General features: G+C 36.5%; 2 protein-coding genes across 5 annotated transcripts; one reads left to right on the forward strand and one right to left on the reverse strand.

Annotated features, from left to right (window-relative positions):
- The first annotated feature begins 939 nt into the window (after positions 1-939).
- HSPA13 (heat shock protein family A (Hsp70) member 13) lies at positions 940-11,629 on the forward strand. Of its 2 annotated transcripts, none has more exons than XM_022577229.2 (5): positions 940-1,033; positions 2,606-2,946; positions 5,438-5,651; positions 7,390-7,557; positions 8,517-11,629. In XM_022577229.2, the coding sequence occupies exons 1-5, from the start codon at positions 1,009-1,011 to the stop codon at positions 9,182-9,184; spliced, it is 1,416 nt and encodes a 471-aa protein (XP_022432937.1). In that variant the 5' UTR covers positions 940-1,008; the 3' UTR covers positions 9,185-11,629. The 2 variants fall into 2 exon arrangements, with proteins under 2 accessions (XP_022432937.1, XP_089766510.1); XM_089910384.1 differs by having other exon boundaries at positions 2,606-2,676.
- Positions 11,630-18,546: 6,917 nt separating this feature from the next.
- Positions 18,547-98,833, reverse strand: LOC111176630 (ATP-binding cassette sub-family C member 1-like). Of its 3 annotated transcripts, XM_022577441.2 has the most exons (28): positions 98,199-98,832; positions 93,088-93,149; positions 85,822-85,969; positions 84,950-85,092; positions 79,494-79,671; positions 73,590-73,844; positions 72,274-72,339; positions 68,907-69,044; positions 67,158-67,304; positions 65,316-65,400; positions 65,155-65,221; positions 64,639-64,765; positions 58,901-59,077; positions 55,346-55,513; positions 54,032-54,194; positions 49,026-49,101; positions 42,075-42,135; positions 41,403-41,622; positions 35,585-35,739; positions 33,556-33,711; positions 30,201-30,400; positions 29,113-29,239; positions 27,583-27,684; positions 25,174-25,317; positions 22,463-22,621; positions 21,003-21,169; positions 19,821-20,015; positions 18,547-19,479 (listed from the first exon to the last, which is right to left on the reverse strand). In XM_022577441.2, the coding sequence occupies exons 1-28, from the start codon at positions 98,268-98,270 to the stop codon at positions 19,341-19,343; spliced, it is 3,897 nt and encodes a 1,298-aa protein (XP_022433149.2). In that variant the 5' UTR covers positions 98,271-98,832; the 3' UTR covers positions 18,547-19,340. The 3 variants fall into 3 exon arrangements, with proteins under 3 accessions (XP_022433149.2, XP_022433067.2, XP_089766511.1); XM_022577359.3 differs by having other exon boundaries at positions 19,366-20,015; positions 98,199-98,833; XM_089910385.1 differs by having other exon boundaries at positions 19,366-20,015; positions 85,822-92,260; positions 98,199-98,236.
- Positions 98,834-118,025: the final 19,192 nt, after the last annotated feature.

Raw genomic sequence — 118,025 nt, forward strand, 5'->3', positions numbered from 1 at the left:
ACACATTTAAAATATACACGAAAGTGGAGAGCACACATAAAGTACACTAGGGACCAAGAAGCGAGAAAACTCGGCTCTATTTAAGACTAGAACCAGAAAAACAGTTCACAAGTGTCCTAAATGGCCATTGCATGTTAAGTGATTTGTGCATGAAAACAATTCCTGCCACTTATAACTTAATTCAAGAGAAAGTTAAGGTATTTCGTTTACGTTTTTCTTTTCAACGGCCCTCTTCAGTGTTAGCAATAGAGGAAAATGTGTCCCTACTCCTTTGGATAAATCGCGTTAACTGAGGATTCCTCGAATTCCTTTTTTCCAAAACGAAAGCACAGGAGTGCGGATCGTACCCAAGTTCCAGGGTCGCCAGCCCCTGCCTCCCTCTACGCCCGCACTGTGGTAGGGGCTCTTCTAGGGATGCTGGAGCGAGGGGCGGGGGCGGGGGGAACGTTTGGGACAACCCCCCCCCCCCCCCCCGCAATCTGGAATCCAGATCCCAGGCAAACGAGAACGCTTTAAAAGGCAGAAAGAACGAAATAACAAACGCTGGATCCTGGGCCTGGTTAGGGACATCACCCTAAAACGCAATAACCTAATGGTGCTCACTGTCCCTCAGGCGAATGGGTCAGGCCGGAACTACACTTCCCAGAAGGCAAAGCGGCAAGGCGGTGCTAAAAACACTGTTTTTACCTCAAGTTGGCTCCAGGCGCTACAGGTTTGCTTAGAAACTCCAGTCCCTCTCGTTAGCGCTCCTCCACCCCAGCCTAATTGGCTCTGTAGTCCTTTGCGTGGGAGGGCGGCTCGGGCGCCCCTGGCAGCGGTTGAATGGGGGCCCTCATGCCCGCGTCCTCACGGTAAAGGAAGTCCTTTCTCTGGTCCGAGATGTAGCTTCTCGGGCCGCGTCAGAGCAACAGGACTACATTTCCCAGAGGAGCGCGGGGCTGCCGGGCGGCGTGGGGGCGGTGCCTCACGTCCGGTACAGTCATCCTAAGCCTCTTCGGCGGGACTGTGATGGCCGGAGAGATGACGATCTTAGGTCAGTGATCAGGAGGGTCCTTTGCGCTGTTGCGGGCACCTGAGCGGTTGAGGGAGGCTGGGGTGTTGGGGTCGTTGTTGCATCTGCTGGATCCCGCTGGCGCAGCGGGTACAGCGCCAGAAAGGTGACTTAGAGGCGGTTTGGGGCTGTTCGCGACGCCGGGTTGGGGGTCGCCTCTAGGAAGGCCCGAGCCGCAGTAGGCCCGGGTAAGGCCGGCGGCGACCTCTGCATACATCCCAGGGACGTTGGGCCTCGGGAAGGGTTCTTTCCTACGCAACGTCGATTTTTGAATCGTTGGTTGAATTGGGGCCTTTGAGAGGCTGCCAGAATGTGCATCTCCTAGACCCCTAGACCCCTTTGTGGAGGAACGGAGAGGAACAGCAGCAGCAGCCCGAGCTGTAGACTCATGGGATGCTGGATTTTGAGAGAGCCAGATACCTCTTTGATGTATAGTCCAGTGTTATTTCCACCAATCCGGGTAGGAATTACCCTCTCCGGAGGAGACGGTGATGAAATCCTTCCGAAAATGTGTACGTAGGGGCAAGAGGAAGGTGGGATTGGCACCTGATGTCATTTCATTATGTGTTGATGAGGATGACCTAATAATTTAGTAAAGCCGACTCCTACAAATTGGTGTTTTGAGTTGTATGTAACGTGGATGGACACAGGTGTATAGCACAGCCTCCTGAAACCAAATAACAGGTTAGCTGTAAATACGAATTGACTTCTTTCTCCATCTCTTATGTTTACAGTCTGCGCGGCGTTTGTTCGTATTTGGCTTTTTCAGCAATTAATATTTATTGAACAGTCTTCTACTGGCTGGGAACCATTGGTGCAGGGGATACAGCGTGACTAAAACCTGACTTCTAAGAGCTTCCATTTATGTTATCATCAGGGTTACACACTTTTAATTCTTCTCCGAAATATCACCTCTGCAAGATGTCCTCAACTCGTATTTAATACAGAAAAAGTTAACTATGTTCTGTTATGAAGTGACCGTTTAAAAATATCTAAGCAATTTCCAAAATTATTTTAATCCAGTTTATCCATTTCATCCTTTTGAAAGGAAAAAAGAGAGGGGGTATAAAGAGTTTCACGCTTACAATAACAGAGCTTTTGCTGTGGAAATTTTAGTGCTAGTTTCTTTTTAATAATGATATCTAAAGCTAATTATAAAACTATAAAATCTAAATATCATTTGATCAAGAATTGGATTATATTCTAGCTTTTGCTCCAGATGAATGACTTCTCCTGTCAGCATTAGCACAATTATTATCGAAATGTTTTTATTTTTTATTCCTTTACTCACCCATAAGTGAAGCACACAAACATACAGGGGGTTTTTTGTTTGTTTGTTTTTGTTGTTACTTCATTTTAATTGTATTATAGTCAGTTTGCATTATGAAAAACTTGATGTTTGAGAAATGTTATCGTGAGTACTATAAAAGAAAATATTTGGACAGTATTTTTAGTCTAGTATGGAAGCGTGATAGTAAAGAGATTTTTACTTTTGTAATTTTGCACGTTGTACTAGTTTGATAAGACGCAACTTGTAATTTGCCTGTATTTCAGGATCAGCTGTTCTGACTCTCCTGTTGGCTGGCTATTTCGCGCAACAGTATTTACCACTGCCTACTCCTAAGGTGATTGGAATTGACCTTGGCACTACCTACTGTTCAGTTGGGGTGTTTTTTCCTGGAACAGGAAAAGTAAAGGTCATTCCAGATGAAAATGGGCACGTCAGCCTACCCAGCATGGTGTCCTTTACTGACAACGATGTTTATGTGGGGTATGAAAGCTTAGAGCTGGCGGACTCAAATCCTCAGAACACAATATATGACGCTAAAAGATTCATAGGCAAGATTTTTACCCCAGAAGAGCTAGAAGCTGAAATTGGCAGATACCCATTTAAGGTAAGTGAAGCCAAAATCTATTTTAACTTTAGTTCAGCATACTGCTTCAATTAATGCTTTGGCTTCAAGTTACAAAACATTCTATTTCAACAGACTCAGTTTGCCTGGAAGTTATATTATCTCATATAACAAACAATCCCACAGCAGCTCCAGGGTTAGCTAATTCAGTGGTCCCGCAGTATTACTGAGGACTTAGGACATTACCATCTCCTCACTCTGCTATCCTCAGAATGTCTGCACAGCTCTTTCATTGTAGCCGGAGGCTAATGAAGCCCCACGTACCTGTAGATGGGTGGATGGATAAATAGATATTCTTCCTGTGTTTGTGTGTATACATATTTATATACATAAAAAGAGATCATACGATGGGTGGATGGATAAATAGATATTCTTCCTGTGTTTGTGTGTATACATATTTATATACATAAAAAGAGATCATACTAGGCATGCTGTGTAATGACTTGTTTGAAACTCATCAGTATATCATGGACAGTTAATCAGTGGGCTCACATCATTATCTTTCATGGTTGTGTGAAACGACTGTTCCGCCAATTAATTGTCCAGTCTCTGTCAGCGTAAGTTTTATTTTTTCCCTGGTTTTCCACTGTTATTGGAGCTTCAGTGAATATCCTTGTACATGTATGTTTTTACACTTCTCTGATAATTTCCTAAATTTGAATTCAAGAACTGGAATTGATAGGCCAAATGATTGCATGTTTTTAAGTGTTTTGATTTGTATTGCCAAATTGTGCACCGAAAAGTTTATGTGCCCTTACCTATTTTTTAGACTGCCTATATCTTCACTAGTTATTGTTTTTCAGTCTTTGCCAATAGATAAATAAAAAATGGTATCTTGTATTAATTTGCATTCCTGTGATTTCTGTTGAGGTCAGACTTTTAAAAATGTGTTTATTGGCATTTTCATTTTCTTTAGTGATCCACTTCTTACCCTTTGTCCTGTTTTCTTTTGGGGTGTTTATCGTTCCCTTAATGACTATAAAATACCTTTGTGATGTGTTTTCAGTATTTTTTCCTTTTTTTTAATAAAACTGACGTATAATTTTATTTTTGAACTGTCAAGACTTAAATTTTTATGTGGCAAAATCATCTCTTAATAATTTTTTAAAAATGTTTTTGGACTCTTACCATGCTTACAGTGGCCTTTCCCATCCTATCCACTTGTATTTTTTTTCTAGTGCTTTTATATAAGTATTTGTAGGTTTAGGTTTTGCTGGATTTTTTTTTTTCTTTTAAACATTTAAATGTTTATTCCATGTAGGGTTCCCCCCACCCTTTTGGTTAATTATGAAGTGAGATTCTAAATAAATAGATTTTAAAATAGTGGTATCAGTGCTGCTTATTGATTAACGCATCATAAAAATTCTCAAATTTTTATTCATTTTCAAAGGAGCAAAAAAATCTCTCCAGGCATTTCTTAGGTTTACTTCTTTGTTCTCTTTTAGCTTCTTTCTTTAGACCCTTTACTAATTTGTAATTTTTCTTATGTAATGATAAAATCATATAAAGCTATACAGTTTCCTCTAAATTACAGCTTTGGGTACATTACTTATTGATCCAAGAGTTATCTTAAAGGTTTTTTTTGTTTGTTTTAAGTTTCTAAGTGATCATATTTTTTTGTTGTTTCTGTTTCATGATCACTCTGAAGGTACTGGTATATTTGGGTCTTATTTTAAGGACCTTATTTTAAGTGTTCATAGCTTGTTTTTGTTTTCCCCAGGCAGGTAAAATACTTTTTGGAAGGTCAGATTTTCTTAATTGAAAACTAATTATGTAGTCTTGAATGATTGGGGTAAACTTCTTATAATTTCTTAGAACAGACTAATTCTCTTTTACTATTGATGTTAATACAAACTATTGGTGAAACTAGTATGCTTTAGAATTAGTCTAATTTTTTAAATGTACAAATGTACAACTACATTAGCAGGAAAAAGATGCTAATACATGTTTCCATGGAAACAAGAATGTGAGTGATATTGATTCTTAGATAAGAACATATCGAAGTACTAAAATTATTCTTGTTAATATGTACCAGAACATTCTTTCAATTATCTATTACTTTTGGAAATAAATTAATTTTTTAAAAAAGAAGATCTTGAGTCACAAACATGACTTAGCCACTGTTATTCCTTCTATTTTATCATTCATCTTTTCTTTCATTTAACAGATATATATGGAGAATCTTCTATGTTTCAATTATATGCTTAGTAATGAATTTTATTTTTCTGCTCTTATTGAGAACTGTGGAGTGGATTCATTTTATAGCTTTTAAAGTATGACTTTTAATAACCTCTAATCTTAGTAAATGCACTTGCTAGATAACAAATGAATTTTATGACCCTTTAAAGGTAAGTTTTGATTGAATACATTCCATATGTATGGGTGTTAGCGTATGTGTATGTATGTATATGTAGATATATACACACACAGTTTTATATATATATTTTTTTATCTTTGCAAATCTTATTCACAGGTTTTAAACAAAAATGGAATGGTTGAGTTTTCTGTGACAAGTAATGAGACCATCACCGTTTCCCCAGAATATGTTGGCTCTAGACTGTTGTTGAAATTAAAGGAAATGGCAGAGGAATATCTTGGAATGCCAGTTGCCAATGCTGTTATTTCTGTACCAGCAGAATTTGATCTAAAACAGAGAAATTCGACAATTCAAGCTGCTAACCTTGCAGGTAATATCACTTGCCTGAGTTACATTTTGCTCAAAATTTTGTTAGGCTGAAAATCTGTAGTAATGTGTATCATTTTGCAAACCACCTAACGAGGCACCTAGACAAACTATATGGTAGATAAATCAGATGGATTTTTATATAGGTTTACAAACAATTTAGAAAGCCCCATGGTACAATGTAAAATGTGTATATTATGACAGCAGCCCATCAGGCATATGAGAAAGGCTAAGAAAGAACATGGACACACATTAGCAATGAGGAATTTTTTCTTCTAAAATTCTTTTAATGTTAAGATGAATATAGTATAACGTTTTTTAAAAATCTGAGGTGGGAGAAAATTCATTCAACACCATTCAGCAAGTATTAAGTGCCTAGGTAAACAAAACAGATAAATCCGTTTTCTCATGGAGCTTGTATTCTATTGGAGGGAACAGAAAATCAGCCTTGAAGATAAGTATATTATGGCATTTCTTACTTAGCATTATTAACATTTGGGGCTGGATCATTCTTTGCTGTGGGGAACTGTCCTGTGTATTATAGGGTATTTTGAAGCACCCCTAGCCTGTACACACTCGAAGGTAGTGGCACTCTCCCCACCAAGTAGTGATAATTTTATGTCTCCAGATAATGCCAAATGTCCCCAGAGGAACAAAATGACCTCTGGTTGAGAGCCTTGATACAATGTATGTCAGAAAGTAACTTGCCGTAGAAAAAAAGACAGGATAAGGGGAAGGGTGGGTGATCAGAGAATAGGGGGATTTGCAGGTTTTAAAGAGAGCGGTCAGGTAGACCTCATTGAGAAAGTGACATTTAAGCAGATTTGAAGGAAGCAAGGTTGTGAACCAAGCAGATATATGGAGGAACTGTGTTGTAGGAGAGAGAGTGCCAGTGTAGCAGCCATAAAATGAGAATTTGCTGGTACATAAGAAGATAGGAAGTTGGCCAGTGTGGCCAGAGCAGAGTGAGTGATGAAGTCAGAGAGCTAAGGGGAAGGTATTATGGTCTTTGAATAAATTCTTCAGAGTTTGACTAGTTTCTATGGCTCGTGATACATAAAGCCATACTACTTTCACGGCCGCTCGTTATGTGTGGCAGTTAGTTTAAAGCAGGAGTTTTGCTCAAGGAAATCTGATCTTTTGCTTGCACATTTACTGTTTAACTTTACCTTGAAGTCAGATTTTGCTGTATATTTCAGATTTGCATTCAAGGGTCTTGCATCTTAAGTACTTTTTTAAAGTGTCATTGTAGCTATTGGAGCCTATCATCTGGATTTTTCATTTTATTATCATTTCTTCTCTGTTTATTCATGTGTCCTTTTTATCAAAAAGTCATTTTTAAAAGAAGAGCACACTAAGCTTACCTCATTTCTATAGCAGTTTGTTACAGTGCATAATGACTAAAGTTTATTTGCTCATATATTCCCAAGTAAAATAGGAAAATTAGAAGAGGCTGAGAGATTTTTAAAAATTAAGTATTAATAAATAATAGAATGATGTATTCCGTGAATCTGGGCCTTTATTTCTTTATACTATAATCTTCTTTTAGAATAATTTTAATGACAGCCATTTAGAAGAACGTATATTTACCCATCCCATGTCATTATTTTTATTGGGTTTGTGACTGTGTACTCAGTGGAGTTCACATCAGAGAAGATACTAATGTGTTGTAAGATTAAATGAGAAGAAATTTCTTAATAGTGTCCTCTCATGATTGTTCTTCCCTCCAACCAATTTTATAGGACTGAAGATCTTAAGAGTAATAAATGAACCCACAGCAGCAGCTATGGCCTATGGTCTCCACAAAGCTGATGTCTTTCACGTCTTGGTGATAGATTTGGGCGGAGGAACTCTAGATGTGTCATTGCTGAATAAACAAGGAGGAATGTTTTTAACCCGAGCGATGTCTGGTAAGAAAAATAGAGGGAGCGTTAAAGAGATTGAGGCACGTTAACATATCTAATGTGTAAAGTGTTCATTTAAAAATTTTTCCGTATTCTTTGCGTTCATTTTGGTAATCTTCTGTACATGTAATCTTATGCCACCACTTACTGTATTTATAGCAAAAAGTTAAGTCTCAAAAAATAACTGGACATCCTGTAAGTCAAATAAATATACTGCCATTTGTAGCTAACTGAGCCAGTAGTTTTCACCTCCATGGTAAAGGGAACAGAAGGAAAGAAATTATTTTAAAATGAAGGACGATCAGTTTATTTCATTTAATAATCTGTTTCACAAAATAGATATCTTTAGGAAATCTAATAATAGTATTTTGCATTCTAAATTTTTTTTTTAAGGTTAATTTAGTTTCAGGAATTAAGCCTGTGGAGCTTAAGTTACAGGTGGCCTAACTGGACTCCATTTAGAACCAAGTTCAGTGGCGGGCATTTATATTGCATTATTCTTTTCCTAATTAAATTATTTTTTCTACTTTTTAGCCCTTAATCATTTAAACAAAAGGATTTTTTAAAAAAGAAAATGCTTACTGGTACTTTTTAATTAAAAGAAGGACTTCCTTCTGTTGAAAATAATGACATTTAGTGTTCTTAAATTGCTACTTAAAAGCCGGTCAGTGTTCTCAATTTCTTACTTTCTGCAAAAGTATTTGATATCACTGAGATACTTCCTATTACATCATTTAAACCCAGATGTGCACTGTATTTTAATAGTACACATTTGAATTAAAATCATTTTAATCCAGTTATTTTTAATCAGTCCTTGTATGAATAAAATCTTAATACATTAAATAAGGACTTATTATTCCCAGAATATCATTTATACGTACATACTACACAGACACACGTATATATGTACACACATACACATATATTCATAAATATAATATAAATTTTTTTAATTTTTAACTTAGGAAACAATAAACTTGGAGGACAAGACTTCAATCAAAGATTGCTTCAGTACTTATATAAACAGATCTATCAAACATATGGCTTCCTACCCTCTAGGAAAGAGGAAATCCACAGATTAAGACAAGCTGTAGAAATGGTCAAATTAAACCTGACTCTTCATCAGACTGCCCAGATGTCGGTATTACTAACGGTGGAGAAAAAGGACGGGAAGGAACCTCAGAGTAGTGACACTGAATTGCCAAAGGACGAACTTTCCCCAGCAGACAGCCCCCATGTGAACAGCATGTTTGGAGCTAGCCTTCCTGAAAAGAAAAATGGAGAAAGTCAGGTTTTATTTGAAACAGAAATATCACGGAAGCTCTTTGACACCCTTAATGAAGATCTTTTCCAGAAAATACTAGTACCCATTCAGCAAGTGTTAGAAGAAGGCCACTTGGAAAAAACTGAGATTGATGAGGTGGTTTTGGTTGGGGGCTCAACTCGAATTCCTCGAATCCGCCAAGTCATTCAAGAGTTCTTTGGAAAGGATCCCAACACGTCTGTAGACCCTGACTTGGCAGTGGTGACAGGAGTGGCAATCCAAGCAGGGATTGATGGAGGCTCTTGGCCTCTCCAAGTCAGTGCGTTAGAAATTCCCAATAAGCATTTACAAAAGACCAACTTCAACTGAATTATGGAGGGATGGTCATTTGAGATCTTGTCTGATGATCTCTTCCTATTTATCAGACCACCTCTGTCCACTAAATCAAGTCTCTAAAATATCTCACACATTTACCTAAAAGGTAACATTTATATATATGAAATTTTACAGAACATTTTGTTTTAGAATTGAATGTGGCTAGATTGATCCTTGATTTTGGAGAGATCGCATTTCAACAAATACTTCTAAAGTGAAAGAATTGAGGTAAAACTCTTATAGGAGCATAGGTGACTGTATTTTCTGCATTCTGGAAGTAGATATCCATGTGCACTTAAAACTGTCTTCTATAAACGTTGCCTAGTGCCAATTATAGGATTCCCAGTTCTTACTAAATTGTATTAGCAGGAGCTGGTAATTTATTTACTTGGTTATCACATGTAACTCTTAAATTTGAACTATACTTGAAGGACAGTGTTGATGTCAGGTACTTACAGTGGCTGGGAGATAGCAGTGTTATTAATATAAGCTGCATATATAATATTCAGTAACTGCCATATATAACAAAATTACTTTCACAAACTCAGTATCCCATTTTGTGTCCTATTCCTATAACCTGCATTCTCCAGACTTTCAAAATATATTTATTGGATCAATTTATTCTCTTTCTAAAATAGCTACAGATTTATTCAAATGTCTCATTACCAATTTATATTTTAGTTCCTTCATCTGCTATGTGTCATTCTCTGCTTGGATTTCCATGATTCTGCATGGTTTGAAAACAATAGAGAATTATTAATTACATTTTAAAAATGTGTTAATGTCACAATAAAGCCGTCATTACTATAAATTTGTTATTTAAGACCTTTGTAGACATTGATAAACAGCAGTAATTAGGTACAGTATTTATTTTATGTTTCTGTTTCATTGTTTATTTTCAGTAAGCCCTGGAGAATTTAGCTTGCATTTGATTCAGTTTTACTGAGATTTTTACCCGTATTTAGTTTTGAATGAGGAAAATTGTACTCATTTTTGTTATTGTTTCCTACCATCATTTAAAACTAATCAGACTTGGACTGTTTTTAGCCTTAAGGTTAGTGTGTGATGAGAGCAAAAAGTTTGTGAATACTGGAAATAATGTGGATATCTAATGTGGAAGACAATGTGAAAAAAATGTCCACAAATCCGTATTTGTAGTAGTTTTGGTTTGTTTCCTTTTAGAAAAGATGCAGGAACCAAGAAAGAAAATATAGTAGTTTTATTTATGTGATGCCCCTATTATTTGAAGATTTTCTTTTTCCTTAATAGAGGCTACTTCCTATCGATATTCAAAAATTAAACTCTGGTCAGCAGTTTTGCTAATATAAAATATGTCTGCTTTATCCATTGTTGAATTTGAAAGGATGTTGAAGTTCCAACCACTGAAAAAGAGAAATAAGCAAGCTCATTTCAGCAACATCAAAACATTTCTGCTTCTCATAGTAAAAATCTGAGTGTTTTTTGCAGATCCTAAAAAAAAAAAGTTTCTTAGCAATGAAATTGCTGTTAAAACAATTTCAATCAAATACTTTTGTGTACAGAAAATGTCTGTAGTAGGTAAATAGAAAAATATAAAATGTTGACATGTTTTATTTTAGAACTAAATGGAGAAATGCCAAAGAGGAATCCTTCACTGCGTTCTGAAAATATTCAAGTGTTCTTTTGGACTTTATAAAAATCTTTACTAGATTTTAAAATTGAAAAATATCTTTTTGCAAAGGTCTTTAAGAGAAAAGTGTTCAATTTATCAAAATCTCCATAGATAGTAACCAGCTTTAACCTAAAGCATTTTAAGACTTTTTTTAAAACTTGAATTTTTCCAGTATATGAGATAGTTCAGGACAATCTGTTAACAGTCCTTAGAGGAAACAATTTGCAAAACAGGGCAGCTAATCTCATACTCTAAAAATTGGAATTTAAATAATTTGATTGTTTCTGAAAAATAGGCAGTGTTGGAATTGGGGGGCATTAGTTTAGCATATTAGAAAAGCATAACTATTCTCTAGTATAGTTATACCTTTAAAAAAATGTCTTCAGTCATATTAGGGGGCTATATATAAATAGTCTTGAAATCAATGTAGTTTATTTAAAAGGTAAAAATGCATTCTGAAAGGGATCATTTATGCATAATAATCTGAAGACATTTTTCATAATACATTTTGGTTGTACATCTTGCTAGTGTTTTTTGAAGTACATAACTTTTAAAATATTAACTGTCTTGTATGATTAGAATATGTGAATGAATAATTTATTTTGTGTCAGGAATGTTTTGGTATTTACTGTTTTCACTGGAACCACTTATGTATCAGCAGATACTGTTGTGCATAACATGTTCTGAAGATCATAGTTATTGTGCATAACAGATTGTGCCTCTTAGATTTGTGTGTATACAGGTATTTCACATTTTAATGTAAATAAATACCACTTTGCAGTTTGTTTTTTAAATTGTGTCCTTTATTTTCTATTCTGGACTATGCCCAGAGTACATATTTGAGGTATGTAAATAAGAAAGGAAACGGGAATAGAGCTGATCTGATGCTCACGGCACGTGACCTCAGCAGCTATTACCTAATTCCCTACATCCTGAATGTCCCTGGAATTGCTTACTTTTCTACTTACTTTTCTTTTTTTAAATTAATTTTTATTGGAGTATAGTTGCTTTACAATGTTTTGTTAGTTTCTGCTGTACAGCGAAGTGAATCAGCTATACATATACATATATCCCCTCTTACTTGGATTTCCTTCCCATTTAGGTCACCACAGAGGATTAAGTAGAGTTCCCTGTGCTGTACAGTAGGTTCTCAATAGTTATCTGTTTTATACATAGTAGTGTATATGTGTCAATCCCAATTTCCCAGTTCATCCACCGCTCCTTCCCGCCTTGCTGTCCATATGTTTGTTCTCTACGTCTGTGTCTCTTATTTCTGCTTTGCAAATACGTTCATCTGTATCATTTTTCTGGATTCCACATATAAGCGATATAGGATATTTGTTTTTCTAGATTAGTTTTGGCTCTGTTATAGCCGAAAGCCATGAATTGGTATTCAGAATTTTGAGTATACTGTTCATGATACAGGAAATGTCTCTTCTTTGACTAATTTAGAAGAGACATTTCCTGTATCATGAGCAGTATACTCAAAATTCTGAATACCAATTCATGGCTTCCGACTATAACAGAGCCAAAACTAATCGAGATAGTTAATAATCCTGCATAATAGACTACTGTAATCCTTTGGTTGGTGATTAATACTTTATAATTCTCTAATAAAGTTTATTCTTTGGGCAAGAAACTCAATACAATTTTTTTTTAAGTTCATTTGATAAATGTCTTTTCAAATGAGCCCTTAAATAAAAACAGTAGATTTGACTCTCCAATCACTAGTTCCTGTGATTCCTTCATAGTTATTTTAACTACTGCTGCTGGGAGATTCAAAATATATGAGGAAATAATAGTGATACATCCACATTTATTTCACTGGACTAACAAATACACAGTGCCCTATTGAGGGAGGCAGCTTCTTACGTGACTTCCAATGCTTCGATCTGGTATTCAAGGCTTCAAATGATGTAGCCATACTTCAAATTTCAATGTAATCTTATGAGAGACCCTAAGCCTGAATCACTGAGCTAAGCGGTTCCAGAGTCACGATTCACAGAAACTGAGATAATACATTTTTTGGTTGCTTTAAGCTTACTAAATTTTTATTTATTTCTTATTCAGCAATAGATAATAGTGCTTACTATGTACAGGAGTGTTCTAAATGTTTTAACAATACTAATTAATTTTGTTCTAACAAACTTAGGGGTAGTTCCTCTTACCCCATTTTCAGATAGGGAAATTAAGGCACAGATGTGTTAGGTAATTTTCCCAGGATTATACAACTAATACGTAGCAGAGTTATTCAAATCCAGTCCATGTTCAGCCCCAATGCTGTGCTGCCTTATCCATCCCATAATGCAATCCTATAGCACCATTTTTGTTCAGTACTAAACTGGATAGTATCCATGAAAGACCTCTTGTTTACCAGATAATGTTACAGGTTTAGACAGTGCTATTTAATTCTTTACATTTCTGAGAAGCAAATTTGAATTTACAGATTTTTTAAGATGCGAAATGAAGATAATAGTACCTAATTCATTGGGGTTTTGTGAGCGCCTGGCAAGAAAGTGCTAAGTATTATGAATGGAGATGATAGAAGGAGAATGAACAAAGTTCAGTGACTTGCTAATTTTATGAGGGATTATAAGAAAATGCCACAAGAAAATAGGTTATTTTCCCTAATATCCTCAAGACCCTGAAACTATGAGTCAAAAACTTCTGCAGAATTCTGCAGAAATATGAGAAAATAAATTTGCTGTGGTAAAGCATTTATTTAGTTTTGGGAAGAATTAATAGCTTGCCTCACATTAAGTTTTTTGGATGTTAAAAAACTAACAAATACAGTCTGTCTTACACCTCATTGAATTAACTGTTTTTTGGCTTACCTAAAAGACCTCCTGAAATGTCTTAAATGGCATAACACAACTTTATAACTATAGCTATATATGTGTGTGTGTGTGTATATATATATATATATATCTACGTACACAACGTAAATACATAAATACACAAACACACAATTCTGTTAAGAGTTCATCCAATCACCTTAAATTGCTTAACATAGCCTATATAGTATTGGAAACTGGAAATTGGATCTTATTAGTTGTAACCACTACCCTTCTTTTGTCTCCCAAGTAACTAAGAATATTTTGTCATAGTCGAAAAATACTTTGCGACAAAAAGTAGTGGTGGCAGACCTTGCTAAATGCTACTGCAATTATCTTTTCTATTCATTCTTACTTTCAGAACCCAGTTTTTTTGGAGTGTCGACATCCCCTACTTTAAAAATTATTTTGCAGCTAGGGATGGGTATGTGACATAATTCTGCTCTACCTTCTTGAAATGCAGACATGATGCTGGAGATAAAGCAATGGGTTTGCAACTACCAATCAATGGACATGTAATAGATGGTTGAGCTAAAGGTAGAAGTGGCCAGTGGTGCTATGTAACTGCTCTGGCCAGCTTTGTCCTTTCTACCTTGGGACTTCTTTCTACCTAAGAAAAACAAACCCCTTAGTTGTTTACACTTCTTTCTTTGTTTTCCTTCTTTCCTTCCTTGTGTTTTTAAACTTTTGACCCTCACTTTGTGGTTAAACATTTGGTCAAATTGCCATTTGTTGGACTTCTGCTTCTGGCCAAGATGGAATAAAAAGGAACTGATTCAACTAAAAAGTGGAAGAAAATACATGAAACAACAGTTTTCAAGACCTTACGCATCATGGCCAACATTAATTCTTGTCTATTACCTCTGTAAAGTCATAGCTATAGCAATACAGGGAAAGCAGAGGCTGTTCTGTAATACCTGGAAATTGTTGCACAAATGCTCAGAACAGAAAGCCAGAAGCAGATGTTCAGACAGAGTTAGTGTTGACTAAAGCTGGGTTAACATTTATGCCTAGTTCCTGTGGTACTCCACTGTCACGTATTCTAAATCATTCATTTAGTCTTATTCTCTGATAACCACATTACATTTTCTGTCTATCAAGAGTTGAAAAATAGCAGTAAACCAATAATTATTCACAAGTATATTAATGATAAGCTGAGTCTTATAAACATGAACTCAAAAATCAATCTTGTATCTCTTCCCTTGACACACAAAAATGCACATGTATCATTTTCCTTGTAAGTGTTTTGGAAAAATATTTTTCAAATTTTTCACAAATATTTTTCACAACTATCACAAACATTTTGCAGTTTATGATATATTTTAACACTTTACTCATATGCCTATTCATTTTTTTTTTTATAAGGTACGCGGGCCTCTCACTGTTGTGGCCTCTCCCGTTGCGGAGCACAGGCTCTGGACACGCAGGCTCAGCGGCCATGGCTCACGGGCCCAGCCGCTCCGCGGCGTGTGGGATCTTCACGGATCGGGGCACGAATCCGTGTCCTCTGCATCGGCAGGCGGACTCTCAACCACTGCGCCACCAGGGAAGCCCCCTATTCAGTTTTATTTTTCTCTTTGTGCTGCCCTCAAGAGAGAAAATGTTGCTATCTTTGATCAACTATGATAACTTGAGCATGTGCAAAATCTGGTTGATCTGTAAATAGCCTGGTTACCTAGTCAGCATTCATCAAGAGAAGCCAGTCAGCCTTTACTGGGTTCACACCAGTTACCTTGGCCCCATTAACCCAATAGCAGCCACCATACAAACTACCAAAATACTATTAATTTTCATTAAAAGATTTAGAGAAATGTGGTTTGTAATGTAGCCAGAAGCCCTGATTTCTGTATTCCACAGATGGTCTACTTGCTTGGAAAATGACAGCTAGAAAAGTGGGAACTAGGAGAACTGGAAGGAACTAGAAAGAGATCTGCCCTGTTTCTGCCTTCTCAACTTTGCTTAATCTCACTGAGATCAATCACACTGCACACCACTGAGGACCGTGTCTTATTTTAATCTCCAATTATCCCCAAGTTGTTGCTGTGTATAGAATAGCCTTTCATAAACATTGGCTCAGTTTTGCCCTTTTTGTTTACTTAATACTATGTCCTATGATGTGATTTTGTTTGTAAACACAAAACTGCAACTATAAGGAGAGGAGATACGACTGTTAGTACTGAAGTGATTGCTAACATGTTACTGAATGTTTTCTATATTCCAGAAAGAGTTTTATCTGTCCTAAATGTTGTGTTATCTCATTTAATTTTCAAAAAAAACCCCAAAACCCTTAGGAGGTAGATAAAATTCTTACACCCAAATAAGTCCAGAGAAATAAGTTAACTTGCCCAAGTTTACACAATTAGAAAGTGGTGGAGTTGAGATTAAGCATAAGCACTTTGTCACTAGATCCTGAACTCTTTTAACTACTATAATATTTTCTTATTTTAATTTTCTTGATTTTTTTTCCTAGAATAAAAGCCCTCTATACCAGTTAGAACTATTTATTATTTTCACGTGTATTAAAATACTGCATTACATCTTCTTAACACTAACTTTGATATCAAAGCTATATTTAAAAGTATATGAAATTGCCCTTATTCAACTATTTTTTTACCTACAAAAATGACTATTTCATATGGCTCAAACTAATCCTATATTTGAAGAAGCACCCTACCCCAAGGTTTAATTCCATTTGTCTACACAGCTATTGGTTTAAAATTCTTCTCCCCCCCATTCTTGAACTATGGACTCTTTAAGTGGCTCTTCTAGGAATGAGACATCTTATTAGAGAACTGAAAAGAACATCATCATCAGTTTTGTAGTCATGTGGGTCTGGATTCTACATTTTATTGGCCAAGATCCTCTTGGTATCTTATCATACTTGGTAAAATAGGGCGAGCGGTAATAACTTTCTTATATTCTTTATTGAGAATTGAAAGTAATAAATTATTCCAGTGCCTTGCACATTACTTGGCATATAGTGGGCTTTCAGTAATAAATATTCTCATCCTAAAAGAATTCAACCTAATGCTTCTTAGGATTTTCATTCTATCAGCTAAGGTAAATATTTCTGCATATCCAAATGATAATAATCATTTTCTTAATATATTTTGAAGTTAAAATTTTGAAATAAATAAATCATTGAATTAAAAGGTTTAATTCAAATTTACTACTTCTCTATAATCCAGTCATTTTAAGTATCCTGCACTTTGTTTCAAAGAGCACTTCAGTGATTGAACAAACTTGATGTACATAATAAAAATGAGAATGAAATATTGATTTTTTAAAACACAATAATATTATATTGAGTAATTTTGGCTTAGTCATTTTAAATGACTAATTTATTTTACTTTTTCTTTTTACTCTTTATTTAACTATATTATACATGAGATATCTATGTATATATATAGCTATAACTATCTATCTATATTTTCACAAATCCTAAGTATACAGATTGATGATTTTTACAAATTGAACCAATACTCAGACCCAGATCAAGAAACAGAACATAATCATTTCCCAGAAGCCCACCTTGTTCACCCTTTCAATCATTACCCATCACCACCAAGAGTAGCCAATATCCCAACTTCTAGGAGTATAGTTTCTCCTCTTTTTTTAAAAAAAAACAACAAACCTTTTGTATCAATAGAATCATGGAATCATATAAGAATATGCTTTTGTGGTTGACTTCTCTTTTTTATAGTTTTTTTAAAAATTTATTTATTTGGTTGCATGGGGTCTTAGTTGTGTCAGGCAGCCTCTTTGTTGCAGCTCGTGGTCTCCTTAGTTGCAGCACACAGCTCCTTAGTTGTGGCACGTGAACTCTTAGTTGCTGCACACAGCTCCTTAGTTGTGGCACGTGAACTCTTAGTTGCAGCATGCATGTGGGATCCAGTTCCCTGACCAGGAACCGAACCCAGGCCCCTGGCATTGGGAGCATGGAGTCTTATCCACTGTGCCACCAGGGAAGTCCCCTGTGTTTTCTTTCACTCCACATTATGTTTGTGAGATTCATCGGTGTTTTGCCTGTAGCATTTGTTCATTCATTCTCATAGCTGTATAGGATTCCACTGTATGAAGATACCACAATTTATCCAGGTGACTGTTGATTTCCCATTAGATTTCTAAATTATGCAGTGTCTCTGATTGATTTACTACATGTGTAAAGAGGCCAAAACGTAAATTTTAACTGATATTAATGAAATATCCAGTTCCCTTTCTTAATGGATTTCAATAGATATTTATTCAATGCCTACTGAGTACAAAACATAGTGGTAGGTACTACAGGAATTGTAAAGACAGGACAATACTTTCAGTAGCTTACATTTTAAGGAATGAAGCTTTAGATAATATAGGGTTTTATAATTTACGGTAACTTTTCATAAATACCCTTAGGGGATGAAGCAAGGTTATACAAAGTTGTTGCACAGGAAGGAGAAAAAGAGGATAAAAGAAATGGCTGTTGAGTCTTAACATGTTAAAATATTTTATTAAAATCATCTTGAAAGGAAAATACCATTGAAGTTTGAAAACTTCAAATTTGAATGGCAATTCAGAGAAATAATGTGGCTTCTATTACATAAAACTACCAAATGAAAAAGCCCTTCAAAATATAATTAGTACTACAAATCAACAATTACTTGTGAATGTATACCATCTGATATATAACTCACTGAGGTTAATCAAGCCAGAAAATGACGTTCCATAGAAAATATAGGTTTTTTACTCAAAGTAAATAGTAAAAATATTATAAAATATTATTTTTAAATAAAGCAAAATTTTATTTTATAAAATTCAGTTAACATATAATTACTCTTTCCAAAAAGCAGCTGAATAACTCAATGTTTTTCTGTGATTCCTCCATAATTTTTTTTTTTTTTTTTTTGCGGTACGCGGGCCTCTCACCGCCGCGGCCTCTCCCATTGCGGAACACAAGCTGCAGACGCGCAGGCCCAGTGGCCATGGCTCACGGGCCCAGCCACTCCGCGGCATGTGGGATCCTCCCAGACCGGGGCATGAAATGAACCCGTGTCCCCCGCATCGGCAGGCAGACTCTCAACCACTGCGCCACCAGGGAAGCCCCTCCATAATTTCATATACTGTAAAATAACTCAAAAGTTATTACAGGTGCCTGTATAATATTACTCTAAAATGCCTAATCATTCATTCTACAAATGTTTGTGGAGTATCAACAATCTGAAAGGTACTATGTTAGGAACCTAACACACAAAAACAATAAACTGGGCACTTGCCTTCAAGTAGCTTTAAGGAGAGGCAGACTAAAAGGATTTAAATAGAGTGTGGTCCCTGCCATGATAAAGGTATGCACATACGGCTACTCAGAGGACAGAAAAAGGGCATGTGGATCAGACAGGGGAGCGAAGGGAAAAATCAAGAGATGCTTTGTGCAGAAGATGACTCCTGAACAAAGTCAGAGACTTAAGGGATAAATGGCATTTAGCACTTTGGGCAATGAGGAAAAGGCAGATATTCTGGAGGGAATGAATGGAAGAAAGAAGGTTGGGTACGGCCCATTATGGTTAGAGCTATGGTGCTTATCTCTTGTTTGTGTTAACATGTAGCTAGGGGCCCGCTGTTTTGCATTTCTCCCCGTCTTTATTTTTTCAAATACTATTTTTTTTTATTTGGTATAATCAATATATAACTAAAAGTATTTACTTTTTGTCCCTGAGTCTTGTGTTATTCCTGCTTCTGTTAGCATGTCAAAGAAAAGGCCTTTCTGGTGTATCAAATTCTGTGGTGTTTCAAATTGTGTAATCCTTCCAGAGTCTAGAACAAGCACCCTGCAATGTGAAAAGAATCCAGTCAGGTAACCTATAATCAGTGTTTCAGTTCACCCTTCTTGTTCTTGCTACCGTAAAGTTTAAATTACTGTATGAGTTATGTCAGTATAAAATAAAGGTACTATGTAACTCAGGAAATATATCAAGTTTTCTAATATTCTTTAAGCATTAACAAATTCCTCTAATTATTTTGGAAAATATCTTCCATACTATTAGGGGACATTTTGTATCTCTCAGCACAGATAAAATCCTTTATTAGTGGCAAGTAATTAATGTGTTTCATATGTTCAGTAGGTATCTCTGTAGAAACTGGTTTATTTCTGAAAACAAATAAAGCATACCTGTCTGAATCAATGATAGAACGCAGTCTGTGAGCAATCATCAGGATGGTACAATCAGAAAACTCCTTCCTGATTGCAGTCTGCACCAAGTTATCAGTCTCAAAATCGATGGAAGCTGTTGCCTCATCCAAGATGAGAATTTTTGTTTTTCTCAGCAAAGCACGAGCAAGACAGACAAGCTGTCTCTGTCCAACACTGTTATAAAAAATAGTAAAATGATTTCCACAATGGATTTTATGGTCACACACTTCCTGTTCTAAAATTCTAATTATACTGTTATTCTCTTCCTAGCCCACTCATTCATTCATTCTTTTCTTTAAGAAATATTCACTGAGTGATAACTATATGCCAGACTCTGATCCAAGTTCTGCAAATAGAACAATGAATTAAACAGACAATAGGCTCTGTCTGTGTGTTTACATGGGGAGACAAAAAATAAATGAGCAAAATGCATAGTAATGAGAAGAATTCGAACGTACAGAAAGGGAGGGTGTAAAATGTGGGTACGGGGTGGGCATTTTAGATGGGCATGCCAAAATAACCCTCTCTGAGAAGATGCCTTTAAATTCAAGGCCTGAAGGAAGTGGAAAGTGAGTCCTGAAGATTTCCAATGGGAACTTGTTCCTGGCAAAGTGACTGGCAGATGTAAAATTCCTGAGGCAGGCAGGAACCGGCCTGGCATCTTCACGAAACAGCAAGGAACCAAGGAGGCCGAGGTGGCAGAAACAGAGAGGGAGGAGAGAGTAAACAAAGAAGAGGCTGAGTCATACAGGCTGTGTCTCTCCAGTGCAGAGAGGGTCTAACTGATTTCCCTTAGGTCTCTGATCACATAAAGGGACCATCCTAAGACATCAAACATCAAAGTAGCCCTTACAACAATTTTTTAGGAAGAAAGCTATTAGAGTAGGAGTCTTTGCAAAAGAAGATTCAATTAAATAGTGACTTTTCATACTGCATTGTTCCTCTTTTTCCCCTTTGTTTCCCTTCACCAGCAGTTTCCCAGCCAGTGGCTATCATTTTATTTATTCCTTGTCTGTCTTCCCTAGGAGAAATCAGCAATGGTGATTTGAACAGGCCAGACAAAATCCGTGATAGCTCAGGAGTGACTTCCTTTTGAGGCCAACTCGTTTCTAAAAAGCCCTGAATGAATAATCTGGCCAAGCTCTGTTCTTAGCAGCTTACCTGAGGTTTTCACCACCCTCTGAAATTTCATGCAGCAGCTTCTTGGGAAGGGACAGCACAAACTCTTTTAAGTGACATAGTTCCAGCACCTCCCATAGCTCGCCATCAGAATACTTGTCGAGGGGGTCCAGGTTCATTTGAAGGGTTCCAGAAAATAAAACAGGGTCCTAGAGAATAAAATAGTCACCAGTAATCTTACTGTCACATGAGGCATGTGTACATTAAATAAGGAAAAAACAAAATGATCAAAACTAAATAGTTATCAAATTCATTTTATATTGAACCCAAAAGCAGAAGAAAATCAGAATAAGTTGCAAGTTAGATTAAATCATTATAAGCTTCCTGATTCTTTCTCGTCCTCTTATTAATAATGTCTTGATCACAACCATGATAATAATGATGATGGTAGCTGCCCTTTAGTCAGGGATATAATATAATACAGAAAAGAACTGAATAAATGTAATCTATACTATGTATATAATATTATCTATTAGCCCACCAATCCAGAAAGATAGAAGTAAATATCCTCATTTGACGGACAGTGAACTGGAGGTTTTAAAAAGCTCTCATCCAAGGACACACAGAAGGTAAGTGCTCAAGTAGAATTCAAAGACGACAAGTCCACGCTCTTTCCAATACACTGACATGTCTAGTGAAACTGTATTTTACTACACCTGTTTTGATTTATAAGAGGGGAATGACTGTTTCTTTTCTCCAGTCAATTTTATCCCTGTCAGAATTTCAGATTTTACTCAAATTTGTTTTGAAGTAAATTCATGAATGTAAGTATGTGTTTAAACAGTATGACAAAGAGATGATAGTATTTTAAGATATTTTTAAAGAATAATATAAAGATATTTCATAAATGCTCAGCTTAAATCTCTCAAACACAACTGAATAAAGTCATCTTTGACTGCAGAGGCATATTATTGAGCCAATTTGCATACTTGTTAATGATCAAGTTCCTATGATGCCACAGATGGAAAAATCAAAGGACTTGAAAAAAGATCTAACTGAATTATTGTTCTTTTCATTTTTTCAATATTTCTAAACCTCAAGTCAAAAGAATCAAAATCCTACATTCAAATTACCAACTAAGCAAAAGCCTCAGTAATTGTTTTTTTCTTCCAAAAAATACCAGTGTGTTTCAGCCTGATCTCTACATTTGAATTTTATTTGTATTTACTATTATGAAGGAAACTTGCAAAGCAACATAGCAGTTTTTCAAATAGATAAATGCACATAGGGAGAACACTTCAGATTTAGAGTGTTTAATAGGATTTAATTACATAGTTATTTTTCATAATACATTTAAAATAATTTGGCTCCCCAAAATGAATGTGTATGCTTGAAAGGAATATATTAAAAAAAAAATTAAAACAAAAACAAAATAAAATAGAACAAAAGATGAAGTTTCCCTAGAGGGAGTTAAGAAAGACTAACGACAAAACAGTCTTTACCTGTGGAATAATATTAAGTTTGCCACGAAGGTCATGAAGCCCAATTGTAGATATGTCAATTCCATCAATAATAATTTTGCCTCCTGATCCTTCTACAATTCTAAATAGGCAATTTGATAGTGTTGATTTGCCTGCTCCAGTTCGTCCCACAATTCCAATCTATAATGAAATTATCATAAACAGTTTACATTGTACTTTTTGTAAGGGAAGGGGACCTTGGTACTGACAACAAATACATTACGTGTCGGGTCAGTAGAATCTAATTTTGCCAACCAGAAAAACATTGACTGTCATGGAAGACTTAACGTGACATGCAAGGATGAGTCTTTATCCAGACACTCCTTACTCACTGGAAAGGCTTGGGCTAATATGTGTGTTTCCTCCAGTTTTGTTTTTTTTTTTTTAATTTTTATTTATTTATTTATTTATTGGCTGCATTGCATCTTCGTTGCTGCGTGCAGGCTTTCTCTAGTTGTGGCGAGCGGGGTCTACCCTTCCTTGCGGTGCACGGGCTTCTCATTGCGGTGGCTTCTCTTGTTGAAGAGCATGTGCTCTAGGCGCACATGTTTCAGTAGTTGTGGCACGCAGGCTCAGTAGCTGTGGCTTGCAGGCTCTAAAGTGCAGGCTCAGTAGTTGTGGCGCACGAGCTTAGTTGCTCTGCGGCATGTGGCATCTTCCCAGACCAGGGCTCGAATTCGTGTCCCCTGCATTGGCAGGCGGATTCCTAACGACTGTGCCACCAGGGAAGTCCCTTTCCTCCAGTTTTGAGTAATTTACTTACCACCTAACTAGAGCACATTAGCAGCCCCAGGAAGAGTAGATCATCCCTGAACCATCCCTAAACTAGCCATTAAGGGTGTGGTTTAAAGAGAGACTGATAATGGGGTTGTTTTCCTGAGACTTTCAAAATGAAGCTTCTTTACCATCCCTCCCCCAAAACAAATGAGTAAACAAACAGGGGACTGGAACCCTTTGCTTAGATAGGCTAAAAAATCTAAAGGAATGCCTGCAAATTTCCTTGGTGTATCAAAACAACTACTGCATCAAAACCACTAAGGGCGGTCACAGATAATGTCGGAGTATTTTGGACTCTTGGACAAAATAATCAGCTTGTCATAAACATCCAGTGATTGCGTGTGTTCCTTTGGCCATGAGAACTAAAGCAATCTCTTTTGGGTGCTGATTTATGTCTTGGTGTTAGTAGAACATTGGGCAGAGAGAAGATTATGGTGGCTGGTTTACCCTAATTGAAGATCTTAAATCTTAAATGTGACATATTATTATACATCAGAAAAACCAGGAGTGTGTTGAATTCATTAGAAGAATTAAAATTCCACAATGATTTCATTTGTTCCAAAAATATTTTTGTCCTTGATGTCACTGCAGTGGACCTGGTTTAGAGGGTTAGAAAAGGAGGTGTTTGGAGATACCAAAGGCAGGTTTCTGAAAAAGGGAAAATGGAACATTGCTGTTAATTTAAATGATTTTTTAGTTTTCCTGATTTGAAAAATATCAATCTGATTAGGCAGGATAATAATATGTTTTCATAAAACATTTTGAAAAATGTGGGAAAAATATAGAAGCAAAAATCATCTAAAATCCCATCACCTAGAGAGAATCAGTGTTTATGCTTTGTAACTGTTCTAGGATTCTTGCTAATGTGTATATGTTTGCTTGTTTAAAACACAAAAATGATATACTATCAATAGTTTTGTATATAGTTTTTATCAACTAAATTACATCTCAAGCATTTTCCCATTTCACTAATGGTCTTGGAAAACATGATGTCACTGACTATACAGATATTCTCTCTGATGTATTTACTGTATAGGTAACTATATATTATCTTACTGTCTTATTGTTGTACTTCACTTACTAGAGGGTGTAAAAATAAAGTATACTAATACTGGGTATATAGCCAAAGGAAATGAAATTAGTATGATGAAGGGGAATCTGCACTCCCAAGTTCATTGCAACATTATTCACAGTAGCCAAGATATGGAACCAACCTAAGTGTATGCCATGCATGAATGGATAAAGAAAAAAAATATGTATATAAACATATATATAATCCTGCATAAAAATGAAGAAAATCCTGTGATTTCTGGTAACATGGTGAACCTTGAGGACATTATGCTAAGTAAAAGAAGCCAGACAGAGAAAAATATTGTATGATCTCACTTAAATGTGGAATCTAAAAACGTCAAAATGTCAAACAAAAGGTTACCAGGGATTGAAGGGTGGGGAAAATGGGAAGATGTTTGTCAAAGGGTACAAACTTTCAGTTATAAGGCAAATAAATTCTAGGTATCTAATGCACAGCATGGTGACTATAATTAGTAATACTGAAATTTGCTAAGAGAGTAGATCTTAAGTGTTCTTAAGGTTATGATAATCATTTCACAATATATGTATATCAAACTATCACACTGTACACCCTAAAAAATACAATTTTTATTTGTTAATTTTACCTCAATAAAGCTAAAAAATAGTAAAGTCATGTTTCACAATAGATTATGAACAGCTTAAAATATATATTTTTGTTGATAGAGGAAAAGCTTATTCTGTACAAACCAACCATGTCTTTATTACTTTTATATGAAATTTGAACAAATGACCATCTTATATTCAATATCACAGTATACTTTGGCCTTAACAATAAATATATTCAGATGAAAGGTAAAGTGAGACTTATGAAATATATATGGTACCTTCTCTTCCCCATGACTCTGGAAAGTGATATCTTGTAATGCTAAACCAAGATCATCTCGGTATCGAGCCTGATAATTAACAAATTCCACTATCCCTTTATTGGGCCATTGTGACGGAGGCCTTTTAGACATTATCCAGGGTGCCTTAAAACAAAGAAATATTTTTTAAACTATAATTATAATAAAAATATCTCCTCCCAATAAAAATAATTCTCATGCATATAAAAAAAGGTGATAAAACAAAAGTGATGAAAGATGTTTGTAAACATTATGAGTTTTCTGAAAACACTTTTAAAAAATACCAAAATCTTAGAAATAAATTTTTACACATAAAGAGGCTTCCCATCTTCTATTAAATTATTAAGAAAAATCTAAAACCTTATAAAGGAGCTGAAGGTAACCTGAAATTTTTAGCTGAGAGGAGGACAGTTTGTCATTTATTCATTTCCCAAATACTGAGTGTTTACTGTGCCAGTTAATGCTTTGGTTGTTGGTGATTTAGCAGTGAGAAAAACAAATAATTCTTGCCCTTACGGAGCATGCATGCTGGTGAGGAGAGACAAAAAGCACCATATAGCCTATGCAGAATGTTAGTTGATGATAAAACTTTGGAAATCAGGAAATAGGCAGGGTTGGTGTAATTTTAAACAGGGAGGTTAGAAAAGGCTTAACTGGACATGGTCAGGAAACAAATCATGTGGATATCAGAGGAAACCCTTTCCAGGTAAAGGAGACTAACTACATATGCTGAGGACCTGAGACTGAGGCCTGGCTCTGGAACACTGGAGGAAAAGCAGGAGGTAGAAGAACACGCAGAAGACTGTGGTGTCCCGCCAGTGAGGTGAAGTGTTTTCATGAAAGGGAGCGATCACAAGTGTCAAATGATAGGCCAGGTAAAGTGAAGACTGAGAGGCTACCATTGGTGATCTTGACTAGGGCAGGCTCAGTGAAGTGGTAGGATTTAAAGCCTGTGTGAAAGATGGTCCAGAAAAGAATGAGAAAAGAGGAATTAGAGAGAGCAAGTACAGGAACTATTCCCAAGAATTCTGCTGTAAAGAGGAGCAGAGAAACGGGGCTATAGAGGAGTAAATAGGGGTCATTTGGACACATTTACTTCTTTCCGCATCAAGAGTTTTTGCAATGGTGTCTGTTACAACTTGCATCAAATTACATAAAGATGATTTTTTTACATGTGTGTGTGCTTGTGTGTGCACACACACATTTTACTGTCCTTTTTTCAAAATGAAAAAAAAAATCATATATTAATAGCAAAAGATTTAGAAAATATAGAAAATGATACAATTTTTATATTAGTCATTACATGGCAATAAGCTGAACAAACTAGATATTGGTAACTGTGATTGTGATCGTGAAGGCAGACTAATCTTTCGTGAAGTGTGTATGAAAAAGGAAGGTAAGACCCAGGGAAGAATCTAGAGGAAGATTCAAAATTTAGGTAGGAGTTGGAGTATGCAGAAAATATTTTAGTATATTTATAGGCTGAAAGGAGTAAAGGGGTTGGGGGGCTGAAATTAGGAATTAGAGAAGGTGGTTAATGGAATAAGACCTGAGAAAAGATATGAAGAGATGTTTCCAAAATACAACTGGAAATTTGTAGGTTTTTATTTGGAGGAGGAACACTTCTTCCTCAGAGTTATGAGCGAGCAAAAGAGGAAAGTTTCACGAAGATTTAGACACCTTTATAAATGGATTGAAGAAGATACAGAAATTCAACATACACCCTTTATCATCTGCCCTGTTAATTCATGGAACTGGGAGACAGAAGTACCCTAGATTAGTAAAATATGTAGATAATGCTAACATTATACTCTGTGTATAGTCTAATTCTTCTCTCTCCCAAATTATAGTTGATTAAAGGGAACAAAGCAGACTGATTTTTTCTCCTTCTCCTTCCCATCCACAGAGATGCTAATGATGAGTAAATGGGACAGAAGGTATAAGCAGTAAAGGCGTAGTTAATTTTGAAATTGGACAATCAGACTGTAAATAATTGTGAGGTGACTGCATTAAGACACTTTTCTCAATGTAAAATCTTTACAAAGTTATAATCATAGGTTGCATATTTTACTTTACATTGGTAGGGGACAGATCACTGTGCCCCTTAAAAACAGGTGCTCATATTTCATTTTTATAACAATACTGAAATGGGATATCTTATAATTTATGAACAGTCCTAATTTACAGTGCTTTTTTTCTACTTTAGTGATTATATAAAATAACGGTGTATTTTACAATAGATTGAATTTTAATTTCGTCGAAATGCAAAATATTACAGCATAAATTTGGAAATGCAGATTTTGTTCAAAATTGATTTTTAAGATGTCAGTTCAAGGTGTATTACAATATCTTAATTCTGCATCCATTTATTAGTTATTTAGAAGTGCTTACCTCTTTATCCATATTTTCATATTCACAAACTCTTTCAATGGAAACTGCATTGGTTTCAATTTCACATGCTTTCCTTACCCAAAAATTGAGAGATTGAGTAATCTGGAGGTGAAAAACCAAGAGCTTAATGAATGAGTATCAGTCTTTTATATACTATTAATAATACTTTATAAAGCTTCATTTTTCAGAATTTTCATATAATTTATTTCTTAGAATTATTTAACAACTTTAGAAGTAAGCATATTTATTCTTAGACACACATATGTGCTCCTTTAAGTTTGTTAAATTCATTAATACCATAAACAATGGTTATCTGTCAGAAGATGGAATGAATATAGTTCAACATATATTAAAGGAGACCATACTTGGTGTAAGAAATGATGAATACCAAGATTGATGGGATATACCTTAAGAAATGTACACCCTAAGTGAGGAAAAAATTTGTACACAATGTTACCTTTGGCATTCTTTACCAAGCTTCCATTAGAAGGAATTTTCTGACTACTCCTGTCTCCTTTTTTACCCCCAAACTCTACTTTCTTCTCACGCAAATTATCCCTAAATATAATTTCCCCAAGGTTGTAACTTCAAATCTAGTTCTGAAAGTCACAAAACTCTCACGATTCAGATTTTTCTTGAGTTTGGTGCTAAACCATTTGATGGCCAACCTGACTGAACTGATGTGGGTCTCCTTAAAGTGTTGATTTAACCCACTTAGGAAGTACATTCACATATTTCACTGCAGAACAAAGAGTTTGATTACAGAGTTCTGCCCCAGGCCCTGCATATATACATACATACATACATACATACATACATATATATGGATATATTTATTTGTGTGTGTGTGTGTGTGTATATATATATATATATATATATGTTAAATGTATTATATTTCCTTTCTAGAAGCCTAAGTTCTGAATTCTGAAATGCAACTGACTTGAGGCTTTTAGATAAGGGACTAAGGGCATGTACCCAAATCACGTAGACCCATCTTTTAAATAATATGGAATTATATTAAGCAGTTTGATATATTTTCTATTTTACTAAGGGGACTTGCACACAGCATACCACTAGCACTTTGCAGTATCATATAAAATAGGGCTTATTAGGGAAAGAATTACAAGCAGAGCATATATTCTCCCCAGAGCTTGCATTATCTCTCTGCTTAGTTTGGGCAAACCAGATGGACAGGCCACGGTAGAGAGGGGCCCTATCCCTGTCATACTTTATAACTCTATAAGGATAGGAGAACAGGAAACTTCTGGGTAATGATTCAACAGCAGGAGTTTCCTGGATCCTCTAGCACTGAGCCTTGGGTATCAGCCTGATTTCTCTGTGAGCTAACTTAGAAATACTGAGCTAGCTCTTTTGCTAGTAGCAAAAGAAAGAAATGAGCCTCCAGGGTAATCCAGATTTGTCTCTCATTACTTAGTTAATACAATCTATAATTCAGACAGGAAAAGGAGAAGAGAGCTTAATTAATTGGATTATAAACATATCATATACCACAAAATCACTATTACTTACATTTAAGGCATAGGATATGGACAAACCAACTATTGCTGAATCCATAGAATTGCCAGCCTGCATAGCAAGCAGTGAAGCGAAGAGCACCATTAAATTGCCAAGAAATTCAAGTCTAACAGACAGCCACCTGTAATAATGGAAAATATTCCTGAACTGAGATGCAAAAGTTTTGGTGCACTTAGTATGAACTCTCCTTTGAAAACTGAAGAAGTAAACATAAAAAGCTGCATTCTCTTTTTTCACACTTACTTAGAACTCAATCAAACAGGATTTTTGCAGTGATGATAGAGTAAAGGATTTCTCTGCATAAAAATACACTTTACTTTTGCAGAACTCTGCTTTGAAACTTAATCAGAATTAAAAATCAAAACAAAAGAACATCAGCTGAAATGATGCATTTATCTTAAAATCCCATTGGAAAATCACTTACCTTTCTGATTACATACACGTTTTTTATATGATAAAATTAGGCACTAAAAGTTAACATGTGCCCAACTATTTAATGTTTTTTTTCTCCTCTGTGTGAAATGTATAGCTTCAAATTCAAAATATTATAGATTATTGTTTGCAAAGAAAATCCATTCTACAAATATAAAATACAACAAAGAGTCACATCTTTACAATTCTAATAGCATCCTGTATAACCTTCAAAAAACGTGGGACCTTATTTTCACGTAAAGTAGCATGTACTATTCATACGGACATAAATAGACACACTTTAACTTAAGTGTATATTAAATACTAGAAATATTTAAGGCTTTAATATTTTTGATGAAATATCATTAAAAACACTTTCTGGGGCTTCCCTGGTGGCGCAGTGGTTGAGAGTCTGCCTGCCGATGCAGGGGACACGGGTTTGTGTCCCGGTCCGGGAAGATCCCACATGCCGTGGAGCAGCTGGGCCCGTGAGCCATGGCCGCTGAGCCTGCGCGTCCGGAGCCTGTGCTCCGCAACGGGAGAGGCCACAACAGTGAGAGGCCCGCGTACCGCAAAAAAAAAAAAAGCAAAAACACTTTTTGTTTAGAAGTTAGTGAACAAAATATCCAAGAAGAGACTAGTCCTGAACAGGGTATGTGAATATGACTTACCTGTTCGAAATCACGTTATTGTAGAAACAGACCAAATTCTCATTCACCACGTCTTTGTTTTGCTGGATGAACCTCTGTTCATGTCCAAATGCCCTGATAGTGGACACCCCAAGGAGAGTCTCGCTAAAGTGGGAAAGGACAGGAGAGCGAGATGCTCCTGCCAGCCGCCGAATCTGCCGAGAGCTTGCCACGTAGTATCTCTAACAGGAAAACAGAAAGAGGCGGTTGGGAAGATGTAGGCAAAATTGCTTCAATAGTTTGAAAATGGCAAGATACTTGTGTAGTGGATACTTGTGTAACTAAAGAGCAGCCCCCAAAAGTTAAGTTCAAGTTCTAACCTCCAGTACCTGTGAATGTGACCTTATTTGGAAATAGGATCTTTGCAGATGTCATTAAGGTTCTTGAGATGAGATCATCCTGGATTTCGGGTGGGCCCTAAATACAATCTGAGTGTCATTATAAAAAGTAGAAAAGGAGAAGACACAGACACAGGGAGAAAGCCATGTGAAGACGAGACTGGAGTGATGGACCTAGGAGTCAAGGAAAATGCCAGGGGTCTCTGACAGCCACCAGAAGCTAGGAGAGAAGCATGCAACAGATGCTCCCTCAGAGCCTCCAGAAGAAGCCAACCCTGCCTACTCCTGGATTTTGGACTTTTGGCCTCCAGAACTGTGAGAGAATAAAATTTCTGTTGTTTTAAGCCACGAAGTTTGTTACAGGAGCCCCAGGAAACGAATGCACCTTTGTAACAGTGAAAAGCCCAAATTCTGGATAGCACCACTAGAACATAATTGGGTTAAAAAATTTCACTTTGATAATGCTCTCAAACACCCATTATTGAGTACCTACTGTGGAAAAAGCTCTATGTTACATGTTGGAAGTGTGGCCAGGTGGTTAACCCATTAAATGAAGGAAGCCAACCAAATGTACAAACAATAATATTTTTGTACCTAAATATAGTTATGGAAAAAATTTTCTTTATTTTTTTCTGCCAAAAAAACCAATGTGGCCACAATTATAATTGACTGCTTCCCCTCTGACTTGGGCTGAGGACAGCTGGGATGGGTGGATCCTTCATCAGCCCCACGTAATTGCTACAAACTGGAAATGAAAATAAAGAGTTTGCTACATCTTGCAATTTTTTTTTCATGAAAATCTTCAGATCTGGAATTTTATGTAAAATTCCTAATTTTAAAAATGTCTTCATTTTGGTAAAAACATTAAGCAAGCTACGCTAAAACATCCCTGACGCTACATGTGGCCTGTCAGCTTACAGTTTACAAGCTCTGCTCTATGCTAAGTGCTCTAGAGAATACAAACGATTACGGCATTCTGAGCCTGCAAGAGGACTTAAGAGATTGTCTCAAAGGTAGTTTCATTAAAGTTCAATGAATTATAGAAGCCCTGGGGTCCTTCCATGAAACTGACCAGAGCATTGAGCTTAAGAACATTTGATTTAGATCAGTGCTTCTCATACTTTAGTAAAAATTACCAGAAGGATTTTAAAAACACAGACTTCTGTGAGAAATTCTTTATTTCCCTCTTATCTATTAGGGTATGATTAGCAAATAAAAATGGTGTGTATTTTGATTGTAAAATGTGATTTTTTAAAAAAGAGATTCTGATTCTATAGGCCCATGGGTCCAGGGACCACACTTTGAGTAGTACTGACCTAAAGCAAACCTCTTATTTTACAGGGAAAAGAAATGAAGCCTGGAAAAGAAAGTGATATACCAAACACAGGAGTCAGGAAAGTAATCTGAGGTTCCTGAATCTTCATTCAGGGCTCACCCTATAAAGTTCCACCTAACAAGACATGGTTTCTAGACTCTTTTCCACTCCCAGACACCCTGTTATAGTGCACCAACCACAAGACTATCACTTGTGATATATTTTGTTGTTTTTGTTTTTTTAAGCAGACACAATTGATCCTCAACACCATTCCTCAATTTCTTGACTTTTTTTTTTTTTTCTAACTATAAGACATAGTGTCTGCCCCAGAGGACTTACAATCACATTGAGGAGACAATTTTTGGTCTAGTAAATAAATAAATGAATAAATAAATAAATAAAATGACAACAAGAACAAAAAAAAAACAGCCTATAATACTAGCAGCATAATAAATCCATAATACCTACATGAGTCATATCTCTTTGCCCTACTTTGGTAGACAATGCTTCTCACAGAAAGTAGAATATAACCTAGGCATGAAGGGTAAGTAAGATCCAGACAGGCAGAGAGAAGAGGGACAACATAGGAAGTAGGAGGAATAATGATAGTACAGGTGCAGAAATGAGCAAATGATTAACATCCTGGTTGGACAAATTAAACTCCAATATGAATTTGAAAACTTAGGTTGAGAAAACATTAAACTACAAGAACTGCATCCTCTTGTATAAAGAACCTCAAAAAACTTTTATATTTAATTTAAATATGTGTTAAGAAATTTTGTTTTTACACTACAACCTCACAGTGACATAATTTTGGAATTCAAACTGGTTGACCACATTTTACAGGCTCAGTGGCCATGGCTCATGGGTCCAGCTGCTCCGCGGCATGTGGGATCTTCCCGGACCGGGGCACGAACCCGTGCCCCCTGCATCGGCAGGCGGACTCTCAACCACTGCGCCACCAGGGAAGCCCCCGGTTGACCACATTTTAATTGGAATATAAGGATATATACATATCATGAGAGATCTGTTGTAGTTCTTCCAGCAATAGTTTGTTGACAGCAGGGATAACAGGGCAAAAGGCAATATGTGCTTCTCTCTTGGATCTTCAGGCAAATTAACTTTCTGCTAAAATGTAAACAACACCTAGGTTTTATGGTGGCCATGAAAATGCACAACTCAGTTCTCCTGTTGCAGGGCCCATAGCTGACTGACAGCCCAGCCGCTGCCCCTCCAAATCCACTACTATAGTAGAACGAAGGCCATTTTTCCCGCAGATGACTCCCAGGCAAAGACTGAGCATGGCAGGGGTGCTAAAACAAGCCCATTCAGAGGTCACATGGGAGCATCCACTGGGCAGTGTTGGTTGTGGACTTCCCATTCATTCAACCAAACCTCTTATGGAACCGTTCTGCAGTCCAAGACTCTTCCTACCCAATCCGCTTCCTTCTCCCTCGAAGGGAGCAGACCTGCCTCACTGTCGAAGGGCTCACCCAGCCTTCTCTTGCTCCCTCTCCTTTATCTTTTACAGGCATTTCCCCCAGCAATTCTCTAGTACATCTAATCCTTTCTTGATGTCTGCTCCTTAGAGAACCTTAACTAACAGGCAGTCTAAGTGGGTCTGAAACTATATTTGACTGTGAACTTATAAGTTATTAATACACATAAAAATCCGTGTACTTACTTGTATAGTGAAATAGAGGAAAACCAAAGGAATAATCCCCAGAATGAAGAGTGGTAAAGCTCCCACAATGACCAAAACTGTTCCAATAACATCCAGTGTACAATTCAGCCAGGTCCGTAAGTAGTAATGGAAACGCATATCAATTATAAACATGTCCTGAAAAATTTGATATCGAGTCACTTTATTTTTAACTTTTCATTGGTTTAAAATGAGGGGAAGAAGACATATATCATTCATCGTAAAAATAAAAACATTTACCCAGATGTGACAATCTGATTATTAAATATCTAACTATTCAGTATATGATCTCCGCCCTCCCCAGCCCACCCCCATGTATTTTTCAGCTGTAACAATTAAGAGGGTGTTCTAGTACCAATATGTCTATGATCAAGCAATTTGTACTTCCCAATGACAACTACATGGCACTTAATTTATATGACTGAAATCAGACTCTGTTAAAAAAAAAAAAAAAAGAGTCCAAACCCCGGTAGTTGGGTATTCAGGGGCATTGGTCTACCATTATTCACTCCCTAAAAACTGTAAAACACTCCTGGGCCATTCTTATCCACTGAGAACATGTCCAGTGACCTTCTTGGATAGCTGGATCCTGCCAATATCAGAAGAAACAGGAAAACAAAATAATCTTCACTTACAAAATTAAAAACCGAAAGATAGAGGTGGACAATGGGACTGAGAAATGGACATGGGAAGGTCATGCATCAGTTCACATGTAACTTAAAGCTATGTTTGTGGTATAAGGTACGACCTTAGAGATCCCAGGGAATAGGAAGGCACTCAACCTTGAAGGGATGGAGTATTCAGTTTAGGACAAAATTGATAAAGAATGGAGATAGAATTTTATTTCTTCTCAGCCTTGCTTTGGGACTTCCCTGATTATCTCACATACCAAATAGTGTAAGAGCATCATATTCATATGTAACTAACTTCCTGCCTATCTTTAAAATACACCTTCTCATATGCTCATCTGTTCAAGACCCAATCATTTGTCATGTTACTGTATAATAATGCGAGTTGTTTAGGAGGGTCATAGTGATATGTCCACTAGGAGACAAAGAACACTGGTGATCAAGTTCTTCTCTAAACTTTCAAAGAACAGTGTGACACTGGTATGATTAAGCAAGATTTAATACTCCAACGAAAATTGATTATGCTAGGTATTCTCATTTATATTTTGATGTTTTATCCTCATTTTTCCCCATACCACACCAAATGTTTTTCATATACACAAAAATATATTGCCATATTTTAAGATCATGGCTATGCACTAATACAGAAGCCACATGGCTGCTGCAAACTGAGATCTAACAGAAGTCTATTACACAAACCAGATTTTGAAGACTTTGTAGGGGAAAAATAAAATATTCAATCAATAATTTTACATTGATTATACTTTAAAGTAATGTTTCAGATATTTTCTGTTAAAATATATTATTATAAATAACTACTTCAACTGTTTCTTTTTACTTTTATATTGTGGCTACTAGAAAATTTTAAATTACCTCTGTGGCTTGCATTACATTTTATTGGTCAGTACAATTACAAGTACTTAGTAGTAAACACAATGGGCAAAACCCTATAGGTTAGCAGAGACACTCTGGGAACCTCTACCCATCCCCCATTTGCCATTAATGAGTTGATAGTTCTTTTAAAGGCGGAATGCTTAAAATCTGGATACGTCGATACAGACTTACATTTCTCCCCCTCCTCAGCCTGAACCACTGATTCTCAAACTAAATGTGTATAAGAATTGGAGTTGTAGACACCAGAGCACATGTACTTCTTGGATTCTTTCAGCAATTTTTAAGGGTTATTTTAAGTACGTGTGTAAGATGTGACTCTGCTATACATCATTTATAAATGTCCCAAGAATTAGAAGTAAAATAACAATGAAATCTACCCTAAACGTAATCCCATCTTTTTAGAATGATACTTTTTACAAATGAGATAATAAGGTACTAAATGTGGATCATTTATACGTATGCTATTTAATAAGGTATGGCTTACTTACCTTGGTGAACCGATTGACGATCTGGCCTACGGGATTGGTTTCAAAGAACTGGAGTGGGAGATGCAGCACATTATCCAACAGTTGAGCATGCAAAGTTCGAGAGGCAGCCAAGGATCCTCTCGTGAGTACATAAGCTCCCGAGCAAACAAAGAGACCTAAACACAAATTGTTATCAATGACACGTTAACAGCTTAAATTCTGAATTTTAACTCTCAAAAGATTGCTTGTAATAGCATTTATTTTTAATGGAAAACCCAAATATCAAACTTAAAAATGTATCACTGTGGACCAAACTAAGTATAAATGCATATGGTGCATGGAAAATAAATATGGACACTCTGGTGCACTATAAGAGCAGGGCTTTCCTTATTCATGAGCATAGGTTCTAGAGAAATGCTCTAAAGATAAGAGATCAACCGGGTTGATGGAATTTTGGCAACCTATTAACTTTATGATGTCCTGAAAGACAATGTGGTAGTGACTGATGTTGCTAGACAAATAATTTCAGTTCTCCTAGCTTCTAGGTCCATGGTAGAATTGCACTTTCTGACCTCCTTGTGATTGATGGAATCAAATGAATAGTTCTGAACAGTAAGTTGAGATATTTCACATGATACTTCCAAAAGCTCCTATTCCCTTTGCACAGTGCCTGCCAACATTTAAAATAGTGGTTAGATTGCTTCTTCATCTTGGGCCCTAGAATCAGAAGAGTCCCTTTCCTGACCTACAGTGGACAAGTGGTATGAGTCATGAATAAACTATTTTTGGTCTGTCAAGCTATTACAGTTTGGTTGGTGAGAAGGTTCTTGAAGAAACTAAAAAGTTAGAAAATATAATAAACATGTAGCTTCAGTGGAACAGGTTAAAACACAGTTAATAGCATCTATTGACTATTGGTAGCTGTGTTTGACAAAAATATAACAAGAAAGAGACAAGCTCAGAAAAGAACTATCCAGGTGTGTAAGAAGAAATGAAAGGACAAAGAATCCCCAAACTAGGGAACTTGTAGGGGTGGAGGAAGAAATGCTTGGTTACAATGATTGGTTCAAGGGTGGATATGTGACTCAAATTGTTTCAAGGAGAGTAATTTCATGGATTTCTATGGAAAGAGGTTCTTTGAAAGAGAACATTTTCATCACCATGTGAAGCCTGAGAATGGCTCAGGAAAAGAAGAAAACGAGCAGAACTGAGAAAGCATGGTGGACACTTTGAGCCCCTGGATCAAGTGTGTTTAAAAACTTGTGCCTGGACTTTTCCATTTGAGGCATCAATAAATTTCCATGTTATTTAGGCCATTTGCTCTTGAGTCTTCTGGGATACATAATTGCACCGCTGATCTCTACTATACAAAATTGTTAGTAAAAGTGTGTTGTCAACAGGATTCTTGTTCCAACCTCAAATTCTTTTAGCTAGTTCCTTTATATTTTAAATAACATCACACACTGCTCTTTAATAATTTCTTACTCTTAAATACTTTCTATTATTTTCCTACCTCACTCCCCATACTTGCTTCTAGTCCTTCCAAAAATAGGTTGTTGCCCTTTTGTTCTCAAATATTCAGTGTTTACATTACTACTAAACATAATATTCATGAAGTTCACTAAATGTATAATGCTTGTACCACTATTTTTCTATGCAACAAGCACTAATCTATTCCCAAACAATTCAATAGTCAGCAAATCTCTTTGGAATATATTTAAACTCAGCAGATAGTCTATTATTTCTTTCATCCTATTTCACCCCCTCATCCTGCAACATAAACTACTTTCTTGGAACCCTCTGTATTTCTGCTCTAAACTGGAAATTTTTGTGGGAACAGGCTTTAGTATTCTTCAGTTACAGAAAATGTTGTTAAATATTATGCATTTGAAAATTCTTCAAATTTTTAAAGAACTTTCTCGTTCTTAGATTGAACTTATTTAAGCACATTCTGCTCTTGCTTTGCCTCTGCTTTTGAATATCTGAAGATACTAATTTTAAGCTTCTCTTACATATCAAATATGACTATTTTACTTCCGGGCTCCACTGCTCTATTTGTTGGCTCTTATCTATACTGCTCACTTGATTAAAATGCATGACCACCCATCATTACCAGTTAAAACATGCAAGATAAAGACATGGTGATAAAAAAAAAAAAAAAAAACATGGTGAATTAAGAGGTACCTGGTGTGGCTTTCTTCTGCCTGTGTACACATTAATTTTCCCCAATCTCCTCTGAATGGAAATTCCACTTAAGTGGGTGTGACACTGGAAGTCTCGTATGGTGATCTAGACATAGACTGGAACTTCTCCAAAAGCCACATAAGGAGGCTTTCTTCTATGTAGGTCACACACACTAGTAACCCTAATTTCCTTTTTAAACATCAGCTTCCTAGTTTTCACTGTACTACTGCTGTGCCGGTTGGTAACAGGAGAACAATGTCCTAGTGAATCACTTTGACTATTTCGACGCTACTCAATCTTACTCTCTGTACCTGAGTTCCTCCACAGCTAGACTGAACCACTCCCTATCCTTTTACAGTGTCATCTAGTATGTGTTCCTGGTTACAGGTTCTTCTACCCTTGATTATCAGTATAATCGCTTATGTAGACATTTATCACTCTGAAATCCCCTGAACCCTTTACTTTTATTATTTATCCACTGTCATTTCAGTGGAATTTTGGGAGGTAAGTAAAGTAAATGATCCACTCACTCATCTTAGAGTGGTGTACTCCTTAAACATTGCACTTTGAAAATAAGGCGCCTATATTTTACACATTGGGTTGGAAAAGGAAGTTCCTAACAAGGGGGCATAAAACACAATAGATTAAGGATGTTCAGAGTGCCCTAGAGATTCTAAAGGAAATAGCTGGGAACCAGGAATAAAATGTTCAGGGCTATTTCTTTTTCAGAAGATAAGGTAAGATCCTTATTATTGTTATAAAATATAGATGCAATGTTTTCTGCTTCAGTACTCCAGTTTTCTTTGTATGTTAGCCTTCTATATTATTCAGAGCCTCTGGCATTAACATGTGAAAGCGCTATTTATGTTTTAAAGCTCAAAAAATAATGTGAGCTTTGATGATATCAGTGAATACAGCCTGCTCTTGATTGAACCAGGTTCCATAGGACACAGCTGCGGACTACTAAAAAAGTCAGAAATTATATATTTTCATTTCTTAAGAAATCATTTATAATTGTATTTAATAATAAGTCAAAAAGTTAAATGTTTTTAAATGTAAAAAACAAAAATCCAATCAGGAAAAAATCTTTTTGATTAAACTCTGCATAATCTGTTACCTTTACTACAAAATACTTTCTATACCTACTGATAGTTAATTAAAAGTAAGACTTTACACAAGTAAAATTTTGAACACTAAACTTGCATACCTTGCCTAGTATAGGAAAAACAGTATTTGCTCACTTAAAATATTCTCTGAAGGATATTGAATCTCCCTTAAAACTGTAACATGAGCTCACTGGATTGGTAAGAGTTTAACCCTCCTATATATGTGTGACAGACATAGATGTAGAGATGTATATGGGACATTTCTTTTGCTGCTCAGCATTCTAGATGTCTATACCTACTTTTTCCTCGAGCTGCAAACCACAAGCCAAAAAACTTGATTCACTGACTCAAAACCAACGCATTCTAAGTCCTGGTATCTCATTTTAGTTGTTAACATAACAACTCTTTCCTCAATGAATGTTGTTAACAGAATGACAAGACAAACATAAATTTGTCTCACAATATTTGCTTACTTTCTGATGGAGATACTTATAAGAAGTACTATGGTCACACAATAAAAATAAGATAGGAGAGCAGAAAACAGAAGCAAGGCCCTAAATCACAAATTTTTAAATGGTATCTTCATTTTCTGTTACCAAAAGCATGCATCTCTGTTTTCCCTATGCATATCCCTAGGTAGCAAGACTTCCACGTAGATGGCTTTGTTATTTCTTATTTGAATTTATCACTCTCCTTCCCTTTGTCTTCCTTTCTTCTTATAAACACATCAAAAATTGTCTATTTAAAAAATCTTCCCTTGGGTTTCCCTGGTGGTTCAGTGGTTAAAAATCTGCCTGCCAACGCAGGGGACACGGATTCGAGCCCTGGTCCGGGAGGATCCCACATGCCGCGGAGCGGCTGAGCCCGTGTGCCGCAACTACTGAGCCTGCGCTCTAGAGCCACGACTGCTGAGCCCGCGAGCCACAGCTACCGAAGCCCTCGTGCCTAAAGGCCGTGCCCCACGATGAGAGAAGCCACCGCAATGAGGAGCCCACGCACCGCAACAAAGAGTAGCCCCTGCTCGCCGCAATTAGAGAAAGCCTGCGCGCAGCAATGAAGACCAAACGCAGCCAAAAGTTAATTAATTAATTAAAAATATCTTCCCTTTAATTGTTCTACACTTTTGAGTACTATACTTTTGAGTGTCTTTCTTCTTACTCTTTCAAATCACCTAACTTCTTTGAAGGACAATGTGTATCTATTCTGCTACTGGGGAGAAAAAAAAACAGCAGAAAAATATGTATCCACACTTTCCATTAAACGTGCTCCAAATTGAATTAATCATTTCTCTGCTCTACCAACTGACTTCCCTCGTCCTTGGTTTCTTTATTTTTGTCTTCATTGTTCTCTCAATTACCCAAACTTCAAAATCATGAGTGATGTTCTCTTCCTACCCACAAATCAGCAATTCTTACATATGTTTTCACCACAGTGTCTTTCCTATCCATCCCTTTTCTCCAGTCTCACTGCAGCTCTCTGACCCTTCCTCCATTCATACTTTATTCAAATCTTATTCCATTCCCTACCCATTGGTTAGCACTAGTCTAGATGCTTCGGGTGACAATGAGATGCATCAGATAAGAGATCTTTTTGTACTAGGTTATCTCCCATCTAGACTCCTGAAGATCCTTGATTATTTTTTCCCTACCAACCCCAACTTCTCCCTGGTCTCTGACTTTAGTCCCACCAATAAAAGTCCATCTTTTTTCATCACTGAAAATGTATTCTTATTCTGAAAAATAACTCCAAATTCTGTCACTTCTTTTTCCCCCAATTCTCAAAGTTTTCTACTTGCCTTTCCAACTATCATCTCCAAACTACCTTTCCACCTCTAGTTCCCCTACTGCCCTATCAATAACTTAAAGGCTACTCAGACTGGCATCCTCACCTATGCCTATATCCCCCTCACCTTCCCCATCCGTCTTTATTCACATCTTTCTCTGCATCTATCAGCTTTTGTCCTCTGTGATCCCTGACAAAATTCCATCCATCTTTTTAGTGTCACCTCAAATGTCAACTATGCCTTGGAAATTACCTTAATCTCTCAACCAAATATGGCTTTCCCCTGCTCTAAATCCTCACAGTGTTTTCTTTTACTACTTTTACACGAATATTGCTTGCGATGTAGTTTTAAGCTTTACTTACAATGCAGTTTTTAAGACTCACTTACTGATCTTCACATCAGTCACAAGCCTCACACATACAGTGGACAGCCACGTATTCAAGACTTCTGAGTCCTGACTGACTTAACATATGAGACTCAGTTTCCTCAGCTGTAAAATGGGGATAATGACACCTTTCTAAATACTCATTGTCAAGATTAAATGAGACAAATTGATAATATTCGGTGTGGGCCATGTAGTTGACACATACAAGTTTTTGTTTACTCTTGCAAATATCGTGAATTAAAAACATAGGCATTTGAATTATCCCAAAGTATTTGAATATTATGACATAGATTTTTAAAAAGTAAAACAATGCCCTACGTTTGCATCTGAATCGATTAGGTTAGAAAGAGAAAAGAAAAGCAGCTAGACGTTTTGTTTAACCTTGCGTTAATCCCAATAATCCATAGATGTTAAGTTTATTGCTTCTTATCTGCTTCCATTCTGTGAAATCGTTCATGTGCTTTGCTTCTTTTGCCCAGGCACTAAGCCATAGATTCTGTCCAATTCCCACCAAGTTCTGCCCCAGGTAAGTGGCCACATTCAGCCATACCCAGAGCCAGCCGAAGGCTTGGAGGTACTTCAGAATGATTGAGAACTTCACCTAAAAGCAAAATTGTTTTTAAAAAAATAAGTTACTGTACTTAAAAGTCACACAAGCTAGATTTAAATCCTGCTCTGACATATCCTAAGCTTTATGATCTGGGTCTAAGTTACTAACAACTCCAATCCTCAGATTACTCATCTGTAAATTGGAGTAATGCTAGTAGCCGCCTTATAAGTACAAGCGAAGTGCCTGCACAGTCCTGAGCACTTCAAAATAAAAGTTGAAATAATGTCAGTTACTATTATTAGTAAACCAGAATATACATAGCTAAATAACATGTAATCCTAATTAAACGCCACGATAATGTCCAACTGTTCCATTTAATTCAATTTCTTCAAACTATCATATAGCAACCTTCCTCAAATTCAATGAAAAACATATGGTATTTATTAATAACATTTATGCTTGAGTGGTTAGTAACAAATAACACTAGTTATTCTGGTGCTTACCCCACCAACAGGGACCTTTTCCTTTCTCACTGAGAACTGTTTTCCTTGATCCAATAAGGGCCTGATAAAGCAAGACGATGTACATTGTTTTTAGGTTTTTAGATCAACTAAACATTTTTTTAAAAGTTAAACATTCTCAACCACTTTGTTGCACACGCTTCTACTTCATTAACAGAGACCTGACTTGCCGTGATAACAACAATGTTCCTTTAATCTTCTGGAAGGGAGATCGTTTATTCTTTTTTACCCCATATATTTTAGGGCCAGGGCATATTGTATGATTTTTTTCACTGCTTCTTCTAGATAATTATCCTTCAAACTTGAGCCAAATCCCTAGATTGTGTAAGACAATGCCATCTGGCTGTACCATAATCTGTGCCTCCGCATCTACTCGCCTCCTGTCCTATCAGAAGACTAGCATCGGGCTAATTCGTCCCTCTTCGTTCTGCCACCATTCTGGGTGACGTCACAGCTGACAAGGACAAATGTATTAAACTCAATCTCTTTTCACCTTCATGACCTTCATACTTCCAGAGTCCTGCATCTGCATTCTACATTGGCCATCAACTTTCATGACTGCAAACCATGAATCTTATTACCTGGAACTAATCCACCTTTGAAAACTTGACTCCAATTGTTTCAGTCCCTGGCCATAACATAACCTTTTCTATTTCTAAATTGTACATTCAGTTACTCTCACTGTATTTGGTTTTTATTCCGCCTAGACCCCCAGTTCCCAAATGTAACTTTCTATCATCCTTGCCCCCTAAAATGATTAACGATCCAGGTTTACCTGGGATATTCCTGGTTTTAGCACTGACTGTCCCACATCTGGGAAACTCTCAGCCCCAGGCAAACCTAGGCCCTGTCTCGATTCCTTTTATTATCCAACCTGTACTCCATGATTACCATGTCATCCAAACTGTGGTGACATTCTGAACTTTAATAGCTTTCTTTCAATTAAATTTCAACGTTAAAACTGACAAGTTAGCTTTGTCACACTTGCTGCCCATCTGTGGAGTGCTGCTTCAAAAGATCATAGAGCCCAGCAAACTGGCTCCACCATAAATTAATATCTTCCTTCCACCCGGGTTTTTTATAGTGCCTAGAAATTATTGCATCTCTCTCAGAAGGGGCCCCCATGTCCTACTTGATGGAGAAAGTCAAAGCAGATAGGGAAGTCAGTCACCACACTTCTACTTTTATCTGCACCTCCACCCAGCCTTTTCTAATTCTCTCCCGTAAAAAACAAAGGTAGTTTTCTCCTCAGATCTAAGGATAACCTTATGAGCTGAATACCATTCTGCCCCACTTTCTCAAAATACATTTATTAAATATAGCATTTCCACACTTTCCTGTCAATGACACACTTGACAGTGTTTTTTAAAAATGCAGATTATAAGATTTCCCCTCTAGAAATCTGTCTTTTAAACAAATGATGCAAGGGATTCTTATCTTAAGGCAAATCTAGGAGACCCCGAATTGTTTCCTCTCTTTTCTAATCTTCATCTTCTTCCTTTCTAGCGATTTCTTCCCTTCAGCCCACAGAGAACTCTACATTTTTCTCATCTTATAATTAATACCATCACCACAAAAATGATTCCACCCTCAACTCTATGTTCAGTTACTATCCTACTTCTTGCCTTCTTTCTGTAGCCAAACATTTTTCTGCCAAACCACCTTTTTCTCCTCGAACTTTCTGGCACCTGGCTGAAACGGTTTCCATCAACGGGGCCTTGATAAAGTAAGTACAATACTTATTGCTGTATTCATGAGATACTTTAAAAATTATTTCACTTAAACTATCCATGGCATTTAACATCATTGACCGTTCCCTTGTTGAAGAGACATTTCCTCTTACTTCCCTACCATCACACATTTGTGTTTTCTCCCACCTCTCTGGGCCTCCATTAGTTTCTGTCTTCCTTTAAAGTTTATATTCCTGAGGCTCAGTTCTAGTCATTATTTCCTTTCTATGCTCCACACTCTTTTCTGAGCACTCTCATCCATTCCCAGTTTCAACAACCTTCGTCTTTGTGGGTGACTCTCGCATGGATTTCTCAAGTCCATAACTCTTCCTTGAGCTCCAGATCCATACGGTAAAAAACCTACTTGCCACCTACTTCGTCTCTGCTTGATTATTTCAAACACGCCCTACACGAAACCAGTTATTTCCTACCTCCTCAAAAGCTTTCTCTGGCCACGACGCTTCCTCTGTCTCAACATTGACACATTTCCAACCAATCACCAAGTAGCTGTCAATTCCTCTGGAACTGTGTTACTGAAGAAATGTTTGGAAAATACAGAATGGCATGAAGAGGAGCAAAGACAACAGAGGAGAGAGAAGAGAGAAAACAGACGAAGACAAGCAGAAGCAAAATACTCATAATGCTATATTCCAGAGATATTTGGTGCTAACATGCTGGTGAGGATTGCTATAGTCTTTTCTCTATATGTGTGGTATCATAATTCAAATGTTGCTCTATAACAAGTCTTAATTTTTAGAAAATTTTACCCATGGTCTTTGTAACTCAGTATATAATGAACCTCAAATATTATTCTATTACAGCATTATATTTGTCAAATGGCAACATAATATTTTATCATTTTACTATATTAAGATTTATTTAACAAAATAAAAATGTATACTGGTTGCAGATTTTTCCTGCTTTAATTATTGCTGTAATGATAATTCTCTTTACACATCTCTCATGGTCCCTTGTCGGGACATAGGAGCATGAGATATGCTAAGTTGAAATAATGTTAGTTATTTGTCATTTGATATATCTAATATCAAACTGACGTCTAGAAATTCTAAACTGAGGTACATGTCCTCATTTCTCCACATTTCCCATTTTGTTTATCAGAATAAGAAATGGCTATTTGATCAGCCCAGTAGTTCTTCCCTTTCCGTCTCTGGCATTAGTGTCAAGAAACATTCTGTGGGAGGTTGCAGTACATGCATGCCCTTTGTAGGATCAGCTTTACCATCAGGAAAAGATACACTATTTAACAGACACTTTCATTGGAATAGCTCCTGGTATATGATTTGGGTTAATTACTGTCATCATCCTTCAAGCCCTTGGCATGGCTTCTGTTTGGATAAGCAAATTTAGCATTGGTGTCAAGCCAAAAAATTAATTCTTAATGTAGCTGGATATAAAATGCTATGAGCCCAACTGTTAAAAGGGAATTAAAGCATCCTAATTAGACATAACTAAGAAAGACCAATAATTTACTGGCCACTACACAGGAGGGTACTGTTTTTCCAAACTACAATGTTAATTATCCTTTTTCCACAAAAGTTCTGCATTTGGTCCTGGGCACTTTGTTGTGAATAGCAGGTTTTATTTGAATTTTAAAAGAGCAAATTTTTTTATGCTGGTAGAGAAGTTTTAAAAATGACTTTTGCTCTGTCCTTCAGAAACCCTTGGGAAAGTCGGCATAATACTGGTCTGCATATTTTTGTATAAAATATATAAAATTAACATACTGAAACCGTTATCCCTGAAATGAGCATACAGTTGCAAAGTATAGAGTATGTATGGGAGGATTAAAGTGATTAATAGAGTCTGACATGAAAGCCAAAAGGGGGCAGTCTAGATACTAAAATAGCATTTCCAGTTTATTTTGGTCAGGGAAGATAGTAATAAATATTTAAGGAAATAAAATAATATATACCATATACATTTAAACCAAAAAATGAAAAACAAAATATTGAAACAGTTCAACTTATTTTAGTCCCCATTTGAAAACAAAACTAACATCATAATGTAATTCTAACTCTTAAATTTCAAAGGGAGGGACTCTCAGTCATTATTCGGTCCAACTTCCTTTCCACCTCCCTCTTGATGGGTAGCTAGTTTCCCTGTGAACCCTTCCATGAGGAAGATTCATTGTTCTATCTCAGTACATCCCACTGTAGAGAGTCTCCATTGTGAAGTTCTTGTCTGTTTGTATCTTCTAATCTCTAGTCTATCTTAATTCTGCATAAATTGGAAATAATTGGGTATGGTTAAAAAAAATTAGGTTGAAAGTCAGGAAAATTTTCCCCATGTAATGTTATCTTACCAAATAGTAAAGCAGATAAAAAATGATGAAAGCTAGACTAGGAATAGTATAGAAAGTAATAAACTAGGAAATACATGGAAGTAGGCAAAGATGCACATGTTTTGGAGAAATGAAAATAGGTCTCTGACCTCTCAAACAAAAAATAAAAGTGATATAATTGCCATGCCTAAAAACAAGAAACGATTGGTATGCGGGGATTCATGGACCTCCGATAACATCTTTATCACAGTCATTAAAAAGTAAGTTTGACGCTGGGCTCTGTTGACATGAATGTGCCATAGTAGAATTGAGGTGATCCTTTTGATGTACTCTACTGAAGAAGTAAGTTTCAGCATGCTGGCTTCTGTTTGAGCCATCAGAACTTGAGAAATGTTTAGAAACCAGTTCTGTAAACAAACGTTTATAGGGATTGAGGTTCTTTTTTCAAGGAGAAATTTTGTAAAAGTGGTTCACAAAAACTTTAAGAGGTTCAATTTGGATATGACTAACCGTGACTTATAAATAGAAAAAATGATTTATTACAGAGGAAAGGGTATGATTATGTTTATAACAATACTTATTGATTTTTAAGATTTAAGCCTTAAAGCAAGCTACTTATTGAGTGTATGGTGAGACTATATACAGGTGAAAACTCTCTTTATAATTTAGAGATTTGAAGATCCCACAGCCCAGAAATTTCAGTCTGTTTCAGTGTTTTTTTGCTTTTCTTGGATATCCTTAAAAACTGACACTCATTTAAATGAAACTTATTGTTATAATGGTAAGAAAAATAAAATAAAATAAATGATGGATTAAAAGTTCCTTGAGTGTGTTTTCAGTCTCTAGTTATTTATTCATTCATTCAAAGTACTTACTGAACACATGCTATTCAGTGTTTAGTTGAAATGTGTTATGTAGATGGCAATAGAAGCGTGAACAAAAAGACAAAAATTCCTGCTCTTATAAAGCTTATAACCTAGAGGTAAGAGAAAGACAAAATAAAAGTAACTAAGTATATTTTCCAGTACGCTGATAATTAGTAAAAATTATGGGGGAAAAAGCATGGAAAGGGTAAGAAGTATTGTGGTATAAAATAGGGTAGCTAAGTCTTCATTGATGAGGTGACATTTGAGCAGAAGACCTGCAGAAGATGGGCAAGCAAGTCATATGGATATCTGGGAGAAATATGCCCTAAGCAGTGGGATCGGAAAGTGCAAAGGCACCAGGGGAGGCGCATGCCTAGTCTTCCAGGAATAGCAGAGTCAGTCTTGCTGCAGTAGAATAGTGAGATGAGCTTTAGGAGGCTCTGAGAAAGGTAAACAGGTCTAGGTCCTCCAAGGCTTTATAGGTCATTGTAAGGACTCGGGATTTTACTCTGAGATGTGAATCCTTTGGAGATTTGGGGCAGAAGAATGACATAATCTGACTCATATTTGGAAAACAAACCACTCTCAGGGCAAGGCTGGTGGCAGGAAGACCTGTAAGAAGACAATTATAGGGCTTCCCTGGTGGCGCCGTGGTTGAGAGTCCGCCTGCCGATGCAGGGGACACGGGTTCGTGCCCCGGTCCGGGAAGATCCCACGTGCCACGGAGCGGCTGGGCCCGTGAGCCATGGCCGCTGAGCCTGTGTGTCCGGAGCCTGTGCTCCGCAACGGGAGAGGCCACAACAGTGGGAGGCCTGCGTACCGCAAAAAAAAAAAAAAAAAGAGAAGACAATTATAATAATTCAGGGGAGAAATGATAGTGATTTGGACAAAGGGAGGCTGTGAAAGTGATGAGTGTTTGAATTGTGGATTCTTGGATATATTTTGAAGATAGAGCCAATGGGATCTGATGATGGATTGGATATGGAGTAAGAGAGAGGTCAAGGGTGATTGCAAGATATTTTATCTAAGCAACTGGAAGAACAGTGTTGCCATTAGCTAAGAAGATTAGACATCAAAGAGGAGGGTCCAACTCTGGGGTTCAGAGGACAGGTTGGGCTGGGGATATAAACTTGGAGTAAATGTAATTAAAGTCATGAGACTGGATGACAACACCAAGACAATAAAGAAGAAAAGCAGTCCAAAGTCTTTATGATCCAGAGGAATAATTTAGTTTACCTATTCAGTCAGCTAAACCTGGTATGTACACAAAGCTCCAAGCTGCAACATCCACATCATCACACAACCACAGGAATACCCAATCCTTTCAAAAAAAATAATAAATTCAAGGCCCATTCATTCACTCGAGGTCAAAACTACAAAATTCTGAGCTATTGGATCCTGAAGTATTTGCTTCTCTCTAATCCATTCCAATTCTCCATTTTAGCAACTTTGACCAGTGGCAGCTCCCTATAATTCTAGCCACTTAGTTTTTAAACCACTTTTTGCTATTATTCCTTTTTTTTTTTCATCTCCTCTTTGCAACTGTTGAAGTATTAGGGCAAATAACTGATGAGGTTAATTTGCTTCAATCACTGTTCATTTTAGTTACTTACAAAAATGAAAAAGAAGTATAATATAACAATCTAATCAGGGTCAAAGTTTTATTATTTTTATTTCTCTCTTCCTTTCCCTTATCATTCTTTTCCTCCCTCCTTCCCTTCCTTCCTCTATTTTTCTAAACAGATTCATTTGGGGTATATCTTTAGCTCACACAGAAATCCGAGTAGATTTCTTATAGTAGAATTTGGCTAGAAATTACTGAGAGTTACTATGTGTCCCAAATTAAGTCACATACATCTCACTTAAAAACTTAGGTACAACCATGTAACTCATAGTATAAAATTTGGAAACCACTAAGTACATTTTGTATCCATCATAATGTACAGATCATTTTTATAGCATGCATTTTAAATGCTAAAAAATGTAATTAATTAGTCCATAATCCCTATGAGCTTGGTATTACCCTAATACTCACCTATCATTTTGCTCCAGGATTTGTTCTTTCAGTACAGTTCTGGAGTTGATTACACTGACTCGCTTTAAAGCATGAGCTGCAGAAGAAGACGGTGAGTGCTTTGATATCCATAAAAGCAAACAATGCACAAAATAGAGAGAAATATGATGAAAGATTATACAAGTTAGAGAATTTTTTGTGTTCTGGATCCACAGGTGTACTGGGAGCCTTTCATCTTCCCCATTATTTCTTATTCACCTAAAATGTTTTGTAATGTCTTGATAAAACTAAGATTCCATAATGAAAAAGCCTACGGAGAAGTTCTTTCTTAGACATTAGAGAGGAGTGCTAACTTGTTTTGGATCTTCCACAGAAGGTTGAAGTATTTGCCCAAGAGGAACATGACTCCAGTCTTTAAAAAAAAAAGCAATATCGTCAATTCTTATAGACAAATATTATTGTGAAAAGTATTAAGAGCATGCAATGGTAATCCCCGAATCTCTGTCATGTTCTTACTATTGTCACTAATAATAGCTTCCTACGTGGCAGGCAATGTTCTAAATACTTTACATATTTTAACTCTTATGTTTCAAAACTACCCCTGTGAGGAAGATGCTATGATTATCCTTATTTTACAGATAAAAAGCACAGAGAAGTAAAGCAGGTACAAAGTCACACATCTAGAACTACAAGACTGAGGTTCAGGTTACTGTTAGTGAATTCGATGGGAAACATCTCAGAGCTAGGCAGATTTTTGTCTTTTCCCACAGTGTAATACTTAACCTCCTTGAATTTCAGACTTCTTATCTTTAAAAAGAAGGAAGTGGACTTGGAGATTTCTAAGGTCTCTTATATGAACTCTATGTTTTCTTATTTCTATAAGTAAACATCTGGTCCTTAAAGGAAGCCTCTGATTTATATCAACTATCTCTAAGAAACGTGGGATTCCATGTCTCACAGAATTAAAATTCAATTTGGGGATGTTTCATCCTCTCCTGCCTAAGGCACATTTTCATCTTTATAGCTGATAATAATAATGTTTGAATTTATATATTTATAATTTATAGAATGTGTTCACATACATTATACAATTTGAGTGCCAAAATGAGCTGATAAGATAAAGAGAACAACAGGTAAGTTTACCCCTATTTTGAAGGGAAAAATAAAACTCAGATAGGATAAGTGATTTGCCTGAAACCCAAATTTATCAAAGAGGCAGAGAGGGAGAGAGAGAGAAAAAGAGAAAGACAGAGAGATGGAGAGAGCAAGTGTAAGCTGAGCCCTACACTCCTTCCTGTCTTTCACACTAAGTCAATGTACTTGTTCCTACAGGTTTGATATAATGTTTAAGAGTTTGATTGGCCTCTGGCATGAAACAGAGGAAGCGATGGATTCAAATTCTGCAACTTACACTGTCTTAACTTGGGCAAGATGCATATCCTTTTTGTAAAATTAGGACCATGTAGCCTCAGGGGGTTTTGGGGAGAATTAAGTAAAACACTTGTGACTATATTGACAGAATTAATACCTAAGGCATCTTAGCTACCTCAGTATTATTAGTATGGGTAAGAATTATCCTAGACTAAACCTATAAATATGTAAATTTATCTTTAGTCATATCTTTTTCCATAAACTCTTTTCTCTCCTCTGATTCTCACCTCTTATATAATATTCCCATAAGGTGAGACTTACAGGTTTTTCAGAGCTAGATGGAGTTTTAGAGATCTGATGTATCCAAACCAAATTATACTGTACACTCTACTTATCTGTCATCAACTCTGGTAGTGAGGGTGAGAATTATAGGAAAAGAAAAAGTGTCTGGGTCATAAGCAGTTTTGGGGGCAAGGGAATGATAAAAATGTACACTGTTCATTTCCATATCAGACACCAGGACAAACAGATCTAGTTCAAGTCCCATTTTTCATAAATGGGAAGAATGAAAAGAGGTCATTTTTACAAAGATTCATATAATTATTCAGTGCTAGAACCAGAACCCAGGGCTCTGAAATTGGTCCCATGTTTTTTCCACTATGTTTTGCTGACTTTTACTCCCACTTTCATGTCACATTAAGTTAATAAAAAGTTTTATGTGGAAATATTGTGTGCTTTTTAAAGTAATTCCTGAACAGACTCAAGGCCAAAAAGGATAAATTGTAAAAAATAAATGATAGATCACAGATTGAATTTAGAAGTGGGGATCACACTTCTCAAATCACACTCTGTCCATGTAGCCCTCTTTCTTCTAAATTCCAGTAAAAATGTTCTCAGATATAAGTTGATTTTTATTCACTACTTATGCAAAGAAGAGAAAGAAACTCCCCACAGGGACAGGCCTGCGCCTAACATTTGTGGTAACTGGGGCAAGAGTATAAATGAAGGCCCGCATACCATACTTCTAAGTATTTGATAGTTATAGATGGAACTAACAGACTGGTAAATAAGTTCTATTGCTTACCCTAACACATACACCTTCCCGACCACCTGGAAGGCAAAATCCAGGTGAGAGTGTTTGGAGCCCTGCGAGTTCCTCTGGGGAATGCAGTAGTCCCGGGTGATGTGGTCAAGGTGCTTGCTGGGTTTTCTCCCACCCCAGCTCCACCCCTCACCATGTCTGTGGCTGCCTCAGCTACATGTCCAGACTCTGCCAACCCTCCTCCAAGAAAAAAAAACATCCTTCATCCAAGGAGTAGTGAATGCCAGTAGAGCAGTCGACCCTTAAGAGGGTAGAACTAAAGAATGAGAGCCCAGGTCCTTGGAGCAAATTTATGTCATATGGGCAGAGAACTCTGGGACTCCAAGTACCTGGAGTGGTCAAGGAGTGGCGGGATGGGAAGAGGAACCCCGATGGGCACAATCCCTAGGCCTTGGCCAGAGAGCCAGCCAGGGAAGGCAGAGCGGAGACGTAGTACAGGACTGGGTCAAATTGGCCCAGGTCTAAGGGCAATACTGTAGGAATGTGACTAAATGTAACCAGGTTTGAAGTTGTTGTCTGGGGGATGTTTTATATCAATTGTATATCAGTTGATCTATTTTTGTTCTGCTCTGTGTGGTCACTAATAAAATTACAATATATATGGCTGACCTTTTACAAATATCTATCTATCTAGTATTAACATGAGTAATTTTATGCCTGCTTTTTAAAAGACTTTATATATTTTTTACTCACCATCCAAATAAATCAAAATCCCAGAAATATTCATTGTAAAAAACATATTCTATTTCTAGTACAAAAATGATCTCTACTCACCACCTTTCTGAATTTTAACAGAAAAGACACAATACTGAAGTAACTAGAAGAAAGCTCAATTTACATTTTCCTAAATCTGTCATATTTCTGTTGCTGAGATAGTAACATCTATTAATGTCAGCTCAACTTCAAGAATGTTTTCCACTTGTTACCACAGAGGACTGGTGTACATAAGATATATCAATGGAGGGAGGTATGATATTTGTTTCCAAAACTGGAGACTTAAACAAGAGCAAATTCCACAACTTTCAAAATTGTGTTCCATATTTTATGGTAGATTAAATATTGAACTTAAAACTTACACACTGCCTGCTTTCAGAGCTATATTTTCCAAAGTAATACAACTTATATTTCATGTTGCCTTTAAAATAAGTAGCAAAAAATATATCCTGGCTCGTAGCATTACAAATCACCCCATTCACTCTGAGGAGACATACTTTTGGTAGAAAAAATGGAGGCAGATTCATCTGTTTAACAAACAGCTACTGAGTACCTGTTATTTGCCTAACATGAGGCTACCTAAGTGCTGGGGATAGAGAAAATGACAGACCACATCCTCATTGCAGCCCTCAGAGACACTCATAGATATATCTTTCCTACGCACTAAATATAAATTATTACTCAGCCTGACCAAATAGGCAAGGACTCATTTCCAAAACTGCTAGCCATTAGGAAAAGACAAGGTCTTCTTTTATTAAGAATGATCACAGCCACCTGACAATGGATCAGGTTTTTCTGAATGTATCTACATATAGAATATTTAAATTTGAGAAAGGGGCATAAACAAGGAATAAAAAAAATAGTAGTGCATACCTAATGTGTGTTAGCTTAGAGAAACACATCAGCAAAATGGCTCTGCTTTTTGATTTCATGGCATTAAAATACTAAATTGCACTGATCTTGTTATAAACTGCTTTCATATCTTTCTGACTTTTTATATCCAGGTAAAGTGTGAAGTGAATGAATAGATACCAGTTCACGTAGGAAATACTAAGAATAATTCTATATGTCTTCTTTTAGCCTGCAATTATGAAATAGTTCACTTGGTTTTACAGCCATTTCTCAGTGGTGTTCTGGAAATGTATAGAACAAGGATCATGATGGTGGTACACATGAGAAAACATCTACAGCTGGAAAAAGATAATGGTACATCCAACTTTCAGAGCTGGAAAATGACTGATCTCTGCAATATTAAACTAATACTAGATTTCAAACATCTTTATGTCCTAATTAGATAAAGATCAAACCACTTCATTTACACAAATATCTATGAATCTTAATTTAAAATATTAGGACTATAGTAACAAAAATTAGTACTAAATAAACTCAGTTGCTATTTTGTAAAAGTTAGACAAACATCATTCTCCTTTGTCATTCTTCAGATTTTCTTTTCTTTTGTTTCTCTCCCACAACATGCCATAGTATGTTTTAAATATTTGTTATTTATTTGACATGGATTTAATTTCAAAGAAAGTGGAATGTTTAGACCCATTATATTCTAAACCTGCAACAGAGCTTATAAATCATCTAATCTCTTATTTCATAAATGAACAAACTGACCCTGGGGCATAACATTTTGCTTAAAAATCATAAACAAGGTTGATTTTTAGCTGATGTGTCCCAACGTATTTGTTTCTTTTCTAGAGAAAGGAAGACACCCAGTTCCTGACTTAAGTAGCATGAATGAAGAAAAATGCATAGTAAGAAATCAGGCAATTAATGGGCTTTCAAAATGGGTAAGCACCCTGTATCTTAGGTTTATTTTTCACTGTGTCCTCACCTTTTTCTTGTTCACTGAAGGCCTGAAGCAAATTCGTGAGATTTTTGGTTTTAGACAGAAGTTCCTGGTATGTTCCCATTTGTGCTACTCTGCCACTTTCCATTACAACAATAAGATCCATCAGGGGTAGAAGTGTGAGGTTGTGTGTCACTAAAATTCGAGTCTACAAGAGTGGTTTATTCCCTGGGTTACAAAAGATGGCAAAAGTAAGCCATTTTAAAGAGAGCTGCAATCATTATTTTTTGTCTTTACTATTTTAGAGTATAATTCTTGGTAGGTGCCAGTTTAAGGCAGCGTATATAAATATATTTCACAATGAATGATGATACACTGCTAGACAAAAAAGAAAAAAGAAAAAAGTCAGCAAATGTTTTTAACCCATTAGTTCAGGTATTCTTCATTCATTAAAAATGAATCAAATTTACAGCAAATTAAAAACAATCTTATAACTGTCACTCTTGCTTCCTTTTTCTAAGGTCCTGTAGCATTACAAAAACATTTTTGATTCAAGTCTTTATTTTTAAATCTTTCCATATTATTGTATACATATACATAAAATTGAATGAGAAGATTTATCTTGGTTTCATTTCAATAAGTAAAGATATTTGTCTATTCTTTAAATATTTATACATTTATTTAAATTTTCCAGAATTCTCTATATTAATAAATCTGTAAACACATATTGTGAATCGATGAGTATGGTTTTGTGGTCAGACAGGCTTTTAAAAATCTCTGTGGCTCTTAAATTAAGCAAGCTACAACAAGTCATTATAAGCCCTGAGTTTCTTCATGTATAAAACAAGAACAACGATAATGCCTATCTCAGAGACTTGCTATAAGAACTAAATGAACTAATTTAGTGTCAAACATAGTATGCACTTGGTAAATATTAATTCCTTTCTTCTTGGTTCCTTCACAAAACAATTGAATTGTTATGAATGCTAGATTAATAATACCACATTTTAAATAATAAAGTAATACTATTTTTTATAAAAGTGCTATGCACCAAAATACCACTTTTCAAAAAAAGTCACCTAAGCTAAAAACAACTCATTTTGGCATGTAAACCACCTTCGAATATGGTATTAGTCAATGAGGTAATAATCACATAAGTTGTGGTCAGAGTAAACTTGTAAAAAATTTTAAAACATTCATTAAAGTGAGTCTGTAAAAGAGCAATATAACATCTCATTCTTTATGTGAAATTTAACTACTCTGCTACAATAAATAAACAAAATATTAGAATTTGGGGCACAATGCTACATAGATTATCCTCTCCTTCCCTCACTAAAGCATAAGTGATGTTATGGCTACCTTGTTTTTCAACATGCCGGAGGACCCAATCACTTTTTCAAAAAGTTGCTTTCCAACATGAACATCAACTGCAGACAAGGGATCATCCAGGAGGTAGATGTCGGCCCCACTATAGACAGCTCTGGCCAGACTGACTCGATGCCTCTGACCTCCACTTATATTCACACCCTGAAAATGAAGCAGGAGAAAAAACAAAACCAGAGGAAAAATGTGTAAATCTCAAAGCACACAGAGTTACGTCCAAGTTCTCTTCTGTAGCAGGGATAGGTAATAATTCATGGTTAACACTCTAACCTTTCTTTATCCTAAAATTCCAAAAGCCTCTATTTCCTAGTACCACTAATTTGTGCACATTAACAGATATATCTGCTTTCTCTTAATTGCGTGCTTTCAAAAGTAGATACTAACAGTTATGGAGAAAAGAATTTTTCCGGTTCCCTAACTCTGAAAATTTGTGCCTGTGGAACACTAAAGAAAACTTTTGGCTGCCAGCCGTGTACTGACACTGGTGATCATTTTTAAATTGACACATAGGAGACTGAGAATAATAGCTAAATTACCAAAGCAGCAATCAACATGTCCTATTTTCTTCTGTAGAAAGATTAGTACAAGTCTTGTTGGCAAAAGTACAACTCTAAGAAGCAAGAATAAGGAATATACATCACTCTGTGAGAATTAAAGTCGACGTGTACAGCCATGTATGGAGAATTATGGGGCCAGGCCCAATTTACTTGATTTATTTTATGTTTAGTGTTTACAGATCTGGTTTAAAAGCTCTCCATGCAGCACAGAAATCAGCCAGTGCCCTATAATTGTAAAATGTCATTGCTTCTTTGCCTTTCTCGTCCTCCTACTATTCAACAAATATCTCCTATACTCTGGGTGCTGTGCTAGCACTTGGGATTTAAAGATAAATGAAACTGAGCCTCTGTCATGAGGAGGTCACATTTTAGCAGGGGAGCCAGGAGTGAAAAAATAATATACAAAGTAATATGAAACGTATATGTGTGTGTGTGTGTGTGTGTGTGTGTGTGGTGTGATTATAATAGCCCCCAACTCATGGGCTTGTCATGAGCATTTACTGAGTGTAAAATATTTAGGACAGGGCTTCTCTGGTGGCGCAGTGGTTGAGAGTCCACCTGCCGATGCAGGGGACGCGGGTTTGTGCCCCGGTCCGAGAGGATCCCACATGCCGCAGAGCGGCTGGGCCCGTGAGCCATGGCCGCTGAGCCTGCGCGTCCGGAGCCTGTGCTCCGCAACCAGAGAGGCCGCAACAGTGAGAGGCCCGCGTACCGCAAAAAAAAAAAAAAAAAAAAAAAAAAAAAAATATATATATATATATATATATATATATATATATATATATATATTTAGGACAAAGCCAATACCAAATACAGACACAATCAACATTAGCTATTATCACCCAATCACTCCTCTCTCCAATCCATCCTCTGACTTGTCATCACGAATCTTGTAATTATGTTATCATCTTGCTTAAAAATCTTGTACGCCCGTATCTCTCTCTTCCCATCATCCATGAGCATCAGCAAATTCCATAGTAGAAACCTAAGATACTTATATTCTGGTATTAACTCATCTTTCAACCACTCACCCAATGCTGCCTTCTCAAGTGACTGTGACCTACAAGCAGACTAGCCTGCCTTTTCGTATCTGGGCAGAGCCTATACACTCTGCTTGGGTGCCCATATCCTCCCTTTTCAACTCAAAAGATACTCTAAGTCCTCTTTGAAATCAGTCTTCTACCCAGAGTTTCAAGTAAAGTGATTCATTCCCTCCCTTCTTGTCTTGCAGTGTCCTGTTTACTCACCCATTGCTAGAAATGACAATACCCATGTCAGTGTCTCACTCTCCTATGAGCTCGTGCCTAGTTTATCCTTGCATTCCCAGCACATAGTGTCCAAATAAATATTGGTAAAGACAATTGATAATATCATTGGCAGAGATCCAGTTGATTGCAGTCCCTTGAAGACTGGGTGATTGATAGCTCTTTTGCTCACCCTTATATACCCCATTGCAGAATAAGGGCATATAATAGATTAATAACTATTTGTGTTCAGTGGAAGAATGCCAAAGAAAAAGATGAATAAAAGTGAGGAAAATTCTACATTCATTATCTTGGTCGTCTCATAAACAGCTGTAAACAGATTTCTTTTTGAAATATTCAATTATATGTTTATTTTAAAGTACATCATCAGATTGGGAGAAATTTAATTTAAAAATATAAAAAGCAGAAATTATAAGTGGCAATAACATTTAATGACTATATTAAATCTATACTTCACATTTTGAATTTTTTCCACTTCAACTTTTTAGTTACATACTTAGCTATTTCATTTTATTAGAGATTGGCTTTATCAGCATAATGTTCGATATGTATTAACAAGTTTGAAAAAGAAGTCACATTTCTGCATAATTCTAGCTATGGTGCCATTTCACCAAGGGATAGTGAAGATGCCAGAAAAAACACAGAGGTTGCAAAAAAATTAAATCAATTTAACACTTCGAGAAAATACATCTGCAAAGTAACAGGCTATGAATGAAACCAAAGTAAGTCTAGTTAAAGGTAAAATTTGCCTCATCCTAGATTTTATTTTTTAAATTTTTATTGAAATATAGTTGATTTACAATGTTGTGTTAATTTCAGGTGTACAGCAAAATGTACACCCTCGATTTTAAATATTTCCCCTTTCTATAGTTTTGTTCTATAATTTTCAATTTATATAGCAAGACAATTAAATAACTTGAAGCCAGGGTAAAAATGCCTAACAATGTTATGCTAACTCCCTTCTCAGAAATTCAAAACACTAAGGATTATTTACTTATCTTCATAGTACACATGAATCGTAGGCAGAGGCTGCTTTTGTATTCATGTTTAATTAGTGGAGACTTTAGTCATGGGTTGGGGATCATCTCTTGGGCTTCATACTTTGGCTCATGATATCTTGTTTTGTTTTGTTTTTAACTCCAAAACACTGGGCAGCATAATGACTATTCATTAATGCGATGAAAATAAAATAGAGCAAAGAATACGACGCCTGGGAAACAAGTTCCTCTTAAGCAGGAATGTGTAAATATGGAACAGGTACATTCATGACAGGATCATCTCAGAGCCTCGTTGGAACCTGGCCTTGGTGCCACCACTGGAGACTGGGGCTCTGTTGCTACTGTCCTAGGCTTGACTGTGCACAAGAGCTTCAGGAAGAAACAAAACTATTATTCCCTCATTAGATAGTGAACCGCATTATGCCAGCAACTAAGGCAAAGCGTTGATGATCCACTTGGTGGGCTTTCATTCCCCCATTTGGACACTAACAACAGAATTTCCTGCTGATTTTTAATCTATTTTCAAAATAGTCAATAATAAATAATTATTCATCCTTAATATGGCCATCTCTTTCATAGGGATTCTACAATGACTTTTTAAAATTATAGCTGTATAGCTCTTCAAGACCTCAGTAAAAAGGCTATAAATATTCTATTAGCGCAGCTGAATGGAATGTTATTCCTGCATAAGATAAAATATATTATCCTTACTCTTTCTCCAATCTCAGTTTGATCTCCATTTGGTAACTGCTCCAGATCGGGAAGGAGCGCACAGGCTTCCAAAACTCGCTCATAAAGCTGCTTCTGCATGACAGAGCCAAAAAGAATGTTTTCTTGCAAAATGCAATTCTGAATCCAAGCCTGCTGGGAAACATAAGCCACAGAGCCCTACAAAAGAAAGAAATAAAATAAATACTCTTAACAAGGGAAAAGGAGAACTTGCATTCACCACATTAAAGGAAGGTATCTAGTCCATGGTTTTGCTTTCTTTAAATTGAATTTAAAAATATTTAGATGATTTCTTCAATGTAAATATATTCTATTTACATTTTCATCTTATATCCTGTTTTAATCTTATGTATTTTTATTAGAGGCCCCTTCAAATGAGTTACTTGGTGCCTTTTATTTACTTTCATTCTAGCTTCTATCAAAGTTACCTGTCTGGTGGGATTTTCTGGAAGCAGACACTGAGTTTATTAGTCAGCTCTACCTACCCTAACAAGGTACCATGAACTGGGTTGCTTAAACAACAGAAATTTCTTTTCTCACAAGTGTGAGATCAGGTGTTGGCAGGGTTGGCTTCTCCTGAGGCCTATCTCCTTAGCTTGTAGATGGCTTTCTTCTCCTGAGTCTTCACATGGCCTTCCCTTTGTGTGTGTGTCCTAATTTCTTCTTCTCATAGAGATATCAGCCATACTGGATTAGGGCCCACCCTACTGACCTTATTTTAACTTATTATCTCCTTAAAGACCTTATCTCCAAATACAGTCACATTCTCAGGTACTGTGGGCTAGGACTTCAACATATGAATTTGGGGGGAATACAATTCAGCCCATAATATTGAATTTGGGGTGCAAGTTGGTTATTTGGGATCAATTCTTAGGAAAGAAAAGGAAGAAGGAGGATTGGGTAGAGCAGGAAGTCGCACAGCAATTCAGATCCGACAAAGATTTGGTCAACCCTCCAGAGAGCTATGGAGGTGCATCACCCATCAGTTGTTCTCTGTTAGGCTGAACTGGCCTGGCCTTTCAGAGTGGGACCCCAGGAGGCCAGCATGAAGGCGCTGATGTGCTATATGTACTCCCAAGGCTGGGTGGCAAGCCCTTCCTAGAAGGGGGGGTCTGGGCAGCACATCTCTCTCTTCCACATACTCTCTGCTCTTAAATTCATTTTTTGATAATTTTATGTCTTGACATTATTCTTGAATATGACTCTGCTCCATAAAATATTCTTTGAACTAGCCCTTGTCTTCCAAAGGATTCCCAGTATTTGAACTAGAGACTCACATTTCAATCTGTCCCATGGACTCTATCCAAACACTGATTTGAGTATTTTGAATATTATGCACTCTGTAACAATACCACACATTTAAAGTACTTTCTGACGTAGACCTGTGTGTAACTACCAGTCTTTTGATTTCTACCAACTACTTTGAAGGTCAAAGATTAACTTTTAATTCCTCCTTGTTGAGCATGTAAGACATAGAATGGCTTTTGAGCCAAAACAATATAGTTCTGATCTGACTTGATCTTGAAAACAAAAGTAATTGCTCTTGAATTGCCTCATTTAGTGAATAACTTTTTTTTTTTTTAAAGGCTGAATTTCTTTTCAGTGTTTAATCTTTTTTTTTTTTTAACATCTTTATTGGGGTATAATTGCTTTACAATGGTGTGTTAGTTTCTGCTTTATAGCAAAGTGAATCAGTTATACATATACATATGTTCCCATATGTCTTCCCTCTTGCGTCTCCCTCCCTCCCACCCTCCCTATCCCACCCCTCCAAGCTGTCACAAAGCACCGAGCCAATATCCCTGTGCCATGTGGCTGCTTCCTACTAGCTATCTACCTTACTACATTTGTTAGTGTGTATATGTCCATGACTCTCTCTCGCCCTGTCACAGCTCACCCTTCCCCCTCCCCATATCCTCAAGTCCGTTCTCCAGTAGGTCTGCGTCTTTATTCCTGTCTTACCCCTAGGTTCTTCATGACATTTTTTTTTCTTAAATTCCATATATATGTGTTAGCATACGGTATTTGTCTTTTTCTTTCTGACTTACTTCACTCTGTATGACAGACTCTAGGTCTATCCACCTCATTACAAATAGCTCAATTTCGTTTCTTTTTATGGCTGAGTAATATTCCATTGTATATATGTGCCACATCTTCTTTATGCATTCATCCGATGATGGGCACTTAGGTTGTTTCCATCTCCGGGCTATTGTAAATAGAGCTGCAATGAACAATTTGGTACATGACTCTTTTTGAATTTTGGTTTTCTCAGGGTATATGCCCAGTAGTGGGATTGCTGGGTCATATGGTAGTTCTATTTGTAGTTTATTAAGGAACTTCCATACTGTTCTCCATAGTGGCTGAACCAATTCACATTCCCACCAGCAGTACAAGAGTGTTCCCTTTTCTCCACACCCTCTCCAGCATTTATTGTTTCTAGATTTTTTGATGATGGCCATTCTGACTGGTGTGAGATGATATCTCATTGTAGTTTTGACTTGCATTTCTCTAATGATTAATGATGTTGAGCATTCTTTCATGTGTTTGTTGGCAACCCTCAGAATGGGAGAAAATATTTGCAAATGAAGCAACTGACAAAGGATTAATCTCCAAAATTTACAAGCAGCTCATGCAGCTCAGTAACAAAAAAACAAACAACCCAATCCAAAAATGGGCAGAAGACCTAAATAGACATTTCTCCAAAGAAGATATACAAGCTGCCAACAAACACGTGAATAACTTTTGATTAGAATAGCATATTAAATCTGTCCTCGGGTGATAGAAGTTCTGAATACTTGATATACATTAGTCAAGATAAGGGGAACAGAGGGTGAAGAACACAAGAGAAAAGATTGTAGAACAGGGAAAAGTGGTATATAATATAAAACCGGAACTAAATACTACATTGAGAGGTGTGGACTTGATGTTCTGGTATGACAGCAGCTGAAAAAAAGTTAATCAATTTTCACAGAGATGTAAATTTTTCCTTTTATCATCAGTATAATTATCATTTGCGTCTCACATACAAATGAAAATGTTTTTGTCTCATTTCATTCTTAATAATAAAACTACGATAGAAGTTTTGCTAATTCAAAAATGGACTCTAAATCTCTGATGTTTTATCAAAGAACATTGACTATTGGATACTCTGCATCAATGATGTCTGATGTAAGCCTTAGAAACTGAGAATAGGGGATCTTAGAATTTGAATGTTGGAATGATATGCCTCAAGAAAGTGCTCATGTGAAACCTTGAGAAACAGAAAGATGTAAACAAGATCACCTTATAAATACTAAATGTTAAGTTGGCCATGCCATCATTATGATATTACTACTAAATTAGATACAATAAGGATGACACATATATTTAGGATTAAAAATGTTTTCAGAAATAATTCAGAGTGTGGTACCTCAAATCCTCCACTGATCCAGAGCAACAAGCTTCCTAAAGAACAATGTGGCCAATTATACAGACAGATAATATTGTTTCCCTTTAAAACAAATATCGTATATTAACGCATGTATGTGGAACCTAGAAAAATGGTACAGATGAACCAGTTTGCAGGGCAGAAGTTGAGACACAGATGTAGAGAACAAACGTATGGACACCAAGGGGGGAAAACCGTGGTGGGGTGGGTGGGGATGGTGGTGTGCTGAATTGGGCGATTGGGATTGACATGTATACACTGATGTGTATAAAATTGATGACTAATAAGAACCTGCAGTATAAAAAACCAACCAACCAAACAAACAAACAACTAATACTAAACTTTCTTTGGGTTATTTGTATGGAAATACGTTAATATAAATGTTGCAGACATTACATGAAATTTCTAAAAATCTTATATGTTCTGGTATAATGTTATAAGTCATAATTCTAGTTATTACTTTAAAATGTATATCTCAGAAATAACTAAATTTCATTGTCAGTTGCATTATTATGAACTTTCATCAAACCTTTAAAAAAAAAAGAAAGAAAAACAAGCCATTAAAGAGAAATTCTTCCAAGAGAATTAAAACACGTTATATATACCTCTGAAAAAAATATATATATATATTGTTTCTCTTTGACAACCCTAGCTTAACATAAACAAAGTGTGTCCTCTCTGCTTTACGATTAGTAATAGCAATGTTATGGTTTCTATTATCACCATGAACACTTTCTTAATTACGAATTCTCAAAGGTATCAGAAATAATCTTTAAATCTTACCATGAGTACCTCAACAATCATAATGAAGATAACAAAACCATAAAAATTCACAGGGAGCCAGCTGACTCTATGCCAAGAACTAGTCTAGGTCTTTGCACATTATCTTATTCAATCTACTGCTTAACCTTTCAAGCTTATTATTATCATTTATGCATCAGGTGAAACCTAGAATTGATATTGTTTTTATACTGATACACTCCTAATTATTTTTCAAGATTAAATAAAAGGCTACCTACTTTCTGATTGTTTTTCTCTTTAAAGCAGAATTTGTTGTTTTTATACCGTTTCATTTAAAAAATCTAATTTAAATACTTGTTGTAATTGATCTTAGTATCTCCCTCACTAGACTATGAACTCTGTAAGAAGCGTAGCATATCCTATTCATGTTTATTTCCCTGGTACTAAGTGCTAGGCACATAGTATGTGCTCAATAATTGCTTTGTGAAATTAACCAAAGAAACTGCACGATAATAAAATCAACATGACAAGCATTATATTTTTAAAGGATACTTACTGGCCTAGGAAAAGGTATAGTCATCTTGATCGATAGACAAATGGCTGATTGTAATCATTAGGAAGCACATAAGGAGACAAAGATCGTGTACTTAAAGTTAAATAGTGGTATTCATTAAGTGTAACCTTATCAGAAAAAGTCCTAAAAATCATACTTGATTCCAAACTAAGAAATAGCAACGCTGAGAGAGAAATAAATAATCACTAAAGAACTGGAGTCAGGAAAGATATAAAGACATGAGGAAAGATATATTATGAACAAAAAATAAAAAGATTTGGAGTTGCTTTTTCCTCAAGAGCAAAACTGTGAAGACACTGGTTTCAGATCTATAGAGCTTCTCCATCTTGTCAGATGTGAGAGGAGCGAATAGGTAGTATTTTACCTAACAGTTAGTTAGGTCTAAGGAAAAACTCATTAGATAGTCTAGTATTTCAGAGAAGAAAAAGCTGATGAAGAACTTCTTGAATTCTTATTCCTACTGATCTTTAAGAATAAAACAAATGGCTGGGAGTGGAGTAGACCTCTCCTTAGTCCAAAGGCTTAAATTTAAATGTAAGCTATTAATATTATTATTTTCCTGAGGTTTTTCTAGGTCAAAGGTCCTTCTCATGAGCAACTACAAGATTTCTTAGAAATGGAACGGCCATAATTACTTAGGAAACATTGCAGTGAATGATAATTAGAAACCTAATCAAACTACATTATAAATCACATTCATTTCTCTATAATTGGTTGCAATTTAGTTAATATCATCAAACAATTACCATAAGCATTCCTAAATGATTTGCTGAAGTATTTGGAGGACACAATGCTCTTACTAAGCCATCCATAGTTAATCAATTTCTGTGGAAATTTAAATGATTGTTACAAACTAGAAATGCTCATTAAATACTTGCATCTTCAATTCAATTTGATAAATTCTTATTGACACTAATGATATGCTGGCTGTAGCCTATTACACTAGGAGATGTGAAAAGAATGCATTGTTGACTTTACCTTTCTTTGGACTACTCCTTTAAGTTTCTCCATTTCCCCTAGAACGGCAGAAAGCAGAGATGATTTTCCAGACCCAACTTGCCCTATAACAGCCACTAAAGCTCCTTCTGGAATCTTTATGTTTAAGCTGCATGACAAGAAAAGGAGAGAGATGACATAAGAAGTTCATGTTATAATTGTTTCTAATGTATATTCCTAGACAAGTCACTGTATCACTGCACTGGGTATCATCCCTGAAATTGCTGCTATTCACACTGTCCTACATTATTCTACAAACACCCCAACTTCCAAAATGCAACAGCAAATGCTGCAGAGGAAATAGAGGAAATGAAAAGGGAAAAAAGAGAGTAAAACAACCATAAAAATGAAATGTGCAGTGAAAGGTTTTAAAAAAATCTTGTAAATTCCAATAGATTTATCTTCTGCTTAAAAACTCTAAAAAATAAAAACATGGAACATTATAGAATTCAATGCTAAAATTTTTTTGTTTTTAATTTTCCCCAAACCATGACTTACTCCTTTAATATTGGAATCCCTGTTTTATCCCAGGAAAAGGAAGCATTTGTAAAACCAATGGCATGATCTAGGAAGAAAAAATAAATACAAATGTATCTTCGAATCAATTGTCTTCAGCCTAGAAGTCAAATAAATATTGAATACAAAGAGGAACTGCTGACCTCCTATGTACTTTGTTTCTATACTTCGAGGATGAAAGTCCTCAGTATTGAGAAAGTCTTCCAAACGAACCAATGATATTCTTGTCTATCAAAATAAATGCAAATGAAATTTTTTGGGTTTCAAGCACAAGTTAAACTGAAAAGTGTTTATTGTTAAGTACAGTATGATTAAAATTTTTTGATGCAAATTGAAGATATTGATAGAAATATTCAGCAAGCATAGTTTGCATTGTTTTAATGTTTATAAATAAGTCCATCCATAAAGAAAAAGAACAGTTTCAAGGATCAAAGATCAAAACAAATATCATATATGCAGGAAAGCATGAGAAGAAGAAACCAAAATTCCTCCTTAACATTCTAGTAAAGACATAATAACTGATTAATTAATAATTATACAAAAATTAGTTTTAAAAGCAACTTCAGGACAATTGAATGCATTCTGCTTCTGAGCATAAATAAAATGACTGTTTTGGCAATAGTAACATTTAGTTATAGTAAAATACCTGTAAAATGTTTAGCTACAATTATGATAAATAGAATCATTTTTCCCCCTGAAACTGACTTGCATGAAACCGCTAGTATATTTTTATTCACTTTATGCTAGGAAATGTCTATTGTTAATGGATAAGATGTAATTGGGCTGTGGTTTTGTTTACCAAGTGTGTCATATCAGTATGCAGAGCTGGTTCTTTTTCTTTTTCTTCTCTTTCCTTTTCTTTTTTCTTTTTTTTTTGACAATTGTTCTCCTTATTTGTTTAGTGACAGTAGTAGCATACCACTAGGAGTTGGAAAACACTTTGCCATACCAGATCTTTAGCTAGATTCTAATTTCAAAAGCAACACTAAACTGTTACTCTAAGAATGACATTTTCTTTAAGAGAAGTGTGCTGTGAAACAAGTGTTAAAAGCATCACAACAATAGTACTGCTATGCCCTCTGTTGGTCATTATTAGTAAAATAACATAAAAATGGTATTATGTAACAAAAATAGCTTAATTGGTATTTACTATAGAAGTATGTTACTCTTCATTTAAATAATTTAAAAATTAAAACGCAAAGTCCTTAGATCAAAGAGCCGGTTCCAATAAGCAAAGATTCACTTTGTTTATGAACCCAGACTTGAAAAGGATTTGATGGTGGAATGCCCAAACCTGATATCAAAAAAATTTAACTGAGAAAATCTCAGGGCAAAGGGATGAAGGAACTCAGTTCTTTGGATTCCTTGTGGTTTTAGCCACCTTCTACTCATTATAGCATCTAAAGAGCCTCTAGCAATTGGAGATTACAATAAAAGCAGGCTGAACCAGATACCTCATACAAGGTTTGTTGGCAGACTGATATTATCAATGCACTTTTCTCCCTGGTTTATTCATTCAGTATAGACGAAATGCTGCTGAACCCTGGGAAAATTCAGATCCAGCTCTGTGCAAAGCACCTAGTTAAAAATTTTTCAGCTGAAAACAGAAAATGAACCCTCTAATGGCATAGTGTCAAACACCAAATTTTAAAAAGCTAAATAAAAGAAACTAACACTTAGCAAAGAAAACAGTATCCCATATTGAAAAGTCATTTTCAATTGACTTGAAAAGAAAGTCAATTGACTTTCTATTGAAAAGACGTGTAAAAGTCATTTTTGTAGAAGAGAAGCACAGGCAAAGAAGACACGATTCCTTCCATTCTATAATGTTCTCTATTGCTCATTAAATCAGGGAGGTTAATTTTGAAAGCAGTGTAAAGCAACTACAAAAAGTGAAATTTAAAAAAAGACAAAGAAATGAAATATGCAAAACCATAGATTTCAGTAGAGAAATGATTCTCAGTTTAAGGATACTTTGGATGTACCTGGACCACAGCTGAGATCACCATTGGTAAATCAAACAGAGGAAGCCTCAAAATATTAAACAAAGACATAGATGTGAACACTTTAGTGGCTGTTAAAATGTTGCCTTCGTCCAGTAAGAAATAGACTCCAAATGTTGCCAGGGACACCTTAAAAATAGAGATATGTTATTATCTTCAATTATTCAATTATGAGTTAGAGACTCAAAATTAGGAAAGAAAATTTTAATAACCTTTATTGTTGCTGTTTACCAAAATTCAGTACTATTCAGTACTACTGCAGAAAGTTATGAAATCAATGTTTAGTACAGATCATACAACTGTGTATCCTAGATAATGACATCCTATGAAAATATGGTCTAGCTCCCTTCTTTGACATATCATATTTTCACTAGAGTAATTATTCCCATTTAAAACATATAGTAGTTCATCTTTTTTCAAAGTGGAGAAGTTTTATGTAAATTTTTTCCAGTAACGTGTGCATACCTTCTATCTCATATTCAATAATTATACTTTCTCTGTGCCTTAGTATTAACTGAGGAAGGCATAAATAGATCACGACTGATAAGATTTATATTTACTAGCATAAGTTTCATTTAGAAAAGGCAGAAAAGTTCATTTATGAGTGAGAATGTATTGACTACTTATCATGTACATAGGACTGTCTTAAACAAATGTTTCTTGGACATTTCTACTAAAGTATTCCAAATGTAAATATTGCTTTTACTTTCATAATACCCATATGTCTGTTTGAATAAAAAATAATAATATTTTAAATTAACAACAGGGGAGACATATAGAATGTTCCCTGACCCCATCACCACTGAGAGTGGTAACTTTGGTTAAAATTGATGCTTCAGGTATATGTAGTTTTCTTATCCTTTAGCTTTCAGCTGCTGCTTCATATTTCAAGGCAATTTATACTCTTTTTTTTATTTTTTTGTGGTATGCGGGCCTCTCACTGTTGTGGCCTCTCCTGTTGCAGAGCGCAGGCTCAGGGGCCCAGCCGCTCCGCGGCATGTGGGATCTTCCTGGGCTGGGGCACGAACCCAAGTCCCCTGCATCGGCAGGCGGACTCTCAACCACTGCGCCACCAGGGAAGCCCAATTTATACTCTTTAAATAGCATGAGATTCCCAATATTTGTATGAAGTGACAGAAGGAGAATGACCTCAGTTCATATCAATTCACCTACAAATACTAATTCTATAACTTTGAGGATGTTTCCAAACTATCAATATTTCCATTTCCTTTTGTGAAATGAGAAAAGTAATGCCTTATTATTTCAAGAATGAAATAAAGCAACGCATATAACTGGTCTGGTAAACAGTAGAAACACTCAATAAATGTTTAGATAACTTCCCTTCCCAACTCTATGTAGTGTGACTTTGGGTCTTGCTTAAAAGGGATTAATCATGAAAATCAAAAAATTTTAGAGCTGAAATGGAACTCTGAAATACAGGTTATATTTTTTAAGAATAAGGATGGCATATGTTCAATCTATAAGAAATTTACAAAGATGTAAAATCTTATTATATATAAAAAATACAGACCAATGAGAATGCACCAAAAAATTTTCCCCTTCTTTAAAACTTTCATTCTCTTATCTCCATAGGTTAATGACTGCATATTTTTTTAAATTTAAATTCAGATAAAGAAGATTTCACTTTGGACACCTTAATTCCAGGTAATTTGAAGGTGAATCCGCAAATCAAATTTGAAAATCAAAACCAGAAATAATACACACACTCACAAAGAATGGAATGCAAGTTAAAGTCAGCATAGAAAATACAGCAAGATACCCAGCTGATTTTTGAACTTCCAATTCCTGTTCTCGAATTTCAATAATCTTCTTTTTATAGGAGGGTTCCCATGCATAAAGTTTAAGGATCTGTGAAGAAGTCAGACAATGACTATTTGACAATCAATATCATAGAAGGAATAAAAGCATGCACACATACAAATACACACACTATAACACATACACACACTCATGTAATTGTGTAGGTAAAAAAACAGATGTTACCTATAAAGTAAAGAAAGTTTCTCCTGTTTTCAACCAAGTCAAAACACTTCCTTGAATTGTGTTTTTTTGGGGTGGGTCGGGGGAGGAAATCACCATTTCCCCAGGCTTATGTCTCCCTTACCCACCAGTAGCTTATCCTTGAGCCAGATTTTGGCAACATCCCAGTTCCTGGCATGAGCTCCATAGCAGTGTCTATCTAGTTTAATCCTGTCAATTTTCCTGCTGGCCCAACTCTCAGTTCTGTTCTCTTCCCATTTCTGAATATCTAAGCTTCTCTCCTTGGTCTCCCAATTTCTTGAAAACTGATGTCTTGGGACTTCAAGCCATTTTCTGAAAGGTTACTGGTGTTCTGAGATTGTAAACTATTTTCTGAGACGGAAAACATGCAGAAGCAGAATCATACAATGGCTCACCACATATGTTTTAGAGTGAGAAAGACCTACATTCAAATTCCAGCTCTATCTCTTTGTGATGATTAATTTTATGTGTTAGTTTGGCTACGTTATGTTGCCCAGTTCTTTGATTAAACACCAGTCTAGATGTTGCTGTGAAGGTAATTTTTAGATCTGATTAACATTTAAGTCATCAGACTTTAAATAAAGCAGATTACCCTCCATTAAATGGGTTGGCCTCATCCAATCAGTTGAAGACCTTAAGAGAAAAAACTGAGGCTCCCTGAGAAGGAAGGAATTCTGCCTCCAGACTCAAGATGGCAACATCAACTCCTGCTGGAATTTCCAGGCTGCTCAACAGATTTCACACTTGCCAGCCCCCATAATCATAAGCCAATTCCTTAAAATAAATCTTTATCTATCTATCTATCTATTTATCTATCTATCTATATGTCTATCTGTCCTATTAGTCCTGGTGCTCTGGAGATCCCTAATAATCTCTCACCAGCTCTGTGAACTTAGACATGACCCTTACCTGCTCAGATACTTTGTTTCCTTATTTGTAAAATGAAGATGAGAAATCTTTTTCTTGAGGTTTATAAGAATTATATGAGGAAACAGATATAAAGTGATAGGCACAGTGCATGACACATAGAAAATGTTCAATAAATGCTAATATATTATCATTATCAAATAGAGGCTCTATGACACCTGTTTTCAGACTCCAAGGATGCAAACTGCTCACACCTTTAAACTCTACTAATTGATTGCCACTTGGACCTCTACCAATATTCTAGTGTATTTACTACTGGGACTGCTATTTTAAATCTTGAACTTTGCTTAGATCTTGAGGAAATTTTCTTTTATTTTATCTACGCTGTCCTAGTCCTACTGATAATACAAATTTCCTTTTATGAATATCAATACTTAAAATCTATGAACATACATCACTCTACTTTCTAACGGATGCAGGAGCTCTCAATTAACCCACCAAGAGGTGCAAGATGCATCTGGATCATATACTTTGGGGATGTGTGACCTTATTGAATAATCTGAGTTAAATTTCAGAGTTACTTACTGCCATTCTAAAGTTCAGATGATGAAATGGATAATAGCCTCCTTTCAAGGTATCTTCAATCTAACAATGTCTTTCACTTCAGTAATTTATATTTTTGTAAAAATTCTACACAGCACAATACAGTATATCGTTTATTGATTCTAAGGTGAATCAATGGGTACATATAATGGGTTTATTCCGTGTATATAATGATAGATGCACCAGACAGAGGGAATGTCCTATGCATTTTTAAATGTTAGAAAGAGGGCTTCCCTGGTGACGCAGGGAAGAGTTGAGAGTCCCGCCTGCCGATGCAGAGGACACGGGTTTGTGCCCCGGTCTGGGAAGATCCCACATGCCGCGGAGCGGCTGGGCCTGTGAGCCATGGCTGCTGAGCCTGCGTGTCTGGAGCCTGTGGAGTCTGTGCTCCGCAACGGGAGAGGCCATAACGGTGAGAGGCCACAACGGTGAGAGGCCCGCGTACCGCAAAATAAATAAATAAATTAAATAAATAAATAAATAAATAAATAATTTAAAAAATAAATGTTAGAAGGAAATTCCATGTGAACTCTGCAAATTTTGTGCTTTAGAAAAACCTGGTAAGCTATAATCCAAGTGCAATAGGATTTGAAATTATATACAGGTCTCCATTTACAATGATTCAATTTAGGATTTTTCAGCTCTAGGATGGTGCAAAAGCAATGCTCATTCAATGGAAACTGCACCTCCAATTTTGGATTTTGATCTTTTCCCGGGTTAGTAATATGTGGTATACTACTCTGTCGTGATGCTGGGCAGCCACACAGTCCAGACAGTAAACAACCACTACACTTGCAACCATTCTGTAACCATACTACCATTCTGTTTTTCACTTTCAGTATAGTATCAATAAATTAATGAACTTTTCAACACCTTATTATAAAATAGGCTCTGTGTTAGATGATTTTGCCCAACTGTAGTCTAATGTAAGTGATCTGAGCATATTTAGGCTAGGCTAAGCTATGATATTCAGTATGTCAGGTGTATTAAATGCATTTTTGACTTAAGGATATTTTCAGCTTATGATGGGTTTATCGGGATATAGCTCCATTGTAAATTCAGGAAGATCTCTACACAAAAGTTCAAAAGGTTTCACTCATTTTATCACAGAGAAAATGTTAGTGGTGTGGAGTGGGGGTAGCTTTTCTAGGAAACAAATAATCTGTAACACACCTTTCATAGAGTAGCATTTGTATGATCATTTCTATTCTGAGTAAAAGAACCCCGTATAAATCTGCCTTCTCATCACTTACCCTGTCTATATAAATCTGCCTTCACACTGATGACAATGATATTGTCACTCTGCCCTGCTTCATCCCATCACTTCTACCCTTGAAACAAGTAATATTTTGTATCTTTTGGGATATTTGTGTTTAGTTGTTGGTTGAGAATCAAAAAAAAAAAAAAAGGCCTGCATTTTATTTGGTTTTATTTAAATGTTATTTCAACAATAAGAATTCCTATACATCTGAAATCTAAAACACTCCCTCAAAAATTATACTTATATCATTACTTTGATATTGAGAATGCTAAAAAATTCATTTATTGTTTAACTCATTGCTATATTCTAAATAGTTAAATTAAAGGTATGCTCTTTTTATATTACCTTAATTCCATGTAAGATTTCATTGAGCAGTTTTATCTGTTTGTCTTTGTTCTTCGTTTGGCTTTTCTAGGTAAGGGAAAGAAAATGAAAGTATATTTGACGAGAGTTGCTAATACTTTAATTGACATGACCATAGCTATTTTTAAAAATACAATGTATTTCCTCTATTTTGTATAATATTTTATATAAAACCATCTTATAATGTTCATGCAATATTATTCTGTTGATAATGTTAGAAAATAGTTATAAATAGACATTATAAACTTGAAAGTAGCCAGCAGTAGGATAAAAACAAGGTGTACATTTTCCAAAAGAGTAGAAAATATAATAGTTATTTAGAATGGAATGATAAAATAATATCCATATTCTATTAAACTGGGATAAAATTCCCCAAACTCTATCAATTATATATATATATATATAAATAAAGGTTTCTATATTTTAAGTGTACTATCTTGAGTGTTATTAGTACTTCGGAAATTAGAGTGATTAAAATGTATATTTTCAAATACTGGTTTTTTTTGCAAACATTATATAAGTATTATATATTTATTCAAATGCTTAATATTTATATTATTTTATACTTATTATTGTTTAGGTATTGCTTCTTAAGGGTTTCCTCCAATAATACTGCCACAATTATTTTATATATAATAATAAGTATTTGTATATCTAACAAAGTACACATTTACAAGTTAATATCCTTAATATTGTTTGTATGATTAAAGCATATTTTCTGTTTGGAATATTTGTATATAATATTGGAGTCTCTTTGGATGTCTTAGGGCTCTAGATTAAGGTCCTAAAAATGTAAGTCCAGGGCTTCCCTGGTGGCGCAGTGGTTGGGAGTCCGCCTGCCAATGCAGGGGACACGGGTTCGTGCCCCGGTTCGGGAAGATCTCACATGCCGCGGAGTGGCCATGGCCGCTGAGCCTACGCGTCCGGAGCCTGTACTCCGCAACGGGAGAGGCCACAACAGTGAGAGGCCCGTGTACCTCAAAAAAAAAAAAAAAAAATGTAAGTCCATTCCTAAAAATTTGACTTACAATCATTTAAAATCCAGAATATTTTTAAAAATTAGTTTAAAAGAATTCACTGAAAAATCTGTTATTCTAAATACTAGTGTGTTTAGTAATTCGTAATTATTTTATAATCATATGTTATTTTCTATTTCTCATCTTTAAAGCCTAATCTTTTTGGTAATTATTTGAAAACTTCAGAAAAATATAAAAGAAGGCATAAATTTTCAGCACCTAAATGTATTAAAGTAATAAGTACTATTGGACACATGTAACTTGAGGCAATCATATTCTTACCTTCAGCTTTTTCATTCTATTTGCAACTAAAGTATTCATTGGGATAACAAACACAAGGACTGCTACCCCTGCTAACACTGCTGGACCCAGCTCTTGCCAAAGGAATGATATGGCCATCAGGATTTGAAAAGGACCTGACCAAAGGAGATTGATGTTTGCGGTCAAGTCCATGAGCTGCTGGGCATCTGCTGACATCAAGTTAATAATTTCCCCAGTGGAAAACTTTTTTCTAGAAACATTAGATAAAAGCAGGGCCTGGAAAAAGAGAAGCAAAATACTCAGAGTTCTGTAGATCATGAGGGATCTTTACAGTCAAACAATGGTAACTTTTAACTAAAAATAAAAATTTGTAATATATTTAGACAAATATGCATGATTACTTATGCATCGGATCATATAATATCAAGAGCTATGTTCTTAGATGAAGAAAAAACAATTATTGATCAAATTACATAGTTTTAAAATTTACTATGTATTGGTAGAGAGTAACAGTTGGATTCCCAAGCAAATACATTCACCAAGAACCCTTTACGATTTGTGGAATTGAAAAACTGCAAAAGAAATCAATTCTAGATTTGTAGCACTGAGCTTCCTCTCTATTTACTGGCATATAATGCTAAACCATCTAACTTTTATCAATACAAAGTACACAAGTGAATCAATGAATATCTAATGAATGCTAATTTTTCAATGATACAGTCCTAATTCTTAAAGAGATTATAATCTAATTGTGCAGTCCACTCCCCTCCTACACAAACGTCCTACACACAGACTGATTATAACAATAGGTAAGAAGGGCCATGGGGATTTAGAGAGATAAGATTATTGAAAAGGCTTCATGGACAAGTTGGAAATACATCTTTTCTTTTCTTCCAAAGCCTAATTCTCACTTTCCCTCTGTGTATGTTATTTAATATTATATTGAATTCAATATCCTTAAGGTTAATTACTGGTATCTTCTTACTAAGGTTGATATTATAAATTCATTTATTTAATTTCCCACTCATTTAAAATTCCCAGTGAAAAGCATAAATAACTGTAAAAATAGTGTAAGTTTATATTTAAACTGGAAAAGAGGCAAAAGTCCATTCATATGACAAAAGTTCTAAAGAATTTCCATCACATTGATTTAAAGAGAGACAGGATTGAGAGCTGGATCTAACAAAAGTAAATAGTATACAGGAGGCACTCAAGATCTATTTATTCAATAAATGACTAATACAAAGCCAGAGGAAAAGCCCATCTGGAAAAAAAGTAGGCAGGGCCTTCAGTGGAACACTTGTAACATTCCCTAGCTTAAAGCCAAGGGGCTCAGTGCGTGTGGGAGGTCATGGGGCTGCTGGAGGAGATGCACAGACCTGGGAGTTTCACAAAGTGTCAGGATCCCCCTAAGCCCTATGGCTACTGCAGTGTTGAATCCTTTACATTTCTGCTACTGACTTCTAAGGGGCACAGTGGTGCTGATGATAAAACAGAATAAATACTGCTCCCATAAGAGGAAAAAAGGAAAAAATACTAATCACAACAATAGTTAGGCTTCTATCCACACCTCCTCCAAATATAGCTTTGTAAACTCCCTTAATAAGTTATTGACCATTTAAAATGGCCAAGTAAAACAATGGAAATCCAAGAACAGTTATTCTCATTTCATTAAGACTATAGCATTTTTTAAGAGAGATCCATTGATCTCTAATAGCACCCACCCCCAACTCACTATTAGAAACAAATATAAACTCTTTTCTCCCACTTTTCTAGAAGGAAAAGATAAACCACACTTAGTATTTATGAAAATACTAAAAGAATGAGTAATTCAAAATCATCAAATTATCCAAGGAACCAAATAAATACCCTCCTTTTGGAAAACACACAAAGCACAACTGTCACCGGCAAAACCCATTAACAATTCTAGTGGGAGGGAGGGAGACGCAAGAGGGAAGAGATATGGGAACATATGTATATGCATAACTGATTCACTTTGTTATAAAGCAGAAACTAACACACCATTGTAAAGCAATTATACCCCAATAAAGATGTTAAAAAAAAAAAAAACAATTCTAAGGGGACTGGGTAATACAATAAAGTCTAACCTTTTTTCTTCCCTTTCCCTGGGTGTTTAGTCTAGTCTCACTTGCTCCCAGGGGACAGTGTGCAGAGGCCTTGCACCCAGCCCTTCAGACCAGAGTTCCTCCTGAGAAAGGAAACGGCTGAGCCTACAACGATGCTCGGTGTCGGGGTGCAGTAGCCACGCATGACACTTAATCCAAGATGGCAGCAGCGGACCGCGAGCAGAGATGTTGGGCCTGGCACCTTGATCAGGAGCCTGAGCAGCACAGCTGCAACCACCCAGCAAGAACCCCGCCCCCTCCCCTCCCCGCCAGCCTGTCGGGAGAGCCCTGTGCTGTAGAGCAGCGGTCCCCAAGGACTGGTTTCCTGGAAGAAAATTCTTCCACGGACTGGGGGTCCGGGGGGGGGGGGGGATTGTGGACCCCTGCTCTAGAGCGAGCTCCCATCTCTCCGTTATCTGATCAGAGAATAAAGCTTTCCTTTGCTCCTAACCCAAACTTGGTTGGCTCGAAGGACACTGGACAGAAGGACCCTTGTTGGGGACCCACTCAGGAGGATCTGTAACACAACTATGTGACTCATCACTTTTTGAAACTTCATTCATTTCATTGATTGAATTATGCTCTAAGAAGACCCAGATAAACCAGATATGGCTTCCAACCTCAAAAACCCTTTTTATGGACTGGAAATATCTTTTTATCACTGAGCTCAATTCACTAATGGTTCATTTCATCTTATGATGATGAAATTTGTTTTACAATTTCACATTCTCCCTCATGTATTTGTTCCTTTCTGGACTCATTGCCACGGCCCTGGTTCATATCTTTATTTCCTGAACTATTTTTCCTGACCATCCTAGCTGTAAGTCATAGACATCATATAATTTAGAACTTGCTGGGACCTAAACACTTCTATCCCAGTGAGTCTCAAACAGTGGTTGCCATACTTCTAATGAGTCATAGTGTTCGTAAAGGTGGATCCTCATAAATCTATGAGAATTCATTTTTCTTCAGTTCCTTTGGATGCAAAGAAAGTATGCCAGGATTTTCTTTCTCTCTCCTCCTTCTGACCGCACTTAAGCATATCTATTTTAAAGAATGGAAACAGAATTTTATCAGTTTTCTTTATATTATATACTTCCCACAATTAAGGAAAGAATAAACCTTTAAGCCACAAATGTAGACAGTCTAGACACGGTTATTAAACTTAAATTTAATTGAAATTAAAAATCTACTTCCTTACCCTTACTAGCCACGTTTCAGTTTCAAGGGTTTAACAGCCATATGACTAGTGGTTACAATACTGGGCAATGTGGATATAGAATATTTTAAAAATCACTGAAACTCCTACTGGATGGTATTTGATGGAAGAATGCCCTCAGACTGCCCACATTAAGCCCAGGACTAACTGATGCTGCTTTTGAACCATGTCTTGTTTCTTAGTCCTCAAGAATTCCCATGGAGGGCTTCCCTGGTGGCGCAGTGGTGGAGAGTCCACCTGCCGATGCAGGGGACACGGGTTCGCGCCCCGGTCCAGGAAGATCCCACGTGCCGCGGAGCGGCTGGGCCCGTGAGCCATGACCACTGAGCCTGCGCGCCCGGAGCCTGTGCTCCGCAACGGGAGAAGCCACAACAGTGAGAGGCCCGCGTACCGCAAAAAAAAAAAAAAAAGAATTCCCATGGAGCTTGCAACGGAGAGCTAAGGGGTAACAAAACCTGAGTTTTAAGACCCAAAGACTCGTGCAGTGATCAAGTGGAAGGAGGCCTGTGTTCTTCCCCACAAACCTTAAAAAATGATGTTCCCTGAACTTTACTCCAAAGTAGCAGCAGTCATGTGGATGGATACAGAACAAGAGCTTTCAAACACCTCCCTTCCTCACCAAGAAAAAGGTGTGAGACCAGCTTTAACCCAGTGTAACGACAAATCCCTGATGAAGGAGGGCCAATGTCAGATGAACATGGGTCATCTGGTGCCACTATGAGAGCCATTTAGGATCTTGAAGTTATCTAAATATGACAAAAATCAGAATCCTAAAATCTGTATAGGAGAAGGGAAATTTAGCAACCCCAGTTAGTCCCTCTGGAAAGCGGATATAGGATAAGAGACTCAGAAGAAAGACTGCCTTATATTTGTGCCACCTGCATGGGCTGTCCCAGAGCATCCTAGCACTACAGGTCACTACTAATATCTTCCGCTTTTGTCTGATGGAGTTAGAATTAAATCTTAATCCCTACTGCAGGATCCACTGAACCAGCTTGATTGCTGTATTCCTTTGATCCTTGAGTGCCCTTTGTTATTAAACATTCTCTAAGGACCCATACAGTCTCACTCCTGTAGACTCTGTTCCCTCTTACATTATCTCCAGGGTCTTTTTGCTCTTATAATGGACTCACCCATAGCACTTGATTTTCCTTTTAATTTCGGACAGTTTGCTCCAATTTCTACCGCAATCTACTCTTTTATGCTTGTAAATGCACCCAAATCCTATACCTAAACTCCAATGCTTTAATCAATGAATGAAGTCCTGTTCCATATAGACCATATATCGAAAACAAATGTTAGCATTTAAACTGATTCCTAGACTCTTTGATCAATCTTTTCTCCATATTTGGATTCTGTAAATTCGCAGAATTTACAGCCATTAAAATTACAACTGGGGCAGCCTCTCTGACCCTGTATCTGGGCTACGTTATACAGAGCTAGCTCTACTTCAAGTTCAGTATTTCCTGGCTCAATTGAGCTTGGGTCATTCCAGAGTCTCTAAAATCACTCTATGCCTCCATTTTGGCCTAATATGGCCAAATGGTCTGGAACACTTCATGCCCAGGTCAACCCAAATTATATTTCCTTCCACTTACACAAACCCTACAGCTTTCCGAAAGACTATTTCAAGTCTCCTTTCTATGTGAAACCTTCCTTAACTGCCTACACACATTGTAGATTTCCTGCTTATCTGATCTCTTATAATATCTGCATTAAGTTCCACACATTTATTATGTATGTTAATAGTTCTCCCCAATTTCTTGAAGGCAATGGCTCATTTATTCACTTACTCAGTCTTCCAGCTTTTATAAAAATGTGTAAAAGCCACTCTCTTAGATGATAAAGGTACAACAGGTTAAAAAGTTTCTATTCCAAATCTGAAGAGCCCACAATTTATAGAGGAGTACAGACTAAGAAGGCAAAATACACCTGTTGATTTAATAACTCAGTGATAACTATGAGAGGGAGGAAACTCTTTGTTTATAACTATCATGTAAATAAAAGGCTCTGAATGGTAAAGAGGTGGTATTTAAAATTGTATTTTCAAGAAAGGACAAATTAAACTTTAGGGTCATGCTAGGTATAAGGATCAGCTAGGTTTTGGGGTGGGTGGGAGAGGGCTTAGACTCAAAGAGAAATAGGTAACGACTGTAGAGAGAAGGATGGCTTTGTTGCATGAAAAGACAGAGTGAGCAGAGGAAGTAAAAGGTACTCTGTAGATGGCACATGATCATGGAAAGAAATTTTATTGATACATAAATATAGACAACCATAAAACATTCAATTCCATTCATTTTCTGAGGAGGAGTTAAGTGATGTAACAGTGGACACAGAATATCACTTAATTTCATGGATTAGAGTTGACTAGAAGTTTCAGGGACTATAGAAAGAGGACCCTATAAAGAAATTAATGCAACCAATATTGATGAGTCAAAGTTCTTTCATAGCAAAATAAATGTATGTTCAAAGGACACACTAGAACTTTTTAATATACACTTCTATTTTTCCAGATCCCTTATTTGAAAGCACATAAGGATACGGTTCATTTAGAAATTGGGAATTTCTTTAATCTTTTACCTTCTTGTAGATCAGTCCAATTACAGCTGTCTTAATTTTTGCTGAAGTGAGCATGTTAAAACGTTGGTACTGCTGAAGGATCAGGGTTTGCAAGAAGACTATGACAAAAAGTGCCAAAGCATAACCATAGCCACTCCAGCCAAAATCTGGGCGGTGTTCACAGAAAATGATCATTTGCCTGAATGTCATATGCAAATTGAGAAAAGGGAAGAAATGTTAAACATCTGAAGTAATAAAATGCTTATGTGAATTAAGTGCTGTCAAAATGTTACACACACACACACACACACATACACACACACACACACATACACACACACACACACATACTCTTGCCTGTTCTTTTTTTACTTGCCCAATTTGGCATCCTTTCCCCCTTTATTTTTACTCAAGCATATATAATAAATAGAATCAACAATTATTATCGCAGGCTTGTGGGTAGAAGGATATTTTCTAGTTTTCATATGGCAATCTCATCAAATAATTAAATGTTCTGGCCTAACTTCATCATGAAAATTGAGACACAGAGACATTTAAAAGTTCTTTTTTTTTTTTTTTTTGCTGAAATCATGCATTTTGTTAAATATAGGGAAACATGACAATTAGAACTTAAGTAGAGAATCTCTTAGCATGGCAAAATGACACTGTTTCTTTAAAGGCCTGAATTATAGCTCACCTTTTATTACTTTTATGCATATCCAATTTCCCTCTCCTCTACCTTTACTTATTTCCTCTTAAGTTTGGTAACAACATGGTCATCGTGATTAAGGTCAATGCTGGGTACACCTAGACAATGGGGATGGTTCTAATTATCTAAGCTTCAATCTACTTTATTAACAGCTTGGACAGTTAATAGATGTATACTTAAATGCAATTCATGTTGCCCGAATTGCTTTATAAACCAAATACTTCAGAAATTATCTTTATTAAAATTGTACCTTAGAATCAAATATAATACCAGTGCCTCTAAAAATCCTACTATAAACCTCTAGTCACTGAAAATCACTATTTGAAGTGACCACAACCCACATAAACATTATACAACAGCAGGTTCTGTATTTTTAGTTGATGTCTATCAGATGCCATCCATTGGGACTCCAAATTATTTTTACAAAAGCAACTTACTAAATAACTTCTTGGTCTCAGAATTAAATTTCCTGAACAAGAAGCACTATTCTTCTTACTGTAGATACATCTATCAATTAGACTGTTTCCTGTTTCATAAAATCAAACAACTAAATGACCATCACCAGGTACTATATTAATATGGAACTACTAAAAATATTTCCAGGAAATACTGTAAATAATCTGTGATCAAGGCATAGTAAAGACCGTAAATCTATATTCATGATATCAGATATAAATACTCATTTTTTGGTTTGACTGACATTAGAATAAAATCCCAATAAATGGGAAAAAAGAGTAAGCACCATGATCAACAAGAAACAAATTTCTTCTACTAGTAAATTAATGAAAGTATAATTTTGATATATTTATTATACATGAGACATGATCATAGAAATTCATAAAATTCTGATGACTCAATTCTTCCCCAGTGTGGGAATTGTAAGCTTATTCAGCTACTCTAGAATGAGTGCTTCTTGGAAAAGCATAGCTTTGGATAAGTCCATTTACTCAGTAATCCATTCAGGGATTGTATTTCGTTCTATGTGCCAGGCTCTGTGCTAGGAGCTAAGGACACAAAAATTGAATAAGTTCCTGGAAGAACTTATAGTCTTCTCAGGGTGAAAGACATGTCAACTGACTCATTTCAATGCAATGTTGAAATTTCTGTTTTGCAGGTGTGATCAAGCTAGTATGTTATAAAAAGTGTGTGACAAAATTAGGGAGACAATTCTCTACCCCACAGTCAAGGACTTAATAATTCTTTAGTACCCCACAGACTGCACATTTGGGAACAATACAGACACTGAACTGCTATCGTCTATAACTATTTCCAGAGAGAGTGACCACAGTGAGATTCTCTAATGAGTTTCTTAAGCTGTAGTCAGTCATTGGCAAATGGAAATCAGAACATGACTAAGAATGGCTGTGAATCACTTGCTGCTCCTCTCATTTTGAATTTGAACCTAATTCCCCTCCCTTTGGATCTGAGCTGAATTAAGGAATTGCTTGACTAAAATAATATGGCCCAAGTGACATTCTGGGATTTCCAAGTCTAGGTCGTAAAACGACTTGCCTAAACTTCTTGGAATGTTTACTCTGGGAACATCCAGCTGCTATGTAAGAAGATCAACTAACCAGAGACCTCAATGCTTAAGCTAACCATTCAGAGAAGCTGTGGAGAGAGAGAAAAAGAGGGAAAGAGAGATGACCATTTCCAGCCATCTTAGCCCAGGCAACAGGCATATAAGTTTAGAAGCCATCTTCACATTCTGGTACCAGCAGATGCAGAAAAGAATCAAGGTATCACTCAGCCAACAGCTAGGTCCAAGTTCCCAGATGTATGTCTCTATTGGAGCTGCTACAACTACCTCAACTCTTCAAGCTACTCAGTGAATTCCCCAGTCATTGTGGAGCAGAGAAAAACAATCTCTCTCTGAAGCCCTGGTCCACAAAATCATGCACGTAATAAAATCATGGTTGTTTTATACCACTTAGTTTTGAAGTGGCTCATTTTGCAGCAATAGATCACCAGAACAGGGCAGGAGAGAAGACGCTGGCCAATGCATCTCTGATAGATGGACTTCTGGTTATAGGTGAATGGTAATTACTCAGTGGTAACTACTTAAAAATAACTGGAATATTCAGAGGTGACGGGCAGAGGCAGGGGGAATGAGACATCTGTTATCTTGTCTGTGGGAGGAGGGGACAGTTAATCCAGGAGACATTTGGCTTATATGTCTATAGACAAGGGAACCAAATAGAGACTCTGGGGTAAAAACAACAGAAACAGTTTTCTGACAGCAATAAAACAGCTTCTGCCCTTGGATTCCTTAACACCATTCTCTTTCGGTTCTCCTCTCTCTGTTCCAGCCACTCCTTCTCACTATCTTTTGATGGATTTCCCTGTCTTCACCACCTCTACACACTGAAAAAGCTTGTGATTTTTTGTGTGGACATCTTTACTTCCCTTCACTGTAACTAAGGTGAGCTCATCCAGAACAGTAGCTTGATATACCTAGTCTAATTTGGAACAGTACCCACATTTATCACTCTAGCCTATATCTTTCCTAACTCCAAACTTATGTAGACGATTGCTCATTCAAACTTTTTACCTAAATGTCTGCCAGGGATCCCCAAGACCACTCCCTCGTTAAATGATTCATTAGAACAACTTTTAGGACTCAACATATAGTCATATCCACGACTATTAATTATTATGGTGAAAGGATGCAAAACAAAATTAACAAAGAGAAAAGGTGAATGGGGTGAAGTCTAGGGGAAAACAGGTACAAGCTTCAAAAAGTCCTCTCTCAGTAGAGTCACAGAGAACTCTCTTAATTCTCCCAGCAGCTAGTTGTGGCAAATATGTGAAATGTTGTCCACCAGGGAAGCCCTTTAAAGACTCAGCATCCAGGGCACCCTCTTCCTAACACACGCCCAAATTCCAGACTCTCGGAAGGAAAGCAGGTATTCATCACGGACCATGTTGACTGTATAAACAGTCTGGAGATACTGAACCACTTCTATCAGTTAAGGTGGTGGGAACCCTCCTGAAATTCAAGTTCCAACTGCCAGCCAAAGGCCAGCCCTATAAACAGGCCTTCCAAAGGACAGCAGTCAGGTCTGCTGTTTTAATTCTTTTCTGCAGAATGGCTCATACATATTTCAAATTTAGCAAATTCCACTCCCTACTTGAGCCTTCCATACCCTCCATAAATGGTAACTCATTTACCTTGTGATTTAACAGAAACTCGGAAGCCATCCTTGACTCCTTTCTTCCTCTCTCAACCTACGTTCAATCTATCAGTGCATTATGTTGACTCTACCTTTAAAATAAAGCCAGAAGCTGACCACCTTCATTGCTACAACCTAGTTGAAGCCATCGTTGACTTTGCCTGGATTATCTTAGCTGTTCCTTCTTCCACTCTTGCTCTACTTTATTCTCTGTGCAGCAGCTAGAGTGATTCCCGTAAAACTGAAGTCTAATCATATCATTCTATGCTCAAAATCTTTCAAAGGTTTCCCCTCTAATATATCACGTTCCATAAGGCCCTTCAAAATCTTTTCCAGCCCCCAAATCTTTCTGACCTCAGTCTTATCACTTTCCTTTTCTGACCTCTCAGCTTCCCTGCTCCAGTCTCACTTGCCTTCTAAGGGTCCTCAAAGACACCAAGTATGCTGCTGCCTCACGGCTTTAGCCATGCAATAGATATGGTCTTGGCTTCCTCCCTAACTTCCTTTAGAACTTTGTTCAAATTTCACCTTATAACAAATGTCCTCCCTAATCACCTCACAGAAAAAAACAACTTCCAGTTCCCCAGACTGGCATTCCCTACCCTATTGCCTTGCCGCACTTTGCTTTCCTTAGCACTGATTATTTCTTAATACAATTTATATTTATTCATTTGTTTATTATTTATCTCTCCCTTCTAAGTGTCATCGGAGCAGGGACTTTTTGATTTTTGTTCTATCCCCATGGTCTACTTAGAACAGTTTGGCATGTAGTAAGTGCTTAATAAATATTGGATAAATATGTGCCTGAATATTATTTGGGATCCAGGCAACTCAGGATTAATTCTATTTTCATGAATTAAATTGTTCTTAAAAACTCCAACTAGAAAACTTATTCAAAACAAAAAATATAATTATTAGTTCATAAAAAATGTTTCCTTGTGTTTCCTTCATATGACAGGCAGAGATAAGGAAATGTCCCCTTGAAAAAGGTAGCCTATAGTCAAGGACTCAATTTTAACGTCTGCCCGTGAATCCTTGCGTATAGATACTATAGAAATATTATAGAAATTCTTTAATTTTTTTCTCTCTATGTGTACACATAAATATATACACATACATATATATTTATATATTATTACCTTGGCTGATAAACTTCAATTCCCAAAAGTCCACAGCTAAGAAAAATAGTAGAGGTATGTGTCCTTTCATTTTCTAAACATATACTCAAGCCAGATTTCCTAGATTTGAATTGTAACTCTGGCATTTTCTAGCTGTATGGTCTTAGGCAAAGTACTAGAAATTCTTTGTTTCTGCATTGTGATAGTGGGTATAATACTACTTATTACATCATAGGATTGTTGTAAAGATTAAATAAGATAATTAATATAAAGATTTTTAGAACAGTGCTTAGTACATGGTAAGTTTCAGTAATTACTCACTATAGTATCATAATTCACATTCATATCACAGGCAAACGTAATAGACTGCCGTATTCTAAATAAAATTTGTAATTGGGACCTATCTCACTCTTTTTTAGTGAATGATTTGCTTATCATTTTCCTGTGGGAAGAAGAAAAAACAAGGCTTCAACTTACTTCATTATGAGTGGGCTAGTGAAGGACAGAACATCAGCAAACACTCTGAATAAAGCAACTTGAATCAGGACAAACTTAAAGGTGTTCCACAACGCACGGAGCAGAGATGGTTTCCTGGTATGTGCCTCTTTATGAAAAGATGACTACATAATTAAAGAAAATAAAAACAATGTGAAAAGGGAACAGAACTAATATATAAAATATATATAAACTAACCATAAAATTAGTATTGTACTCCAAAGATAGTAAAGCAACAACAAAAAAATAAATTCAGCTAAACTTGAAAATATGGCCCATATCATTGGTATGGTATGTCTCCAAACCACATGGCATTATTTATACCACATGGCATAAGTGGAAAAATATTTTATTTTATCACTTTTGTGAGTTTTGAAACTGTTTAAATAATACAGTTTTTATCTTCAAATTATATTTTCTTTTTGAGAAGTCTAAAGACTATATATATATTCATATGTGTGTGTGTGTGTGTGTGTGTGTGTGTGTGTATCATGCTACATGTGGAGAACCTATCCCTGCCCCACAAGCTTTGGCCTTGGCCACTATATGATTTACTTTGACCAACAGACATGATTCTCTGAGATATGCAGACCATCTTTGCCATGATGGATGAGGAAAGATATTGGTGAGATGCCAAAAATTATATACATATCAACACATTTGCTCCTGAGCTTTGCAGGGAAGAGATGCTTAATAATTTGATGGCAGAAATTAGCTGCAATAACAACCAATTATACTTATAGAAATGGCTTGTTATTTCACATATTTAAGGAATTTTCTATATTGATACCTCATATTTTGAACAAGCTTTATTAGTTTTTTCATTAAGTACTAACAATTTAATAATTAATTACCTTTACTTTTTGCCTCTCTTGATTCTTTAGAACTTCCTTCCTCCATTGTTTTTCAAAGATGGGACACACAATATAGGAGGAATCACTTTCATTTAGTTCGAAAAGATCCTCTCTTTCCAAAGGTTTTTTATAGCCTAAAATAATTATTCTAAAAATGAAAGAGCAAGGTAAACAATTCAGCAAAACCAATAATGAAGTTAAAACTAATTTTGCACACATTAGCTTGACTTCTTGATTTATAAATTATTTTATTGATCAGGTTGGAATGACTAGAGAGTGTGTTTGAAAAATCATACAGCTCTATCCTGGAGTTCAATAATGTATAATAATCCTCCGTAGCTTTTAATAGGGCTGTTTAGATATCCAATTATTCAGTGAAACACTAACTTCATTTACTCATCTCATACTGGAGACACTCACCTACCCTACCTCCCTTACTGAAATTTAAATAGCTAACTTTCACAGCAAGGTATTCACGCCAAAACCCATATTTGCTTTTTAGGCTTGTATCAGAAGAGAAATGGATCCATCCTCTGCTGGGACTATATATACCCTTTGACACTTGACTTTACAGAATGTCCAAGTGGAGTAGCTGTATCTGCCCCACAAACTTAGGCCTTGGCCATATGACTTACTTTGATCCACAGCATATGAGTCAATGTCACAGAGCCATTTTGGAGCTGATGCCTTAAGAAGTACGGCAAGATACTGCCAGCCTCTTAGTACTTCCACATTCCTCCATTCAAAAAGCTTGCCCCAGAGTACATGGTGAGTCATTATGCAAAAACAATGGGTCTAAACTGAGATTTTCCCAGGCAAACAAAGGTGCATGGTCTAGTTATACCATGAACGTTATTGTGGCAGACAATGATTTATATTTACCTTACACCCATCCCTTCTGCCTCATCTCTTCCTACTAACTGGAATTTGATATTTATTCATTTGAAAATCTCTTGAACTCAGAGTAAGTCCTTATTCCAGCCACAGAGTTATGATCTATGATTGGCCTAAATCAGTCCTGGTAATCTCATTACTTTTTTGCTTAGCATTAAATAATATAACTCAGTTATGGCTAAGGAAATCTAAACAAAAGTCTACTGAGGAGAACTTTCTTTTTCAAAAGAAAACACAAAACAGGGAGTTCCCTGGTGGCCTAGTGGTTAGGAGTCCACACTCTCACTGCCGTGACCGGGGTTCAATCCCTGGTGGGGGAACTGAGATCCCGCAAGCTGGGCCGCATGGCCCCCCCCCAAAAAAAGACACAAAACTTCAAAAGGAGAAAATGCTTGCCTTCCTTTTCCTGCACCTTCCTCCTTCCTCCCTGTACTGAAGACATAATGGTCTGAGATGGAGAAGCCATCTTTGCCACTATGGGTGAAAAGCCAAACACTAGAAATGGAGGGTGGAAAGATAGAAAAAGCCTGGGTCCTTGATAACATCTCTGAGGTAGTTCACCAGCCTATTCCCTGCTGGTGAACTACCCAATAACGTAAGAAAATAAATACATATCTATTTAAGCTATTATTATTTGACTATTCTGTTACCTGAAGCCAAACACACTGCTAAGTAATATAGTTCAGATATACTCAGTTTTGAGCTTGATGACATGACTCACTCAATAAGAAATTAAACTACCATTTAAACCCAGGCCTTCTGACTCTATAGCTTCAGTTTTTTCCATTACAAAGTATATTAGTCCAAGAGACCATAACAAAGTATTACACTACTCCAAATTGGAACTGCTTTCATTGCCATTGTTACTGAACAATCTGAATTGACTGACCCTCGGATGGATTTAAACCCTGTGGTAACCAGTCTCCACTGGATTCAATTTTACTTTTATTACACTGTCTAATATCATATTACAATTCATAATTAACAAAAAGGCTTAAATGTACTAAGAAAGGACCTTCCATAATCATGCCTCTGTTGGTTCAATATGCTGGACAATTTCCTTCAGTGCACTTTTAAAAACGTATTAAGCAATAAACTACTTTTATGTCATATTAAGTCCTTCTATCCTGTTCCACAAAATAAATATTCATTTTCAAAATAAGATTGCATTGATTTTCACAAAAGCATTTTTAATAACATTTACTGCTTCAGCATTTTGAGTTAGAACCATGCAAAACTCAGCGGTTTTGGTTCACGGGGATAAGTGACCCCTGGCTTTCATGCTGTGTCTCCAAATAATGCAGCATCTAAAAGTGACACTTAAGCTGAATTGATTGTGGTGTATTTGGGTTCGGCTGTGACTTTCCTTTTGCTATGTGTGTGCTTCTTCCACCTCTTTTGCCCTCTTCTGGTCTAACTTTTACACATAAGCATCTAGGAAAAGAGGAAGTGGTGTTTCTTTAAATCAGTTGATGAAGTAGCTTTGGGGAAGCAACTAGGACCAATAGTTGACCCTCCCAATGAGTGAAACGGAGCATGCACGAGGTCCCACAAACTTGTGGACTTTAGTCCTAAAGCAATAATAAAGGTACTTACATTCACCTTGTGTTTTTTAGGTTGATATTTCTTTTCAAAGGACATTCACTTAAACTACTTTGATACTCACAGCTCTCTACAGCATGCAGAGCAATATTAATTTCCCATTTTTACAGGTGGTTAAACAGCAGGAACTCTAGGGACTGGCCACAGGTTTGTAAATGTGATATACACCAGTGCTAACTTAACCAAAGGCGGACAGTGTCATTAAGTGTAATATTTCTACTCTGCATTCAATTTTGTTACATTAGAGAGAATTTTGAGCGTATTTAACATTAACAAGTGTGCATAAGTATCTCATCCAACTGATGTTAAAGGTAGTAAACCAGTGGCAGTTGGCTAGGAGGATGAGATGAAAAGTAAATTTTGTAGATGAGTAATAATTGAATACTTGGAAAGTATAGATAATACAGTAGCATCATCATTTTCATTATTGTTAATTACATTTTTTTAATTTTTTTTTTGGGTTCGCGGGCCTCTCACTGTTGTGGCCTCTCCCTTTGCGGAGCACAGGCTCCGGACGCGCAGGCTCAGCGGCCATGGCTCACGGGCCCAGCCACTCCACTGCACGTGGGATCTTTCCGGACCGCGGCACGAACCCGTGTCCCCTGCATCGGCAGGCGGACTCTCAACCACTGTGCCATCAGGGAAGCCCGCTAATTACATTTTTAAACATTTCTGGAAAGGGGTGATTGTGTAATGGGAAAAGGCAAGACAGTCTGTACAAAAATCGTAGGATAGGACAAAGTTAGGAAATGTACAAGTTTTATTAATATGTGAGCAAAAGGTAGGACAGATTGAATAGTGTATCCCTGGTTAAAATTATTATTCAACTGTGACCTATAAGAACTTTAACTAGATTTTTCCATGTATGTCAGGGGGATTATTCTATGACCATGATTATTATACACTGATGACAAATTATATTTGCTAATAAAGCCTTCATAATTACTTGATCATCAACATGATCTAGACAGCTACTGCCTTAGGGATTAAGGCTCATAAGCATATAATTTGCTAATTGTTTGTATCATCTGAGTACATTTTAATTGAGCTATTCATATAATTATGGGAGCTTGCATTTGGCCTAGGAAATAATTTCTGACTTCATTCTGTAACTCAAAGAACAGATCTGAGAACACAATTAACCACTGTCTTCAAAGAGACATTCTCTTGAACAATAGCTATGTTTCAGATGCAATTGTTTGATCACCAGATAAGAAACCACATTACATTAACGCCAATGATAGTTTCAGATAATGGCATGCCATGAAAATATCTCCTATCTAGTGCTGAGATGTTAAATTTAAACAGAAAATAAATGCGATATTCAAAAATTATTGCCTATTTGATCTAAGATATGGACTTCAAGCTATTGCATTGCCATATTTTAAAATTTGCTATGTTTTATCTTGCTTATTACATTTAATTTCAGCTTTTTGCTTTAGGCCTCCTAAAATGGTGTTTGTAATGTTTAATATAAATGCATATAGTTTTTATAACTTGATATAAAAGTTTTAAAGTACATTTACTTAAAATTATTTGCATCTTTCACATTCTGTGATAGTCTGTGACTTAAAAATGACACTCTGATAACTATGTATAAAACAGGTAACTAATGAGAACCAACTGTATAGCACAGGGAACTCTACTCAGTGCTCTGTGGTGACCTAAATGGGAAGGAAATCCAAAAAAGAGGGGATATATGTAAACGTATAGCTGATTCACTTTGCTATACATTAGAAACTAACACAACATTGCAAAGCAACTATACTCTAATAAAAATTAATTTAAAAAAGAAAGAAAAAACTTATTATAACGGTATATTTGAAAAGCAGGATACAAAATTGTGTATGGAATCTGACAAGGGCAATGTCAGGGATTTGTGTGTGTGTGTGTGTGTGTTTTACGCGGGCCTCTCACTGTTGTGGCCTCTCCCGTTTGCAGAGCACAGGCTCCGGATGCGCAGGCTCAGCGGCCATGGCTCACGGGCCCAGCCATTCCGCGGCATGTGGGGTCTTCCCGGACCGGGGCACGAACCCGTGTCCCCTGCATCGGCAGGCGGACTGTCAACCACTGCGCCACCAGGGAAGCCCCTCAGTGATTTTTTTTTAAAAGGCAAAGCATGAAAATAAAATGGAAAGAAAAATCCGCGCTCCCCCCACCAAAAAAATGACAGTCTGAAATTTTTAAAGCCAGTGTAGACATCACTCTTTCTCTCAATTCATGGATGAGACAGAACTCAGGTTTGGAAAACATATCTACACATACACAAATTTGAAAAATCAAAATCGTTAACTGTAAATAGCCCACATTTACATTTATATTTAATCTTTATTTTTTTCTAGTGCATAACTTAACGTAGCATATTGGTGTAAAATTTTTGCCATCCTCTAAGTGATTCCTAGATTTGTATAACTTGGAATTCTAATCATAATTCAACCTCTTCTGCCCAATTATTTGCTCATCAAGTATACCAGTTCTCTACTTCAACAGCTTTCATAAAAATCACCAATCATCTTTACAATGGAGAATATACTCAGCTCTTATTTCAATTTACTCCTTTTCAGTATTTAGCCCTATTGGTCACTTCGTGTTTCTCCTTTTTTGACAGTTTCCCTAGCTTGCAATCACATGCTTTCTTTGGTTTGTCTCTCATATTCTGAGTACTTAGCTTCCTTTGTAGATTCCCCCTCCTCTCACTGTTTAAATACTGAGAATTCCCAATGTACTGTTTGTTCATCCTATTCAATAGGCTCTCCTTCTGGATGATCTCAATCATGCTCATGGCTTCAACTACTGATCTACGGTCAGTGACCCTCAAATTCACATCCATAGGTCTGAGAGCTACTTTTCCGTAGATATTTTTTATGGGAATGAGTCAGGCACCGGAAATTGAAACTTCCCCAAACCGAATTCACAAAATTTTTTACAACACCTAATCCTCTCAGTTAGCTGAGCCAGAAATTGAGATTTATTCAACACTTTTCCCAGTTCCTCAATTTCCTCAACCAACCAACTCTCTCTCTTAAATAGCTCTTGAATCTGTTCCTTCCTCTTCATCATTATCATTACCGCAGTTCAGATGGTAACCATAAATCTATCAGGATACCCAAAGAGCCCTTTAACCTCGCTCTCCGTCTCCATTTTCATCTCCTACATATCATATCCACAGAATTGCAAAGGTGATTTTTCTGAAGTGCAAATAGTATGTCACTCTCTATTTAAAATCCTTCCCTGGCTTCCCACTATCTTCAGGATGTCCTAGAGAACTCTTTCTGATCTGTCCTTCCAGCTTGATGGCTTGCCACACCAACACTCTGCAATGTGGAAGGGTCAGTTCTCCTCTGCCTCTGTGGTTTGCATATGGTATCTGCTCAACTTGGAATGCCACGTGGCTCACCCCTACACCTTTTAAATGTTGGGTTAAACCATTAATCACTTGTGAAACATTCCCAAACTGTGCAAACTTGGTTAGATGACACTCCTGAAAATTGTTTCTCCATCATGTTTATACTACCTTTTGCTTTTTTTGGGTAATTGATACTGTACTTCTTAATCTTTCTAATTCTACTATGAATTCCTGGAAGACAGGATCTAGGTCATTTATGTCTGCATTTTTAAAAGTCAGCATAATGTAGGGCATCTAGTATACAACCAAACTTTTCTTTTACACTATTCGGCTACTCTTGAGAACATATTTGTAGATCAAATTGGGCAATTTTGTTTCTACCAACTAAAGATCAAGAAGCATTAAGATGGGGCTTCCCTGGTGGCACAGTGGTTGGGAGCCCGCCTGCCGATGCAGGGGACGCGGGTTCGTGCCTCGGTCCGGAAGGATCCCGCATGCCGCGGAGCGGCTGGGCCCGTGGGCCATGGCCGCTGGGCTTGCGCGTCCGGAGCCTGTGCTCTGAGGCAGGAGAGGCCGCAACAGTGAGAGGCCTGCGTACTGCAAAAAAAAAAAAAGAAGCATTAAGATGATAAACTTAGTTTCATATTATCATAAAATTTCTGTGGGGAAAGTAAATACATTTCTAAAGAAAGCTTCTGAATTTATAAAATTAGAAAAAAATCAACTCTTCTCATTTAATATGATGTAATTCTTGTGTTAAAGCCTTCATCACACATTATAGATGAATTACTCTATGAGAAGAATCACATTATATGTCTTACAAAAATGATTGTGTGTTTTAATAGTAGTATACATAAGTATATAAGAGAGCATTTCCAGTAAAGAGTAGAATAATGAAACGAACAAACAAGCAAACAAAAGTGTGAAACATGAACTCAAAAAAACTGACTTCTAACATCAGGTCAGTGTGCTCCTACATGGGTATCAATGGACAAGTTACTTCCTCTTCCTGAGCCTCAGATTTTCTCATCTGTTAAAGCCTATCTCATAGGACATAGGGGAGAATTAAATGAAATAAAATGTATAAAGTGGGTAACATATTTGATGGAGATATATATATATATATATATATATATATATATATATACTTTTTTTTTTTTGGCCCTTCCCTAGTGCTAACAGGGATACAAATCCTATAAAGGGGCAGCCTTATTACAGGAGTATTAGTAGTCTTATCTGTGGAACTATTTAGTATGTTACTATATGTGATTTTTTTTTGTAATAAATAATATGAGAAGAAAAGCTTTACAAAGTTATTTTGTAAAAATATTCATGCTTAGATTAAAGGAATAACATGTAGGTGTCATTTTGCTCGGAATCTTCCTCAGTGTGGTATACTACAGATAAATTAGTAAAATTCCTACCTGCTAAACCAGGAATAGGTCATCTTACTGAAGAATGAAGCACTTTTCTCTGGACTGCATTTCTAAAAAACAAAACAAAACAAAACAAAATATATATATATAAAACAGCTATTGTATGAAGAAAATGTCTATTTTACATTTGAAATATCTTTGTCAGCAAGTGGAAGAGTAGACATGAAATCATTTATGTTTCAGTTACGTTGATATCATAATCTTTAAGGAATACAATTAAGATATTCTTGGACAGTGGTTGCACTAGAAAAATTTTAAGATTTCTCCCAACATTACAAATGCTTACATAGCAAGAAACCATGTAGAAAAGGAAAATTATTTCTAAAATTCCCATTACTTCCTCTCTCTCTCTATAAATATATACACACACACATATATATATACATAGCTCCTTGAATTTATGACTGTGTATATATGTATGCATATGCTTATGTATATGAATACATATATACACACATAATTTAGCTTACATATATGTATAAGCTAAATTTAAAACATTTTAATTGCTAAATTAAAAACAGTTTTGGCTTTCTTCTGAAAAATAGAAAAATAATAGACTATAACAGGCATTTGGTTTACTAACTTCTGTATGTGTTCAATTACATAATTTGTATAAATGTATAAACATACACACAATTATATATTTATCACTATTGCATATTATTTGGGGAAGTTATAATATTTCCATAAAATTCTTCCCATTGACCTGGTGAGTTCAACCAAAAGAGGAGGGGTTTAAAAGGGAAGTTCTCAAAAGTCATAATTTTACATTTTTAAGGTCAGCATCAATCTGTGTCTTTTAAAAAGTTAAACTAATCACAATATTAAATTTCATTCTTAGAAACTGTCCCATATAACAATTTTTGCATTGATCCTCTCTAATCCAGTTCTGATTTCATATTGAAAAAGTGTTTACCACATTTAAAAAAATTCTGATTCTAGAAGTAATAAGTGAAACAGTGTTTCATCCTGTACAGTAAGATGTCCCGACTATAGAGGAGAAAACATAATACTCACTCCAAATCTGTTCTCTTAGTTATAGCAAACGGTATACTCTAAATCTTTGAAGAAATATATGTGTGTGTATACACACACACACACAGAGTTGACCCTTGAACAACATGAGTTTGAACTGCATGGATTTGAACATTTGGACTGCTTTCAATAGTAAGTACTACACAATCAAGGGTTGCTTGAATCTGTGGATGAGGAACTTTGGACGCGGAGGAACAGCATATATGGAAAGCCGACTATAAGTTACATGTGAATTTTCAACTTTGATGAGGCTTGGCACCCTTAACCTCTGTGTTGTTCAAGGGTAAGCTCTAATTTAGCAAATTGGTATCTATCCTTATATGATTGTTTCAAGAAGTAAATGCTGTGACAAACGTAAAACATTTATCACATGGTGGCTCCAAATAACCATGCAAACATGGGAACTATAAAATTGTCATAACTCTTGTTACCAAACATATTATTTGGAAAATAAGTATCAATGCATATATCAGTAGGGAAAATGTTCTGAAAACTCTCTGATTAACCTGGAAGCCACATTTTATTTTACAGGGAGTTGCCAATTTGATAACTGGCCACCAGTGTGAAGATTGTATTCTCATCCAAAATACATATATTTCTGTGTCTGACTACAAACGGCTACAAATTCTTTGCAGCTTTTCCCATCAAGAGACAGACTCTATTTCCCACTCCTTGAATCTGGGCTGGCATTGCTTCTTGTTTTGATTATGAGAATGCAACAGGAGTGACATTAAGGGAACTCCAACTCTAAGCTTCAAGAGGCTTGCTATGCTTGGAACCCTGAGTGAACCGCATGACTGAGACCCAGCTAACCTCCTGGAGGATGAGAGACCACATGGAGGAGAACCAAGGTTCTCATCTGGTCATCCTGGCCAACAGCTTGAAAACTGCCAGACATACGAGGAGATAGGTCCTACATTATCCAGCCACCAGCCAACTCTCCAGACGATAGCACATGCTGAGAGAGCTCAGCAGAGATCAGCCAAGGTAACCCAAAGGACATGATCTAGCTGGTCCAGAGAATCATTAGCTAAATAAAAAAGGTTGTCGTTTTCAGGGCCAAAGTCTTGCAAAGCTACTAGATAAGGTTACTTTAGCAGGTCAAGAACTGTGTATTTGACTTAATATTTGCTCTAGGCCCATTTTCCATGTCAAAGCATCTTATACGAGGCTCTTTGAGTCCTCTGGTAAATAGCTTCCTTAAATGTGGGTCAGGCATCTTATGCTGAATTTATTACAGTGAATTCCAAGCATATTTATATCCCAGAAGAAATGGCAGGCAGGTAAAATATCTGGTAAACGTAATTAAGCCTTACCAAGCACCAAGAATGTATAAATGACTTCTCAATAAATGATTACTGAATTCATAACATGGGTCTCACTGAGTTTCTTACTGATATATTGCTGCAAAGCAACATCTATGTTAAAAACCAGGATATGACAATTCTGACAGTATCTTCCAATGTTCTAATTTACTCCCATCTTCTCCATTGGCCATTTTGCAATCCTTCTAACTCACCTATTCTCACTCTGACAGCACTTCCTCCGCAGATGTAACTGACACCAAATGATTTCTCATTTTTTTCATCTCCCCAGGCCCACTACAGGCCTTTGTTTTCTAAGCTATTTTATTATCTTTGTACTTATCTACCACTGGGCATATAGTAGGCATCCCATAAACACACCTTAATATTAATGACTTATGGGCAATTTTCATTTGAATGGTGGTCCTGTTATTTCTGAATTATGATGGAGGAGCAGAAAGTTTAGCCCACAGCATAGCTTGGGTCCAGGATTTAGTGAAGTGTGTTGCTCTCAATCTCCTTTGGGTTCAACCTTGAGATGCAGCCTCCTGAGGATGTGGTGTGATTGCTACAGTTAACAATACCTCATAATCCCTAACTTCAGGTGCTTTCCTTGTGGGTATTAAAGGGGGATCCTGGGAATCGTGAAGGAAGTTATGGGAAAGTGTCTGTACAGGCTCACGAAGAAGGGAAAACATCTAGAAAGCAAAAGGAACTTATGTTTCTTAATCACTTATTCTGCGCCAGATTCTGTACGAAGTATATTATTAAATATAACATGTCTTTGTGGTGGGACTATTTTTGTCATCCCCATTTTATAGAAGAGGAAACTAAGGCCTAGAGTTTAAAAATACTTGCCCAAAGTCCTCCAACTAAGAAGTATAAGACACTGGATTGGATCCGGTAAATTCATTCTATTTTCCAGTCATAATTCTACACCCGCAGCTCTACCTGTTACACACTGTTGCTGTTTGCTGCTGCTTAGAAACACTTTTCTTCTTGTGCACTTCCTTGTACTTCACGTCTCCTGGCTACATCTTACTTGTGGTCCAATCCTCTGTAGGATTTATTGCCTTTGGTGATTCCTCTCCTCCATCCCAACCTCCAATGCTCAGATTCTTGTTCTGTGTTAACATCGTTTAAAGGCTCTTCAGATCTGCCCTCTCTGAATTTACCCTCACTCTTACCTGACTATCCAATCATTTGCCTACAGGTACTTCTCTCCTGCTAGACTTAGTTTCTCCGGAGGACAGAAGCTATGTTTGATCTACATTTATATTTCCAGGGCCCAGCTCATAACATGTTCTAGATGAATGAATATATGAATGAATGAATGTTAATCACTGCCAATAAAAATTTTTAGAGGTTTTCTATTCATGGGTCACTATGCCAGCCCTAGAAATTCAATCAGAAGGTCAAGTTCTTGGCTTACAGGTCAGGTTGGGATTTTTATCTGAGATCTATTATGTCAAAAATATAAAGTCTCAGCAATGAAATGTAATCATACAAGGTTTTCAACATGCTTTGAAGCCATCAATTTTTTTTTAACTTGGCATCATAGAAGTAACAAATAGAAAATGAGTATTTTCAATCTTGCCCAAATGGATTCTTGGTCCATAAAGCTATTGAGGTTGAGTAATAGTCAAGGAAATAAACATTGTTGGAATCTTAGAGGAAGAATCCACTAGAATTTGGGGTGAGGGAATTGTTTGAGTTTTATAATTTCCCACTCCACCTATTTGCAATTCACTGCCTTTGGCCACCTCTGTGGTTAGACTAATGATGTTAAACCAGTGTGCCTGATTAAGCCTTCTACGTCTAAAATAAAATAGGTATATTGTCCTGGTGGAGCGCTTGCACATTTTTAAGGGACTTATTCAACGCCTATATTTTATAGATTTAAATATAATTTGCTTTACTTTTAAAGAAATTTATAGTTTCATATGTAATCAGAAGAATAGCTATCATATTCATGACACTTGGGGTTAATAACAAAAGCCAGGATTAGAACAAGGTCCTCTGAAATCTTTTTTTTTTTTCCTTTGTAGTACTACAGAACTACATGTGTTAAGGGCTAGTTCTAAGACCCGGTCTTGTGAGGTGATGAGAAGTAAAACAAAGAGAATTTTTATTAGGGAAATTGCTCCTGATACACAACTGCAGGTTTCATTTCCCTGTACTACTGCCTTAGCACATGACTTCTATTGTGAAAGGAGCAAGTGTTATGGGGGCCAGGGGGGAGGGTAGCAAGGCACAGTCAAATGTCTGCAGTTTTTGGATTTGCCCCAGGCCTCAGTGTCCCAACACCATGTCAGTTGACACACAGAGTTTATTTATCCCAGATCTCTCCTGTGGTTTTAACGGGCTCTATCACTGGTTTTAGAGTCCCATCCCAACCTCTACTCCTTCAGCCGAAGTCAGGTCCATTCATTCCTTTCTCAAATGTTTGCTTCTGTTTGCAAACAGTGGAGTCACTTAGACCTTCAAAGATGCTGCTTTCTCTCCTCCAGCAGCCACCTTGACTGAGATCGCGCTGGCTGAAGTTTCACACCATCCTGGGGTCTGATCTCAGCTCTCCCGACTGTGTGTGTGTCTGTGTGTGTGCGTGCGCGTCTGAGTCTGTGCTGTCCCTGTGTGATTACGATCTAAGACACCAGTTCGCGTTTCAGGGTCTGGACAATCAGCTCTCCCCGCTTCCCCTCGCCGCCAGATTGGCCAGAAAACCGTCCCGCCTCCCGCACCTCCACCGGGAATCTTTACCTGCGCCTCGGGGCCTCGGGGGAGCCGCTGGTAGGAGCCGCTGGCGCTCCACCTCCCCAAGCTGGAAAACATGGTCCGCGCGGGCTCCCGGCGACGGGAAGCGGATAGAGGTCCGCGGCTGTCACCTCTCTTGGCTGGGGATGGTCAATTCGGCGCCTGGAAGGTGGGAGGACGCGAGCACTCGGCCCGGGAATCAGCTGTCGCCCTACCCTCCACCAGCCCTTCCAGCGAGCGCCCTGGGCGGCGGCGGGGAACGGAGGGAGGAAAGGGCGGGGCGGAGCGGGAAGAAGTGGGACCTTCTGCAGAGGCCAAAGATCTCTGCCTTTGGGGGAATTTGCACTTGACTCGGTAATTCTCACTTCTCAATTTCCAGGGTTGCTCTGTTAGAAAATGTGTCCCTTTATAATAGAAGCAGAAAGCTCTTTCTTCCTTGGGATGACATTTAGGTGTTTGCAAACAGTATTAACAGCTGTCCTCTACAGAAAATTGTTAAGGACAACAGGTTTCAGCAGAATTTTACAGAGTGAACTAAACTGCAAGGGCTTTAAAATTAGAAACTAATGAAATGCTTCCCTTAGTATTACAAAATAATAACAGTATAGGGAATCTAAATTTTACTTTTCAAATTAATCATAAAGCTATGTAATAAATGGGAAAACTTCGTAGTATAGGATTAGCAAAGAACTAAATGAAATACATGACATAAATGGGGATATGAAAATTAAGAAGAATAGCATTTTGACTTTTAATAAATATTGATGGGACATGAACCTTGTATAAATAAGTATTGGTGTATGCAACAAATCACTTTCCATGAGATGTGTCTAATGGTCTAATGAAATAGTTTGTTTCAGTTCAGTAAGAAGGTGAAATAACAGAAGAGGGAGTAATTTTAAGAATTCTGTATAATGAGGATAAGGCCATGTGATAATTTTACAAGGATGGGTACTGTGTTTGTATTATGTTTCAGGACCAAGGAACATTCTGTCTGCTTCTTGAAATTAATATTAGAGGTAAATGGAAAGAATTGAGTATATAGGAAAAGAAAAGGCCAGCATCCTTGAGAAAGGCGTTCAAAAGATGTTACTTACCGGGAGTTTTAGCCTGCCCACAGAATGGATCAAACTGAGGTACCAAAAATGTCTACATGAGGATTAGACCAAACGATACCTCATGGAATTAAAGTCCTGGGGAATATTTAGAACATTTATTTGGCTTTCTTCCTCCCTTCAGAGGGTATTTGTCTGGCCCCATGCAAAGAGGAAGTTGTAGATTTCACTTTAAAATAAATGTGTCTGTGAAGAATTGAGGTCGAAGTTCAGGACTTAGAAATTTTGTTTCATGTCTTCCAGAACTTTTCACAAAATCACATACCAATTTGGGGACATCTTTTACTCAGCAGCCTCAGCCTGAGGGGCCCTTTCTCCATCTGCACTTTTAAACTATTCACTCTGTGGATTCTTCATGGAAAAGGCAAGGTGTTATAGAGATAGTTCCTGCTTTTTTCAGCTATAAGGAAAGAAGGAACTTGAACCTGAACCAGAGGGGGAAGCCAGGAAGAAGAAAAGGCCTAGAAATAGCTCAGGCTCCAAACTCAACATATGTCTACCTTCCTCCTGTTGGAATTAATCCCCTCAGGAAAGGGCGGCTCTAGCAACTGGAAACAGACAGATTTTCATGAATACTCAGCTCTTTAAAGAGACCCAGCTCCTTGATTGGTGGGGAAAGAGGAATCCCTAAGGTAACGGAATAGATGAAGTTAGAAAGGCCTATAGGTGTGTTGGAGCTGGAGTGCTGGAGCCCCTACCCAAAGGGATTGAGGGAAACATCTCTGGCAGCCCCACAAAATTACATTTTAATCTCAAGCTTCCGCAAAAGGAGATGCAAGATAAGACTATGCTAATGAAAAGGAGGGCATGAGTTTTGGGGTGTTTGTTTGTATTTAAGAAAGAAATTACAGTTTTTATTGCTTCAGTGCTTAGTTAAGGAAAACTCAGTGAAGTATTCAGATTTGTCTAAGGAACAGAAAATATTAAATAAAATGACCCTGGCATAAACAAACCTTATCACAAAATTAGCATTCTGATTCACTGAATTCTCATGCTAGCTGAATTGTGAAATAAATATTTCCTTTTGCAGCAAAAAAAAAAAAACACAAAAATCATAGACAGGTAAGGAGTGGAACGTATTTTATGTCACAATATTCAATTTTTTAGGCCGCTGGAAAGATTTCTTAGTAGGGTTCTTACCTTTCCAGGGATTCTGCTCTACTTTACACGTTCTGCAGGCACTGTACCTCACCCTTTCTTGTTGAGGAGAGCCTCATAGATCAGGGTCAGAATCCCTGAGACTGATTAAAAGTAAAGCTGAAAGAAAGAGCTGGCTGTTCCCTATTGTTACCTGGGCATATGGTTGTCACCGTGGCAGAAAGGGGACAATTCTTTTCCTCAAGGTGATTGCAGGTTATATCTTCATGGGAAGTGAGGGATGGAATAGACGTTATTTTCTTTGTTCTTGTTAACCTTGGTATTAAAATTGAATTCACAACTCTTCGGTTCTTGGCATACTATCATCGTTTTGTTAAGGACCATTTTTATTTTATTTTGTTTTATTTATATTTCCCCACCTTCCTATCCATTTTCCCCACCATAAGTCAACTTATCTGGAGTAACACATAACTATCTTTTCAATTCAACTTCTACACATTTATTGAGACACTTCTTTATATTTAAAAATTCTATGGTGCTGTTTCACCTGTTTCAAATATATATACAAATGGTATTTTCCTACAAAGTTATTGCAATACACCTCCCTCCCTCCCCGCATATTTTTTCACTTAACGTTATTTGTAGAGCATCTACCCATGTGAGGCTACTCACACATTGTTCCTGACTGCTGCGTGATGTTTTGTTCTATGCAAATACTGCAATTTCCAGGAACTCAGAATGTGATTGAGCACACAGGCTCCAAGGTAAGACTGCAGATGCAAGTCTGGCACCACCATTTACCAGCAAATCATTAACACCTCAGGGCTCACTTTCCCATTTATAAAATGGAATAGTACTGCCTTCCTCATAGGTTTGTTGTAAGCACTGTGTGATTTATTCATGTAATAAGTAAAGCATTTAGAACAGCAAGGGCACCTGGAAAATACTGCATAAATTATTATGATGTTTATTACTTAGCTAGTCACTTAGTGAACAATATGTAGGCTAACTCCAACTGTTTTTCCTCATGGTTAGCGCTGTAAGGACTCTCTTCAGGACTGATATTACATTTTTCTTAGATCAAGGGTTCTCAATTTCTGGACTCAGGACTTCTTTACATTCTTGAAAATTATTGACTACCCAAGTAACTTTTGTGTGTGTGGAGCAGCTCTACTGATATCTATGTTAGAAATTAAAATTTTAAGTGTAAAAATATTTATTAATTATTTAAAGATAATAAACCCATTACATGTTTTCATAAATGCTAAAAATTAAAAGCAAAGATAACAGGGTTCTCAGGATATATTCCAAATCCACCACATCACAGAGGAGGTGACCAAGCCAGGAGAAAGTTTGATGACTTTCCCAACATTACAGTCATAAGGAAAACTGAGGAAAAACATCCGATTTCCTTGAATCCAGGATTCTTTTTGTTTCCTTTTTCCACTTTACCCATCTGATACCCTTTCATTTTGCCCCAAGAAGCTACTGATTTGCAAACATAAGAGAGAAGATGCAAAGTCTGCTCATTTTTACACTAACAAAGAGTAACACAGTTTATTTGTGATTATTTTTGTTACGATCCTAAAGTTGTATCCACATGACTTGGCAAAAAAAGGAATTTCCAAATATTTTCCAAAAAATTTCTTTGGATCTCCACTGCATTTTGCTGAATGCTGTTCTTTACTTAACTAATATATTTCACAAGCATTAATTTAGTACCTCTGTGTGCTAGGCATTCTGGAAGGTGCTAGAAATGTAATGAATCATTCCTGTCCTCATCAAATTATGCACTAGTGGGAGAGACCAAGAAGAAACAAGTACACCAAAAATAAATAAATAAATAACTACAAAATGTACAGTGCAATGAAGAAAATGAACAGGATGCAATATCAGAGAATAATGAACCAAGACAGGCACCTCCTTCCAGACTAGTTTGGTGAAGGCTCACAGGTTATGACATGATAAATACACTGTAGGGAGCCATAAAAATAGCTGGAGGTAAACTATTTCAGGTAAAGGAATACTACGGACGGAAGCCTGAATTCTTCTTTGTGTTTGTTTTTTCATACATTGTAAGATGTAAATTACTTGAAAAATATAATCTTCCCATGACTAGGTGTTGCTATACCTGCAGCAGGACTGTATTCTTTATTTCTCCACCTTCCTTCCCCATCATCATCTGAAGCATTATTTGATTTGTAAGGAGGTAAATATGGGATAAAGTCCACATTTACTGTACTTAAATGAACATTTATTGAGCCTTCTCCCACATATCTGTATGGGATTCTTTCCGGACATTCTGTACATAACGCATTTCAAATAGATTTGAATATTTTTGCTCAAACTCGTGTAGGATGCTAGAACCGAGCCCGGGAGGACTTTAAAAACTTAATAATAGCTAATATGTATAGTGCATTTATTACATGTCAAGTATATACTAAGATATTTACATTCAATATCTAATGAAGTCTACAAAACCAAACCCATGCATTTTTGAGAAAACAAATAACTTGTAAAGAGTCATATGGCTGATAAGCCAAGAGTTGACCAGAAGCAGTTTTACCATCAAGGTAGTCAGAAGGAAGGGAAACAGTGCACTCAAAACTCAAGAGCTGTGGTGGTTTATACATACATTCATATTAACACAGCTAGGGAGGATGGTGTCACAAGGGGTGGGGTTGTTACCATAGAGGAGGGTTCGAGGAGAAATACATTTTCTCACTGTGTAAACCCTGTCTTTCAAAGGCAGGGCGATGCCTGTGAATTAGGAATACTTTTCTGAATTTTCCATAGTTTAGGTGAATAGTCATTGAGTCATTCATCAGTTATTCATTGATTATCTATTATGGGATAGGTACTGTGCTACGTGCTGGGTAAAAAAAGGGTGGGGAAGTAAAATCCTGTCTCATAACACTTACAGTCTAGTGTGTCTGGGGGAAGACAATAAATAGATAAAAGAGGAAATGTTTTGATGTCAGATAGGAACAAATGCTACTGGGAAGAAGAATGAGGGGAAGAGGAAAAGGAATATGGATGATGTTGTTGCATACAATGTTGTTGTATGGTGATCAGCAAAAGACTCCCTGAAAAAGGGTCTTTCAGCAAACACCTGAGTAGAAAGAGGAATAAGGAATGTGGTATTTGGTAATATTCAAGGAAACCTTGACATGAAAACTTGCAAAACAGATGTCAACAGTTTGGAGAAAAGCTGGGACAACTGTGGGGCACTTTTCAGAATATCCACCTCACTATGGTTCTTGATGGCACAGTGGACGATATAGTGCGGACACAGAGGACCAAACAACCCTGATCCGAAGAAAGATTTATTAAAGTTGGATCTGAGTGTGAAGATGTTTTAGAAATATATCAATTGACTTGGTTTGCTTCTATTTATCTTTTTTATGTAGGCACGATAGCGATACAATAAAACCACTGTCTAAAGTCTAAAGAAGCTCTCTAAAGAAGTATAAAATAACACATCTAATAGATAAGAGAACATTGTTTCATAGTTTCATTGGTAGTTTTTTTGTTTGTTGGTTTTGTTTGTTTAAAAAGTATCATTTCAAAATAAGGTTAATATCGTTTAAGTACCTAGAAGTAGAAACAATAGAAACGCAGATGTAGAGAACGGAGTTGTGGACATGGGCAACCGGTTGGGAGATGGTGAATAGGGAGATTAGGTTTGACATAAATACACTACCATGTGTAAAATAGATAGCTAGTGGGAACCTGCTGTATAGCACAGGGAGCTCAGCTCGGTGCTCTGTGATGACCTAGATGGGTGAGATGGGGGCCGTGGGAGGGAGGTCCAAGAGGGAGGGGATATATGTATACATATAGCCGATTCACTTCATTGTACAGCAGAAACTAACACAACATTGTAAAACAATTATACTCCAAAAAAAAGAAAAATCGTGTGTATTTAAAAGCTTGAAAAAGAAGTCACAACAGGTTGTGTACAATTTCTGCCTCTTTCCCTATCCCCTCCTGGGCCAACATTCTCCTATTTAGAATCACTATCAATCTTTATCTGTTAAAGAAAAGGTGGTGGTTATGACACAAGAATGTAATCATTATCTTCCCATTAACATTAACAAGATGAATTTATGGGACAAGGGTGAGCTATAGAAGAAAGTTTTATTAATTAGGCTGTAAAAATGGCGTATTAATGAACAGAGAGAAATCAGAAAAGCTTTAGATTCTTCAGACTATGGAAGTGATTATCCTTAATCATAGAAAATTCCTACTAAAATATAGACACGGTTTCTCCCCCCCTCCAGTGATTAGTTGGGAATTAATTTAAGGATTAATGAGAAAATTTTATTTTTATTCAAATTTGTAAAAAATGGAGGAGAAAGTGAAAATACATCACTTAATATGTTAAATTTATCCCTTTTTAATGAGCTGAAACAATCTAATTAAATCTCACATTAATTTGAATTTAAATGTCAATATACTTATGTATATTTGGAAATAATAATTATATTATGAATATATTAAGCAAATTACCTAAATGTATTATCTCCCAATTTTATGAATTGAACATAAAAAATATTTTTTAAAAAAGCGAAGAAAAAATATCACCAAAACTCCATATCCCCATGATGGTCACTCTATGTGTGATTTTCTGTGTAAGCACCGTTATTTTAGTTAAGTGCATTTTACCAGGATTACATTTATGTTCTTCCTTTTGCTACAATGATTTCGTTTTACTACATTATCTACATAATTATCACTTAAAAAAATCAACCTACGAGTCTATTGTGCTAATGCAGCAAATTTAATTAATGAAGTAATGTCGATTCTTCAAATTTTAGATTATTTTCAAATTTTTACTGTCACAGAGGACCTAGTCATAAACCTCTTTGTGCAGAAAGTGCTTTTATCCACTTCTTTTAATTACTTCCTTGAAACAAATTACCAAGAATCATTAGTTCAGGAGGTTTAAAATTTTTATTGGCTCTTGGTAATTTTGGCAACATTATGTAAAAGTATACTACTAACATTGTTTCCAGGTCATATTTATTTCTAAATTGATTTATTTATTTCATCAATTCTGCAACTTTCCTCTAGTTCTATGGATAATAATGATTGTAATGGTGTAAACCCCACTAACAATGATAAATTTGTCTAGTTCAAAACATGCCAGGCACTATTCTAAGCACTTAATATAGAATTGTAATGGAAAATTATAGATTTTGTATTCAAATATACTCACATTTGATTACTTACTCTTTCACTAATTAGCACAGTGACCTTGGGTAAGTTACTTAACCTCTTTGAGATAAGCTTTCCCAGTCATACTATGCAAATAGTTTTAAAAATCTTGCAGGATTTTTGAAAGGATTGGTTTTCTTAAGACTTGAATTTTTTTTTTTTTTATTTAACCCTTTAACCTGACTGGAATTTATTTCTGAACATGTTAAAATTTGTGTAACTTTTTTTTCTAAATTGTTAATTTTTCATAACATTGCTTATTAAATATTATCCCTTTGCCAATATTTAGTGATATGTACTTCCTTATATTTAAATTGTCATATACAATTGTATGTTTATGAACTTCTATTCTTTTTCACTGATATATTTTCATGCCAATGCAATAATACTTTAGTGATTATTGCATCCAAATATGTTTCATTCTTTAGCAGGCTATACTTTGCTTGCTAAACTCACGTTTTTTATTGTTCCATTTGTTTCAAAGCACTATTTCATGGTTTTGAAAATTTATTTTTACCAGAAAATTTTAGAATTATTTTCTTGAGTTTCAAAATAAGCGTATGGGGTGGGGTTTTGTTAAATGCATTCATTAACTTCAGGAGTACCGATATCTTTTCAATATAAACAAATTGTTAAGGCTTTGTGGATAGTTGCTCAATGTAAACAGGTGCAGCAGTCTCTGTAAATGAGACCGTTGGGGAGAGAGGGGCCCTCCAGTGCTCCTATTAAAATCAGTCGGTTTTAATAAATGTTTTCACTAGAACAAAACCCATGTGTGATTGTATCTACAGAATTAAATCAGGTACCTTTTTTGAAATATACAGAATATGCATTCTAAACTATTCCAGTTAAGTATAAAATTTGCAATCATATTTTAATTATCAAGAGTATAAATATTGGTATATTGAACCAGAATGTGGCATTCATAAAAAAGCATGAGGAAATTAATTCTGACTAATGAATTAAATCCTGATTTATCTGAAATCCGCTTCAATTTAATTATATATGCCCTCAGTGTCATGCTATTTAAATGGAAGATAACATGGCATTTTATAAAGTAGATTTGCATGAAATATTTAAATAAGAAAAAGGACAAACTTACCTTAAATGAATGGCCCAAGTTATACAGTACAATTTTAATATTTTAGACATCTGTTCACAAAATTTAAATTTGTTAAATAATAGTAATGATAATTAATATTATTAGCATTCACTTAGTGCTTCCTACATGGCAGGCATGTTCTAAGTGCTTTCTTTGTTTTCATGTTATCTCAGAGTAAACTTATGAGGAAGAAATTATATGATCCTCATTTTATAATTGAGGAAACTGAGGCACAGAAAAATCTAAGAACCTTGCTCCAAATTATACAGAGTGAGTGTTTGAACCTGGGTTGTTCTCCAGAGACTGTGCTTTCAACCATTTTGCCCAGAACAGTTAAATCCTTTATATAGTCTATCTTTCTTCAACTTTGCTTAGCAATTGCTTTTGATTATCTATAGATTTGTAAATTTTAGCTGAAATCCTTTACAATATTTTGACTATTTATTTCAGCTGATGAGGGATTCCTAGAAAAGATCAAACAAGGCTTAATAAGTGTTCTTGTTCAGGATTAAAGGCTAATCAGAGAACAAAACAGTGAGCATATTGAATGGATTAAAAATAGAGCACAGCTTTCAAATATGACTTTTCAATTAAAAGTATGACATATGACTATAAAGTATTGCCCTTTTGCCCATATAACACTTTCTGATTTAATTTCAAGACTATTTTATGATTCTATAAAAATTGTATCAGTAGAGGTCTATAAAAGATGTAAGGTATTGGTTTGACCTTTATTCTTTCTACACCAAAAGTAAAATAAGCAATTACATTCAGCTCCTATATAGAAGCAGGGGGTTGTCCAGCTCTAGCATTAACAATTGCAGATTCAGCCTTTACCTTTCTCTGGCCAAGGATGGCTGGTCGGGAGCAAGTCATCAACAAATAGGAGCCCCCCAAGACAACTATATATGTTGCTTGAGCACCATCTTCTGGACACTTTAAATAGCAACCAATTTGGGAACACTAAGATACCAGAGCAAAGTTTGAATTCCAAATATACTTCCCTTTATGCCCCTGTGTAGTAGCAATCCATTTCCACTAGCTCTTCGGAATTAATTGCCCAGGCAGGACATTCACCTCCTTCTTTGCCTACTGATTCGCTGGGATGAGGCGCTTCAAGTGGCCACGTGGTAGGCTAAACTTCCTAGTTTAATGGAACCATATTACTGGGTCTCCTGGTGGAAGAATTCCTCCCTTGGGAACCAAGACCACTAAACTAGCAGAACCACAAATCCTGAGGTCCCTAAGGGCTCTGACACAGCTACGTAACTCTGCCATTGTAGTGTGAAAGCAACCATAGACAATGGTGTGGCTGTATTATTACAATAAAAGTTTATTTAACAAATAAGCAGCAAGCTGAATGTGGCCTGTGGTTCATAGTTTACCAACCCCTGATATATATATGATACATCTCATATACATATATCTCCCCGATTTTTTGGTAGATAGATACAGATACATTTAGAGATAGAGATAAACATGATAGATATAGAAATAAATTTCTAGTAATAAGGAGCGTCTACTTGGCTGCTGAGACTGTTTTATCTGCCACCATGAACCAATAACCCTTAAAAGCCCTGTGCTAATCTTTTTCTTAATAACTGTGGTGTGTGTACACGTCTCTGTGTGTGTATGCATGTTAATCTAAAATCTTCTGTGATAACTAAACTTATCCTGCTACTTAAGATTGTAAGATTGATTCAAATCCCAAATCCACATCTTATGAAATATTCAAGGGGCTCCCTAAGACTTCTGGGAATACCCAGCATAGTCTTGGTCAGTGTCATCTTTACTTTCAAACTCCTACTTTAACTAAATTAGAACAAATAATTTATTGCCACTTCTCCATGACTTGTTAACTCAAACAGTGAACTCAGAGTTTTCCTTATTTTCTACACACACACACACACACACACACACACACACACACACACACACTTTACTGAAGGCCTTATCTGGCATATCTGACTTTACTGATGTTCTGGACAGATGACCTAGGTTGACCTAGACTGCAAAGTAAGAATTTGAAATTGAACATTAAACATTATCTCATGGTGCTCTCCACCAACAAAGGGTCCGGTCTCACAGCATTTTAATCAGCTCTCTCCCACATCATCCTATTCTGACACATTTTATTTTGTATTTTATATTTTATTTTACATTAACACAGTTCTGACACATTTTATTTTCCCAACTTCCTGCTAACTATTGCCCTCTAGTGGCTTCTCAAGGTGTTTTCCTAAACACAGACTTCTCACACCTAAAAAGAATTCAGGTGTCAGCTGTTCAGATCAACTCATCTTTAAACATTTCGCTTGCAATAGACCAAACCAGTATTCAGCATAGTCTTTATATAACTTTACTTTGTAACTCATTTAAGTTATTGAGTAATAATTAGGAAGATATTATTTCTCCACATAATTTGCCAAAATATGGCATCTCTGATAATAAATGATCTGTCAATGAACAATATCAAAAAAAGATATCTTCCAATAGGGTAATTCACTCAGCCACATTTCATAGTAGTTAATCTTATTTTGTGTAACACAAGAAATAATGAAAATTAGAAGGCTTAAAGGAACCATATTGACGTGTTTGTTGTTTTTGTTTTGTTTAATGGTACTGGCAACTGGATTTACTACCCATCTATAAAATTCTGTGGGCCAGAATAATATGTTTTAGTCTCAATGATCAGATCTCAGCCAAATACCTTTATAGACACTTGTGTGATTAAAAATATATTTTGAAAGAAAGCTGTTCATTGTCACATTGTTCATTGTCCTTTGATAAAACTCAGGTGGGTTCCCTGCCTGAGAGGGAATGTTGAGAGGACTCCTTATTTCTTGGAGCAGAGCTGTAACCTTGGCTTTTCTCCTGCTGGTCTTCAAAACAATCAAGTATGTCAAGTATCTGCAGTTAAGACACATTATAGGCGCTTGTGAACAAGAGATCAGTATTCAGGAGTAAGCTCAGAGATGGAATATGAACTCAGGTATGATTCACAGAGGTCATGATGAGATATTTTTGACAAAGATCACAGTGAGAGAAGAGCAAAGGGTCAAGGAGATTTATTGATCAGTCCTAAGATATACTGAGTGCCCTTGACTCTGGACCTTTTACTAGAAGCTCAATGTCTAAAATTTCTTGAGTTAAGACTCTCAGAGTGAAGTTTGATCTTGCTTAATATTTAGTTGACTACTTATTATGCTTTACTGGATTTGGTAATTCAGACCAAAAAAAAAAAAAAAAAACCTCCACACAGGATTAGTGGGATTAATAGCCAAACTCTGTCTTTAATGGTACTTACAGAACCCCAGGGAAGTGCCAATGGTTGGAACTCAAGATAAGGAGTCCTATTCTCTGGAAGTAGTTTTCAGTTTGCCCTATTTGTTCTTGGGACTGGAATGATTTTCTCAACCTTCCTTTGACATCTGCTGGGTAGGATCAGTGATCCTGTATAATGATTCTATATTCATGAGTGCCATCTACCTTTTCAGAAAGCTCTATGATTATAATATTACAACTCTTAGACACATGTAAGATGTAATTTTTCTCTTTTCTATTTCTCATTGCAAAAATGAATTTTGTAAGTGAGTTTAGGTGTTGCTATCTCCATGGTAGCAAAGGGGGTGATGAATCAAAACATTCATGTTTTCTTTGCATAGAGAAAACTGGAGAATAAAGTAAGGTGTCCCTACATCATCACTGCACTCTGGGATATACAGATAGTTACCTTAGATTATGTTAAAAAGAATTTTAATTTACTATTTGTGCTGTGTCACATTGTAACAATCTGACTATGCTAGTTAGATAATGGGTAAACAGTTTAAGGGAATGAGATACATTTCTCTTTTCCTGATTATGTTTTCTAGGGTGAAAAATATTAAAATTCATCCTTGCACTTGAATTGGAGAATTGTATAAATTATCTGTCTCAATAGATAAACACAGGCATAGAAATATGGAAAACTGAACACAGTTATAGTATAGCCTTGTACATATTAATATTGAAAGCTATTAAATTGTGCCGCTGTGTTGAATGTTTTTTTCATTTTCGTGCAACAGAACTTTGCTTTTGCTTTTAAGAACTGAGAAAACATCAGTCCTTTTCCACACCCCCTCTCATGATTACATGTCAAATTCTTAAATTAAATATGGCATGTTAGATTTTTTTGTAGTCCAGAGGGTAAATAATATGTACTGAACATTTGTAAGATATCTAGGACATTCTTAGTTTCTTTATCCTTAACATGTGGAAAAGATTATTGTTTCCCACTCTGTGTATAAATAAACTAAGAAGAGAAATTGTACAAAGTTTTATTGCTGCATGTTTCTCTATTTGATTTGAACTGGACATAGATTTTAGATATTCAGTTTCTTGAAGAAATATTAAGGATCTGTTCTATAGGGAATTTAAGATGACTAGTACATGGTAATTTATGAAAATGTCCTAAGTAACGATATAAGTCAATTTAATTGCATATGTTCCTACAGTAAAATTGTTTTTCATGGCATCCTGACTTAAGTACCTAAGTATTAGTAAACAATGATATCTTCAGATGAATGGTAAGAACAATGAATACACAGTCCATTTGATTCAAAGTTACTATTTATCTCCCTTAGATGCTATGGTGAAGGAACAGATGAACTTGCTTTCATGATATGACTGCCATTAAGAGAAGTAATCAAGACTAATGTGATTTTTTTAATAAGATGTTTACTCTTTCCGTTTAAATTAATTGTGCCCCAGCAAGTATTTAAATGCTTTTCTTAGTAAAAGATAAAGTAAATGGCAGAAAATGTCAGTAGTTTAAATTTTGAAAACATAATCAATCTTTTATACAGTATTTTTCCCCACCCGGTTGCTTTGGTTTCCTTTTTACATCTCATGAATAAAAAGCATCTAGTTAATGATCTCTTTTCTTTTGAGAAAATGGCTATAATTAATTTGCCTCACTCAACTTCTAACTCAGATAACCGATTCTAGAAACAGAAGAAAATAAAAACTCACAACAGCCATGGTAGTAAATCTAACCGAATTTGGGAACATTTTCTACAAACTGCCAGGATGATAGAAATGAGAAACCAATTAGCTCAGTGATGGGAAGCAGTAAGCCATTCTCTCTGCATCCTCTGCCATTTTCTTCCTGTTTCAGAACCTGAAGATTTTTATCAAATAGAAAAATTGACAGCTATTCTTCTACTTCCTAGATGCTACCTTGTGACGTCAACGTCTACAACCCAACTCAACTTTTTCTACATCTAATTAGAGACCAAAATTTCTGTAATACTAGTCGGATAGAACCAGGGGCCACCCAAAATTGAGACTGATGGTGGCAGCTTACTATCTTCTGCAAGATGTAATGCACACAAATAAGTAGTAGAAAGAGGGATGGGGTCGGGAAGACCTCCGGTCATGGTACACACTGAGGGTTCTACAGATCCATGTGCATTATTCGTTCAGAACATTAAAAACCCAGGTGGTGAGTATAGAAAGGGCTCATTTCATTCCTGCAGGATCCAAATAGATAAAAGCCTTCTAAGTAATGAAAGAGCATATGAAATCAGCACATGCTCCTGAAACAGTGTTCTGGATAAAGTCCCAATAAAAGAATGGGACTTGCACCCAAGTTGGATCACAATGGACATAAACTCATTCCTCGGTCCTTGTGATGTGGTAATCACTGTGCCTGGGGAGAGTTCTTCTTATTTAGGACTGAGTACATTTTTAAAAGAGGGAAATTAAAATGTATGATAAAGCAACAGAAAAGAAGTCTTTGTGAAATTTCAGAGAAAGAGGAGACTCCAAAAATGATTTACTTTAAGACATATAATGATCAGCATGTTAATTCTCCTCAGGACACAAGGTGTTTCCACATTAATTAAGCATGGCAGAAGACCACAAAGAAAGAGCAGGTTGGCATGAAGCTAAGTTAGACATGATAAAAAGGAGATGGGTGAGAAAAAGAGGGACTTAATATATTCCATAAATGCAAAAAAGCCAAATTGGAAGAAGAATACAGCATATTCCAGGTAAAGTCAATGATAATAAATTCGCACCTTAAGATATCCTGTGAACGAAAAGGAATTAACACCTTGAACATACCTTCATATTTTAAGAAACAGAATGGTAAATAGAAAAATTCTAGAAGTATCAAGGCAGGATAACTAAGTTGCTTACAAAGAATGAAAGAATATTTTTACCAGTCTCTGAGTTCATCTTTGGAAACTTTTTTTCACATATTCATTGGCAATTTACTTTTCTTGTTTTGTGAATCACTGGTTAATATTATTTACTATTTTTAAAACTAAAAGATTTTAGTTTCACAACTGATTCATAAATGTTGGTTCTTATTTTAAAACTCAAACACTGTAGAAGTATAAAGGAAAAAATAAAAGTCTCTTGTATCTCTCAACCTTCATCATAACTCCTCTGAGCAAATCTGGCCACTTTCAACTAATGCAATAGGAGGACTAAAAGAGCTCATCCTTCTGAATCTATTAACTCCTAGAAATGTATGTCATTAAATAAAGTCATTAACAATCAGCAGTTTATACAGAGATGTGTAGTACAGCATTATCTATGTTAGTGAAAAACTTTTCAAATTCCTAACAATAAAGTAATGAAGCAATACTATGAAATGTGAGTTTCTCTAGTCTATATTAGCTCAGGGTTTAAAATGTGATCATATGAGCTCTAGTCTCTATCTTGCTCTTGCCCACACCTGTTAATGGAAAGATAGGAGTTGGTCTGTGAAGAGCAGAATTCTTGAAGTTGAAATATGGAGTGGTTACATTTTTTGGTAATGAGTCAAAATCTAAGATATGACCACAGGAGTGAGTGTATGAGGTAGGGCAAGAGTTGAGATCCTTAGAGGAGAGTTCAGGAAACTAAGGAACCAGGGCTTTGGAAGGATCAGCTAGGTGTACATTGAAATCACTGAGAATTTTGGCAGGAACAGCATTGAAGAGATGGACAGTAAGCCAGGAGTGAAGTTGGACAGGAATAAAGACGCAGATGTAGAGAATGGACTTGAGGACACGGGGAGGGGGAAGGGTAAACTGGGACGAAGTGAGAGATTAGCATTTACGTATATACACTACCAAATGTAAAATAGATAGCTGGTGGGAAGAAGCTGCACTGCACAGGGAGATCAGCTCGGTGCTTTGTGACCACCTAGAGGGGTGGGATAGGGAGGGTGGGAGGGAGGGAGACGCAAGAGGGAGGGGATATGGGGATATATGTTTATGTATAGCTGATTCACTCTGTTATAAAGCAGAAACTAACACACCATTGTAAAGCAATTATACTCCAATAAAGATGTTAAAAAAAAAAAGAAGTGAGAGCACTGCAAATGATGCAATGAGAAGGCATGGCTGGTGATGTATTGCGATAGAGGGAAGAAGGGAGAGTGATCTTGAAGTGGCAATGCTGAGCAAACAGCCAGCCACCCCTCCTCCAGGCTGAGCAGTGTTCGGTGGGTGCCTCCACCAGAGAGGGCTGCAAGGGAACCAGTGTCCTTAGAGGAGAACTTAGTTTCAGTTAGAGCAGGTAGTTAAGGGAACAGGTTAAGGATACAGGGGTTTTTTCTACCGAATGACTATGAGTTCTAAAAGCACAGCAGGAAGGTTCAGGGAGTGAGAAGGAGAGGAACATGAATAAGAGAAGGGATGTTCAGATGCCTCATGGTCCCTATAGTCTGGGAGAGGAGGGATGACCTGATGTTTTTTTTGTAGCAACTGAAAGAAATCCAGATGGATACCATAATAAGAATCATCTTAATGGGCCCAGGGGAAATGGTGATGGAGGATCTGTGAGCACCAGGGTTGGTAGGGAGAGAGAGAGTGATGAGGCTCTCGCCAGAGCATCACAGATATGGAGCCCTCCTTTATTCTCACTGAGGAGGCCAGAGGAGGGGACATCTTGCCAGTATACAGCTGTCCCTTTGGATGGAACCCCCAATAATCCAGTCTACTGAGGGATATAGAACTCTGATTTAACAATGAAAGAGCTATAGATTCCAGATTCTTATTTATAGAATACCTTATACTCTATACTTTCTTATAATTAGATTCTTATTTAATAGTTCTAGGAAATACTGGGGGGCCTAATACCACTTAGATGTTTAGAGTTAGGAAGCCTGAGAATGACACGGCTGGATCTGCATCACGGTCACTGTGAAGAAACAGGGTGGATTTGGAAAGAAGATGGGAAGAGACTATTTTGTCTCCTTGAATGAAATGTAAAGAAACGAAAGGCATTTAGTGACATAAACAGAGCTTTTGTAATCTACTTGAGCTGAGAAGATTAAACTGGGTTTGAAGCTTTCTAGGTTAGGTGGCTTTGTGGTAGCCAGAGTTTAGGTGTGACAAAGGAAGTCCAAGAGATAGTTACACAGATGACCAGCTCAGAGAGGAACTAAAAGCCAAAAATAAGCAGAATATGCAAATTCTTAGGATAGTTTTAATGCAAGTTATTTCCCAAGACTTTTTAAGACCAGGTTTTAAAATATCTGTTTATGGGGCTTCCCTGGTGGCGCAGTGGTTGAGAGTCCGCCTGCCAATGCAGGGGACACGGGTTTGTGCCCCGGTCCAGGAAGATCCCACATGTCGCAGAGCGGCTGGGCCCGTAAGCCATTGGCCGCTGAGCCTGCGCGTCCAGAGCCTGTGGTCCGCGGCGGGAGAGGCCACAACAGTGACAGGCCCGCGTACCGAAAAAAAAAAAAAAAAAAAAAATCTGTTTATGGATACAGCATATGATTAAATTGGATTTTTTATGGTTAAAATGAAATGAGCAGTAAAAAATTTTACAGATTACTTTCAGGATTAAAGCTCTGTAATTTTACTCACTCTCTAACCATAAGGAGGGAGAGGTGTCACGCTGATCTAAACTTTCCCGTTAACAAATATGCTGAAAAAAGATTAAAGGCAGGCTGACTTGCAGAAATGCATTTAAATTGTTCAGCGAGCATATGGAAAGTTATTTGCGTTGGTTAATGTAAGATGACACACACACACAAAAAAAATCAGTTCTTTCCTTTCCATCTCACTGGTATTTAAAAGCAAATAAAACCAATCTGATTGCATTAAAATTCTGAAAGTTGGGCTTGGCAGAAATACTTTAGAGAGGAATGAGAAAATATCCCTCTACATCTCTGCCTGAATTCCAAAGATGTCTGAAGAAAAAGGAGTGGCAGATGGAGGCCAAAACATAACACTTTTTATTAATAAAGCTTGGTGGGAAGATGCAGTGGAGAATTAGATCCAAATGGTTCCAATAATCGGACTCTAAAATCCAAAAAGTTTACTAACGTAGTAAAGGTTGTGTTGGTAAAACCTCTGGTATGAGGAACAGAGAATTACTACACCTTGAGGCCAAGTGACCACTAAGGAGACCAAGGGAAAGAGCAGTGCTTTTTTTTTCCATTTTAAAATGATACGAGTTTTTTTTCCATATCCCAGCTGCTGTACATTGAGATGTCTCACACTGAATGTCATTCCAGTTATCTATGGCAGAGTAATAAACTACCCCAAAACTAAGTGGCTAAAAACAAAACATTTTGTTATATTTCATGATTCTGTGGGTCAGAAATCAAAACAGGGCTCAGCTATAAAATTCTTCTGGCTCCCCAGGGTCATTTGGGGGTATTCAGCTGATGGGCTGATACAGAAGTCCAAAATGGATTCACTCATATGCCTGTCTTAGCACAGATTGATGGAAGACTGGGTTCAACTCTGCTCTTCTATCTCTCCATGCAGTCTTAGGACCTCTCCACATGGTTCCTCCAGCTGAACTTCTTACATGGAGACTCAAGCCTCCAAAGGTGAATATTCGAGATACAGGAAATGGAAATGTTAGTCTGTTAAGAGTTGGACCCAGAATCTAGCGTCTCATCATTTTAGCCACATTCTATTTGCAAAGAGGTCAAAGAGTCCACTCAGATTCAAGCAGCGTGATTGTTTGCCTGCCCTTTGACTACACAGAAAATACATTCAGCCCTTCCCATGACCCCTCTGAGTTCTCATTGCACTATAGCAACATGCTTAGGCCAGGTGCCAGGTGTGGATGAGCCTCCTTGCTCTTGGGGCTTGATTCCTCTCTATCTGATGAGCTATGAACTAAAGAGACATGTTTTCCTACCACCACACAATGGTGAGATAAAATAAGAGCAGTAGGCAACTCAGTTCAAATAAGGAGGGAATGAGAGGCACAGCGGTTACTGAAATCTAGGGTCAGGGACAGTTTTGCTCCCTAGGAATGATTCACCTCTGCTCTTGGCATTGCCTTTTAGCTCTTGGTTCTGCTTTTTAGGTCCTTATCTATATGTACTGATCAATTTTTTTTGTAACCAAGTGACCTCCTCAGCCTGCTTCCTGTCCATAGTAGGTTGGGGAGGTCCAAAGACTCCTTTGTATTTTGTATTGTACTTTTAAAATCCATGCCATTAGCATAAACCACTCACAATTTTTTTTTTTTTTTTTAAACTGAGACAGGCCCTTTTCTACCTAGGGCAGAGAGTAAGGCTGCTGTGGGGCAACATCTATAAGATCCTTTAGAGTCCTAGGAGTCATGCACTTACATTTTTTGAGGTCTCAACAAGGGGATTTAGAGCAGCCACACATTTACAGTCTTTACTGTGAGTTTCTTTCAGTGCATCGGATTTTATATTTGCTGAGGCTATTTCTTTCTTTGAGAATTTTTTTGGGAATAACTAGGGATGAAAAACCATTTTATTTTCAAACCTGACAATCCCTGGATTCTTTGTATCTCCTCTAAATTCTTAAAGTCTAAGTGAAAATGGTACAATTCTTTCTTTAGTTTCTCTTTCTTTTCCCATCCCCCTTTCATTTTGTATTTAATCATAGAAAGAAGCCTGTTGGAATTTTCCACGTTCTGTCTATAAATTTCTCCAGCTAGATCAGCGAGTTCATTAAATACTTTATTTATTTTCCACATTATGACTGGGAGCTATGTTACCAAACTTTCCAATAAAAATTTTCTTACTGTTTTTCAAATTTTCACTGTCTTCTGTAGACTCTTCAACTTTAACGAATCATCTTGGGAAGACCCTTCCAGCTTCAGCCAGCTGCCCTCTTCCTGCCATGCTGTCCCAAAGCCAGGGTCAGTTGTTTTAGGTTTTTGTTATGACAGCATTTCTATTTCAGGCACCAGATTTTGTAGGATGCAACCAAGGAAGAACTACTATGAGTGATAAGGAATGGGGATTTATTCTAGGGATTAAAACTTGCACTATCATTGAACCTGGTGGAGAAGTCTTGGAAGAGTGTTACCTCTGCA

This window comes from Delphinapterus leucas, chromosome 4, assembly GCF_059928025.1.
Source record: "Delphinapterus leucas isolate spDelLeu-1000000601 "Yukka" chromosome 4, BTC_Dleu_Yukka2, whole genome shotgun sequence".
NCBI lineage: Eukaryota > Metazoa > Chordata > Mammalia > Artiodactyla > Monodontidae > Delphinapterus > Delphinapterus leucas.

What these genes read in the sequence shown, in the direction of transcription:
- HSPA13 (XM_022577229.2), top strand. Translation starts at nt 1,009, where the DNA reads ATGGCCGGAGAGATGACGATCTTAG. An exon ending in CGGAGAGATGACGATCTTAG is followed by an intron (nt 1,034 to 2,605) that starts GTCAGTGATCAG and finishes CCTGTATTTCAG; the next exon opens with GATCAGCTGTTCTGACTCTC. An exon ending in TTGGCAGATACCCATTTAAG is followed by an intron (nt 2,947 to 5,437) that starts GTAAGTGAAGCC and finishes TCTTATTCACAG; the next exon opens with GTTTTAAACAAAAATGGAAT.
- LOC111176630 (XM_022577359.3), bottom strand. Translation starts at nt 98,270, where the DNA reads ATGTTTTCCAGCTTGGGGAGGTGGAGCGCCAGCGGCTCCTACCAGCGG. An exon ending in AAGAGAGGCAAAAAGTAAAG is followed by an intron (nt 85,093 to 85,821) that starts GTAATTAATTAT and finishes TTAATTATGTAG; the next exon opens with TCATCTTTTCATAAAGAGGC. An exon ending in ATGAAAATATGGATAAAGAG is followed by an intron (nt 25,318 to 27,582) that starts GTAAGCACTTCT and finishes CTTTGTTTTAAG; the next exon opens with GCACCCTGGATAATGTCTAA.